The sequence below is a fragment of the Rhododendron vialii genome, chromosome 3a (genome assembly GCF_030253575.1).
Source record: "Rhododendron vialii isolate Sample 1 chromosome 3a, ASM3025357v1".
NCBI lineage: Eukaryota > Viridiplantae > Streptophyta > Magnoliopsida > Ericales > Ericaceae > Rhododendron > Rhododendron vialii.
Window position 1 is genome coordinate 23186522 of NC_080559.1, and position 140610 is coordinate 23327131.

Consider the following 140610-nt stretch of genomic DNA (forward strand, 5'->3'; position numbering starts at 1 on the left):
TTAAAGTTGTTCGTCGGTATTCAATTAGTTGTTATCTTTTGTTTATTTATTTTATTTTTTATCTCGCGTAAAAAGCATGATTAATTCTAAGGTTTTATTCCTTTTATTTTTAATAATGAGTGAGTAGTTTTTCTGAGGTTTGGTCGCTGGGTAAAGGCGCGCCGCTACCTAATTAGAATTCGTCTCGCAATTTTTTAGTACATAAATTTAGTTATATAATTTTAGTTGGTGAAAACTACGTCCGTTGGACGAATCCGAGGCATTGCCGGGACTCATGTGAGCGGGAACGGGGAACCAAAATCTGTTCGCCGCTGTGTACGGGATCGGCAACCTTAGGACTCGCATCCTTCGGAGTTTCCAATTCTCTCTAAATTTAACCGTTTTTAAAACTTTGAAAAGCGAGCGGATTCTAATTGGGTAACGAGCGTCGGATTCCCTACGACCATGCTTCTCTTTTTAATCATCTTAATCATCTGAGCAAGTTTTTTTTGTTAGTATTAATTAATTAATCAACTAAAAGATAAGGGATGGCTACCTAAGAGCTAATCTTTAATACTACAACCTAAGGTTCTACAGCACATACTTCACCGTTTTTAGTGGATTCGACTCCGGTCTTACCGGGTATTGTGCTACATCGGTCTCAGCCCTACGTTTGAGGCAACCCTTTATTTTAGGTCTAGGAATCGGTCAAGCATTTTTGGCGCCGTTGCCGGGGACGGTAACGTGTGTTAAGAATTCGGGTAGTTATTTTTTTTTATTTGTTTTCTTTTTAGTTTTTTATTATTATTATTATTTTTAATTGTTGAAAAGCAAAAAAAAAAAATGGCCCATTTTGCAACGTGCTATGGAGGTTGTGCAAACCAATTTAATTGTTCAGTTTCACTTCTTATATTTTATGGTTTGGCCTCAGAATTTTTTTTTTTGCATGTTCATAAACTTGAGGAAGATTTTGCTAGTGATGAAGTGGCTCTTTTACATGTATTTTCAGTATCTTTGCGTGATAGTGCTCTAGATTGGTTTAATTGTTTGAGTTCAAAATTGACATGGGGTGAGATTGTAATACAATTTTTCAAAACTTTCAATCCCTCATATGAGACTCATATGCTTTTACAAGAACTATCAGATTTCTCCCAACAAGATGATGAGTCTTTGTCACAGTGTTGGGAGCGATTTAAATTTGTCGTATTTTATTGGTCGAGTTTTAATTGTGAGATTGGCAGTCTTCTGGCTACCTTTCGCCATACTTTAAATCCTAAGATATGCGAGGTGAATTTTAGGTCCACTGATGAATTTCTGGATAAAAATCTTAAAGATGCTTGGAATTTCTTAGATGAATTAACCCAAAAACTCCAATTTTGTGAGTTGACTGAAAGTTCTGAGGATACCAATTTTGATGCTAAAGAAAGAGAGAAAATAGAGCCGCTTCCCGAGGATACCCATTCTGATGCTATAGAAAAAGAGGAAATAGAGCCACTTCCTGAGGATATTAATTCTGATGCGAGGGAAAAAAAAGAAATAGAGCCGCTTTTTGAGAATACGAATTCTGATGGAAGGAAAAAAGAGAAAATTGAGCCGCTTGTCATTAGTGAAGGTTATATGCCTTTTGATGAGTCATTGCCAATAGCTTTTGAGGAGTCATTGCCAATAGTTTTTGAGGAGTCATTCCCAACAATTGCCCTAAATAATCAAATACTCTCGGCTTTAGATGGTGTTACTCTTCCTTCTGAGTCTCCATTTTCGCAAGGGATTTTAAATGTGGAGCAGATTGATTTTCTTTGTGTTGATGAATTTAATTTAGTTTGTCATTCATATCTTGTGGACTTTATCAACGCTTTGAAAATTGATCTAGTTTGGGCTAAGCACTTGGATGAACTTAAGTGTCTAAATCGAATTCGGCAAATGCGCTATTTGAAGTATCTTATCTTGTGGCATGGTTGAATTCAATTTTTGATAAAAGGTGTAGAATGGAGTGTTATGTTCATTGTCTTAGCTCTCGTTGGCATAATAAATGTTCGGTACCTGCGTTTGGCTGTTCGTATATGATTCTTTTTTTCTTTTTTTTTTGGGTCTGGTATAGCCACCCATTTCTCGCTTGATAAATAGAGAGAAAAGTAGTACCCGTATCTTTCGCATGAAAAAAGTAGATGGTTTTTTTGTTTTCCTTTTATTTCTTGCTTTATTTATTTCTTTTAGTTATTTTTCTTGCTGTCTTGGAGGCTAACATTTTGCAGGTTGTTCGATCCAAGTTGGGAGGTCTCCCTCTCTCTATAGTTTACTTTGCTTAGCCCCTCCTTTTCGAGGTGATATCTCTCATCTCTTTTATGTTTCTGTACTATCTTTATTTTTTATGCTTTCAACGCGAACATTGAATAGTTCAAGTTGGATGGGGAGATCACTTTGTTCGTTATTTTGTTAAAAAAAATTTTGAAAATTAAAAACTACTTGTTGGATCCTTTCTACTTGAGACTTGGAGATTGCGATATTTATTTGTAGGTTGCTAATGTTAAGAATTGTTGGGCATTACTTGAATCTGATGTTGCATGGTAGTTCTTTTTGATAACTTGGTGATAGAAATTTGTCTTGGTATACACTCTTAGCATCTTTGCACTGCACGTTTCTTAGACCTTGATTGCTTGTGAGTTGTGATTTGAGTGCTTTCAATGGCTAGATTAGTGGAGACTTATGCCCATGTGAGTTTTAGTGCCTTATCTTTCTTTGGAGTGGTGTCACATAAACTCTTCGTTTGTTGTAAAAAAAGAAAGAGAAAGAAGCTTAATCGTTGTCGATCTCATTATCTTTGTCGTCAAGTATTGGGACTTATTGCATGCCTATTATTTCTTCCTTTGGGAATGGAAAGTTACATAATTGTATTGCCCTTAAGAGATGATAGTAGGCCATTTTTGTGCTTTGAGCCGGTTCGTTTTTTTTCATAAAGACTTATCTCTTGCAAGTTACATTGAGCCTTTTGCATGTGCATTTTTTTTTTGTTAAGCCTCACCAACCATATTGTGTTTTGAGAATGACAAATTAATCATGTGGAGATTAATTTTTGAATGGAGAAAGTGTAGTTGAGAAAAATGTGCTTGAATTATGATGTGTTCTTCCCCATTGTTAAAGAAAAAAAATAGTAGAAAAAAAGAAAGAAAGAAAGGAATTTGAATGAAAAAGGGGAAGACACCCATGCATTTGTTTGAAGAAAGCAACGTGTGAATTTCATTGGGGAATTGTGTGAAGGGTGAAAAATTTGAGAGGTATGATGGAGTTGAAAAGAATGATAAGAGGGTGCACATTGGTACACTTGCCCTATGTTATTTTAGACTATTCTCGGACATTGGCTTATGATTTATCCTAACCTTTGAAGTACTTTTCCTTACCCAACGACATAACCGAAGAAAAGTCCTATTTGATCTTAGGGGTAACGTGTTGTGGATGGCTGGATAGATAGTCTTTAATGCTTAACATTCATTTCATGAGATCATGTGTCTACCTTAAAAAAGCTTTCTCTTCGTGTCTAAAGTGTGCGGAGTACTTTGATTCTTTATTGCATAATTTCTGCCCGCATACATTGAGAGTTTATTAAATGAACCATGTTTCGAGCGTTTTCTTTTGTTGAGTACATGACATGGTGAGAATTAAAGTTGAGACTCGATCCGGAGAGAGTACTTGGTTGTGGCTCACTTGTGGTCAAGGTCTTTACTCACTCACGCTAAATTTGGATGCCTTGATTAATTTCTATGTTTTGATAACATCTAGAACTACTGGTACGTATGCTATATTATTGGCATTGGCATATCAATGAGTCGCATTGCAAGTTTTTGGGTTACAAGTAAACGGATCCGCGGTGTTTTGTGGGTGATCATTACTGAAAATCCTCACGAGACTTCACTCGTCCTACCGAGGCTACCTGGGGGTTTAAAAGATCTATCCCTTAGTTAGTTGCTTTGTTTTACTTGTTTTTTCTTTCTTTGCTAAGGACTAGCAAAGTGTAAGTTGGAGGATGTGATAGGTGCGTAAATACGCCTATTTACGCCCCCTAACTTAGACTTGTTATGTCCGTTTGATGCGCTATTTGAGGTTTTATACTTATTAATTGTGTTTCAGGACTCTCGGAGCACATGGATAATATTTGATGCTAATGCACAAAGTTGGAGTTTACTTGGTAGGGGAAATTATACTTTGCCCCCTTAAACTATCACCCGGCCACACTTTGCCCCCTCCAACTACTCAATCGAACACTTAACCCCCTTTAACTATGATTTCGCTGCCACCCCTTTAACTCTGTTAACGTTTTGAGCTAAATTACGTAAATACCCTTACACAATACAGGTAGATATACATACACGATACTCCTACAGATTTCCCCAACGCACAATACGATTTCCCCAACCCTAAAAGCTAATATTCCAGTCCATACCAATTTTTTTATTTATAAAATTCAGTTTTTGTTAAAAAATTAAGTGTTCCAAATTTCAATCCGTTTGAACCGGTGGAAAGATTTTCGTTTTCTGATCATTTTATTCTAAATGGTCATAATTAAATTTTCACTCTAGGGCTCTCGTTGATTAACCCTAAGAGATATTTGATTCTACGACTTTCTTAGGGTTAATCAACGAGAGGCTTAGAGTCAAAATTTAATTATGATCATTTAGGATAAAATGATCAAAAAACTAAAATCTTTTCACCGTTCAAACGGATTGAAATTTGGAATACTTAATTTTTTAACCATATTTTTTAATATATAAACTGTTTAAAGAGGTTAAAAAATTAAGTGTTCCAAATTTCAATCCGTTTGAATCGGTGGAAAGATTTTAGTTTTCTGATCATTTTATCCTAAATGGTCATAATTAAATTTTGACTATAGGGCTCTCGTTGATTAACCCTAAGAAAGTCGTAGAATTAAATATCTCGTAGGGTTAATCAACGAGAGCCCTAGAGTCAAAATTTAATTATGACCATTTAGAATAAAATAATCAGAAAACTTAAAAAAATTCACCTGTTCAAACGGATTGAAATTTTGAACATTTAATTTTTTAACCATATTTTTTAATATATAAACTGTTTAAAGAGGTTAAAAAATTAAGTGTTCCAAATTTCAATCCGTTTGAATCGGTGGAAAGATTTTAGTTTTCTGATCATTTTATCCTAAATGGTCATAATTAAATTTTGACTATAGGGCTCTCGTTGATTAACCCTAAGAAAGTCGTAAAATTAAATATCTCTTAGGGCTAATCAACGAGAGCCCTAGAGTCAAAATTTAATTATGACCATTTAGGATAAAATGATCAGAAAACTAAAAAAAATTCACCTGTTCAAACGGATTGAAATTTGGAACACTTAATTTTTTAACCAAAAATCGAATTTTATAAAAAAAAAAATTGGTATGGACCGGAATTATATTCCGCTAAGGGAAGAAGAAAATGAATTGGTCAATGGAGAGGGAGAGAGAGAGAGAGAGATGATGGGTTTGTGTAAAGTCTGAAAAATTTCATTTTTGAGATGGTTGTGTATGCTAGAAAGAGAAGGAGAGAGGGTAATTTTGTCCTTGTATTTCAAAAATAATGGCCTGGAAAATTTTTCCATCCAAAACCCTAACAGGCAACAAACGGAAGGGTTAGGGTGGCAGCGAAATAATAGTTAAAGGGGGTTAAATGTTCGATTGAGTAGTTAGAGGGGGAAAATTGTGGCCGGGTGATAGTTTAAGGGGGCAAAGTATAATTTCTCCTATTTGGTGTGAAAGCAAAACCGGTGCCGAGGAAATCAATCAAGATATGGGACCGAGTGTATACCAGATAAAGCAAAGCACTGGATAAAATTCCTAAGCTACATTATGGAATTGGAGCATGAAAATTGAATTGGGTTTGCAGGTCCAATGGGCCCACTGATTACAGTTAAGGAGAATGGGCCCAAGGCAATTTCTTGGTAGTGGGTCTTGGTAGTGGGCCATGTTTGGAAAAAGGGTTTTTTGCAAGAGACTTTTTAGTTCACACAGGAAGGAATTTTTAGTCGGCTACTGTAGAATATAAAAGCATCACGCAAGACTTTTACAGAGGGAGGGATTTCAAAAGGACGAACAGGAAAGGGGGCTGCCGACTGCGAGACTTTTGGTTCCGATGATTTTTCTTTCGAATTTTTGTTCCTTTCAAGTTATTTAAAGTTTTATTCAGATCTTTGCATTCCAGTGATTCGTAGTGGTTTATGTTCTTTATTAAAGTTGTTCGTCGGTATTCAATTAGTTGTTATCTTTTGTTTATTTATTTTATTTTTTATCTCGCGTAAAAAGCATGATTAATTTTAATGTTTTATTCCTTTTATTTTTAATAATGAGTGAGTAATTTTTCTGAGATTTGGTCGCTGGGTAAAGGCGCGCCGCTACCTAATTAGAATTCGTCTCGCAATTTTTTAGTACATAAATTTAGTTATATAATTTTAGTTGGTGAAAACTACGTCCGTTGGACGAATCCGAGGCATTGCCGGGACTCATGTGAGCGGGAACGGGGAACCAAAACCTGTTCGCCGTTGTGTACGGGATCGGCAACCTTAAGACTCGCATCTTTCGGAGTTTCCAATTCTCCCTAAATTTAACCGTTTTTAGAACCTTGAAAAACGAGCGGATTCTAATTGGGTAACGAGCGTCGGATTCCCTACGACCATGCTTTTCTTTTTAATCATCTGAGCAAGTTTTTTTTGTTAGTATTAATTAATTAATCAACTAAAAGATAAGGGATGGCTACCTAAGAGCTAATCTTTAATACTACTACAACTCAAGATTCTACAGCACATACTTCACCGTTCTTAGTGGATTCGACTCCGGTCTTACCGGGTATTGTGCTACATCGGTCTCAGCCCTACGCTTGGGGCAACCCATTATTTTAGGTCTAGGAATCGGTCAAGCAACAGCACAAGTCATGCATCATTTATTGTGTAAATGTATTTGGAGGATTCTCATATATGAGTAATTTGATTTTATATCCCTTCGACTTTATGCAAAAGTTCAGTTTGGTCCTTCAAGTTTTAATTCCAACAAATAAAACCTTTAATTTGCAAATTTATTTCAATGTCATCTATTTATTAGGTACCATTACTAATTTGGATGGAAAATAGGCATGTGCCCAGCACATGTGCTCTCCCCAAGGGCATAAATGCCCATTCCCCTCCTTCTCTCCATAAAACCCAAGAAAAACAGAGAGATAGAGACCGTAATTCTTCTGGGTTATGTTTCCTTAATTATTCTTGAACGAAAAAATGCAAATTCTTCTTCTTCTTCTTCTTCGTCTCTCTCTCTCTCTCTCTCTCTCTCTCTCTCTCTCTCTCTCTCTGCTCCGATGATGGGCAAACATAATCGACGGTGATGAAGCAGGGGAACAAGTCAACAACGAGGCACAAATCGACGACAACGGCTGAGAACGATGGCAGTGATGGAGGCTCAGATAGGCAGCGGTGCGACGAGAAATAGACCGACGGTGGATCTGATGATGTCGCGAATGGGGACGGTGGCTGTGGTGGGTGGCTTTGTCTGCGTCTAGAGAAAGAGAGAAGAAAAAGGGTGTGAAATTCTTTTTTATATTGTATGTTGGAGTATTATTTGGCATCTTGAACCATGTGGCTGTATGTATGTTAATTGAATAAATCTTGAAATCTAGTTTTGCAGCTTCAAAACCATCACCCACTGCTTCCGTAGAATCGGCAACATTTATATTGACAGCCCGTTTGTTATGACTGAGGATAAAAATAGGGAAATACAAAATATTAGTATCTGAGTTCTCTGTCAGCAATTTTTTTTTTTTACCAATGGTCCAAAACTAGAGAGTTTACTGGAATTGTTTGGCGAGAAAATACCCAATTCAAATACTCGGGCCAAATTTCAATTGTTCTTTGTGAGAGTTTACTGGAATTGCTTGATCGATTGGTTTGATGGGATGTGTTGAGAGAGAGAGAGAGAGAGAGAGAGAGAGAGTTAAATTACTATTCATTTTGCTAATTTTTTCCTGGGTTTTTCTCTTTTTCTAGGTTGCATGGAGAGAAGAAGAAGAAGATACCCAATTCAAATACTCGGGCCAAATTTCAATTGTTCTATGTGAGAGTTTATTGGAATTGCTTTATCGATTGGTTTGATTGGATGGGTTTGTGTAGAATTCGTGAGAGAGGGAGAGAGAGAGAGAGAGAGAGAGAGAGAGAGAGAGAGAGAATTAAATTATTCATTTTGCAAAATTTTTTTTCTGGGTTTTCTCTTTTTTTTCCTGGGTTTTATGGAGAGAGAAAGGAGAAGGAGGAGGAGGAGGAGGGGGAATTGGCAAATATGCCCTTGCAGAGAGCACACATGCTGGGCACATGCCCATATTCCGTTCAAATTAATAACGACACCCAACGGATGGATGACATTGGAACAAAATTACAAATTGAAGGTTTTATTTGTTTAAATTGGAACTTGAAGGACCAAACTAAACTTTTGCATAAAGTCGAAGAGATATATACGCAAATCACTCCTCATATATATATATGAAGAATGAAATTTGATACTTCATTATGAAGAATGCAAATGAAGCAGGAGTGGTACGATTCTTCATTGTAAAGATTTGATTGGAGATGTTCTTACAATGACGAAATAGTATCAAACTTTTGATTGTGTCCATTCATTAGGCATCCCAATCTTGATCACAAATAAACAAACACATCCTTGTTAATGGGTCACAAGAAATTACATTTAAAATACATTTCACCGAGGCATACACATTGCATATGCAAAAGAAACAAGAGAAACAGAAAATCAATGGTCACAAATAAACAACCACACCGCTGGTAATGGATCACCGGAGATGATCACTTGGATTTGAAGGGAATGGCCCTAATCACGACCTGATGGTACAAAGCTGCGAGTGCTGCCCCGACAAAAGGTCCCACCCAAAAAATCCACTGCAATCACAACCCAACCCCATCAAAAGAGTGGCAAACATTAGGAAAGTTTGTTAGCTGACAAGTTTTAGAATTGCAGGGGGTTTTGTTCATGAAAATATGATTTTGTTTCGAAGATAGTTTCTAAAATGTATTCAACAACTAGAATCTGAATTCAATCATGTCTGATGCCTTGTTTTAGATGCGGGCACAAGACGCAAATGACATAGAAATCATACATGGATGATGGATGGGTTGGCCACATTATTTTTTATTTTTTAAAAATATTTATTTATGTCGATTTGTCATTAATAGTTTTAAATTTATATTTTTGTCTGAAAAAATAATTAAAAATACTCGTATGTTTGTTGATTATTTTCTTTCTAGAGATCCTTTTGTAACTTTCTATTTTCATTTTTATCTTTTAAGTTCCTCTCATCGCGATGACTAAATAATTTTAAAAAACTCAATGCAAACTAACAATTAAAATTTTAAGCAAATTAAAATAAATCAAAATAAATAAGTTATATCAAAGAACTTACAAGGTCATGCCAAGCATGGCTACTGTTGTAGATGACTGCTGCACCAAAACTCCTAGCCGGGTTAATACCAGTCCCTGTAATTGGAATAGTCGCCAAATGCACCACAAACACTGCAAACCCAATTGGCAATGGAGCCAAAATCTAAACCCCCAAACATCACCAAAAAAAAAAAATTCATCAGTGCCCAAATCAACACACAAGATACACATACTTATACATATGTGTATATATATACATATATATATATATATATATATATATATAGAGAGAGAGAGAGAGAGAGAGAGAGAGAGAGAGAGAGAGAGAGAATGACTTTGCGCTTACAGGAACATGGGAGTCTCTGGCACTGCGCTTGGCATCAGTGGCGGAGAAAACCGTATACACAAGCACGAAGGTGCCAACGATTTCAGCAGCAAGGCCAACGCCCTTGGTGTAGCCATGTGCCACAACATTGGCGGCACCACCAAATTGCTCGTACCGGCCGCTCTTCTCGAGCCCTTTCGCTATTCCCACTCCACAAATTGCTCCAAGACACTGCATTATCATGTAGAAAATTGCCCTTGTCAATGATAGTTTTCTTGCCAGTAGTAGCCCAAATGTCACTGCCGGATTAATATGCCCCCCTACACAGGAAAAAATAAAAAAAGTGGCACATCAATATTTATTAGAAATCCATGTTCATGTCTTCTTAATGCGCACTTTCATTATCCGGCTCGAAATGTAATCATATTGAGGCATGATTTTCCTGTTGAAAGTATGCATTAGAACAACAAAATACCAATAATCGAGCAGAAAAACGTAGGGCATATGCCACAGCTCCTAAAGTCCATAGACAAGCTGAGTTTCAAACTTCTCATGAATAGCTCAAATCTTACGCAGAAAGGTTCAAAAGAAAACCAAAAAATCAACCCTTAAAACAATTTTAGCAAGTGGACCCTTCAAAAGAAAATCAATTTTATATCCATGTATAATTCAACAGCTGATGCATGCATGATGCATGCTGAAAATAAATAAATACTGAGATATGATTTCACTTTTGGGAGCTTAGGACTTAAATAGTTAATAGCATTAAAATGACAATTTTACATACTGAAAATAAATATTTTCTTTATATGTTCACTTAGATTTCGTCCTTTACGTACGCAGGAAATAAATTTGTCTAACTTACCAATTTTACACTCTTAAAACAGGTTTCCCGCGACCCTACCAAGATTTAAGAATTTTACATTTTAATCAGCAATATCTTAAATGTTTTACCTCTTGCACCTAGTTCAAATTACTTGAACTATTCAAAGATCATTTTTTTTGGTAATGCAGAGTGTTTCGGATCAACTTGCGTGCATCTCAAACTAAAAATAATACAAACCCCCACATAATCATTTGCACACAAATAGAGGGAAGCGCAATAGACGTGTGGGACCCACCCACATGTGGGTCCCACCCTCATGTGAGAGTGTTGTGGTTGAATTTTGTAAACGTAGCATTGTTGATTTGCTATTCTTCTATCCCATAAAGTTAGTCCTCTACGAAATTACTTTTAATTTTCAAGTTTCAAAGTAATGCACTTACCGAGATAATTTTTTTTGCATATATGGATCTTGTTTGGTAAATCTTGATGAGATCTTTTGTACGGTGAAATAAAAATTGAAAAATTATTTTAATAACTACATTATTTTTAAGTTTAAAATGGCACTACAAGAAAAATGGAAATTGGAGACGAAAAAGTGGCAACGAAATTTAATTTCGTCACTAAATGAGTATATTTGGCGACGGAAAAATAAATTCGTCACTGTTTTGACAACTTCCATGACAAAAAAAATTCGTCACCAATTATACTTGTTTAGCGATGAAAAAAATATTTTCGTCACCAAAGATACCCATTTGGCGACGAAATACATTTTTCATCGCCGAAAGCTTAAAAAAGGTGACGAAATTATTTTTCGTCGCCAAATGAGAGCAATTTAGTAACGAAATATTTATTTCATCACCAAATGCTTAACTTTGGTGACAAAAATAATTTCGTCACCATTTTAACTCTTTTTTAGCAACGAAAAATATATTTCATCTTCAAATGGGTACCTTTCATGACGAAATTTATGAATTGCGCTTTGTCACTAAATGTACTTCAGACATAACTCTTCACTAAAAACTCCAATTGAGATAGTTCAAATTGAGTTGAACAATAACTCAATTGCCTACAACTTTCATGTTTATCAAAATTGCTAATTTTAATGTTTAAAGGTTCAAAATTACATTCGAAATATATTTCATGTTAAATATAAGTGTTATATATTAGATATTTCAACTAGTTACTGAAAATTTTTTGTGGTGCAGTTGGTAGGAACTTGTGCAAAAAACTCAAGTGACTTGGGTTCGGAACCCAGCAGGAGCAAGAAAGAAGGATTTTTTTCCCTATATGAAAAAATCTTTTGCAACAAAAAATATCGTCACTGATGTGACCCATTAGTGACGAATTTTTTCATCGCCAAAAGGAATAATTGATGACAAAAAATTTCGTCATCAAAAAGCATAATAAGCGAGGAAAAAATTTTGTCACCAATTATTCACTTTTTGGTGACGAAATATTTCGTCAACAAAAGGCACTATAGGTGACGAAAAATAGATTTCGTCACCAGGTAGGAATTCTCGACAACCTTTAGTCGACAAATTTTTTTTCGTCACCTATATTATTTGTGACGAAAAACATGCAATTTGTGACGATTTTCATTCGTCACCCAATTGAATTTTTCTTGTAGTGTGGAAAATGATATTGGCACTCCAAAAATTGATGCAGACACTTCAAAAAAAAAAGAAAAATGGCTTTGGAATTACACTGGTTTTGGAGTGCCTGCATCAATTTTTAGAGTGCCAATATCATTTACCTTAAAAATTATACGTAATTTCTTAGAGGACTAACTTTATGGAACGGAGTAGTAATTAATTGCCCTATGCGCCTAGTTCAAATTACAAAAACACAAAAACCAACGTGGTGAGATATTTGCAAAGAAATAGAAGGAAGAAGGTGGGGAAATTAACCTGAGATGCCGGCAGTGCAGTAGACAAGGACAAAGATCATGCCACCAACGGCCCAAGCAATACCCTGTAATCCAACAGTCGAGCACTTGTCGGAGGTCTGGCCAACCCCAATCACCGTCATGACTAAGATGTATAGAAACAGAAGAGTTGCCATAAACTCTGCGATTCCGGCTCTGTAGAAGGACCAGGAGGTTAGCTCCCCCCACTCGAACAGCGGCGAAGGCGGCGGCTCCGAGTAGTCCCTGTCTCCTCCCTGCGCTGCCGTCCCTAACGGCTGCCCTTCCGGAAACGTGTTGGCTCCTAGTTTCACACTCTCCTCCTCCGTCTGCCCCATCTCTCTCTCTCTCTCTCTCTCTCTCTCTTTAGCAGTGCTAGCTGTGAAAGTGTGACGGAGTTATTGGGAGAGTGTTGCATTATATACAGAAGTCCATGGAGAGGTTTGAGAGTTGATTATTCGGTGATTGATGAGCTTAGGCTGGCACTCAGCTCTAGAAAACTGTCTAAATACCAACTAATGATGTCCTAACAAACTACTGGATTATTTTCCCTTGGTATATACGAAGTTTGAGTACTTTGAACGACGAGGGTTGACATAAGAATTCAGTTGGATCACAACATGCATGATTGAAACATAATTTGGTAGTATTTTATACGATTGCAAGTTTTTAGGCTTAGTTGAAAAGGATCTAATTAAAAGATTCTCAAAGAATGGAAGGATCTAAAAGAAATAAAAGGCCCTCGCGGTTCCAGGAATATATTTTGATCAGAATGTTAAACAAGAAATTACTTTTTCTAGATATTTCTCTATTTAAAAGATAGACAAAATATTGATAACACGGTTTTGACGAAAGAATTGTAAATATAGTTACAGTACTGCCCATCATGAGTTTTCTTAAGTTATTATTGCATGAGAGCTTTATTTCAAATGCTATAAAATTAAATGTAGGGGAGTATGTATTTTGCTGGACATATGTTCAAAAAAATAGTACTCAATAAAAACTAACATTTATTGATTGATCTCCTATCTGAATTGAAACATTATTCGTTGTAGTAGTAATAAATACAATCACTAAAGTTAAGGTAAAAATTGTGTGTGCATGTGTGTGAGAGAGAGAGAGAGAGAGAGGTGGTACTATGGTAGTGATGGATTTATTTCTACTTTTTTTTTGTTTTTAGGGGATGTTTGATTTTTTTTTTTTTTTATAAGCAAAAAGTTTATTAAGAAACTTAACAAATACAAGTACATGCATTAAGTCGGGAGAGGGAGAGAAATCCAACCAAAAGTTTAATAAAAATACAAAAACACTCAAATACAATTGAAACCCAACCACAATAATGCCCAAAATAATCCAAAACTTCATCTGTCAACAGGTGGGGTCGACTCAACACCCAAACACCATCTTTCGACCCAAAAGTCTCAGAAACGATTAGGGACTAAGAGATCCTTATCTGCAAGTGGGGTTAACACCCGACACCGTCTTCCGAACATACAAACTCGGATCCGCAACCCCTAATATTGGGACGTTAGGCGTTGAAAGAAAATTGATATGGGCGTTCAAAACTAAATTGGAACGTATAATTATCATCAATACACACACATATACAATTAGGGTGTTCAAGTGAAGCCCCAAACGACCATGTGGAGCCGCCTATGTTAATTGGAGAAGAGATTCCTATGTACTATTTTACTACATAAAAACCAACAATGACGCACGTAACTAGATCTTTCTTATATAAGGGTCCGTTCTAGAAACCTTCTTATTTTATAAGTACTTACTGTATTTTGGAGCTTTGTTTCACAAAATCTAAATAAGCAGCTTATTTTTACATTTTCAAATTCAAAAATAATGTAAATGAAAAATAAATTTTCAATTTTTTTTGAACCGTATTAAAAATCTCAATGAAATCTATCAAACAAGATCCATAGTGATAGAAAAATTATTTGTGTAAGCACATGATTTTTGAGCTTGAAAATTACCTTTTTAAAAAATAAGTACTTATTCACCCTTTTATGGAACACACTTTATTATTAGACAAAAAATAAGTTCTTATTCCGGTTCTGGAACGAGCCCAAGTCCTGTCTTTTTGACAACTTTTTACTTGCGTAATCAATTTCATAGAAACTACGCGAATATCGAAGTCAATGGTATTCTCTTGCCGATAAAAAATAAAAAATAAAAAATTGGTATCTAAACTCTCGTCTACGCTATTCGCGCGAATTTTCAGCTCTCCCCCTTTTTCTTTTCCCCATTTTTGGTTTATTTTTTGTTAAAATATTGGGCCACGTTTGTCCATCCGACGTTCTGTATATTAATTTTTTGGAGCAATGCTAGTACCACATCTATATCAATGATCTCATAAAACCTTAGTCTGTTCTCCCGTCACTTTCTCACATTACTTGTTGGGAGAATATAAAAATTAATAAATTTATCACCCACATTGTTTTTAATTATTTTAAAATATTTAAACAAAATTCTTAATGGGAATGACGTGGTGACAGCATTTCAGAAATGATAGACCCTCTTGCTGATTATTTTAGTTTGAAATGATACATTTAATTACGTTTAGGTACTAGATTTGACTTTTCATTTTGTATACATAAATTACTGCAATTGGGACATATAAAATTATGGGTAATAATTTTAGTTGTACACAAATATAAACAAAGTGACAATAAGATGAGGAAGTGAAAGTTAAATGACTACCCCTCCATTCCACAATGAATGTCCCAAATCATCATTCACATCTCTCTAAAAATATAGATTTTGTAATTTATACTACTTTTTCATGATTTTAAAATCTTTATTTACTAAGTGAAATTTATCAAACAATGTCATATTGCATGTGTAAAATATTACTGTATAACTTTGAAAATACATATAATCTTACGAGAGGTGCAAATAGTAGTTTTGCACATCTAATTTCGAATGGAAGGACTACTTGATGATGTATAAAACTAGGCCTGGAGGCACGGGAAACGCTATGCGAATGTATAAACTAAGCTTATCATTTTTTTTATTGGTGGGAAAGTAGAGTAAAGAATATTGAAATTATTTTAGAAAATCATAACCAATAGAGGGGTTGCCACTTGTACTCTTGGAAAGTAGGAGTAAAGAATATTGAACTAGCGTTTTGTTTAATATGCTAGCATCTTGCCCATGCTGAAAGGCGTGTTTAAAGAAGATGAAAATGTCAGAGTTAAATGGGCAAAGTACGGATTATCCCTTATGGTTTAGCCGTTTTGTAGATGACCTCTTTGTGTTTTACTATATATGACCAATTTGCTTTTCTATGATTTTGGAGTAAAGTGCAACCGTTACATATTGCGTCTAAAGTAGCAGTGTGTGTGTCACACTCGCTTGAACTACGTATATGGCATGAAAAATTGTACTTCAATTCAAAAACAATATGATAATAAGACGATTATACCCTTGGTTTGTCATCTCCCCCAAATCACTAGGAAAACACAAAAGAAAATTGAAAAAAATGGAAACCCAGCAGGATTTCTTCTTCCCTCAACCGGTTCTCTCTCCCCTCTCTGTAATCTCTCTCCCTCTCTAATCTCTCAACCGTTTCTCCCTCTTTCTTTCCATTATGCATTTATACAACGTATGAACGTATACATAGATTATCTTCAAAAAAAAAACGTATACATAGATCTATACACGCGTACATATATAGAGCACACCCACACAACCCATGGAGTATAACATGCACACATGCACAGTAGTACAGTACTCACCGGGCAGCCATGGCTGTCCGCGAGTTGGGCCTTTGGCCGCCATCCAAGCCCTCTCTTTTCTCTCCGCCAAAATATATATATATATATATATATATATATATATATATATATATATATATATATATATATATATATATATATATATATATCTGATTTTGCCACGACGATGGCCGCCGGTCGGACCCCGTCGCTGAGAATGAGAAACCAGTTATTGTATGCATGGTATTGTTTTGTGGGATCTTTTGTCTGGCAAATGAAATCCACTTGTACAAGATGGATTTAAGTTTTATTTTGCATTTTGGTTTATGCGAACATGAAGGGGCATTTATTGCTTTGGAATTGACCAAGTAGTTGCCCGAATTTGTAGTGCTAAATCAGAGTCAAACCAAGCAAACACAAACACACACAACTCAGAGAAACACAAGGATTTACGTGGTTCCCCAATAATCGAGTACATCCACGGAGGGGCAACGTATTCACTATATTTACTGGAGGAGTATTACAACAATCACTCAAACTCACACAGTATTGCCTCACAATCCACTCGTGTATCACTCTCTTCTCTCTGATTTCTGATACTAGGAGTCTCCTTTTATAGCCAGAGGAGACCCTATTCATTACTCACACTTTTGCCACAAAGTCTTCCTTCATTTACTCCAAAGCATGCTGAGGAAGATTTTGGAGGTGGCTGAGTATTTGCAGAAGATTTGAGGAGGCTAAGGACATCTCCTTGTCTGTTAAATAAATGCAAACGTGGGTTGGAGCCACACAAGTCAACAATTTCCACTTTGGCGACAATCCTCGAATCAACATTGCCCCTCTGCGCCCTTAGGCGCGCACTGCTCGAGAGATATTGATCAAGTCCAAGCAATGTTGGAACTTGATCCTTGTAACCACTTTGGTGAGCATATCCGCAGGGTTATCTACAGTCGGAATCTTCTGAAGAAGAACATCCCCTTCCTCTACAATCTCCCTGATGAAATGAAATCGGACATCGATATGCTTGGTGCCGGAATGATGAACCTGGTTTTTCGCCAAATAGATGGTACTCTGACTGTCACAAAAAACCTCCACGTTTTTCTGAACAATTCCCAAGTTCTCAATCAAACCATGTACCCAAATAGCTTCCTTGAAAGCCTCTGTCACTGCCATATACTCTGCCTCTGTAGTAGACAAAGCCACCGTTGACTGTAACGTTGACCTCCAACTGATTGGCCCTCCGACAAGTGTAAACACATACCCTGTAGTCGACCGTCGCTTATCTAGGTCACCAGCATAATCGAAATCCACATAACCAACCAAATGCTGACCAAGTTTTATGTTTCTCTCGTACTTCAATCCAACATCCACAGTACCCTAAAGATATCGTAGAATCCATTTCACACCTTGCCAATGCTCTTTCCCCGGATTGTGCATGTATTGGCTCACCATGCTAACTGCGTGTGAAATGTCTGGCCTCGTACAAACCATAACATACATCAAAGCTCCCACAGCATTGGCGTAGGGAACCTGAGCCATTTGCTTCTGTTCGTCTTCCATCTGAGGCGACATCGATGCACTAAGTTTAAAATGAGCGGCCAAAGGTGTACTGACAGGTTTGGCTTTCCCGTCAATCCCAAATCTCTGCAACACTCGCTTCAGATACTGCGTCTGAGTCAAACAAACTGTGCCTTTCGCCTTGTCCCGCTGAATTTCCATGCCGAGTATTTTCTTTGCCTCCCCAAGATCCTTCATGTCAAACTCCTTACTGAGTTGAGCCTTCAGTCTGTTAATCTCCACCTTGCTCTTACATGCAATCAGCATGTCATCTACATATAAGAGCAAATAGACAAATGATCCATCCGGGAGTTTGCAGAAGTAAACACAATGGTCAAAGTGACTTCTTGTGTACCCCTGCTCCATCATAAACCGATCGAAGCGCTTATACCACTGTCTCGGCAACTGTTTCAACCCGTATAGCGACTTCTTCAGTTTACAAGCCCAATTCTCCTTTCCTACAATTCTGTAACCTTCTGGTTGAGCCATATAGATCTCCTCATCCAGATCTCCATGTAGAAAAACAGTCTTGACATCGAGTTGGGCTAACTCAAAGTCAAATTGTGCTACCAATGCCAACAAGATCCTGATCGACGAATGTTTGACGACAGGGGAGAACACCTCGTTGTAGTTGATCCCCTCCGTATGTGTGTAACCCTTAGCTACCAATCTTGCTTTGAACCTAACTTTCTCAGATCCTGTACCTTCCTTCTTCGCATAAACCCATTTGCAGCCAATAGATTTCTTGCCCTTGGGAAGTTGAACCAAATCCCAAGTTTGATTCTTGGAGAGTGAACCCATCTCCTCATCCATCGCCTCTTTCCACTTATTACTTTTTGTACACTGCACTGCCTCCCAGTAAGTGGAGGGGACATCATCATCTGTCATTGGAAGTGCATAAGCTACTGTATCAGCATATTGAACAGGTTTCCGAATTTCCCGCCTCGGTCTGCTGGTTGCAATGGATTTTGGCTACTGTGGTATTTCCTGTAATGGAGCCTCCTCTTCGGTAATGACATCCTGATCAACGGGTTGATCCTCAGGATGGCTGACTTTCTGAACAGTCTTGGCTGGAACAAGGGGAGTCTCAACCTCCGCCTGTTCTGAATGCTCCACCTGCTGCTGTGCATTCGGCTCCACATTCTCCTTGGAAGGAACCTGTTGTAACATAGTAGATTCGTCGAAAGTAACATCCCTGCTTAGAATCACCTTCTTGGACTCGGGACACCAGAGCCTGTATCCCTTAACGCCTGAAGTGAAACCCAAGAAAACAGCTTTCTTGGTTCGTGGATCTAACTTGGACTCAATTACATGATAGTAAGCGGAACAACCCCAAACATGTAACGAATCATAATCTATAACTGGTTTCCCAAACCATACCTCCATCGGAGTCTTCCCTCCGATTGCTGCTGACGGTAAACGATTAACAAGGTGCGAGGCATATTTGAGAGCCTCGCCCCAGAATGTCTTGCTAAGCCCGGCATTTAACAACATGCACCGAACTTTCTCCACCAAAGTGCAATTCATGTGTTCTGCTACTCCATTCTGCTGCGGCGTCCCCGCAACTGTGAAGTGTCTGACTATCCCCTCCTCCTGACAGACTTGGAGAAAAGGATCTGACTTGTACTCGCCACCGTTATCTGACCTCAGCTTCTTGATTTTCCTTCCTGTCTGCGTCTCCATCATTTTCTTTCACTGAAGGAAGATTGGAAGGACCTCGTATTTGTGCCTCATGGTATAAACCCAGACACGTCTGGAGAAATCATCAATGAATGTCACGAACCATCGTTTGCCTCCCAAAGTTGCATTTTTGGTCAGCCCCTAAACATCTGAATGAACATAGTCAAGAATCCCCTCTGTGCGGTGAACTCTAGTGCCAAACTTGACTCGAGTCTGTTTGCCCAATATACAATGCTCACAGAAGCCAACTTTCCCTGTTTTGGCCCCTTTCAATAAGCCTTGCCTTACTAAACCCTGTAAGGCCTTCTCGCCAGCATGCCCTAGACGCATGTGCCATAGCTTGGATGCATCGTCTTCGTCTGAGCTGGTAGTAACGGCCGCTCTCCCTGTGACTGCGCAACCGTCTAGGAAATACAAGTTTCCTTTCCGGGTACCTTTCAACACAATGAGCGCCCAATCTTGTAGCCTTTCACATCAAAGGCTCCAAGCAAAATGAGATTCTTCTTCAAGTCTGGAACATACCGAACGTCTGTAAGAACCCTGATCGTCCCATCATGCAACTTCAAACGGATTGAACCTATCCCTTGTACTTTGCAGGCGGAGTTATTGCCCCGCAAAACAACTTCTCCATCGAGATCTTGAAAACTCGAGAACCAGTCCCTGTTGGGACACATGTGGTAGGAACATCCCGAATCTAGTATCCACTCATCTGAATGGTCTGGTGATGATGAGACTAATAGTGCTGACTCTAGATCATCCTCTGTCTCCTCTGCAACATTTGCAGCTGGTTGTTTGTTCGGACAGTCTTTCTTCCAGTGCCCCTTTTGACGACAAAGGGCACACTCGTCTTTTCCCAATCTTCTTCTCTTTACAGGTTGTCTCTCTACAGACTTCCCCCTTGATTTTGAGCAAGACCTCCTTTGCCCTCCACCACCAGTCCTCCTGGTGTCGGTCCTGCCTCTTGTTGTCAAAGCTGATGCGGACGGGTCACGGTGAGCTTGCTAATCCCTCTTCCGTACCTCGTTATTCATCAAAGCATTTGAAACATCATTAAACTTGATTTCTTCTTTACCGTACAATAAAGTAGTAGTCAAATGATCATAAGTATCAGGCAAGGAATTTAACAACGGTAAAGCTTTATCCTCATCTTCTATGGAAACGTCTAGATTTTGCAAATCAGCCAAAATCTTATTGAAATTGTTCAAGTGTTGGTTCATAATCGTACCGTGCACGTACTGGAACCCGTAGAGCTTCTTCTTGAGATACAACCGATTCTCAATACTCTTCGTCATGTACTTGTTCTCCTATTTCTCCCATAGCTCTTTAGCTAACGTTTCTTTCATCACGAAGTATTTCTGATCCTTCGTGAGACAAAGTCTGATGGTGCCACAAGCTTGGCGATTAAGCTTTATCCAATCCTTGTCTGAAATGTCGTATGGCCTCTCCTCCAACGTAATATCCAATTCCTGTTGATACAAAACATCCAAAACTTTGCATTGCCACATGCCAAAGTTACTTGTTCCGTCAAACTTCTCCACCTCGAACTTGGCATTGGAAACCGTATTCCTTTGCCCATAAGTGCTTGAAGTGACCTTGGGATGCTCGGTATTCTTATCTGCAGCTGAAGAAACTTCCGAGGTCTCCTTAAACTCTTCTTCCGCCATTAGAACTCCTTAAATTCCACCTACGTGAATATCCGGTGCACAAAAAACACCAAGAACGCGCTTTTTAGCCAACCAACGGACAGAACACCAATGTCGGAGCTGAGTTGCGAAAAACGGAGTGTGGCGTTGGATCCGAAATGTTGAGAATAGTCAGAAACGACTACTCACTTGCACAAATCGGAGTTAAAACGGTTCCGAAATTGCAAAATAACACCTTCTGGAATATTCCTTAGATCAGAGAATATTCCCTCTGGTTAAGACTGGCTGGACCTGCTGACTCAGCACTAAATGCTGACTGGGCGCTGACGTGGTGCTGACTGGACTTCCAACCTTCTGGACCAATTGACCCTTCTGGCCCTTTGAACCTTCTGGACCGCTGACGTCAGCATCTCAAGGTGAGTCAGTAACACTGGATACTTTTCCTTTTCTTATAAAAGAAAAGTGAACTTCCACTTTCTTCGTCAGATATAAAGGAGAGAAAAACCAAGACCCACTGTTCTTAGAGCCCGTTTCAGAACACCTTCTTAAAAAATAAGTACTTATTTTACATTTTTAAGCTTAAAAATAATGTAAATAAAAAATAATTTTTTAATTTTTTTACACCGTATAAAAGGTTTCATCAAGATCTTTCAAACAAGATCCATATTGCATATTTTTAGATTTCATTAAACCCATTATTTTTGAGCTTGAAATTGCCTTCTTAAAAAATATGTACTTAAAACTCGTTCCGGAACGGAGCCTAACTTTGTCAACAGACAACATCAATTTACTTTAATGCCCTTGTAGCCTTTCTTTTGGTTGTCTTAGTTATTCCTTTAAAGCTTTCATATCTCTCTCTGTGTCCAAATACTCCGTATATCATTCACACATGCACACTTGAACTTTAATTAACGATTATTTTTTTCTATCTTTTAGTCCAATTATTTTTAGATCCAATTGAATTAAAATGGTGTAATAGTTCAATTTTGACCAAAAATTACGGTATTGGGTAAATTACAAATACCTTCCTCAATTTGGGTTTTGTGTTCAACACTAAAATCTCATTTGCAAAAGTGAGAAACCCATAAAATAGCCTAGGTAGTTCCTATCAATTCCCCACCAAAAATTCTGTTGACTTGTGTGGCTCCGACCCACGCTTGCATTTATTTAGCAGAGATAAGGAGATGTTCTTAGCCTCCTCAAATCTTCTGCAGATACGCAGCCACCTCCAAAATCTTCCTCAGCATGCTTTGGAGTAAATGAAGGAAGACTTTGTGGCAAAAGTGTGAGTAATAAATAGGGTCTCCTCTGACTATAAAAGGAGACTCCTAGTATCAGAAATCAGAGAGTGAGACACGAGTGGATTGTGATGCAATACTGTGTGAGTTTGAGTGATTGTTGTAATACTCCTTCAGTAAATATAGTGAATACGCTGCTCCTCCGTGGATGTACCCGATTATTAAGGAACCACGTAAATCCTTATGTTTCTCTGAGTTGTGTGTGTTTGTGTTTGCTTGGTTTGACTCTGATTTAGCTCTACAATTGGTATCAGAGCAGTGTCGTGGCAACCAAGAACACAAAACACCATTGTTGTCTCTGTTTCAAGGCCTCTGTCCGAAAATCACAGACACGGATTTCTGATCCTCCACTCAGTTTGAGCACTGAGTCTCGTGCATCTCATCGAGACGATTCCAACGCACCAAGGCCCGTCGTCAACGGAGGTCCACAGTAGCCACACGGTCCGTTCGACGGAGTTGCGTGTACAACGAGTTCTGTCCAGAAAACGCAGAACTGGAAAGTGATCGAAAAATAGATCTGACCATTAAGTCTTGTGCACCTCGGCGAGATGATCTCGGAACAGCCATCGCCGTCGCCGTTCGTTGTCGGAGCAAGCCGCACCTGAGGTTTGAAGTTGGAGTGGAACAGTGCGTGCTTCGAATATGTTTTTGGTCAAGACGCAGAAAGGAAAAGAATAAGGCTCCGTTCCGGAACGAGTTTTAAGTATTTATTTTTTAAGAAAGCAATTACAAGCTCAAAAATAATGGGTTTAATGAAATCTAAAAATATGCAATATGGATCTTGTTTGAAAGATCTTGATGAAATCTTTTATACGGTGCAAAAAAAATTAAAAAATTATTTTTTATTTACATTATTTTTAAGTTTAAAAATGAAAAATAAGTACTTATTTTTTAAGAAGGTGTTCTGAAACAGACTCTTTTAGAGTTGCAAAAAAGACCAAAACCATAGAGAGGCAAATTGGTCATTTATAAAACACAAAGAGATCATCTGCAAAACAACTAAACCATAAGGAGGTATTCCATACTTTGCCCAAGTTAAATTACTACTTGATGGTATCCAAATCTTGTCCTGGAGTCACGGAAAACGCTACACGAATTTATGAACTAATTTTATCATTTTTTTTATTGGTAGAAAAGTAGAGTAAAGAACATTCAAGTTGTTTTAGAAAAATCATAACCATTAAAGGGTTGCCAATTGTACTCTTGTCTATACTTCTTATTAATCTAGCGTTCTGTTTAACATACTAGCGTCTTGTCCGTGCCTAAAGTCACGTTTGACGTAATTAATTCAATCAAAACTTTAATGAACCCAGCAGTACTAATCCCTATAATCCCTCCAATAGGCCACAACCCTCCCCACGCGTACACATGAAGTGAGATGGCACCGAGAGTTGCTGGCAAAAAGAATTGAATCGAGATCTTGCTAGAGAACAAACCCCTAAAGTCTTAAGTCAAGACCACCAGAACAACAACTACCCGCGAGGGGCACAAACGTAAAATTACTCCCAAAACGAAAAGTCCTACACAACTTGCTACCCTTGCTAGTTGCTACCTCGCGTTCCCCTCAAAGTCCCACACTTCTGGCATTTACAAAACCTACTCCTCTTCTCTATTCTCCAGTCTGTGATTATCCACGCATTATTTTCTTTCTTTGTAAACTAAGGCTCTGTCTGGAACTCATGGAAAGGAACGGAAAAGAAATGAAAATTTAAAAAATTCTCTTTCATTATTTAGTTGGAAGAGAAAAGTTGTGTATATATACTTCATTCTAACCCTTGACTTCTCCTTAATTTAGGCCATGTTATTATGCCAACTATCGAGACAAGACAAAATAGAAGGAATAATCACTGATTTTTTTTATCCCACTGATTCAGCGTGTCACATGCATATGATCAGATTAATTTATTGTGATCATTCACCGCTTACAATGTGAGTGCCCCAAACGATAATATATATAATAATTTCTTTTTTATCAGAAGCAACAAATTGCAATCAATTAAAAGTCATCCAGCACTTACAACAATTTCCATCTTAAAATAGAAATAAAGAGCTACAACCAAGCCCGAAACACTAACGATATACTATAAACACAAAGAGATAAACTAGTGCCTAAATTCTAAACGTGAGTCTCAAGCTCTCACCACAGCCGACAATCAAGATTCGACAACAAGAGGAGTTAGAGATCTAGACACTAAGTCACCCCAGGGTGGCGTAGCAAACCATATCGGGGCCCACAACGAAACACCAATGGAAATCCTAACCGTAGATTTGCTATCCACAAAAGTCAATCGCATGCATGCCCTTGTCACAAGGGCACAAAAAGCTGGGACGCGGGGGCTCTGCTGCCCAGGGGTGGGCAGCAGCCCCTGCCCACACTCACACACACTCACACACGGCACCGTTTCGTTAAAGAAAAAAAAAAAACTCTTCCGCTTGCAATCCTAAGGAGCAGAAACGTGATTATGAGAGCCTTAGAGTTAAAATTTAATTATGTCTCTTTAGAATAATATGATCAGAATAATAAGATCTTCACGTCAATTCAAACGGATTGAAAATTGGAGCACTTAATTTTTTAATCATATTTTTTAATATATAAACGGTCTAAATTAAGTGTGCCACTTTTTAATTCGTTTGAACAAGTACGAATATCTTATTATTCTAATCATATTATTTTAAAGAGATATAATTAACTTTTGTTTATAGGACTCTCATAATCACGTTTCTGATCTACAGGATCCTAAATAAAGAGCAGATACTTAATTATGAGAGTCCTAGAGACAAAAATTAATTATATCTCTTTAAAATAATATGATTAGAATAATAAGATATTCGTACTTGTTCAAACGAATTAAAAAGTGGCACACTTAATTTTTTAAACCGTTTATATATTAAAAAATATGATTAAAAAATTAAGTGCTTCAATTTTCAATCCGTTTGAATTGACGTGAAGATCTTATTATTCTGATCATATTATTCAAAAGAGACATAATTAAATTTTAACTCTAAGGCTCTCATAATCACGTTTCTGCTCCTTAGGATTGCAAGCGGAAGAGTTTTTTTTTTTTCTTTAACGAAACGGTGCCGTGTGTGAGTGTGTGTGAGTGTGGGCAGGGGCTGCTGCCCACCCCAGGGCAGCAGAGCCCCCGCGTCCAAAAAGCTGGCAAGCAGACACCGATAGGAGAGTCCTCACTAATATGAGTAGATGGACACAAGTCCGGTGCGTGCCCCTGCTGCCATAGCAAATGGTTGCCTCGAGCCGACAAATCGCTAGCGTAAGGCGGCCACAAAGAGACAGGATAAACAGAGCCATCAAATCAGAACCTTAACCTAAAATTATGAGTGCCTCTTCTCGCGCCCCCCCTGACACGCCCCCCCCCTCCCGGCCCCACTCCCTTTCCACTCTTGCCCCTTTCTTTTCTGTTTTTTTTTTTTTTTTTTTCACTTTAACTAATTTTTTTTGTTTTACTTTTAAAAGTAAATAATTATTGTTTTATTTTTTTTTACTTTTACTAATTTTTTTTATACTATTAAAAGACTTTAATTACTGTTTTAATTTTTTTAATTTATTTGTAATTTTTTTTGTTTACTTACAAAAAACTTTAATTACTATTTTTTTTTAAAACTTTTACTATCTTTTTTTTGTTTTACTTTTAGTAGTTTTTTATTTTACTTTTAAATGACTTCTTACTATAATTTTAATTAATAAATGAATAATTAAAATATAACTTATACTAACATAACTTGTATTAATGTTAATTAATCAAACCAAACATAACTTGTACTAATTTCATTGAAGAGTGAAAATATATGAAAATTCAATTTCTAATCAATGTTTCCACCAAATTCTGCTCCTGTCCCTCTTGGTCTTGTCCCCATTATTTCTTGCCACAAACTAATTCGTGTTGCATAACGAGCAGCCCATCTTTTAGCTTCGTCTGATGAATTGTTCCACCACCATATTGGATAGGGTGGTACAGGGTAATGAGGCTGCAAGAAAAGTTGCACAAAGTGATTGTTCCCAACACGGGCAATAGCTATTTCAATGCGCTCTTGGGCTGGAACTGGAGGGGATCTCAATGGGAAGTGAGTAAAACAACTTGAAGGAAGCGCATCAAATGTATGCAGAACAAGGTTGTACGCCGAAGCGATGACAACTCCCATACTCATAGCGTCCATCCAATACTCATCTGGTGCCGAATCTTCAAAGTAATTTAAAGACCGTATTAGGTAGTCTGCCCAACCTATTTCTGGATATAGCGCATTATATAGATCCATATTTTGTTCAATCTCATTAATGAGATCTCTTCGAACTTGAGCCCAACGATCTTCACCATACCCTATGTGAGCAGCTATCGCCCTAAATCCACAATGACCGTCACCTCGGACGTCATTAATGTGAGAAATATAATGCTGATAAGCTCGAGGTAAATGCTGAATGTAGTCGATACGGATGGATGGAACTGAAAATTCATCACGGTTCGCTTGAGTTTTGCGAACTCCCTCGCCCCTCCCACGTCTCCCAAGTCAAGTTCTCTATCCTCTCATTTGTAAGATGTGCAAACATGAGAGAGTAAGTGCACATTGTGGATGTGATACCTACAACCTCCAATAGTGGTAACCGGTACTCGTTGGTCTTGTATGTGGCATCAATGACCAATACGGACGGAAAGTTCACAAATAAGTCTAGGCTTTGAGGATGAACCCAAACAATATCAGTGATTTCGTTGGTGCATGAATTTGTACGATATTCATGGAGATATCTTTTCTGTATTAGTTGATTCAAGACAAACTGGGTAGGATTTAGACCGTCTAGTTCTGCTATGTTATCCGTATATTTGAGGTTGTATATGCTTTGGGCACATGTAGTGTTTAACGGATTTTTTTTCTTTAAAACACTAAGAATTTCACGAGGTACTGTGTTGTCCGCCATGTCGCGCACAATTTCTTTCTCCTCTGGTGTTAACCTTGACGGGTACTCATGCCCATCAAAATATTCTGCTGTTTCATGGTTATGGATACCACATTCAACCCTTACACCCCACATGACACCCGCTGGAGGTATTGGTATACCTCGCAGCTCAAATGGGCACTCGCATTTTTTTGTCCCAGTATTCTTTTGCGAGGATTGCCCTTCAACTGCATTCCGTGCCGATCTATACTTTCCACTTCTTTCACAACTAAGAATGCACTTTGGCAGCTTGCCACCAATTAAACTAGCAGATTTCTTAATAACAATAACAATACCATTGTCTTTACCGACTGTTCGCACCCAAGCTACCATGTCGTCTCTACTTTGAAAAATCTATAAGCAAGAAAAAAAGAATATGTATAAGTGCAACATGATCCAATCTAATATGCATAATTTCTGTACTTTTAAATTAAATAACTAATATGCATAAGAACAACAGTAATAACTAACCTGGTGAGTTGTGAATTCGGGTGTATAGTCACGAAAATTATGGGAGACGCCCTCCCCACTAAGAACATCATTCTCAACGGACCAACTATCTGAAAATGACAAGTCGTAGTTATCCATAATCTTCTTCTATGTTTTACGAACGGTGTGGAAAAGGAGGGAGGAGCCGTGACAGAGGAAGGGAGAGAGAGATAGATGCTGGAAAGATAGTGATATTGGAGGGATAAGCAGGGAGATGGAGGTGATAGGAAGAAGATGTTGATTTTGGAAGGATAATGCTGGATATATAAGGATAGGGGTAATGGATGAATGGTTATAGTTAAAGATAAGGAGATAACAAAAAAATCTGAATGTGTGGTTGTAATTGAAGATAAAAAGAAAATCTAAATGAGTGGTTATAGTTGAAGATAAGAAGATAAAAAGAAATCTGAATAAGTGATTAGAAATAAATTAGATAAAAGATATAAATAAATACAAATTTAATAAATTCAATAACATAAAAGAATTATAATTTTTAATAGGTAAAAAAATAAGAGTAAAATTTCAATAACATAAAGAAATTTACTCACGTATATAATATTAAATAATTTAAAAATACATATAAAGAGTAAAAAAATAAGTGTTCCGATTTTTAATTCGTTTGAACCGGTGCGAAGATTTTATTTTTCTTATCATTTCATCCTAAATGGTCGTAATTAATTTTTGGCTCTAAAGCCTTTCAATGAGCATCCTAAGAGAGACCTGAAACTAAATAATAAGTCTTAGGGTACTTGTTGAAAGGCCTTCGAGCCAAAATTTCATTATGATCATTGAAGACAAAATGATAAAAAAAACAAGATCTTTGCATCGATTCAACCGGATTGAAAATTGGAACACTTAAATAATATTAAATAAATAAAATTGAAAAAAGATATAAAAGTTATTAAGTAAATAAAAAAAAAAATGCCGTGGGTGTTTGTTTGAATTATTGTCGGGGGGTGTGGGGAAGCATTTTGGTCTGGGGGGTGGGGTTGGGCGGGGGGGGCGGTGTCAGGGGGGGCGCGCAAAGAGATTTACAAAATTATTTACCCACTATCATCCAATCACCATATCTGGGGAGACTAGATCGGGAGAAACAATCGGCATTGGGAAACCAGCCAGGGAACCAAACAACAGAAACCTCACAATAAGAACCGAAGAAAAAAAGATAAAAACCTAACCTTCACTACACGAAAAAGTATATTCCGTGGCGAAATTTTGATTTTGTCACTAAATGAGTATATTTGGCAACTAAAAATAAATTCGTCAGTGTTTTGACAACTTTCTTGACTAATTTATTTTTGTCGCCGAAAACATAAAAAAAGCGATGAAAAAACAAAAAGTAGAAATCCCAAATCTGCATTAGAAATAACCATCAACGACACCCCATCAAGATCCGCCCATAGCCAAAGATCCAAAAATCTAAGAAGAACCTCAAAAACAAACACCAAGTCCGAAGGCTTAAAACTCCAAAGATAAGGATCCACCATTCTCCAAGTCAGCATATTCACCAACCTCCATATCATCAAATTCACCATCCTCCAAATCAGCATAATTACCATTCTCCCTTTCAGCAATTTCTTCAAGCTCCATTTCAACAATTTCCTTCAAGTTAAAAGGAATTTTGTGCAATTGTTTACATGTGTTAGACTTATCCCACATTGCTCATCTAAGCCACTCAAGCTTGGTTAATAAAATCTAGAGGTTACTCCACCTATTGTCAATTGGTTTTAGGTTGGAATCCTCCAAGAAATCTAACATGGTATCAGAGCTAGGTTTTGGGTGGCCTCATATCGTGTGGTCAAGTCTCCGTCGCCCGAGTTAACTCATCAATTCATACCTCCACGTGCATCCGGGCTGCACGTGAGGGGTCGCCCGAGTCAAATCTCTTATTTCTTCAATTCGTATCTCCACGTGCATCCAGGCTGCACGTGAGGGGGAGTGTTAGATTTATCCCACATCGCTCATCTAAGCCACCCAAACTTGGTTAATAAAGTCTAGAGGTTACTCCACATATTGCCAATTGGTTTTAGGTTGGAACCCTTCAAAAAATCTAACAACTTGTGATCTTAAACTAAGGATTGAGCTATTATCTTGCTATGAAGGATACTGATTCTCTGGAATTTCTGTGCTGGTATCTCTATTTCATCTGATGATGCTCTGACTTGTATTGGATCTAATTTGCTATGCTGTTTCTTCTCCTACCGCTAGATGCTTCGTCTCTGTTATGAAGTGGAGAAGCTATAAAGCTGGATGTTACTGCTGGTCTCGCATTTCTCTTAAGGTTGACTAACTGAGATGTGGGCATCATTTTTCTTAGGCTCATTCAATTTTTATTGAATGATGTCTCTTCTTCTTTCTTCTCTTTCTTTTATAGGCCTATTATTGTACTTCATCCTCTGTGGTCCGTAATTGGTCTCCTCTCGATGTACCCTTTGTTGAGTTCTAATAAAATTTTGTTGCCTATAAAAAAAAAACGAAGCGGCAATGTCTATTGCCTTACAAGCTCTCCCAAATAAGACACGGTTTCTATTTTGAATGTCAAGAACAATGGATGTCATTCTTCTAAATCTCGCACCACATCAAGTGAGGAAATTGTAAAAGACAACAACAACGGATTTCATTCTTCTAAATCTCCGCCACATCATTCAGCGTTTGACGTGGGTTACTCCATTGCTTATGATCGAGCCTATTTCTAGCCATGCATACAAGCAGGGACGGAACTATTGTTGGGCAAGGGGGGTCCCTTGACCCCACTGACCGGAAAATTTATGTGGAGAGTAATGCAATTTTGGGGGTATTTATGTAAACTTGCCCCCTAGAATATGTCCTCCAAACATTTTGCCCTTATACACCAACCAAATTACAAGTGTTGTCATTTTCACTTTCTCTTTTTCCAGCCACTTTTTCCTCCCTCTCTCTCTCTCTCACTTTCCCCTTTTCCTGGTTTTCCAGCCACTTTTTCCCTCTCTCTCTCCCGAAAAAATGCAGAATGAAGAACTCACAGTGAATCAATGATCAATATCGGTGAATCGTCCAATTCACTTAAAAAAAATTTGAATTCATTTTTAACTCTTTTTTTCTTTTTTGGTTGTTGGAAAATGGTTCAATCTATTTTTTTAAGGTCAATATTTCTCCTTGTGTAGTATTACAGGTAATAAGAAAGGTATATTTATTACGAGATTGAATAGAAAATGACAAAGAAAAAATGGAATACAACAACCATATATACCTTCTAAGGGTTTGTTCGGTGCTTGTAATTCATTTTCACAAAAAGGACCATAAGTCGGATTCATGAATCCTCATCTCTTGAAAATTGCAATAGAAATTAACAATTTACCTATTACTCCACATTATTATTAAATCGTCATTAGAAGAAGCTTTTTATTGATTTAGGTCTAAAAATTTTATTTATAGTATATATTTCTGTTAACCTAATTACTATAATAAACATATGTTTTCATGCATTATAGAAATCATGACCGGATCGAAGCGATTCACGATTGAAAAAATGACCATTCTGATTTTCAATTCAAGGTAATTAAATTAAGGCCCAAAAAATGAAGATAAAGATGGAAAATTATTTTATGTGGAAAAAAAAAACATTAGATGAGAATGATATGCATATTATATATATACACACACACACACCCTACCCTTCAGATGAGGACATCCTCACAATCCTAAAATACGGACGTTGGTTTTCGGCCGTTGGATGAGATCCAATGGCTGTGATTTTAAAAGCCATCTCGCGGGTACAAACAAGGCATGGGTCGGGTAAGGGAAAGCTCGCAGGTCAAGTTGTTCCGGTCAAGCAAATGCGGGTTATAATCTCTCCTTTCCTGGAGTCGTTCAAACGAAGAGAGAAGAGGAGACGACAGACGACGAAACAAAGAAGACGACACGACGAAACAAAGAAGAGGACGACACCACCGATGGGAAAAACTCCAGGTCTCTCTCTCTCTCTCTCTCTCTCTCTCTCTCTCTGTACTTCTCAATTTGTTCAAACCCAAAAAATTAGGTTTCATGTTTAACTTGTGACTTGGGGATTTTGTTTTAAAATAGGGTTAACACCAAAACGAAGAACAACAACAAGGACAACGAAGACACCCAAGCAAAAAATTAGGGTTTTATTGTGTTTTTTTCTTTGAATGGGACGAAAAAGGAAGACAAAAATTAGGATTTTTTTATTGAACGGGAAATTAGGTTTGTGGTTGTATGGATCTTCTTTTGATTCTGATTTGGGGAAATTAATTTTGCGTAAGCTCATTGAAATTTGATTTTGGGTGTATTGTTCATAAACTGAGTCTAAGCATATGGTTGGGACCTTTCCATTCAAAAATATCAAGAGTCTTTATTATCACCATAATTCCCTACATAATTTGTCCAGCTGGGTTTCAATTGCATGTGCCAGCTACTAGCAAATGTGTTTGGTGAGGAATTAACATGCTTCAATCATGCTTCAATTAATTTTTGTTTCATTTTTTATATTTTAATTGCTCTTTATTTGATATTATCTATATTCATGTTTCAGGATGATTTTGGAACTCGTGACAAGATGGAGATGAGTAATTTGTGTAGGAGAGAGAGAGAGAGACTTGTGCATGAGTGTATATAACTTGTGTAGCAGAAAGTCTACACACACATACACTTTGTGTACAGATTGTGCACAGATTTTATTGTGGGGCCCACCACGGGTCCCACACGAATCATCCGAGCCATTCATTAAATGTAAAACACTTTTTCAAGGGACCTCATAAAAAATAAGCTCAATCCGATACCTATAAGTGCTCGATCCAACCACATAACTTTTCATTAACCGGAAATCTGAATGAAAAGTTAGATGGTTGGATGAAGCACCTATAGGTATTGGATTGAGCCTATTTTTTACGGGGACCTTTGAAAAACTGTTTTACATTTAATGAACGGCTCGGATGATTTGTGTGAGACCCGTGATGGGCCCCACAAAAAAATCTGTGCACAATCTGTGCACAGACTGCTGTGTGTGTAGCACATTTGGAACCAGTACTGGATTTTTATTGGCAAACAACAGTGTACAAGGGTAAGTAATTCTAGTAGGATTTGAAATTATGCTTTTCACAACCAATGTAAGGAAGCTCTAGAGCTGTATGGCAGAATGGAGGCCTCGAATTCAAAAGGCACCCGGGAGTCATTTGCGAGATGGGGGATCTTTGAGTCGCAGGATGGGATTGGAGTATGACTCCAAGCAATTCAGTTTCTTGTTTGTAGCATTCACTTCCACCCGATTGGTAACGGCAGTAGTAGTCAAAGTGTGGAGAGGCGGTTAGATTTTGGTTATAAATAATAATGAATTTTTGGGGTTTGTCTAAAAGGCGTGGGCAAGCTTTCCTCTGCGCAACTTTTATCTATTTGTTTTGTTGATCAAGAAGTTTCTATTTCTCTCAAGTGAAAATGGTGATGAAAATGCTCAATGTCAAATAATATGCAAGTGAACCTAGCTTTGATGCTTTGTTCTTTTTTCTCCCTACTATGACAGCGTAGGGCATTTTCGGTTTTCCCTTTATGAACAATGATGCCAAACCCTGTAGAAGAATTAAATAGGCAGTGCCTGATTTGTAATAAACAATGATCATTATCATCTTCGCAAATAAATAAGATGTTGCAGTCATGTTGATGGAGCACAAACTGAAATTTCATGCAAAACGTCCCCATAAAATGACGTAGTGTGCTCCTGGAAGAAACTGCATATTCGCGAGGTAGATTTATGGCTGTAATCAGAAACCTAGACATCACCAACAAATCATTTTTCAACAAAACCATTCTGGGTATTTGGACAAAACGTAGACATTTACAACAATCAATAAACTTGAAACTAACACTTGAATGAACACTCTGAAAATTCAATTATCCAATACAAACCACTTCAAAAGGTCGACGGGACTGAAATTCCACCAAAAGAACACAAATGAACGTGTGTACACAAATTACATAAATCTGGTCCCATTGAATTTCTAGTGTTGCTCAACAATCACATACGCATAAATATACCAAGGTTGATTGCTTGAAGTACGGCAATAACAAATCCCAATAATGATTACAATCCGCAAGCACAAGACCTCTTCGGCCATCCAGATGTGGCACTTGAAGAAGCGGAAACCATGCCAAGCTTTAAGGATTGGTTTCTTTAAAGTAAGGATTGGATCTCATATTCTGAAAAACATAAGAATCAAAGTAAATAACCAGTCTGTATCCCCATATTTGTACATTTGTACATATCATATACTAGCATGCTACGTACAGGACCTTTTTGTCCTCTTCGTTCGCAAGGTCGCCAAGAGCAGGATGACTCAGAAATTATATAGAACAGGGATTGGTCATTTCAATCGGTGTCTAGAATAAAATCTAAAATAAAATAAAAAAATCACGACATGTAGGATTCAAAAATTAAACGGACAAAGATAGATCACTAACAGTAGTTAGCCAGCAGTCAGGAATGGACTTGATAATATCATTACGCTTCTCATAAATACACGTTACCATGCAATTAGCACAAAAAATGGTAAAGACAACAAACCAATGTATTACAAACAATCCTAACTCTCAAAACACCCAAATCTCCACCTTTATTGCCCCAAATTAAAATCAAAAGCAGATCCATACACCCGCAACCCTAATTTCGCGTTCAATAAAAAAATTCCTAATTTTCGTCTTCCTGTTCGTCCCATTCAAAGAAAAAAAACAATAAAACCCTAATTTTTCATTTGGGTGTCTTCGTCGTCCTTGTTCTTCTTCTTCGTTTTGGTGTTAACCCTAATTTCAAACAAAATCCCCAAGTCACAAGTTAAACATGAAACCCTAATTTTTTGGGTTTGAAACAAATTGAGAAGTACTGAGAGAGTGAAAGAGAGAGCGAGAGAGAGAGAGAGCGAGAGAGAGCGCGAGAGGGATATATACTTGGAGTATTTCCGATCGGTGGTGTCGTCCTCTTCTTCGTTTCGTCGTCTGTCGTCTCCTCTTCTCTCCGTTTGAACGACTCCAGGAAAGGAGAGATTTTAACCCGCATTTGCTTGACCCCGGAACAACTTGACCCGCGAGCTTTCCCTTACTCGACCCATGCCTTGTTTGTACCCGCGAGATGGCTTTTAAAATCACAGCCGTTGGATGAGATCCAACGGTCGAAAATCAACGTCCGCATTTTAGGATTGTGAGGACGTCCTCATCTGAAGGGCAGTGTACATATATATGTTCGAATTTCGATTATCCGAGCCGCTCAATGTGTTCAGAACGTAATTTTAAGAGTGTTCACAAGGAATTAGCAAAAACAATGACTGGGAAAGGCTTCATCCGAGCAGTTTTTATTTGAACCGTTCGATAAAAAATAAACAAAAACTGCTCGGATGAAGCCTTTCCGGTCATTTTTTTTTTTGCTGATTTCTCGCAAGTACCCTTAAAATCACGTTATGAACACATTGAGCCGCTTGGATCATCGAAATTCTATCGGGAAAAGAGAGGTAGTTATTTTATTAAGTTAAGGTAGTCCTTAGGAGAAGGGGACTATATATATATATATATATATATATATATATATATATATATATATATATGGTCAGTCTCAAATGAGGGAGTCCTTATTTTAGTTAAAATGCAGACCTCCTCATTTCTCCCATTTTCCGATCGAATTTCGATGATCCGAGCCGCTCAATGTATTCAAAACGTGATTTCAAGGGTACCCGCGAGAATTCGGCAAAAAAAATGACCAGAAAGGGCTTCATCCGAGCAGTTTTTGTTTGAACCGTTCGATAAAAAAAACAAAAACTGCTCGGATGAAGCCCTTCCCGGTCATTTTTTTTTGCTGATTTCTCACGGATACCATTAAAATCACGTTCTGAACACATAGAGCGGCTCGGATCATCGAAATTCAATCAGGAAAGGGAGGTCCGCATTTTATTAAAATGAGGTGGTTCTTACGGTAGACGGAGTGTGTGTGTGTGTATATATATATATATATATATATATATATATATATATATATATATATATATATATATATATATATATATATATATAGCTGACACATTCATGTGAAGAAAAGTTAAGAGTATATTACCTACTTTCTTTGCATCATATATAGATGAAGTTCTTTTTTGACTTATGATCCAGCGGGTTTGAACAATTTCACGAATATGAGAAACTTTTTGGGTTTTTGTTTGATATGGAGAAATTAAAATCTGCGAATGATGATTGCTTGAAGACCAGACCTATATATTGTGCGAACCTTGAAATTTTTGTAAGACATTGAGCTTTCTGATATTAATGGGAGAAAAACTCACTTAATTTCCAATTCGAAAGTCATGAAGGAAGTTTTACCTAAATAAACAAAAAAGCCAACGGAAGTACTAGTCAAATATTTGAAACTTAATGGGTAATAGTACATTTTTCAAATGAGTGTATTACTTGTCAAATGTTATATATTGACTATAGCAGTTACTCTAGTTATATATGGTTGCCTCTGGATGGAAAATAATATACCAATTTGAAGTACTTAAAGTTGAATAAATCTTATCTTCGATCAACAATATCGCAAGAAAAGTTGAATGGATTAAATATGTTATGTTATCTATTTAATTTGATAGGGTGGATAAGCTAGATTATGAGAGCTTACTACTTTTGTCACTAAAATTGCGAGAAGGTTGATATTTAAGTAATGGAATGATTATTTGATTTTTTATTATTATGGTTTACAATACCAGCTGAAGTATTTTAGCTTTGAATTTTTTTTATTTGTCTAATTTTTTCTTATAAACAGGCCACCTTTAAAAAGTTTGTGTCGGGCCCCTGAAAATTCAGAGTCGGCCTTTCATAACAGACATATAAAAAGAAGTGCACCATTGAGTTTCCGCTGTGGACTTTATGTACTTGTTTTTCCACTATTCAAGACAAGTCATTTCCTCTAACAAAATGGACCAAATGGCATTTTACGCGGAAACAATGAGTTTCTATTAACTTTTTTGCCTTCCCCCTAACGGCAAAAGACAACTTGTTTTCAAATAAGATTTTGTTAATTCATTTTATAAATGAAATAAAAAAGAAAAATTAACTTCAAAGGGCACAATTGCTTACACTGAAAACGTTATTGCAAATAATATAAAAGCATTTTTTTCCCAATTGGGGCTTTTGTTGACCTTTTTTTTTCAAATTTGAGAGTTCTCTGTTTTTTCTATGGGGTTTTTGACTCTCTCATTTGATCGATGTACTTCTTTTGACTGAGTATCTATCATTCACAAGCCCCACTAACTGAATAGTAAAATATAAGATTTGGAATGTCTAGCTATTTTTAAGAATATGTTTGAGGACCTCATACAAGAGGCTTGTTTGTCATTAATTAGGCCATAATTACTTGGTTAAGTAGAAATAAGAATGATCATTTTGTCTCTCAGCGAATCAAATAGTCTAGTGATATATTGTTTACTCCTAGCAGAGAGAGATGATTTATTAACTATAATAAAATCTAGAACTCTTAATACTTAAACCCTCACCACATATAAGCACTAACTAGCAGCAAATCTGTGCTATGCACAGGAGCCATAACACGCAAAATAATTAAGTTTTAATATACTTTCAACCATTGTTTTATTTCTTTTATTTAACAAAAAACTTGCAGGAAACCCGTACTATGCATGGAATTGTAACACGCAAAATAATTAAATTTTGATGTAAACATTCATAGTATAAAGTGGGAACTTATAGCAATTATTCTTTTTGCCTCTTTATTTTATAGAAATTCTTTTTTTCTTATTTAAGCTTTCTTATATAAAATTTTATTTATTTGGCTCTTGGCCTAACGGCTTGTGGAGATTCATTCGGTTCTTGGCCTAACGGCTTGTAGGGTGGCGGCAGCTTTCGGCTGTCTATCCGGGTGGCTGTCTCTTTGGCTGGCGGTGGAGTTGTCTTGGTCGTGGTGGCTGGCGGTGATGTTGGCTGGTGACAGAAGTTGTAGTCAGTAGTTAGGGTTTTGAGCTTTAATGGCTTGGGCTTGTCCCATTATTTGGGTTTTTAGGCCCTTTTGGTGTTTGGTCTTAATTTCTTTATCTGGGCTTTTAAGCCATCAGGTGTGGACTTTGTCCCAAAGGGCTTCCCGTGTTTGGTTTCCTGCCAAATTTGGGGATTGGGTCTCGGATAGGCATAGGATTAATCTTAGTGTTGTAGATCGTTTGGGTCTCGAGTTAGGGTTTTGATGTCATTATTCCTTACTCTTATTAATCTTTATAATATTTTCAGAGATTAATGAAATTTTTTTTCCTTTCAAAAAAAATAAAATTTTATTTATTTTTTCACCTATACGAAGGGAACTTTTGTAAATATCTAATATTTTCATGTGACTATGTGAGTTTTTTTTCCAATTAGTTAGACATTACAATAGAGAAAAAAATCTCTAGTTTCTTTTTTTCATGCAAACCTTGCCACAACTTTTTTTTTTAAACGGCAACATTAATTGCCACGACATTTTTTTGATCGGCAACCTTGCCACAACTATCAAATCATTTTGATAGCTAGTTCCTTGATTCTTCCTTGATGTGAAGGTATATTCACCAAGTCAATTGGCAAAGGACATTTAAAAGTGGAATTGATAAGGAAAAAAGAAAACAAATGCAAATATACAATTATATGTTATTCTATAACTGGGATAGGAGTTATGAAATACTTTTGAAATCACCGTTTGTAGACGACGACCATATATGAATGCTTATAATTTCTAGAAGGATGAGTTGGGATATTAGAAACCTACTAACATCTCTGTTCGTGCCATTAAAGTTTCGCTCGAATGCCTCATTCTCCGATACTCTTCCTGCACAATATTTAATCAGCGTTAATTAAGTGTTGAATTTATAACAACATAAACATCTATGAATATATGCTTGATGCAAAACTGAATAAAAAGAAGATGAAAGAGACAAATTTATACAGAATTGCACAGAAAATGACATTAGTTGGGGGCCAGGGCTATAGATAGCCCCTGAAACCACCCCCTACTAATCCCGTTGATGTATATCGCTTGAGAACAAAAGCTTTTTCTTCTCTTTTTTAAAACTCTATAGAAATGAGGTAGGAGTATTTATTATGTAAGCTCGATTTTTTGAAAAAGATTTGAAATGATTCCTATTGTCTGAACAATACAGTTATAAATTGTAAAAGGAAGCATTTATGGTTATGTCTACGTTTAGGTGGGAATTTATAAAAAAAATGACATAAGAAAGCTTGGATTTCAATTTCAGAATTCGAAAATGGAAGCAACGTACATCTGTTTTTTGTATCAGCGTGGAAGTTTCATCGTTAATTGGAGTATACGCTATAGATGGAGAAATTTTTCAATGCGATGGGTACCACGTGATGTCCGCTCGGCGCATTCGGACTGTCCATTTCTGTTTCGGAGTCTCGGACGGCTCTGATTTGGAGAAAAAAAAATGAGAGAGAAAGAGGAGAGAGAGTGGTAGATGAGAGGAGAGGAGAAAGAGGGTTTTAATTTGGGTCATCCAACATACTTTTGAACGATTCGGATGGACTGCTTAGGCACGACGTGGGCCGTCCAATAAAGGTATTTTATAGAAGCTTTTTTGGGCTAATATTTTTTGTTTGTTTGTTTGTGTCTATCGATGTGAATTTAAAATTTTTTCGACATTCATGCATTTTCTCACGTAAAGAGTAATGTAGTACTACCAAATACTAGTATAAATGAAACAAGTTTAAACAAAATGCATGAAGGTCGAAATTTTTGAAGTGCGTAATGCCTTGTTTGCATTGATTTTTAAATTTTATTTTGAAAAATAGTAGGAGTAATAAGTAAAGAGGGATAGAGAAAAGTGTTGAGAGTATGAAGAATCTAAGGGAAATTTTTTTTAAAATTCTTTTGAGTTGTAAAACACACAAAGAATAAATTACTGTGTATTTTTTTCCTATCTCCAAAATGAGGGAATCGAATTGTTTAGAGAAAAGAAAAGCTCCTTTTGGATAAAAATCCAGAAGGACTAGACAACCTTTGTTTTTTTTGAGTAAATTGCTGAACCCCACCCCCCCCCGGACACACACACACACACCCCCCCCGGTCCCACCTCCCATTTCCCATTTCCCATTCTACCCTCTCTCTCTCTCTCTCTCTCCCTTTCTTTTCTTTCTCGTTTGTTTCTTCTTTTTTTTTTTCCTTTTCTTTTCAATTTCGTTTTTTTTTTCATTTTATTTTCAGTTTCGTTTTTTTTTTTCATTTTTTTTCCTTTTCTTTCTTTTCAGTTTGAAATTTTTTTCTCTTTAATAATAGGTTCAAGTCTAATTTTAGGCTTTGTAAAGTAATTGAGAGAAAAAAAAGTGTTTCAATTGATCATGTTTATCGGACTGTTTTATTTTTATTTTTTTATCCTTTATAGATTAAAAAATATAGTTACAAAAATAAGTGTTTTAATTTTCAATTCGTTTGAACCAGTGCAAAGATGTTATTTTTCTGATCATTTTATCTTAAATGGTTGTAATAAATTTTTGACTTCAAGACCTTTCAATGGACACCCTAAGAGAGTCTTGAAACTAAATAATGAGTCTTAGGGTATTTGTTGAAAGGCCTTAAACCAAAAAATTCATTATGACCATTTAAAATAAAATAATACAAAAAAAACGATCTTTGCTCTGATTTAACTGAATTGAAAATTAAAGCACTTAATTCTTGAATTATATTTTTAAATATACAAAGGGTGTATTTATAGAAATTAAATAATTAAAAGTAATTAAAAAAAATTAAATTAAAAAGTAGGGGGGCCCGAGGGCTCTGCTGTTCCCATTGGCACAGTAGCCCCTACGAAACCCCTAAAACGTTTCCGTTTTAGTTTTAAAAAAAATAGAAACCAGCCATTTGCAATCCTATGGAATAGAAACATGATTTGAAACAATATACTACTGAATCAGTTAAGAGGATCTATGCTAAATAATGGTTAATAAATTTATTAAATTGTACTATAGTTAAAAAAAAGTAATCCTAAATATAACATTTGTATTCTGGATTAGTACGTCGTTTGCAAAATACATTTCGTAATTAGTTCCCGAACACTAATTGTAATCTTAATGAATTTTTTGCTTCAAGGCCTTTCAACGAGCACCCTAAGACTCATTATTTAGTTTCAGGACTCTCTTAAGGTTAGGGTGTTCATTGAAAGGCCTAGGAGCCAAAAATTTATTACGACCATTTAGGATGAAATGATCAGAAAAATAATATCTTTACACTAGTTCAAACGGATTGAAAATTGAAACACTTATTTTCGTAACTATATTTTTTAATCTATAAAGGACAAAAAAAGAAAAATAAAACAGTCGTATAAACATGATCAATTGAAACACTTTTTTTTTCTCAATTACTTTACAAAGCCTAGAATTAGATTTGAATCTATTATTAAAGAGAAAAAAAATTCAAACTAGAAAGAAATAAAATGAAATAAAATGAAAAAAAAAATCAAACTGGAAAGAAAAGGAAAAAAAAAGAAAGAAAGAAGGAAGCTGGAAAGAAAGAAAGAAAAGAAAGATAGAGAGAGAGAGGGGGGGGGGGGGGGGGGTTAATTCCGGGAATTGAGGTGGGGCCGGGGGTGTGTGTCAGGGGGGTAGCAGCTCTCTTTTTTGAAAAGAACAACAGTATAAAGTTGGAATCTCACATGGGTGGCAAAGAAAAGTCCAGTGATGGGGTCCACAACCGACAGTATCAATGAACGACTTCTCTGCAACTGCAATTATCTCGTCCTGTCCATTCATTTCAACAAAATCAATAGTAATTTATATTCTTAGACCGTTGATTTTGTTACTATTTTTTTTTTTAACGTCTATTCGATGTAAATGTATTTTTGATGCAAAAATATATTTGTAAGAGAATAGCATTAATAAAAAAAAGGAGTAGCAAAATCATTTTCCTATTCTTACTGTTCCCAATTGTTGGTCCTACATGAAATTTTTTAAAAAATTAAGTACTTTTGTGTATAATTTTTCAAGATTTTTTACTGAATTGAAGAATTAATTGAGATATCTAATTTGGTATCAAAAAATTTAAAAAATTATGCACAAAATTACTTTATTTTTTGATTCAAAAATTACACATCTTTTTAAATAAGATCAATAATTTGGGACGAAAGGAGTACTTTAAAGAGACTATTTGCAGAAAGAATAGTCAACAAAATCTAACCATTAAAATGGCTGTTGAATTACTGAGATTTCATTTCACTGCTCTCTACGGTTCAAACACAAACCGCAGAAAAGCCATCAATAACCAAATGCAAAATCTACATCGAACGGTAGAAAAGAAAGGAAAATCCCGCGTCTCACGCATAAACCAACTCCCCCACCGGGTGACGGAAAAGGAAACGGAATTTGAATGTTTACGTGGCACTTGGACGGAAATAGTAGTTAACGAATGATGACGAGGCGAGTGGCGTCACTGGACCAAATGATGAGACCCCTGACGTCGTCGTTTTACCCACAAACTCAAAGAACAAAACTCAAAGCCACCACACAACCATTCATCCTTCCCCCACCCCCATACCGCCGTCGCGCCCCGCCGTGGCTCGGATCGGCCCGGCGAGTTTCACACGGTCTACTCGTACATACATACAAACATAAAGCTATTATATTGATATATATACACACACACACATATAGATCTAATCATAGGTGTAAAGACATAAGGGGCGGTGATGAGAGGGAGCTTGCTGGGGCGTCGGACGGCGACGAGACTGCGGCAGGTGGCGATCTCTGCCGTTGGATCTGCCAAGATCAAGTTGTTGCTGTGTTGCTGCGTGTTGTTCGCTTTTTTTGCCACCCGTACGGCGCCGTTTATGGGATGGACGGATCACGCTGCTTCTCTTAATTCGTTCTCTGGTTCGAGGTGCGTTGTTTTCCGTGTAATCATATATAAATAATTGTTTACTTTGTTAATCTGTATATTACTGTAGTTTTAACACTTGTGTTAATGGGGATATGGGTTCTTCAATGGTGGAAATAAGACATCACTAAGGTGTTATCGACTCATTTGTGGTCAGTCTACTTGGAGCTTTCCTCCGGCTTTAATTAGGCTCCCCTAAGTACGTAGTGGGATTGGGCTCCCATGATTCGTCGAGGTACGCCTAGGCTGGCCCAGACACCTAAGTTATCCAAAAAAAAATGGTGGAAATAAGGGTTTTTAAATGAATAAATAGCAGCTTGAGTTCTTTTCCTTATAATAATGATAAGGCAGATTTTTGTAGTTGTTTCCTTATTTGGCATATTTCTGGCATATAGCGTAGTGGCACAAGGTTCTGCATTGGAAATGCTTTTTAGGGTGATGCAAAGAACTTGGGACCAATTGATTCAATTTTGTTTTCTACTTAAAAATTAGAAAGGGGTAGTTTGAAATCAACTTAACTTTGTAATCATGCTGATTGAGGTTTAATTCGCGCAAATGACATGCGGGAAGGGGAGAATTTGATTGCGGAGATTCTAGAAGGGTTTATATTCGCTAATGCATGATAGGATCTGTGGAAAGGGCTTATGAATGGGAAGTTTCCAGTTTGTGAGTTTTGGTTTCATAGTTGTTTATTTGTTTTTTAATTCATTTCTTTAATTGTTTGAAAGACGGGTGTAAAAGATCGACCCATGTAGATTTATCACACGTTGCTATGGTAGAAGTGAACCTTCAAGTAGCTACATAAGGGATTTGGAGACCCAACAGTCATCTCGGAGTCGTTTTGTTTCCTTAAACCAGATGATTGGGAGTACTAACAACTTTGTTGATAGCCCCAACGCTGATGTAGGTTGAAAATTGAGGTTAGAAATAGAACTTGGTTGAGTTTGGAGTCGGCTCCTGATATTGGAAACTTTTTTGGGAGCCACCAATTGGGCAGATGTAAAATTCTAGTTCAAATGCAAGTTGTGGATGCTAGTATTGAAGGGAGTACTAAATTCGCATTCGGTATTTTTATTATTTGGGCATTTACTCTTTTGGCACACCTCTTCATCGCCCTGTTACTGTTTTGTCATGGTCTCCCCACCCCATTACCAACACCACCGCCCTCACAACAAATGGATCTAAATATGTGTTTGGAGAGGGCTATTAGAATTATGGGTGTTAGGTGTAAACCACTGGTATTTAGAGAGTAAAAATAATTTTCATGTTGATCATATAAAAGACGATTTCTTGCCATCGTTTGCTGTTTCTATTCTTCCTTTTGCAAAAAGACGTGCTCTTTCTTATTCCAGATTATATTACAGGAGGGGATATGCTCTTTTGATAAACACGTGGAAGAGAAATGATCTATTGAAGCAATCAATTTCTCACTATACATCATGTCGTGGGCTTGATTCAATACGCATTGTGTGGAGTGAACCGAATCCTCCATCAGATAACCTTGTTAAATTTTTAACCCAAGTTGTTCAGTCAAATTCTAGAGATGGCCGACAGATTGAGTTGAAATTTGACATCCATGAAGAAGACAGTCTGAACAACAGGTTCAAAGAACTTAAGGATTTGAAGACAGATGCTGTCTTGTCCATCGATGATGACATCATATTCCCTTGCTCTACAGTGGAATTTGCTTTCAGTGTTTGGCGAACTGCACCAAATGCAATGGTGGGATGGGTACCGCGTATGCATTGGATTGAAAAACTGGTATGTGTTTGTTTTATGTCCTTTTCTTCTTACTTGGCCTCCTCATTCTCTGTTTTTTACCTTTTTCCGTGACAATTCATCACCCTGTTACTAAACAAACTCCTGCAACAATATATGTTTGTTCTCCATTTCTGAAATTGATCATCAATTTTTAAAGCTCTCTACGTCAAATACTCTGGCATTGGACAGTTTTAGCAGAAATTGCATTTCTGAGTCTGATTTGGCTGTGATGATTAGAGCTGCCTTGGTGGACTCTCATGCAGTGCCTGCTGCTTTTTCTCCTTTCAATTATACAGTTTGTAGGAGTAGTGAATTCACATGCTCTTATGCCATTGTGTGATTGTTCAAAATCATGCTAACTAAAAGACTAGGATTTCTTTCGGAGATTCTTCCACTCACGTGTCTGAAATGGTTACAAGTTGCCAACGTCTATGCTTGTCCTGTCAAATTATCAGGTCGTTTATAATAACGAACCAAATCAATGACACAATTAGGGCAGGCTGAGAATCAATGATAACAGAGAAAAGTGTAATTGTTGTTTTGTTTTGTTTTGTTTTTGCTATTTGAAGTATAAATGGATTGGACTTCCCGGGCAAATGCCTCTTATTTGGTATTTGTCAGTTTCTGTTAATACTTTAGGTTACACTTTGATGCACAAGTGATGAATTTGGTACAACAAGCCTGATATTCAAGGGTTGTGAGCTATGCAACGATAGGGATGGTGGTGGAAGCTTTTTTGATTTGTTTTAGCAACTTAACCAATTTTGTCAAGTGTACAATGCTATAGCCTTCGTGGAGGAGATGGTTTTTAACTAATATTCGTTTTGTGATTAACTGTTGAAAAATTACGTGCTCTGCAAGCATAAAGAAGAAATGTAAAAGACGTGATGTGTTTAATCTCTGCTTTTGTATCATTACATATCTTCTTAGCTTTTGAACATGTTGTATAATGCTACAGTACTCAGTATCCTCGCTGTTCTTCATTCACTCCATCCTCGCTGTTATTTCTTGAACATATTGGCATTGTACTGAACCCATATAGTTGCAAACTGTTTTTCGATGAATTTTGGCATCGGATACATCAACCTCGATATGATTTTTTTTGGTTAGACACTTCTATCAACCTGTAATATGACCTGGTAGCCCATTTTACATCCAAATGAATTCACTTCTGGCACTTTGGCAAAAATAATCATAGAGAACATGGTATAGAGCTTGACTTTAGAAGGTCCCAAAACAACTTAGTGCTCCGGTTGAAATTGACTTGTCTCAAGCTTAAATGGAATATGTGGTTTGGTGTAAATTTGATACATATTCTACCATTGTCTCTGCACATCCTTCAAATTACACATTTGTTGACTAAATTTCTTAAGGGGTTACAAACCTTGGTGTTGTATGAGTAAGCTAGCTAGAGCAAAACAGTTGATGCTGTATTTACGGTCAGTAATCATGGAATACCATTATGCAGTTGTATATGCTTGTAATAGGCGTACCCTTACAATCAGACAGCCACAGACCAAGGTGGCAAAAATTAATTTGTCGAACTTGCATTATAAACCAGGATACTTTCATGCAGAATGGCAATGCTGGTCGTTATATATATGGAGGATGGTGGTCTGTTTGGTGGACGGGTACATTCAGCATGGTACTCTCCAAGGCTGCATTCTTCCACAAAAAGTATCTCAGTCTGTACACGAATGAGATGCCAGCATCCATTAGAGAATATGTTGCCAAGAATAGGTTCTTCTTCTTGAGACATTCCTCTTTAAACATGTTCTCGTTGTTGGTCTCCTTATCATTTCTATTTTTTTGTACCTAGCTGTATTTTCTATTGACTGTGAAGTAAATCCACCAGGAACTGTGAAGATATTGCCATGTCTTTCCTTGTTGCAAACGCCACTGGTGCTCCCCCAATCTGGGTGAAAGGTAATGATATGTCCTAAGCATCAAATTCTTTTTGCCGATTTGATTTTTTTGGTTCATATTCTCCTTCCTTTGTCCTTGCTGTTGTATGGCATGCATGATGTGAAATTAATTTTAAGTTGTTACTGGTGATCAGTTAAAGATGCAAACTGCAAAAAATGGAACCAAAATCTTTAGTTCAGCCTCTAGGTTTTCAGATAACTTTCCCTCATTTGATTGCGTATGATTTGTCCTTTAGAATCTCATGAAAGCAGCACCCAATCCTACACTGTTTACAGTGAAGGATGGGCTTCGCTTTGCTAAAGTTGTAGAAGTTCAATTCCTTCCATATTGTTGGGGTCTTGCATAGTACACAGCTTTTTGTTCTAGTTCATTTCCCCATTTTTTGAACATGTTCCCTTTGTTAGTCTATTGATCAGACATCTATTGACCTTCTTTCATGTATGGGGAACATTGGATGAAAAGTCTATGGTGATTGAGTACTTAAGTGTCATCTTCTTTGTTTTCAACTATATATACAAAAGCGCTCGTATCACGTATACCACCAATGAACCTCTTCAACACAAACGCTCATCTGAATGCTTTTCATGAATTCTTAGTTCTTACGATTCTGTTTTTGTTTCTACAATTTTTTAATGGCAGACGCCATACGAAGGCAGCTTTGAAATTGCTGTTAGATCGGACGAAAAATGAGTTTTCTCCAATTGTTAATCAAGAAGACTACAGCCTCTGATGAGTAGTGCTTCTGCTGGATAGCTTCATAAATTTTGAACCCTTGAAGTTGGAATAAAATGACCTGAGAGAGAGGTAGAATTGCTCCTCAAGACCTTGTTAGAGACTAAAGACATACACAAACTATTTGCCTTTAAAATTGCTGATCCTTTTTCGGAATTTGCTAAAGCACAGAATTAGGAGTGCGGGGATGGATGTTTGGCTTAGGGTACTCTGGTTAGAGTACTCGTATCTCTTTGGTGTTAAATTCCTTTTTTGAGACCCTAAACTGAAAGTTTGAAATAAAATCACCAAGCCTTTGTTCTCTTCAGTGTTACAAGGTGGTTCAATAGAGTTGAGCCAACAAAAAAAAAAAAAGGGTGGTTCAACAGCCAGTCATATTTAACCTTTTCAGTATTTATGTATCTGTCCGTTTGATGATTCCTTGAGTAAGCTGTAACCATATTCACAAGTTTTTGGTAGTAAGACAAATGTGGTTATGATATTTATGTACCCGGTTGTGTTTCCTTTTTTGGTGCTCTGAATCAAATACGTTTCTTCTGGAAAACATAATTGTGAGCAGTAAGACAAGCGTGGTGTTGCATCAACATCTAACTGTTTTGGCCAATCAAATAACACAACAGGAAATTATTATTGCATGTACTTTCTGCAAGTTGATTTTCTCTCTCTTTCTTCTTTATTCTTGGTTTCATTATTCATGCTACAGTGTGGAGCATGCTTCCACACAAGACTGTCACTGAATATTCGTGATTATTTACGCATAGGTTTTGATCTTGTAATACCCTGCATAGATATCACTAAAAGTTTATGTGCTAATGCAGGTAAAATATTTGAGATTGGTTCAACTGGAATTAGTAGCTTGGGAGGACATATTGAAAGAAGGTCCGAATGTGTGAATATGTTTGTGGCCGAATATGGACGAATGCCTTTGGTGTCAACTTCCTTGAAAGCAGTGGATAGCCGCAACATCTGGTTTTGGTGACTCCGAGATATCTCATACTTTTCTAATTTTCCACTCGTTTGGAATTTTCCACTCATTTAGTTTGATTAGTTAACTGATTGTAATTTGTTCCCAACTTCTGTAAATAGGTTACCACGTAACTTGTATTCTTTTTGAGCAGGACCGGTGTTAGTGGTATAGCTTGGATTAGTTCCTGTATCCTTACCACGTAGGTTGTACAGTAATATTTATGGTGATCTTCTTATTCAATGCCGTTGCAGTTGGTCTTACGGATCCTTGGAGTGTTTGCTTTCACGTTGGAATTTGGCCTTTAATATGTTGGGCAGGGGTTTATTATGTGCCCTTTTAGCAACAGTTAACATGTTTTTGTTCCTATCTGGCACCTTTTTTTTTTTGTGTTTTTTTTGACGAACAACCCTTATGGTTTATGCTTACGCACTACACCTGGATTTCTGTTACTACTACTCCTATTTTATTGTACTTGAAATCTTGAATTGCCATGCCAACAGGGCTCTATATTTTAAAACTGAGTTTATCTGTCTTAAAACTTTTAGAGGAAAATCTATAATCTGTTGATGGAACTTAATTCTAGTTGAAGTTTGAAAGCAATTTGGAGGCCATTTAGTTGCAATGCTTTGAATGGAGAGGAGCGACAACAAGAAAATAGCTAAAAAACCAAACACCTTGAAGTCTTGAGGAGGCGTGTCCCCATTTCTTAATCCAAATTTGCATATATCCTCTGTTTTTAGGCTTGAGGTGGCCAATCCATAGATACACCCGAGTCTGGTTCATCTACCTTTGTCCGTGCAATATAGTTTATTTTGGAGTACAAAAGGTTAGGTCTGTAGAGTCCGTACACAATACCCTTCTGAGGTACTCATTAATGGGTACTAACTGTAACTGGATGTAATTTTTCAGAAACCAAGCAATTAATGCTGTCAACTAATTTTCCTTATGAATAAAATGGAATTTGGCCTTTCAAATAGATCATGAATCTTTGTGTGTATCTTATTAGGTTGTAGATTTTAGGTTTCTAAGATACGTTTTTAATCCCAGTCAAACTGATCTTATATAGTTGTTGAAATACATTGTAAAAATCTCAAGACTTCAGCTCATGTGGTGTCTTTGCTGCATAAGAAAGACAGACAATTGTTTCTTTAAATTTTCACCTTTTAATAGAGCCGAGTCATTGAATACTCCTATATCTAGGGCTGCAAACGAGCCGAGCCGAGCCGAGCTTTACGGTGTTCAAGTTTGTTTATTAAGTTTTTAACAAACACGAACTCGAGCTCGAGCTCAGTGAAAACTTAACGAGTCGAGCTCGAGTCTAGTAGGCCTTAGCTTGACTCGAGCTCGAGCTTGTTCACGAGCCTTAACGAACCAACGAAAAATGTATATATATCTTCGCATAGGCCTAATACAACCAAAAATATTTTGATTGTGAAGGTACATATCTTTTATTTTCCTATGGAGCAGGGATGTACTAGTGTGCGTGTGCTCTCGCTTCCCTTAGTTGACTAAAAAGTAAAAACGGAAAAAAACAAATTATGAAAATAACAATAAAAAACTTAAACTTAAGTATATATACTCTGGCTCGCGAGCCGACTCGAGCCGAGCTTATCTTAGCTCGAGCTCAGCTTATTTACAAAACGAGCTGAAAAACTAGGCTCGAGTTCGTTTGTTTAACTTCCGAGCTGAGCTTGAACGAATCATTAACGAGCCGAGCCACGAGCCGCTATAGGTTCATTTGCGGCCCTACTATATCTTTTCCTACTAAACGTCCTATCAAAGTAGTATCAACGACTACGAGCGGAAAGATATTCGGAATTAATTTGTCAAAGCAAGGAAATGCACGAATGTTCAGATCACCGTTAGTTTTCTGGAAGCATTTTGAATGTAGGCCCCGTTTCAGAACACCTTTTTAAAAAATAAGTACTTATTTCATATTTTCAAACTCAAAAATAATGTAAATGAAAAATAATTTTTCAATTTTTTTTGCACCGTATTAAAGATTTCAATGAGATCTATCAAACAAGATCCATACTGATTGAAAAATTATTTACGTAAGCACATGATTTTTGAGTTTGAAATTACCTTCTTAAAAAATAATTACTTATTCTCCTTTCCGGAACGGAGCCGTAATGGAACTGCTACTACAGCACTTGCATGCACAAATACATCCGGGCTTGTTCAATGTTTTTCTCCAGATCGCTAGAACTTTTACGGGGGTGATGTACAAAGCCACTTGGTTTTTTATTTATTTATTTATTTATTTTTTTTCAAGTTTTTGCACCAAACTTTTGTAGTTTTTTTGGACTTTTTCTTCAATTTAAAAAAAAGGGTTTCGGTCATAAATTTTTATTTTTTTGATTCTTCTAGTTAAGACGAAACAATAATTCACAAGAGTTAGACACAAAATTAACAAACGCAATTTTTTTTTTGAATAAAGGCAACAAAAAACCAAGTTGGTTTTTTTTTTTTTTTTTATGGACTTACCTTAGTTACTGAAGAAAGGGTAGGGTGGTCTTTTTACTTTTTCCGTAACCAAAGTTAGGAGTTGCACTTTACTCCAAAACCACGTGTGGGTGATGTGGTCATTAATGAACTTCAGAGGGGTCATTTGCCAAAAGGGCAAATCTTAATGACGTAATCCGTACTTTTTATTCTAGATTTAACAAAGGGTAGTGATAATACCAAAACTGTTTTTGTTGGTGTCAAAACTCTAATGCATAAAAGTCTTCAAATGCTGTTCACTTTCACTTATTTTACTAGAATGTCATTCAATATAGACCATTAAGCCATCCACAGTAGTATAATCAAAAATTGACACATCAACTTTTGATTATTCATTTAAAAGGTTGCTAAGCTTAACAATGTAGAGCTTTACAATGGTCACTTCTAGTCCATAACTAAAATAAAGGTTCACTACAATTTCACTATCTCTCATCCTCTGTTTCCTGCCATTCACTTCCCTCCATTTACGAGGGTTTTTTTTTGGCAAAAATATATCGATTCCCTCTCTTAATTTTGGGAAAAAATCGGTGACTTTCTTCCCTTCTATTATGAATTTTTTTGGGGAAAAAAAATAGAAACGGAAAAGAAGAGTGAAATATCTTAATTCGGCGATGATGGATTGAATTGTAGATGATTAAGAGATATTAGCTTTATTTTTTAAGGGAAAGAAAGAAAAATAATTTGTAGGTGAAGTGACGAAGATATAGAATAGGCGAAGAAGAGAAGAAAAAAATATCAATTGAAACACGCATGTATACAAAATTTGGAGGGAACTAGTTAACTTATGTGATGTGGAGTCCACAAATTTTGATTATTGAAAAATGTTGCTAGTTTTGGTTATCTAAAGCCTAAAATTTGATTATTTCTAGGGATATTACTAAGTTTGATGATTATACCATTGTGAGCCATCTTTTGCACCAACATTATTAATTTTAAAAACAATTGATTTTTTATTATACCACTATAGATGACCTTAGATTGAGAAAAAAAGAACTGACCGTTAGATTTGAATGTTTGTCAACTCATTTTGATTAGGCTATGGTGAAGCTAAGAATTGCTAACTTTAGACATTCACTAATAAATGGATAATGAAAAGGTGATTTCACAACATTTTGATTAGTTCGTTTTGGATGCATTTAGCATTTGTGCTTCTTGAACACCCCTAAATTGCAGTGCCCTAAAGTGCAAATGATTTTGGGAGGGTGTGGAAAGAACAAGACGGTGTGTGTACTTAGAAGCTCCCAAAAAAATTTATCGGGAGGACTGCTTTAGCCTCTATCTGCGTCCAACAATAGAGGGCGAAATAGGGACGCAATTGTTGAATCAAATCCACCTAAAACCCTAGCCCGTCGTCTCACGGATTCGTCACCATCATCGCTCCAATCACAAAAACCTTCCGATACTTAGAAATTGGAATAGTGCACCGGGATATCACAGATCAATATCTCCGCTTTGAAGCAAATCTAACCATGCCTCCGAAGCAAGCAAAAACCGATTTAGCTAAGAAGCAGAAAGTTGTAGAAGACAAGACCTTCGGGCTTAAGAACAAGAACAAGAGCAAAAATGTCCAGAAATACGTTCAGAGTCTCCAACAGTCCGTCCAACCCAAGCCCGACCCGTCTAAAGCTGCCGCCAAGGTATGTGGCTATCGCAATTTTTTAACTTCTGGGTTTTTAGATGTTGTAATTTGATTGCTGAGTTTTGCGGAAATTTGTAATTTGACTGATGGGTTTTGTAGATATTGACATATTGTAAATTGATTGCTGGGTTTTGTGAAAAATTGAAATTCGATTCGTCGTGGGAAATTGCAGAAGAAGAAGGATGAAGAGCAGGCTAGATTGAAGGAGTTGAATGACATTTTTAAGATTGCTGTTGTTCAACCCAAAGTGCCAGTCGGTATGTTGTTTTATTTGATCATGTTTAATGATTAATTGGAATCTTTATATTAGATGCTTGTAGCCAACCTGAATGAGTTACTTAAGTTTATTGGAGAATAACGTTGAAGGGATGGAATTGAACTGTTACGTATCGATGATATATGATGACTAGTTTGTCTGCAATCAAGCTCACATGTCACGGTTTACTATCCAAATACCATGTCTAGTCGCATGATGCATACATCTGTGCAAGTATTTGGAAGTCGTGAGAAAAAGAATACAGGCTCTCATCTCCGCTCCCCAATCCAAGTTGTATCGCCTTTTATTTTTTTCACCAAAGAAAAAGGAAAATAGGTTGCTTATATGTGCTATACAATTTATCTTTACCCATGCAGCATAGACTATAGAGCATAGACTCTCTCGCTATGATGTGTCTCTTGTATGCACCCATAGATTTGTGATTCATGTCTTTCAACATAATTATTGTAGCTCTTTTCATGCGTATTGGTTGGTTCGGTTGTAACGTAAGTTGAGGTTTTGGTTAGGTGTTGATCCCAAGTCTATTGTATGCGAGTTTTTCAAGGTGGGGCAGTGTGCGAAGGGTTTTAAATGCAAGTTCTCGCACGATTTGAATGTGCAGAGGAAGGGTGAGAAGATTGACATTTACAGCGACAAACGTGACGAAGGTAACTAAGTAAATTTGTTGATTTATTCTTTGTTTTGTTTGTAGTTTTTTGGTTGGTGTTGATATTTTCTCATAGTCTAATTTTGCAATGGTTTCTTGTTGTCTTTGTACTCCTAAGACACCATGGAGGATTGGGATCAAGAGACACTGGAGAAGGTTGTGGAGTCTAAGAGGACAGAGTATAACCAGAACAAACCAACAGAGATAGTATGCTTTCTTATCCCATGGTCACTCTCTGTTTTGCAATTCGCAATCCAGGTGTATCTCTAGGTCATGACCTATCTGGTGTGCATAGCATAGCTAGAACAAGCATATTAAAGAAACCACATATCTTGCAGAACAAATTTTAGAAAATGGGTAAATAATAGCATTGTCTAGTTAATAGCATTGGACAAATTAATTGACCTAGCCCTGTGTTGGTTGGCCTGTCACCAAATGTTGTGTTTAAGTTTAGAGGTCAGCAAGGAAAGGTTAGAGGCTGTTTTTGGCTTAATTTAAAGTTTCTGCCTTTCTGGATCAAGTTTTTGGGAAGCAGGGGAAATTCATTAAGTTGTAAGGCTAAAATAGTTTGGTAAAGTTAGACTAAGGTTATTGTCTAGGATGAAATCCAACGGTTTGGGTTTCGCCGTTGCAGAAACATATGATAGGTGTAATGGCTGGTACATGAATACTTGCCAAAAAAGAGGCTGTTTTGAAGCTAATCCCCAAAATTAACACATTTTAATGCATCATTGATCCATACATATTTTAAGATGTAGGCTCGTATCTACAGTTTTGCTACATTTTAACATGTAAGCTCTTGCTTCAACTGTTTTTTTTTTTTTTTTTCCTTTTTTTCTGTATGATCTGTATCAATTGACGGTTTATGTACAGGTTTGCAAGTACTTTCTTGATGCAGTGGAGAAGAAACAGTATGGCTGGTTTTGGGTTTGCCCTAATGGCAGCAAAGAGTGTCACTATAGGCATGCTCTTCCTCCAGGGTATGTGTTGAAGTCTCAGATGAAGACACTTTTGGAGGAAGAGGCTGAAAAGATACCTATTGAGGAAGAGATTGAAAATCAGGTGATCGCATATTACCTGCTGTATTGATTATTGGCCACGGTTTAGTTGTGAAGTAGAAAAATCTATGTTCAGTTGGAGATTTCCCCCACCCATGCAATATTTTCTGGTTTCCCGTTCAATGATTTTCAGGTCTCATAATGACTGACTCCAAAACCTTGGTATTACTTTGGTTCGTGTTTTGTTGTTATTTTAAGCAAAAAACAAAAAAATGTTTTAAGTTTCTGAAGTTGAATCTTTTTAGCTGCTATCAAAATAAGGGTCCTAAATGTTCACAAAAAAGTTGTTTTCATCTGTGCGATTGATTGATTGAACCATAAATTGAAACCCATTCCTAATTTATCACTCTTGGAAAGAAAACAAAGACATGTTTGTTATGTTCTAGAGAATGGAAATGTGAAACAGTAATACAAGTAGCAACCAAGCAATTTCTTTTTTCTTTTTTTTTTTGGGGGGTTTGGTCCGTCTTTGTTTTTGAATGTCTTGTAATTATGTGTTTAACTATTTCAGCGTGCAAAAGTGACAACTACAACTCCAATGACTCCTGAGTTGTTCTTTCAATGGAAGAATAAAAAGATTGAAGAAAGAGAAGCTGGCTTGGCTGCCCAGCGAGCCGACAGGGCTAAGAATGATCGCCTGAGGTATTCTTCTTCTTTATGTTAAATTCAGCTTGATATGCTTCAATGGACATTTCATTGACCCAATTCTCCTCTCTCTCTCTCTCTCTCTCTCTCTCTCTCTCTTCAGTGGCCGCGAGTTGTTCCTTTCAGATTCTAGCTTGTTTGTGGATGATGCTGAGGCTTATGAAAAGTACAACAGAGAAGAAGAACCTGATGCTACTGAGCAGAAGGTAGTCATGCTTTTTGTGTTCTCTTATGAAATAAATTTATAATGTTTATTGAGATTTGGTCAGTAATTTCTTAGTACTATTTCCTAACTACGTGCTTTACTATAACTGTCCGAACTGATCACTTTGTTTCTATTGGTTATTCAACCTCATAAAGATGGGTCGCAAAGTTCCGTTAGAAACGTCGTGGCCGTTTTGTGGATGATATGCTTGAATAGATCTCTGAATTGCGCTCTCACTTTGAGACATGGTACTACAGTAAATGCCATGATTTTGCTTTAGTGTACTCTAACTGATGATAATTTTGAGAGGTGTCTACTTAATTGCATCATTTCGTCTCATTGGTTTTAAGGACTTGATTTGATTTGTCGGTGTTAATTTGAATTCCGGCAACTAAAAGTTGGAATAGAAAGTTTGTTAATCATGACATTTGGAAGCTTGATAAAGTTATGCAACAGCGAAAAGGTGCATGCTTTCATTGTGTGGCTATTGAACTGTAGATGCATGCCTTGTTGATCTCAGAAAGCTTCTGGTGTACTTAGATGGGACCTTTTAGGCATGTTATATTAGTGCTAAGTACCAAAGAGTAGCACCCACTACGTGTTGCCTCCTTTGGAGTTTTTTTTGTTGGTAAAAGTCAATTTTATGATGCACTTGTAAGTGACATTATAGCTAGCTATAGGCCTAAAATCCTTCATGGTTTTGGGGACACCCAACTTTAGGAATCACAGTCAAGGAAGTAGCATTCCATTCTCTGGGCAGGAAATCAGTAATGAAGGACTGAATGGCCTCAGCCTCAGCTATGTAGTACGGACACGACACCAAAACCCCGACATGCAAATTTTCAGAAAATGGGGGGGACATGACACATTGGGGGACACGTTATATATATATATATATTTCCAATGAGGGATCCCGCACGGCCTTACCGTGCGGGACTCCCCTTTCCCGATCGAATTGCGATGATCCGAGCCGCTCAATGTGTTCAAAACGTGATTTTAAGGGTATCCACGAGAAATCAGCAAAAAAAATGATCAGTAAGGGCTTGATCTGAGTAGTTTTTTACTAAACCGTTCAATAAAACATTTTTTTGTGACGATCCGGACTATATATATATAAATTTCCAATGAGGGATCCCGCACGGCCTTACCGTGCAGGACTCCCCTTTCCTGGTCGAATTGCAACGATCCGAGCCATCCGGACTATATATATACCGTGCGGGACTTTCCTTTCCCGTTCGAATTGCGACGATCCGAGCCATCTGGACTATATATATACTGTGCGGGACTCCCTTTTCCCGATCGAATTGAATTCGATCGGGAAAGGGGAGTCCCGCACAGTAAGGCCATGCGGGATCCTTATAGGATCCGGAATATATATATATATATAGCTTCTTATAAGGGCGCTCTTATTTTAGTTAAGTTGCGGACATCCCCTTTTCTCCCCTTTCCCGACCAAATTTCGATGATCTGAGCCACTTAATGTGTTTAGAACGTGATTTTAAAGATACTTACAGATAATCAACAAAAAAAAAGACCGGGAAGGGCTTCATCTAAGTAGTTTTTATTTGAACCGTTCGATAAAAAACAAACAAAAATTGCTCGGATGAAGCCCTTCCCGGTTTTTTTTTTGTTGATTTCTCGCGGGTACCCTTAAAATCACGTTCTGAACACATTGTGCGGCTCCGATCATCGCAAATTGGTCGGAAAATGGACGTCCTCACTTTAATACGGTAAGGGCGCCCTTATAAGAAGTTTTGTGTGTATATATATATATATATATATATATATATATATATATATATATATAATTTTTTTTAAAAAACATTCAAATAAGGTAAAAGTTTAATAATATTATAACTAGATAGCCCTCAATCTCATTAGAGAAAGACAGAAAACATTCAACCAAAGAGAGTGTCCCCCCAAAGTGTACACTTCGATCCATTTTAAAAGTCCTTATAATTGCATTTTTACCCCCAAAGTGTCGGACCACAAATATTGGAAAAAAAAAAGGACACTCCGGGAGAAGTGTTGGACACGTGTCCGGAGAGTGTCGGTGTCGAGAAGTGTCCGACACCGGTACGTGAGCTCCGACGAAGTGTCCCTGCTACATAGGGCCTCAGTAACATCACACCCCACCACAAACTGGTTGTATTGATAAAACTTGGCATTAAACCCATCAGGTTCACTGGACTTGTCACCATTCATAGAGAACATTGCCTTGCTCTCTTCTTCTACTGACACAGCCTTAACCAAGCCATCCTTGAGCTCCTGATGAACTCTATATGAAATTTGAAAGCCTGATGACACTTTCCTTTGAGCAAACTTTGACCCTAGCTGCTTCTGATAAAACCTCAGGACTTCATTCTTTACAGCCTCAGGGTCCTCTAACCTATTCCCTTCTTCATCACAAATGGATAGGATTTTGTTCCTAATCCTATTGCTTGCAACCTTATTATGGAAAAAAGCTAGTGTTATTGTCACCCAGTTCAAGCCATTTAACGCTAGACTTCTGCCAAACAAAAGCCTCTGCGGCACTGAGCTCAGTATACTTTTCCGAGCAAACCCTCCCGTGATGATGCAAATCTAAATCCTGAGGGTGGGCAGCACTAAATGCCTGAACCCGTACTAGCTCCTCCTAGGCATTAAGAACCCCTTTTTGAATGTCACTATAAACTCAGAGTTCAAGTTCTTTAACAAAGGCTTGAGTATCCTTACTCCTTAGTTTCTAAATCGTTGCACGAAGCGGGAGCGGGAGCGTGGGAGTGAGGGAATACAGAAGTTCCTAAAGTTGGGATCGTGTACATATATTATGAAAATAATGTAGTAGCATAGAGTATTCACTTCAAAAGTAAAATCATTTTGGGAAGTAAAAATATGGGCCAAGTCCTCCATTAGTGTAAGAAATGGGCTAGTGTTACAGTATAGTATGATTTTCTTTTCAAGATATCATGACTTGGGCTGGATATATGAGTTCATCAAGGACCAATTAATAAAGCCAAGCGATAAATCCCTGTTTTTCTATACAAAGATCATACAAAAGCTCCCATTTTTGTAAGGAGCGAGCTCCCATCTCAACAGGAGCGGGCTCCCGTCAAGCTTCTTAGTTGGGAACGCAAAAGTGGGCTCTCAAGGTGGGAGCGGCACCACTTTAGGAGCTCCCTGCAACTAACTACTTTCTTGTATAGTCTGGACATAGGATAACCTGCCCCATCAGGAACCACAGACCAGGCCTAGGAAAGAACATCAGAAAATTTTCTGAGTCATCCAAAATTTTAAAAACTTATAAGGGTTTCTTCCTCCTTAAAGTAGGCATAACAGAAATGATAATATGGCCATGGTCAGAAATACCAGGAGCAAGCACTGCAGCCTCAGACTCGGTAGCAGGTTACCATAAGACAAAAGATCTTCTTTCTAAAGAAATTCGATTTGGAACTATTATATGCCAAGGTCCAATATTGAAATAATTTCAGAGGTTTTCCCTGACTTTGTATTATGAAAGTCATTCAGTTTTTTAAAAAAAAAAAAAAAAAAACTCTTACTATTATTTAGAGATAGATTGATAGATTTATTATTTAGAGATAGCAAGAGCAATTAGCGATTATGAGATAGCAAGAGCAATTAGCGTTTATGATAATACAGATAGAGATAGCACGAGCAATTAGCCAAGAAGATTTTACAGCTGCTCTATTAATTCTACTCCTGAGTCCTGACATTCCCTTGCCCACCTCTCCAATTAGACCGTGTGAACTAAAACCCTTTAGAATTCAGGTTCTCCATGCAATATCTTCCAAACAGAGGTTAAACTCATCGACTGCACCCGCATCAATGCCACTAGACACAGATCTTTCAAACTGCCTCCTGACAACATTAAAATCTATGAAACACCAACACTCCAAAAGGGCGTATTGGACACGGGGACACGCCCAAATACATATTGGACACGCCAGACATGCCACATGGCATGTCCAATAACTTTTATCATTTTGACTCTTTCTTGTTCTTTAGGGAATTTCGGAGTGAATGAGTTCAACAAAACAACGAAAGAAGGCTATAAGCTGCCTACATGGAATCATGCACACCTACCAAAAAGAGTATATGGCGATAATAGGTTACTAAATCTCCCTAGCTTCCTTCCTCCAATTGCTCTTAGTCCGCCTACTACTATTATCCTTTCTCTTCGACAAGTAACTCCCTGCTCCTTGGGCATTAAGGCCAGGAAAGGAATCAGTCCCAAGAGCGGCTACGACTACGAGAGCAGTTACCCTTCTAACTTTAACACCGGTTACGTCCTTCTTGTCTTTTGCAGCGGTTAGGAATTCAATAGCAGTTAATTCAATTGCTAGTTTGACAACGGCTTATTCTTGAACAACAACCATGGCATTCTCTGCCTACTCTTTCACTATGTCATTTGCTTTCCTTAGTAACCCTGAAACGTGGGGGACACGCCGGGGACACAGCTGGTGACACAGTTGGGGGTCAAATGTAATATATTTTTTATTTTGAGGGGTTAATATGAAATCGGGGCGGTTCCAGGGACCCCTAAAAACCCCTCAAGTTTCCAATCGAATTTTGATGATCCGAGCCGCTCAATGTAATCAGAACGTGATTTTAAGGGTACCCGCAAGAAATCAACAAAAAAAATGACTAGGAAGGGCTTCATCCAAACAGTTTTTTATTGAACTTTATTGAACGGTTCAATAAAAAACTGCTTAAATCAAGCCCTTCCCGGTTATTTTTTTTGTCAATTTCTCGTAGACACCCTTAAAATCACGTTCTGAACACATTGAGTGGTTCGGATCATCAAAATTTGATCGGAAACTATGAAATTAAGATTTGGGGGGATTTTTTAGGGGTCTCCGGAACCACCCCGATATGAAATTATTCAATACATTTGGGTTAAACTGTAATTATGCCTTTATTTGGACCATGGCAATCTTATACATTCATATAGGACATGTCTTCATCAACGGACATGAAAAAAAAAAAAAAATATATATATATATATATATATATATATTATATATATATATATATATATATATGTATTTTCTTGTGGGTACCCTTAAAATCACGTTCTGAATACATTGAGCAGCTTGGATCATCGAAATTCAATCAGAAAAGAGGGTCCGCATTTTGAGAGGTCCTCATGTGAAAATTTCCGTATATATATACACACACACGCTTAGGATCCAATGAGGGATCCCGCACGGCCTTGCCGTGCGGGACTCCCCTTTCCTGATTGAATTGCGACGATCCGAGCCGCTCAATGTGTTCAAAATGTGATTTTAAGAGTATCCGCGAGAAATCAGCAAAAAAAAATGATCAGGAAGGGCTTGATCTGAGCAGTTTTTTACTGAACCGTTCAATAAAAAACTGTTCGGATCAAGTCCTTCCCCATCATTTTTTTTATTGATTTCTCGCAAGTACCCTTAAAATTACGTTCTGATCACTTTGAGCGGCTCAAATCGTCGCGATTCGATCGGGAAAGGGGAGTCCCGCACGGTAAGGCCGTGCGGGATCCTTTAGGAGATCCAGACTGATATATATATATATATATATATATATATATATATATATATATATATATATATATATATATATATATATATATATATATATATATATAGTATTTATTTATTTATACACGTGGCGTGTCCGTATCCCCGTTTTTTTAGTATTGCCGTGTTCCATGTTTGTGTCCGTATCCATGTCCATGCTACATAGCAGATCACATAAACCTTTGGCCCTTTTTTCCCGGATCAGCTACCACTGATCCGTGTTTCTGATCAAATGATAACTTATGTTTTCGAACAGGATCTGCAGTATTTTGCTGTTTCTGTGGTCTCTGGTTTAATCAATCCATAAGTATAAGGAGTTTGAGGGTTATCTAAGGTCTTTTCATGGGACTATTGGCGATACCCCACGCCAGGATAATCCTAGCCACAGAACCACTCCCAAATATTATGAGCATAACTCCAACCAGAAGGTAAACAATGTTTCATAATCCCTCTCTTTTGCCTCCGCAATACCAATAAGAGAAACTTTATCATCAGGAATAGCTTTCCTAACTTCTATTTGCCTCCTTTGCAGTTTGCTTACTTACTCCCTCTCTCCGTTACGACACACTTATACATAACCATACCCTCACCCTCAAACCAATAAAAGAAAAAAAGCAGCAGAAAATGTTTGGGAACTAGTGAATCACTGGCTGTTCAGGATGGTGGGTCCTTCAGGAAGGAGTTTGGACTTTGGATCTTTCCCGTGGTTGGGGAGGAGTAAAAGAGGAGGGAGATAATGAGTCTGATACTTTAGTTCTACTCTGTATGATGTAGATTATTTTGCCGGTAGAGAAGTCACCAATTTTCTATATTTTTGAACGATCTATACACAACGGCAGAGCGTTTTTCTTATTCTTTTGCATATTGAAACTAAATAACGCAAAGATTACTTCTTTCACTCACAGTGCCAATATAACTTCTGGAAATATTCAAGATCTTTAATTTGTAGAAAGACCTATATGGCATCTTGAAGTTTCACGGCATGACTGACTCCCAATCACTAGATGTTCGCCATTAATTTTGCATCGATACGTCAAAACCATGTTTTGCATGAAATAACACGGATTATGTTATGATATTCAATTTCAGGCTCAGGAAAATCCTGGTGGTGGTCCAAGCACTTCAACAAGTGCAGTCGCCGATTCTGAAGAGGATGGAGCTGATATTGACGACGACGATGAGCTGGATATGGATGAGTTAGAAGAGCTTGAAGCTAGTCTGTCAAGGACATCTATTCAAATCAAAGAGCCCAGTATAGGGACTTCATCTTGAACGTGAGCGAGAAAGAGAGAGAACCAGCTGGGAAAATAATCCTAATTTTGATCTCTGAAGTGCACTTTCCAGTGCCTTGCAATGTGGTGGATTGCTTTTTGTAAGAAGCAGTATAAGTTATGATTCAGGTTTTTTTAACCTGTCTTGTTAAAAGCCAAATCCTCCTATGAACATGGAAACTTAGAAGAGTACTGTGTTCTTACAACAGATGGTCCCATTTCTTTCATCATATTTGATGGTTTGAATTTCTGATACCTCTTTCTTGGGGGGATAGTTGCCGTCGCCTCGCCCCGCCCTTCTTTGCTTTTGTAAAACTCCTTCTACGCCTGCTCTGGGTTTAGACATCTGAGTTGCTTTTTTGTTCTTATTTCAATATTGCGGCTAATTCATAGAGCAATGTTGTTTTAAGGCGCTTTATCAAAGTGTATGGGTTATTGAAGCTGGCCTTCCACTGTCACCACCTTTATTTCTTCCCTCTGAATTTTCTCTCATTCCCATTCCCACTGCAGCCATCACCTTCTTTGCCAAGTCACCAAACATCTTTGCTTTGATCTGACCTTTCATTGGAGACAATTGGACAATCAGTACTCTAGTTGTTACGGTATTGAGAACTTCGGTTTAAAATACCCATTGTAATTATATGATCTTGAAACAAAAAATGATGTTTATTGAACATTGAAAGTCACATGATCGGATACTGGTTATTTATATAAAGCAAAAATATAATTGCAAGTTAAATATGTAATGATCATCTGACAATTTAGTTTTTTTGGCTCGTATCTTATGGTCTGAAAAAAATCTGTCCGATTATGTAATTAATTTTCAATTTTTTTTTAATTCATAGAATATGGTCTACAGATAAATATGTTGGATTACGTAGTTACCAATCTTCAATTATTGTTGTAACATTAAAATAAATAAAATAAAATAAGAGGACGAGAACTTATATACACCGGTAGATGTTGGACTGGGAGACTACCTGCACTTGAAAAATTAGTTGAGGCAAAGCCCTCGATCTCCCTTGTCAGCCAATTAAAAGGCGAAAAGTCTAGGAAGACACCTTTGGAACACAACTGTACATGTCCAGAACCATTAGATGTATGTGGACCTACATGCATCGAATAGCTTAGGACGCAATTATATCTAGAATTGTATTCGTATCATTGCTCTTAAAAAGCAAGTATGGCTTGGTCTCCCTTGGCCTTGGCGGACAAAATCGATTCAGGCTTATATCCACCTTTCAAGAATGATTTTGTTCACCCTCCCTAAAAGAGGGTGAACATTACCTTCCCTCTTATTAGTCGAAATGATATAAAGATCACAGAATCATTACACTCATTAGATGTATGTGGACCTACCTGCATCGAATAGCTCCGAACGCAGTTATATCTAGAGTTGTGTTCGTATCATTGCTCTTAAAAGGCAAGTATGGCTTGGTCTCCTTTGGCCTTGGCAGACAAAATCGATCCGGACTTATATCCACCTTACAAGAATGATTTTGTTCACCCTCCCCAAAAGAGGGTGAACATTACCCTCCCTTCTATTAGTCAAAATGGTGTAGGGATCATTACACTTTTTGGTGGAAGGACAATAGAATCTCTGTGGTTCCTACACTATTTCTACCAATGAGAGGGAGTGTAATATTTATCGTAACCTCGGCTACCATCAAGATGTATTCAATAAAATGGGTCTTGAAATTATCAAAGGCCATATTCGGCCCGTCTAACCTCGGCCCAATCTCAATTTTGGGACCTCAAACGTGTTCCAAAAAACTTAATTCAGTGGTTTGGGACCTCAATTTGATCACTCTAAACTTCGCATGCCTATAGAAATCATTTTGCTATCAGAAAAGTTCGCAACAATAAAGCTCAATTGTCTCTGAAAATTTTAGAATGCAACAAGATCTGCCATAAGAAAGTAAGGGTCCCTTTGGACTGTCTTTTCGGTTGTTTTTCGTAATACTAGTAATTATTTTGAATTAGTTTAGGATCAAATTTTTACTTCATGTCGTTTGGCTCAACGAGAACTAGGAAAATAAAAAATATAGACCAAAATTAAAGAAAAATTCATATTAACGTGACGCGTTTGAAAAGATTGTCCGAAATATATTTAATTGATAAAAAATTGTAAATCTTAGTGATTAGGAAATCCCTTTTACTAAATATATGTGATATTTAACTAGTTTAATAATTTTACCAAAATGAACCCTACCACTTACTAGAAAATACAAAATTAACTTTTATGACTCGTATAACCATTTTGTAGAAAAACTAGATATGTTGTCAAAAAATGAACATAAAAATAGTATTTACTCCATATTTACTATAACGCTATGCTATCTTCATAGGTAGGAGCTGCCCTAATTTGTGCTCATCATACTATACAGACGGGTGTACCTTCTTTTCTTTTTCTTTTTTTGTTTCCAACACAAATCGATCTATTCTTTTGTTTCCATTGCTGGAGCAAAACATTAGGAAATCCTACGTACACTCTTTCTACTATGATTGGTTTCATGAGTAGGTGAATGAGAGAAGGTGTGAGGAAGGGCTCGAGATCGGGGTCAAGTAACTTCCTCTTTCTTTCATGTACGAAGGTCAAAGGTGGTAGGCCGAAGAACCTTTGAATGCTTCAACTTGCCACTGAAGAAGGCAAAGACTAGGCTGTTTGATAAAACTGAAAGCTGAATGCTGAAATTTTTAAGTTGAAAAGCTATTTGATAAATATATTAAGTACTGAATTAAAAAAATGATGAATTAATTTTGTTCCAATTCTCTTTTAATTTACTAACGGTCATAATATACTTGTGGTAATGGTGGAGGAGTGGTGGTGGTGATGGTGGCAGAGGTGGTGGAGTGGTGTGGTGTGATGGAGTGGTACGTGGGAGTGGTGGTGGTGGAGTGGCTGAGGTGGTGGAGTGGTGGAGTGGTGGTGGTGGTGGTGATGATGGTCGTGGAGTGGTGGTGGTGGTGATGTGGTGGTGGTGGTGGTGTAGTGTGGTGGAGGTGGTGGTGGTGGTGGTGGTGGTGGAGTGGTGTAGGTGGTGCAGTGGTGGTAATGGTGGTGGTGGTAGGAGCAGTGGTGGTAGTGTAGTGATGGTAGTGGTGGTGGTGGAATGGTGGTGGTGGTGGTGGTGGTGGTAGTGGTGGTGGTATTATGATAATTGAATATAAGTACACAAAAATTCAGCTAGAATTAAGTAGCTCAAAGCTACTTAATTTTTTTTAACTTTTTAGCCTATATATTAAGTAGTATTTAATTTGTTAAGCAATGTAAAATGTAGTTATCAAACCTATTAAATCACTTATTACTTAATAGATTCAGTTTAAAGTGTTGAATTTAGGTTATCAAACAAGTCATTATGAGTGAGGGAATGGGAGACACTGCTGTAACATGGATGTTGGCCACATCTGGACCGTCCATACTTGACAATAAACGACTTAGATTTTATCTCGATTGGACAATTGAGATCTGTTCAACCGAAATAAAATCTGAGCCGTTTATTACTGAGCATGAATGGTTTGGATGAAACCAACACCCCTAAAGGACAACAGTATCCCCAAATTCCTGAGCCAGAAACTATGCCAACTTACTGATTTATTTACTTGGTTATTTTTAATAAAAACTTTTGACGCATAGGCAATGTCTTGTGCGTCGATAATCTATATAGCGAGCCCGTGCATTGTCCACCAAAGGTCTACTTCTAAATTTAGGCTCCGTTTCGTAATGGATTTCAAGTAATTATTTTTTAAGAAGATAATTTTAAGTTAATAATGAGCTTAATGAAATTTTAAAATATGCAATATAAATTTGTTTGAAAATTTGATTTTGCTATTATTAGTCCACTGTGCTGACGATAAACACACTAAAAGACAAAAAAAACACGTATTCTTGTGCATTTTTTTACACCATTTAATACACATTCACACACTTAATATTGTTAGCCCAATGGACTGATTTTAGAATTTTCTTTGAAAAATTTTGATGAGATTTTTTGTACTGTGCAAAAAATTATTTTTCATTTACATTATTTTTGAGTTTGAAAATGTAAAATAAATACTTATTTTTTAAGAAAATGTTCTGAAAATGTGAAATAAATACTTATTTTTAAAAAAGTGTTCTAGAACGGACTCTAACAATTTTTTTTTTTTGACAAGTGACTCTTAACAAATTTAGTAAATTACATATTTGCCTTTGGAATATTGGAGTTACAAATTTACCCATAAGATTTTGTAAATTATGTATCAATCCGAAAAGTTAACAAATTACCAAATTAATCAACCAAATTGCCTTTGGACCCTTAAGGTAAAGAATCACATTTCACAAGAATACTCTCCATAACCAAAAAAAAAAAAAAATCTAATACAATTATACGTATACAAAATTAGTACATTGAAGAAATAAATAAAATTTTCAGTCCCAAACGGCGTATTCCCCAACCGTGTCAAGACCCAGTCCAACTGAGTGGAATCTCCGAGTCCTACCTCATTTCTGCGCCCTGGTTCGTCTCTCCGGACTGTACCGACCGTGCTCGTGACTCCATTCATGTCCCAGAAACGTCTTCGCGGCATCCAAGCTCGGAAAGTACGTCGGCTCCAGAAAGATCTGAGCCAACGAATCGCTCGAATCGACGGTCACGAACGCCTGGTTCCCTTTCGCCTCCAAGCTCCCCATCAAGATCACGATCAACTGCTTGTACGCGTAGTAAAACCTCTTCAGCGCCGACTCGATCGCCTGCATCGCCTGAAGCAGGTGAATCCTATCGAATCCTCCTCTCTTCCTGTACAGCTCCATCGCCGCCTCTTGGATCCTCGGCCCTCCCGTGGGGTCCACCTCGACGCCTAGTACGTGCGGCACCTTGTGCTTTAGCTCCTTTGATTGCTTTGTTATCTCGATCAGTCCTCGAGATCTGAAGCAGAACGCTTCGGACTCCGACGAGGCCTTGATCGAGAGCTGGTTTTTTAAATTTAGGAAGTCGTTTGGATCCATGAGGAGGTGTAAGTCTTCGATTTCGGTTAGGAGCTTCCATGTCCGTTCGAGGATCCAGCAGTCGCTCGAAGCCTTTTGAAATTCCTTCGAATCGATTCTTTCTATAATTCTGTTGAGAAGTTGTTGCGAGGCGAAGATCCATGACTCTAGGATCTGGTGCGTGGTGTACAGCGTTTGGTTCTCGTGGTTTTCGAGATCGAAGGGGGATTTCTTCAGAGAATTGTTGTTGAGCACGTACGGCTTGCACACGGCGTCGTAGTCGAGGCTAGGCTTGCCGCTCATGTTCGGCTCGCCCAAGCCTAGGGTGTACGGACACCGCCTCATCTCGCACTCGATCGAGTACAAAATCTTCTGCGCGATGTCTTCGGATTTCTGCCAGGCGGCCAGCCGAGGCAACAGGCTGGCTTCGCTGGTCCGGCTGACCACCGTCGTGTCCTCCGACAGCCTCCACACCTCTGCCGAGCTCCCGTCGCGAGCCAACACGCCTCCTGAGGATTTCGAATCAACGATCGGCGGTGTTCCACGTGTCTCTGCGTCCTCTTCCTCTTCCTCACAAAGAAGCGCTATGATCTCAACTTGACTTGTGGATAGGGATTCAAGCCGCCGCCTCCACTCCCTCCGGTTCGCGTACGGTCTGGGATCAGATACCGCTGTCGAAACTAACCGGAACGTGATTTCCAAAGCTTGCAAGGCCGGTTTAAGTATGGACTCGTCTTTCCAACTCGGAAACTCGGTTGAATTCCAAAGCTTCTTCAGCTCCGGAAGACGGACGAAGTGCTCGTACGCCAAACAATCCGATTCGGACGCCGCCGGAGATAAATCCCCGCCGGCGCGAATCGGTGGCGGCACCGATATTCTAAGCTTGGAAGAGAGCTTCGGTGATTTTTTCGGGGTGGTGGAGGTAATCATCTTTGCTTTACACTCAAAATCAACCATTTTCGGATGGTTAGAGAGAGAGAGAGATTTTGGAGTTTTTAATGTAGTAAATATGGATAGAAAGTGGAAGATACATCGGGTAGAGAAGGAGGGAGGAGTATTTATAGATGGGTGGGAAAAAGGCGTGTGAAAATGAATGAGGTCGAAAATTTCAAAGCCACGGCACGGCAATGTGGGAATTTGAAATTATTTAATAAATTGGGAAACCGGAGAATAAAGAAAAGTGGAATTTTGAAGGCGGGGGGGGGGGGGGGGGGGGGGGGGGGGGGGGCAGATGAAATAAAGCTTATCCACAAAAGGATATATAGTAGTAGTAAGTAGTAGTACTAGTAATTACTACTAAATAAAAATAAAAATAAAAATAAAGTCGGCCTAAATTTCTGAATGACGAGTTTGCCCCTTGTTTAAAAGCATGGGACCTTGCTCAGAACAATGTTTTTTTGTTCCAATCAAGTCCTCCTCCCGTCCGCGTATGACGCAAATAATAAGGTGCTTCCATTACGCATGTTTGTGGAAATGGATTATCCTAGGATGCTTCCGAATTGTTCCACGGTTTCTCTAGCTGTAGTCGTTGAAAGAGCTCCCTCCGGCTCCACTAGTTTGAAGCTTGACTTTGGGGATAGAGAATATGTGCCTGGCCATGGAAAGAATTGCGGTTTTGCCATTTTCGAGATAGGGTGGTGGGGAGGGGTTTACTATTGTTTCTGCTTTTTCTTTATGGCCGTGCTTTTGGGGGAAAATGACGGCGGCGTACCGTAAATCATGTTTCGGCGTCCCCTTCCCTTTATTGTGCTCAAACCCTTATCCATAAAATCAGGGATCGTTCTTCAGTTTAGTTTATCCATCGTCAACTGCATGTCTCGCTGTAATAGATTGAAGCTTTAGAAAAATAGACATTTCAAATCATCGAATTAAGTAATACCTGTTGAAATATCGAAGAAAATTATTAGGTATTTTCACCAAGGGACATCGTCATATCGTGTTCTAAAATTAAACACAATGTGGATCGGTCTTTGTCGCTTCTTATCCCTTAACGAAAGTGTGTCATCACATTTAGTACGATACACAATTTATCTTATCGGATGCACCACGTGAACAACGCCACCACTTGATACTTAGTATTAACTACAAAAGTAAATGAAGATACTTTTACGTGAGGTACTATGTTTAATTCAAAAGGAGGTTAACCGAAAGATTTCTGAAGGACCACCGATGTGATTTGTTAGGTCTCTTCAAGCTATGGGTTGTTCAGCTGCTATTGTTGGGCTACCTGTAATTTACTCATCAAGTAGAAATGCCGCAAAAATTCTTTGCTTGCTCCTTTTATCTTTTACTAGTTCCTTGAGAACTAGTGCCACTAATTATTTTCTTGATTAATAATTGGAGTGATAGTCTTACACTCTTCATTTGTTTTCTGTATAATAAATTGGCAGTACTTTTGTTTTCTTTAGAAGATTCAACCAAAATACCCTGGTGTATAGCATAGTTGCATAGGTTTAGCAGATTTTTCAAACCATATATTTTCCTACCCTCCTAATACCTAAACGTGAAGAGTAATTATTATTCTATGATTCTAAATTCTTTTGTCTCTCTGTATGAATTGCTATGGCCCGTCTCGATCCCAAGTTTCTAAGCTTTGAGATCTTAATTTTTTTATTTTTATTTTTTCAAATACACGGCTTTTATGCAATTCTAACACAATCTATAGAAGCAATTGTATCTCGACTACATATCTTAAGCAATTAATGATTGAAATTTGTTAAAGACTCTGCAAAAATAATAGGCTTTCAGGAGTAGAAATATCTCAACAATTATTGATCATTAAAAATACATTTGAACTGTCGGAAGTAGTCTCTACGAGTCAAGCTCAGACTAATCTCATGTAGCCGGCTACTAAACTAAAAATTGAGCCATAAAGATGATGGCTAGTCCAGAGCCACAGAGCAATTTTCCTAATGGTGCCAAATCAAGGGGTTGAATTTTCAAGCTGGCGGGGGGTATATTGGGGTTGTTCAAGTCAAACTTCGGGGACCCGGTCCGTTTGGTGTTTGGGATACTGTAGTGTCGGCTATCCCAAATCTCGAGTTGCACCGGTTCCAGGGTATGTTTTCACATTCAGACTTCAATAAAGTTTGGCTGCTGCATGTGGTGGGCTCAACCTCAACTCAAAGGGAAAGATCAACCCTACATAATTCTCCAGATAATTATTCTACCACCACGTCCATTCACACACCCACTCATAACAAGAGTGGGGTATTAGAATTTTCCTTCTTCAAAATGTGTACGTTTTTACTCTCAATTCTCATTGGATTTGTGCTCAAGAATTTGAACCTAAAATCAATTGGCTATATATGAAATAACCTTTAAATTTTATTGACCAAATTTTGGTAGCTTAAATGAGTAATATGAGAGGACAAATCTAACAGGGATATGTGTTAAGAACGCATTTACACGCACTTTTGCTCCGCTCCGCTCATGCACGCGAATGTTTGACGTGGTTTTCCCTGCTTTCCAATCTTAGTACTATTAATTAGGTCACCTCCCACGGGCCAACCCCGTAAGAACCACGCGTCGGTTCTAAATTGGTTGTCTTTTTTAAGATTGGGGTGCTGCCCAACTAAGCTAGCACTCCTTTGTATTGGAATATTGGATTTTCCACCAGCTAATCACGCGGCCCAAACATGTGCGGTGGACTCTCTCTCTCTCTCTCTTAGAAACTGTTGCCGACACGTGGCCTGTCTCTTCAAGTGTACCAATCCCATTTGAGAGCTACTCCACCATGTTTGGTGGTGGTAACAGGTACCGGATTGGGTTTGGCGGTGCCAGAACGTGTCCAATCCTTGCCTGTTCTTTTATGCGGGAAAATTTCAAAATAGCACCTTATCTTTCACAAAAATCACACATAGGCATTTGACTTTTTAAAATTATTAAAAAAACACCTGACCTATTTAAAAACTCATCAATTTTTCACCCGCCGTTAACTTCCTATCCAAAACAGACGGAAATGCTGAAAATGTGCATTTTGGCATGAATATTGGCAAAACAAGATTAAGGCTCGTTTTGGCAAAACACAATATTATACTCATAAACAAGATTAAGGCTCGATTTGGCTTTAAAAGTCAATTAATAACTTAATTTTTGTTTTTATTCAAAAGAAAAAAAGCGCAATTGTTCGTTTTGGATCAAGACGAATCAATAAGTCACAAAAATTACTTAACTTTTCAATCCAAACCCACCCTAAATAAGGAATCAAGCTTAATTTAGTAATTAAATACTCATGACTATGTAGCCAAATAAGATTACTCTATATTAAACAAAGGAAAAGGCAAAAATAAAAAACATAGAATAGTCATGGGTGGGTAGAAAAGTGACTGAGTTAAGTAATTTTTGTGACTTATTGATTCATTTTGACCCAAAACTAATAAATGCGTTTTTTAATAAAGAAAGACAAAAATTAAGTTATTAATTGACTTTTAAAGCCAAATCGAGCCTTAATCTTGTTTATGAGTATAATATTGTGTTTTGCCAAAATGAGCCTTAATTTTGTTTTGCCAATATTCGTGCCAAAATGCAAATTTTCAACATTTCCGTCTGTTTTGGATGGAAAGTTAACGGCGGGTGAACAATTGATCGGTTTTTAAATAGGTCAGGTGTTTTTTTGATAATTTTAAAAGGTCAGGTGCCTGTGTGTGATTTGTGTGAGAGGTCAGATGCTATTTTGAAAATTTTCCTTTTTATGCACCCAACTCAAAGTTTGAGTAAAAGATTTAAAAACTTATCTCCAAGGTCATACTTGCTTTGCAATAATGCTAGCTACACAAACTCCACACACAAATCTTGCACATCATATGAGGTGGCTAGCTAAGTTGGAAAAAAAAAAGGGGCCCACTCACTGTCATTTTGCATTCAAAAATGGTTCCAAATTTTCGACCGGAAAATGGAAGCGTCTTTCAAATTTCTCCCCCAAATCCACCTCCACATTTTGCCCTCCTGTGAAATCCTCCATCACCACCACCGACAACCCCCACCTCACCTCTTCTTGTTCGCCACACCCGGACCACCCACGCCTCCATGGACACTGACCACCATCCCTTCTCTCTACCTGGCTCCTCTCTCTCTCTCAATTCCAAAATCGACAACCTGACGCTTGGTGGGCCCTGTAAATGTAATCTTTGGGACAATTAGTCACGGACGACCGGCAATTTAAAGTAGTTACCATTCTTGGCCTTCTTCTTAACGTTGATACTCCATTTTCTTTTCTTTTTTTCCCTTTCCGTTTCTCTGAACCCAGTATTTTTGTTCATATTTACTTCCCTATTGTATCTTACTTGAAGAGTGGTTGAAATGTGAACTCAAAACCAGTTCATTTGCTCTTGTTTTTTTTCTTCAAATAATTGTTTTCATAACCAAATACCAATTTTCCTGCATTTTAATGCTTATACAAGGAAAAATGGATCTAGAAAAAAAGAACCAAAATTAGTTCTGGTACGAACAAAGAAATCAAGATTATACTTCATTAATTAAATCACCATTGCAGACTTGTTTCAGTGGAAAGCTACACATCTCACAGAGAGAGAGAGAGAGAGAGAGAGAGAGAAGACTGTCCAAATCGTCGGTGGAGTTTTGCCGGTCGTTAGTGACTAATTGTCCCAAAGATTACATTGTACGGGGCCCACCAAGCGACGGGTTGTCGGTTTTGGAATTGCAAGAGAGAGGAGCTGAGTACAGAGAAAGGATGGTCGTCGGTGTCCGCGGAGGCGTGGGTGGTCCGGGTGTGGCAACCCAGAAGAGGTGAGGTGGGGGTTGTCGGTGGTGGTGATGGTGACGGTGATGGAGGACTTCATAAGGAGGGCAAAAGTGGAGGTGAATTTGGGGGAGAAATTTGGAAGAAACAAAATGATAGTGAATGGGCCCCTTTTTTTCCAACTCAGCCAGCCACCTCATATGTTGTGCAAGATCTGTGTGTGGAGTCTGTGTGGCTAGCATTATTGCTGATTTTGAGATTTATCTTTTTTCCTTACCCAAATTTGGAGGAGACCTAAATTCAAACCCTTTTATTTTTTCTTTTTCTTTTCTCAAACTTTCTTTCCATTCTCATCAAGGGCGGAAGTACATTCAATGAGACTTGGGCTATAGCTCACGTGTGGAGTTAAAAAAAAATTCAATAATTTATATGTAAAAAAATTCAATAATTTCCACCCGGTCTATACGTTATACTCCTAAGTGGGTTGAGATTTTTTCTTTAATAATAAGATGTTTGATGTCTGGGCACCTCAACTAATTCTAAAGCCCTCAAGTAAACGATCGGACAAACTATTCGGCCTTCAGTTGGCACCAAGTTTTAACATGTCTAGCTTCCAGGAGATTCGAAACATGCGATCTCATGAAGAAGCAGATACTTACTTGTTTTCTCATGTTCACTCATTCGACCAACCCCTTGTTATAAGTAAATTGAGATATATACCTGCATCATAGCTTTCACATCTTGCATGTTTTCCTTTTGTGAAATTCATCTTAAGGATGTTTGTAATTCCTCTTTGAGAGAACCTACTGTACTGTGTCCTGCCTGTGTTATGTCCTGATTCAGTTTTGATACCCATTTTATCACACGTCCAAAAATTATATAGTGAGATGTTGGTTGGGTGAAGGAAAAAAGAAAGGGGTAGAAGAAAGAGTAGAGATGGGTCACAACCTTATCCAGCCGGCATGAAGGAATCGGCAGTTGATTTTCAGCGGATGGGGCGCTGAATTATTAAAGTTAATTAATTGGAACAGCCCAACCTTAGGTACAGATTTACGGGGACTACGACTGGTGTACTCTACATTACATTAATGCATATTCAGAGTCGGCCTTAAGCTAAAGTAAATGTTGCGGCCGTTTTAGGTCACCAAAAAAATTTTAAATTGTAAGGGTTCCTCCTACTTTTTTATCCAGTGTTATAGTTCAACAAAAAATTTCATATTTTTAACTTTCACTTTAAGCACTCGAAAAGTCAGGACCGACTATGTGCATACTATATGGATATATATGTGTTCGAAATGATAGAGTATGTATTAATGCAATGTATGACTAGCCAACGTTAGATAGACAATGTCATGTTGGTTTGACTTGGAAGGCAGTCAATGCATGTGCATCATGATGGTGAGTTGAGCTCCACCGGTTTCCAAGAAAGCAAGCATGTTTTTGGAGCCATTTGTGGGCGGCTTCATCTCATACATACATTCCCCATTCCACTCACCTTATCGGCTTATCCGATCAATCTCTCTCTCTCTCTCTCTCTCTCTCTCTCTCTCTCTCTCTCTCTCTCTCTCTTACGTATCTCAATCTTTGATTAATTTGTTCTTAACTTCAATTTGAAAAGAGAATAAAGAAAAGAACAAAGATATGCTAGCTTGGAAAAGTGTCAATTAGTGCACAATCAAAACCAAAAGTGCCAATTAGGGAATAGGAATTAGGATAGCTGCAGCTGGGTCCTGACTAGCAGACCCATTAAACAATTTCTTCCACTGATCAGCAACTAATTTGGTATTTACTGGTGGCTTTGCTTAGCCTGCAGTTATATTTCTATCCTCTCTGTGTTTGAAATAATTAATGTTGAACTTGCTACCAAATTTTTCCCAATAATCTTGTAATTTACTAATTTGACACCAATTTTGCTCAAGAGTTTCATTTCAGTACCACAAAGGACATTATTTTATATAAATAAATTCGGCTTCTCTCCAATTCAAGTTGTGTGGGTTCTTTTTCGACATTAAAAGTCCATCTTTGTTTTTGGCTTGGATCCAATGTTAGGGTTGGTGAGTGTTGACTGTTGACTAATTAAACTTGTGTAAAAATGTATAGATGTGAGTGGCAGAGGCATATGAGAACAAACGGGGCACATGCCCCTTCTCAAACATTTAATTATAGTTTTGCCCAACGGATAATTATTTTCTCTAAATTTATATGGTCCCCTATAGGCTCTAATCTTTTGTTGCTCCATTTTTCTTGCAATTATTTCGTTGAACCCAATCGCTTATACCTTTTGAATTTTATTTTTCAAAAAACTTTCATACTTGTTCTTGTTATTCACATCAACAACTGCGCTTACCATAATGTCACCCAACTAGCAGCTTTGTCACTCTCATGCGTACCATAATATATTGTCAATTTGCATGCTTTGTGCTATCGTCAAATTCTATCAGGTGCAAGAAATTGTTCATCTGTAGATATGATCTTTTGTCAAGGTATTTATTCTTCCTCTTTAGGTCGAATTTTTTGACTCCCCTAGTTACCAATGGAATGTCCTAGAATCTTGTGCTAGGAACTGGTTATCCAAAGGGAGGGGGGCGTTGAGGGTCAAGTCAACTGACCCCATTCAATCCTTGTGAATTTTGTTTAATTAGAGCAAGTTTATCTATTGGCGACAAAATGATTTTTTCAAAGTCATTTATTGACTTGTTACAATTTTGAAAAGTCAAAAAATACCAAAGTTGTTGGACTGGTTAATTTGGTTCCATTTTAGCAAATGCTCAAATCAAACCATTATATTAAATTCATCTCATTCTTCCAATACAAATCAAATGGCTTGAATAAAGTGGGAGAAATGACAATGCCATATTTGGTAGTATCAAATTTAGTTGCAAAGATGGCATTGTCATTTTCTAGCATCAACAAATGGCAATGGGTGGACTTAAATTGTCAAAAAATATGCCAACATATGGCAATAGCAAGATGAATGGCTATGGGGCTGACTTGCTCTTATGATTAATGTGAAAGTTAATTTACAAGTGTGACACACTAAAATAGTTTTATTGCCCTAAATATTCTATATAACTATAAAATTGTCATATCTATTTCACCAAAAATAAAGGAAATACATTTCTCCTCTGTAAAATTGTGAAGAACTCATAACGCAATTGAACGTATCATATTGTTGAAGTACATAACGAAAAACACGCCGGCATCCCAAATGGTTCTAACATAGGGCCTTTACCAATTCGTATCCTATCGATGAATATATGTAAGATCATGTAGTATACTTATAATACTTATGAATATATGATTATCTTTGCGGTTACATGAAAAATGTCATGCATGATTTCAGATGAGATTTTGATCATCCCGACCATTAACTATAATTTCTAGCTCCGCTCTCGCAGATACCTAAACTAAAGAGAAGCCAAACTCTTGGAAGTTTTGGGTGGGGGGAATTTCCGGATAAAGAGATTGATTACCTCACAACGCAATTAGGGAAAAATCAAACCATATCCCTGTTTTAGAAAATGCTCAAGAAATTAACAAGAACAAATCCTGTGCCGTGCCAGACATGAATCCGCTTCCAATTTCTTATCTCAATTGTCTGCTTATTGATGGTATCGTGGTGGACAAAAACATCAAGGAGTTAATTATTATGTTAAATTAAAACTAATAATTGATATTAGCTAAACTGTGCCCTCATTTTCAGCGGCACACGTTTTCAGCTTTCAACATGTTGTCCACCCTTCTTGTCTTGGTGACATTGACTTGTGAGTTGTGAGACAACCTCAAAATCATCTACCCTACCACCAGCAAAAACTCAACTACAAAGATATATAATAATCAATATTTGTGTTTAATTAAAGTATCAATTAAGTTCGATCATATGTAAAATGTTTGCCAAATTTAAGACAAGTTTATTGGTCTGCAGTGGTATTATTTTGGATTTGTGTCAAGAGAATAATCTAAATGAAAGAATTAAGAGTAAGATTGCAATGCCATTTCACCTCAATGTCATTGTCTGTGATTGATTTAATTAGGCCAATGAAACATGCGATGCCTGAAACATGCACGCGGATCATGTTTTCAATGGGCATAATCGAGAGATTCAATTTTGTGGACGGTATTTAGTATTTTCCTATATGGCACATTCTGCGTATTCGTTTCACAGCTATTCACGACCTCCTTGTACCTAACTAAACTTGCCACAAAATTGGAGACCTATTGAAATAATCAGGAATCTGCCTTTCAAAATGAAATAATCAGGAATCTCTCTAAAGGACGTAGCATGAAATTCTGCAGCTGAATTTGAAGGTGGTCAGATGTAAGCATTCTTATTCCCACTTTTCATGGAGTAATTATTCAGTGGTCTTGTGCCCCAACACCATTCTCTATCACACATTTATTGTGAGATAATGTGTGATGGAAAAAAGTGTTGTTGGCGCATCAGGTGGCAGTGTCCCAAGACCTCCCAATAATATGTATTTGAGGGGCCTGCTGTCTCTCATAGATAGCAGGCACTGCCCAGCCCCAAAACGGCATTGTTTTGGAGCCATAACCAAGAAAGCACCCAAGGTTTTGTTTGGTTGTGGTTTATGATTGGTTAATTTATTGATTTTTGTGGGCCCATTTCGAGATCCACAAATATAATTCAAACTTCAATTCTTCTTAAAATATTTTTTACTATGAGTTAAAAAAATTTAAGAATAATTATAATTTGAGTTCCGAAATAGGCCCAAAAAAATCAATAAATCAAACCACAACCAAACAAAGCCTTGGTGCTCTCGGTTTTGGCCCCAGACACGCCATTTCGGGATTTTGGGGCTGAGCAGCGCCTGAGAGAGAGAGAGAGACAACAAACCCCCAAATCCCAATAATTTTCATTTTAATGAGACTGTTGTGTCGCATGTGATGCCCTAGCAATGGAAATAACTAAGCATCAAAAGGGAATGGAAAACGTGCGAGTGCAATTTTGTTCACCCTCCTTTATAGAGGGTGAACATTACCCTTTCTCATATTTGTTGAAATAATGTGGACCCCACCACAAAGTAATATTATGCTTACTATGCAATACACTTTTTGATAGCATGACATCACTTTATGATAGAGTTCACATCATTTCATTTCACTAATAAGCAGGAAGGTAATGTTCACTCTCTTAAGTGGAGGGTGAACAAAACTCAACTCATAACGTGCAGGAAAAAAAGAAATTAGAAAAATCATTAAACCCTTTAGGTTGACGCCACAAATTCCATTAGGAAATTTGATTAGGATTGGTCGTTGGTCCAATGTAAAAATACAATGGAGACGTTCTTAATCCACAAAAATGACCAGCAAATTAGTTCCTTTTCAGGCCACCTAAACTTTGGGCAATATCCACGTAGAAACTCCTCCTATTCTTATAAACCTTCCAGACCCAACTAAGGATTAACGTTGTTGGTGCTCTCAACCCAGAAATTCACGGCTTTAGCATGAAGTCTTGGGCTAAAACTCTCTGTAATTCCAGTAAGAACAATTACGGAATCAAACAAGTTAACTCCAGGAAATGGCAAGCGCAAAAATGAAATATGCAGCTTTCGGACAAGATTTAAACCATTTCTATACTGTTCCCAGAATTGGTCTCAAGAAAAGAGAAATAAGACTCAGGTTTTAACAGCAAGGATCATTCAAACTGAAACTCAGGTTTTAACACAAGTCATTGACCACCAGCTTCTGGGTGCAGCCACAGGAGAAACCAAGACTAGAGAAGGTTCCAATAGGGCAGTGGAATTGCTTGTCCAAAATTTTGAGTCTGCTAATTGAACCTCCCGCCAAAGAAAAGTTACCACATAGTTTTAAAGAGACCTCTCCACATAACATAATTCTCTACCAACGGTGTGCTGAAACCATCAACAATGATCAACCCAAAATCGAAGATAGATCGAAGGAAGATAATAAGAGTTACTCAGGCAGATAAAATATGGTCCAAAACTAACAAATACTAAATCCATCAAACCCAACAAAATGACGTCAACAAAAAGCAATAAAGGAAGCAACTAATAAGTTTGGCAACACATCATAACTAGTAACTTAGTCGAACAGACTGAAACCCATGTCATCATCAGACTCCTCGGCAGGTTCTTCCTTCTTCTCTTCCTCCTTAGCAGCAGCAGCAGCAGGAGTGGCAGCACCGGAAGCAGCAGCTGCAACAGGGGCAGCAGCAACAGCAAACTTGCTGGGATCCTGCAGTATCCAACCCAAACAAGTTGTTCATGTATGTGAAGAAGACAAGAAGTCAAAAACAACAAAAGTTAGGCCCTCCATTCATGAACAAATATGCGTCGCATACCGCAAGGTACTCCTTGACTTTATCTGCCTGGGGGAAGGAGTATTCAGTTTCCACTGCAATGGCCAGGAGATTTTTGTAGGCATTGATGAACATGTGGGGTGCAGCAGCAAGAGTTGGGTAAGAAATAGCCAGTGCCAATGAGGTGACCAAGGAAACTCCGGAGGCAAACTTCCCAACGAGATCATCCTCTGTCAGATCAAGCACCTCTGGGTTGAAGACCGATCCATTGTCGTACACAGTCAGGACAACAAGACCATAAGAAAAGGGCCTAATGCCAAGTTTTGCGAGAAGGGCAGCCTCAGAAGATCCAACTTTGTCGCCCTTCTTGATAAGATCCACAGCGGTAACAATTTCGACTGTACCCTTGTTAATTTTGGTGGGAATGTTGAGCACCTGGAACATTACGTGTGAGAAATAAATAACTACTAATAGACACTAGAGAAAAGTTGGCAACAGTTAAGGCTACAGACCTGGAAGAAAGAGGTCTGGGAAGGGTCGAGTCCAGTGTTTCCGGGTGGGACAACGACATCAACTGGAGCCACCAATCCAACACGAGCAGGAGCTCCTACCTGTACAGAGAGAAATGTATGTACAACATCAGCACAAAAATGAATCTATACCAAAAGGGATATCACATTTACTGAAACCACAAAACATGTAGGGATAGTTCAAAAGTAAACTCCCCGCTTTTTTTTTTATTGTACATCGGAAATTTCAGTGAACTCCCCTTTAAGTATATAAGCAAAAATGCAAAGTTCAATTCTACAACTTCGTTGAGCTGTTATAAATTGTTTTGGTTATAAGCGAGCTAGTCAAACTTAAACTGGTTCTGCGGAGCACAGTTCACATTGTTCTCTGCTAAAGCAAATAACGAAAGCAATCAAAGAGAAAACTAAAAGAAATAAAACGGACCACAGTATGTTTTATCAACAATAAGGACCACAAGATAAATAAACAAGGGAAACAGACTATACATAGACCTCAACAAAACTAATTTCATCTCAAAGGTGTTTCAGCAACTCCACAAACATGAATGAGAGCATTCCTCAAGCAAAAGATAGTTATTCTGCAAACATCGTTATGAAAGTTTCTGTTTTGCCATGATCAAGATGTGTAATTGGTTTAATGAAAGTTGAATGTTGCATCGCATCAAAGATTGGATTCCTAACAATTTGACTGTTTGTACACAATATCAGGTTCCATTAGATGGCATGAAAACAACCTACTTCTCATGCAAAATATAACAGGCGTGCAACATCACAAATATCCCTCAAGCAAAAACCATACTACAAAATATAGCACCAGCATACTTATATATGTACAGTAACGAAGAAGTATCAGCAAGAACAATTCATTACTGGAAATGTAAAGAGAATACGAGCAACCTATTAAAACTGGGTGAAATTCATAATCCATTCAGAAACATGAAAAATGAGGTTACATAGATTAGGTAAAAGGTCATAAATTTTCACCTTGTACTTGGCAACCTCTTCGCTGACCTCCTTCAAATCACCCTTTGTGAAAATCAAGCCAACATTACCCTATTTTCCACAAAAAAAAAAAAAAAAAATCAAAGTAAACATCTCTATATCCCAATCACTAAAAAATCCAAACTACGGTTGCAACTTGCAAATGAGCCGAGCCCAGCTTTGACTAGCTCAAGCTTGAGCTCGTTTATTATTGAGGTGTTCACGCTCGGTTCATTTACTACACGAGCCAAGCTCCTTCCTTTACTATACAAGCTTAAAACTCGAGCTTGAGCTCAACTAGTTTACGAAAGAGACGAGCCCATAACGAGCCGAGCCTTTTGAAGCCCCAATCCAAATCCATACTGCGGCCACAATCAAGCCAAGCCGAGCTTTGAAAAGTTCTAGCTCGGCCCGTTTAAAACTAGTCTAGTTCGAGCTCAAGTCGAGCCCAAATAATCGAGCTTGAGTTTGGCTCGTTTATTATTGACATGTTCAAGCTCGGTTCATTACTACAACCTCTGTAATGAGCCGAGCTCCTAAACTCAAGCTTGAGCTCAACTAGTTTACAAAAGAGCCGAGCACATAGTGAGCCGAGCCTTTCGCAGCCGCAATCCAAACCCACAAAATAACAAAAAGAAGAGCCCAAATAATTGAGCTTGAGCTTGGCTTGTATATTATCGAGGTGGTCAAGCTCGGTTCATTTACTACACTTCCATATCTCCTTCGTGTGCTAAACGAGTTTAAAACTCGAGCTGCTTGAGCTTGACTAGCTTACGAAAAAAACTAAAATTGAGTTGAAGTCTTACAACGAGGAGAGGAATGAGATTGAGGAAGGCCTTGTTTCCGGTCTTCTCGGAGTGAATCCTGATGGATCTCTTCATCATCGTGTTCTTACCCATTAGAACCACAGAATCTCCGCGTAGACCCCTGCGGATGTTCTGGAGCTGGTTCGACCCGACGTTGTCGGCGGCGGCGATCAGGATCTGGGTGTAGTCATCGAGGAGCTGGCACAGCTTGTGATCGTACTTGATCTTCTTCTCGGCTTTCGATGTCTTCACCGCCATTATAGATACAGGTACAGATACAACAAAAACTGTATGTAATTATGTATGTGTGTGCGTATAGTACAAAAGGGGGGCAAAATCGAGGGCCAAGACGAAGCTGAGAGCTTTGCCAAGGCGGACAGCGGCTGGTGCTGTCGCTTTAACCTCTCTCTACTACTACTGTTAACTTCTGGTTGGGAAGAGAGTTGAGGAAGGAGAGAAAACCCTAGTTGCAGCAAATCTGAGAACTAGGGCTACGAGTTGAACTTATAGTAGGGACTGTAGCGAAGTTGTTTCGACCTAATTTGGACGGCTTGGATTTGATACTGTTGGGTTTTGTGAACTTTAATGGGCTTTTTAGATTGTTCGTCAAAAATATAAAATGGGCTTTAGATTAGTGTGCTTTGGGTCATGTTTACAGGCCCATTAATGTTGTTAACAAAATGTAATATGGGTGAAAAGTGCGTGTGCCTCATTTGTCATGTAGTACAAATGCTTTGGTGACACTTCACATGGCACCCTAAATGTGCTATTCAAATGTGGTTATCATACCATTGCTCTTTGCCAAAAGTTCAAGGACGGTACACTTAGGAATGCCGGATGCTCTCTCTAGCTATCCATCTCGAAGCACACCTTTATCGTCTCAAACTTTTGATATAGCTAGTTGGGGATAGCGTTGCACTGATAGTCATGAATGGTAGAGCAACACTGCCTGCCAAAGAAAATTGATGGAAAAGTAAAAAAGTGAGGCTAAAACTAACAAACGCAAAAAAACAAAAAAAATTGAATAAGAACAAAACTAAAAAAAAAGTAGAAAAAGTGTTAATGGAATGGGGTCTTAATAGGACCTAACCTACAAATTTAAGAATTAAATAAAAGCTCATCAAAACTTCCACAGATAACCCATCGATCCAAAAAAAAATCTTCTACAGATATCCTGATTTATTATTTAAACCCTACATAAATAGTCCATTTTCTCGGTCTCCTGACTACTTGAGTTTAGCCTAGTTCCTATTAGCGAAACTTTTAATTTAAAAAGATTAGTTGTGACATCTACTGGTGACCATCACCTAGACTGGTAATCTACCGGGTTGTAACTTTGTAAGTGGTGGTAATTTAATTTAGGGGTTTTACTTTGTAAGCGGGCAAAATTAATCTACTAGCTGGACCTACATTTATATTCATGTTGATGGTATGAACTGAATTACCAATAAGCTTTGTGAATGGTTTGTTTGACAATGTGTTTGGTGATATTCACTTAGTAAATGCTTTGTGATCTTGAATAGCCGAAACTGATCCCCACCTCATCCTTCATTCATCTGTCTAGTATCCTCAACGACAGCCAAGACCTCCCAGGGAGAGACCAATTCATAGACACTAAGCTTGATTGCCAATTGATTATCCGATTCGACTAGCCCTTCCATCAAACCCAGATCCTTTAATCATTCCACAAGCTTGGCGAATTGCGAGGAGAGATCTTCACTGAACCCACCTTCCCATTGATAAGAGATCCTTTCCAATCTCGAATAGTGACCGACACTTTTGCATCCGCTCCATCGCCCTTAACTGTCACATCACAATTTACTTTCACTCACCCTCTATCCGGAGCCCGCCATTGTAAAATATTGTCCACAATATTTAGATTATCCATATGGATTGGGGACACCGTAACTTTTGGCATAACAAAACCATTATGAGCATAACCAAAACTCATTACAAGCATAACAAAACCATAACAAGACATAACTTGTTTGCTATACCTTGGTTGGGTTTGGTTATGTCTTGATTGGTTTTTTAGATATTCCTTGTTTATGCCATGTTTGGGTTCTGTTATGCTTGTAATGGGTTTTAGTTATACTCATAATGGTGAAATTATACCAAAAATTACGGTATTCCCAAAATGACCAGGGACATCATAGCATCATCCGTGAGTGCTCTATAGTCTCATCAAAGTAAGAACAGCATGGGCAGATCTTAATTCTTAGACTTCCCACATTTCCTTCTAACCAAATTTTACTTTGTAGCCAAGCTATTGCTACATGATCTCCACCAGAAATGTCTAATTTTATGAGGGATTTTCAGCTTCCAAATAGTCTTCCACAATTATCATTTGGGACTATGTTTGCTTGATTCCTTGAGAAATATTTTGATTAAGAGTAAGCGATTTTATTGATGATCAATAGTGCAAAGTTTTACATTATCTTCTGTTAGTGAATTTGGGAAAGTACCTTCAGGCACGGGTGCATTTGTTAGTATTTGTAAAAAAAACAAGTGTGAAAACTACCCCGTAAAATATCACTATTAATTTGACTTCCCAAAGATGTTTGGATTTATAAAAGTAAGTTGAGGTAATGGGGGCTTGTAAACCCATGAAGTTTGCCTCTGATTCTTTTGTGAAACAACACATAATAGGTCCTAAACAAGATTTGGGGTTTTCATGTGGTAATTGGGATAAAGCCCAACATTTGGCCAACACATGACCATGGAGGAGAACATTTCTAAGGTGTTGTTCCCCAACAATCTCATTTCTTTGTTTTTCGTGTATTGTGCTCTCCCTTTAAGCAATACATTTAACTTCAAAACTATGCTTCTTTTTGTATAATGTGTTTTTCAACACTGTTCTCTTCTTTTTATTTTGGTGTATCCAATTCTTTTAAGAAAAATTAAAATCCACGCAACGAGAACGATAGATGATGTAAAAAGTACGACAATGTGACTCTAAAAAGTCAAAAGTGCAAAGACAAATTAACAAAAAGTATAAATAAACTCACTTCTAACGTTAACATTTATGCGGTTGTCATTTGCATCTCTCGCAAAGAAAAACTATTAAAGGACACAACATCATAACTAACCATACCAAATTTACAACTCATACTCCCAACCCAAGCGTACACCTGCAGAATCGTTGCCGAGGGAGCAACCATTTTTTGATTTGCCCATGTTGGTACGGACCCGGGGACCCTGCCGAGCGGCACCCCTGCCAAGCAGGTGCCGAGCGGCCAATCCAGCCATTCATCTCGGAATCAACGGCCCGGATCGAAACATCTTTTTCCTTTTCCTTTCTTTTTTTTTAATTCGTTCTGTACCTTTACATCTGAACCGTCCAAAACACTTTTGGACGGCCGAGATGTGCTCGGCACCCCTGCCAAGCACCCCTGCTTGGCAGGGTCTCCAGGTCCTGTTGGTACATTCATTGGATGAAAAACAACAGCTTAAGGGAACTTTTCCTTTTACATACGGAGGATATAATTATAGGATGAAATCTTAAGTTATTCTTAGAACAAAGTATGATTTATATATATAGACACACACACTAACCCCCCCCCCTCTCTCTCTCTCTCTCTCTCTCTCTCTCTCTCTCTCTCTCTCTCTCAAAATTTCTTGTAAAAAAAATCACAATTTCAAGAATTTAGGATCGGAGGTTTGGAGTTCTTAATTTGAGCCCGGCCAACTCCATTTGCTTATATATAGTACTTATATAGATAGGGTGATTGATAATGCAACTATGGAAATTTTTTAAAATGGCCCTCCTAGTTCACCCGAGTCTTATTTTCATCCTTCAAGTATCAATTACAACTCTTTTGACTTTCAAGTTTGGTTTTCGAACTAAGTTGGTCCAATTGATAACGTTTGTCAGCCAAATTGGATGAAAAAAATTAGAATGGGGGCAAACTTCATCAATTGGACCAACTTGGTACGAACTGCAACTTCCAAACTGCCATCAATCTGATTTTTTCTGTCAAGTTTAGCTGATAGAAGTTATCAATTGAACCAATTTGGTATGAAAACCAAACTTGAAGGTCAAAAGAATTGTAATTGATACTTGAAAGACGAAAATGAGACTTGGATGAAACTAGAAGGACCTTTTATATAAATTTTCCATGCAAATAACAACCTCTAGGAGCCTTGTTGCAATAAGCTCGTCTTATTTTTCTTTGACCAATAGTCTGCAATTTTACAGGTCTACTTTGATGACTAGAAATGTTTAAGAGATCATCCAAAGGAAAATATTGATCGATAACATATATACATCAATACACATTTCTTTTCAAAGCAAACCTGTTTATTGACAAATGATGTTTTCTTTCCCTCTGTTAAACCAATGTGCTTAATGTGATTACAATTGTCCAATCTAAACATTTTTTCCACATTTGTGATTTGCTCATAATCAATACTCCCAATCCATCCTTATTTATGGACAATAAAAAAAGGATGATTATTTTTTATTTTCATGTCATATTGCTATGGTGACCATTTTTTGAACTGCCTATGGTGACCATATTGTATATATTCAATTTCATGTGCTAGATGAGTGTCGCTTCTATAATGTGATTGGTATCGCGCGTTGCACCCTATCGAATGTTGCACCCTATCGAATGATTCTTATGCAGCCACACACGATTACAAATGTGGTTACCATTGTATTACTTTTTTTCCCCCACAAGTAAAAAGAGAATTACTCGCATATAATGTGGTGTGTATCATATGCACCTATTGTGTAGTTCATATTGTGTCACATCATAAAAAATTACTTGTAGGAGTACTGATCATTTATAATATTTTATTTCATACCTTAACTTTTATACTAAAAATTCGTAACTTTTCATCAATATGATTCGTAACTTTTTAGCAATAAATTCATAATATTTTGAGAATCATAACATTTTGGTGTATTTTAATGAGGGTGCATATAATACACACTCAAATAAATGGTATGTATTGTAGCACTCCCCAATACTAATAGGCTAATAGCCCAACATCTCAAATATATCAAATAATTACACTCAAATATACATAAAATAATTACAAGCCCTAACAATCCATTTGGACGGTGAGAACAGATGAGATACGAAAGAGAAGTGCTTTCTCACCAAATCTCACCAGACTCCCAATCGGGTTGCCTTCCGAGTAGTGGTCGAGTCAGGATTTTTGACCCGGGGGGCTGGCTTAATAGACATATTTTTATCGGAACGTATTTTTATTTTTCAATACATTACATTTGTAGAGGAAAATAATTCTAATCTAATGCAATTAAATATATCAATCATTTTATTTTTTCCTTTAAGCTAATTCAAGTGTCACGAGATTATTTTTCATTTATGAAAGAAATTGAGAAATAAAAATGTAAAATAACTGTTTTATCAAATCAAACTAAAATTAGTAAGATTATAAGTATAAACACACGAATAATTATCAATAATATTTAAAATCAGGTATACACAAAATAATATTTACTCGAGGGGGATCCGCAAGCCCCAACATAGCTCCGCCCTTGCTTCGAAGGTCTCTCTGTTGAACCTTGAATGAGTGAAGTCTGGGAACAACGATAAGTGTGAGGAATGAGACCTCCAAACTCCAAAGTTGTACTCTGTTTATGTAAATATTATCCTAATTTGCCTAATAGAGGTTGTAGAGACTCCATAAGATAAGCGATTGGATAAAAAAGAGCGGAACCCTAATTTCTAAGGAGTGCTCTAGAAAGAATCAAATAAAGTCTTAATGAATGTGACACTTTGCACAACAACGACGATCTTTTCTTCCTATTTGTTGAGATTAAGTAAGAAAGGAAAAAAACCATTAAAATTTTTATGTTTGTATTTTTTTCTTTACATTTTTTTACCAAAACACTCTATCCAAATAAGTGATTTAACTAGAAATCCTGACATTTCTTTTCTTTTTCTATGGAAATCCCTCCGTACAAAGGGGTCCGTGGGCTATCGAACAGCCTCACCAACAAGGACGCTGATTATTGATTAATTAACCTATAATCCACCCATAATCCGGTACGGGAATAATAATAGTAATACTGTAAATACAAATTGTGTAGCGCTCTCGCGCTCCTCCCCAAGGTGTCTCTGTCTGGTGACTCTGGTCTTTCGGTTTTCAGAGGGAGAAAGAGGGAAGGGAGACTGTGCCGTCGACTTTAGAGAGAGAGAGAGAGAGAGAGAGAGAGAGAGAGAGGAAGCAGCAATGGCGCCGAGAGCGAGACCCAGAAAGGTTTTCCTCGTCCTACTCTTTCTCTCTGATTCTTATGGCATTTTACTTTCTTCTTTGGCTTATCTCATATTTCGCTTTCTGTTTTGGGGAATTTTGCAGCGTCTGACACGAATGGACGCCGCCATTGATGCGATGACACCCCTCGGCTTCCCTGAGCAGCTGGTTCGCAGAATCGTCAAGGGTCTCCTGGAGGTTTAAATCCGTTTTCTTCTCCCTTTTCTCGTTTCTTGAATCATCACATATGAAATTTCATCGTTTAAGGCAAATGGGTGTGTGGGCACAGTTTTTTTTTTCTTCCCTTTTTCTGCATTTTCTTGGAAACCAAACAGACATTAAGGCTGTCCAGTGTCCAATGTGTTATTCAGTTGAACTATTTTTTGGGGGATAAACTTGTGACCAGTAGGTTTTTGTTGCAGGTATACGGGGGAGATGAAGGTTGGCCGTTTATTGAGGCGGATGCTTACAAGATTCTTATAGATACCATTCTTGATCAACCAGAAGAGGGGGATGTAGGAGAGGAAAGAAATGAAAATGAAAACCTATTGACCGTAGGAGAGGAAAGAAATGGAGATGAAGAACTTTTGCCGGTAGGACAGGAAACACATGAAGATGAAAACCTTTTGCCAGTAGGAGAGGAAAGAAATGAAGTTGAAAACCTTTTGACGGTAATATTACTTACTGTTTCAGTTTATTTGTTGGTATTGTTACTTCACTTGGTGTTTTTATGAACTGTATATGTATATTCATCCACCGAGATAAGTGTGCGTGCGCTAGAATCCACAGTTTCTGGGCAGTGTTCGAAAAATTGGCCTAGGCAGCCACTAGGCGGTGGTCTGCACCCTTGACTAGGGTGTTGAAATTAGGCACCGAGACGATTATTTGGCTGCTAGGCAGAGAGAATGAGAATGCCGATACTGTACTGATAAGTGGTGCACAATGCAACCTCTTGTTACTCTTCACGGAAATACAGAGAAAGAAATTTTGAGTTTGATAGAATGCCATCATGGTCATTCACTTGGAAGTATTAGTATATGTTATCTCGTGGTAAGTAAAGTACAAGAGGTTTAATAAAAGGTGCTTTACCTGCATATTTACTCGTATGGTAAGGGATGTGATATGTGGCGGGATATAAGTGGAGGCTATTTTGGTTAAAGTATATTGTGTGTTGGTGATGATAGTTATTGTACGATATTTGGTATTTGTGAATACAAATGTTTGTACAGAGTTTCATTGGAAGTGTGGTATCAGGTTTGGTATTGTAAAGCAAATCTAGATATATTAGATTCATTGTGATAGTTGAAGGTGCTAGTGTTATAGTTTATTAGTTAGTTACCATTGATTTGGCACAGCTGTTGGATGTGTTCTATGTATCAATGCCATAAAAATGAAAGGAAAAAAACTACATCCACCCGATCTGTAACATGTTTCGACCGGAAAATTAGTATTACTAAGTAAAGATTTGACATATATGGAGAAGCCATTACAACTTTTTGACCCAAGAATCGAGTTTTTTGCACCAAGGCTATGACTCTAGCTAAGGTACTGTGACACTGTCATTCAGTTGAGGGACGAAATAGAGAGCACTACGAAGAATCACTATACTCATTTGTTTTAATTTGTAAATTCAATGTCTGGTATGAATAGTGTGGAATAAAATTACAACCTGCTGCATAAGGGAAGGTATTAATTCTAATTGGTGGACAGTGGTATAAGAAGTTTTTAGCTTGGTGGGATGCTCTCTTGTTCCTATCGCTCCAGCTGACTTGAATGTCTTGTTCTGGTCAGGTTCCAACGCTGATGGGTTGTCTAGTTTGCGATGAAAGTCTTAGGAGGGGTTGACTGTTAGGTTAGCTTCAGCTCTAGTGCTCATAATTGGTCTTTATAATGCATATATTGTTGAGTCATGGTGATCGCTAGTTGCTACGATAGGATTTTGAAACTTTTGAGAAATTTTGCTACTGGCATTATGCCTAAACACAGACAAGTATGAAATAATGGAGATTTTTGACTAGATCACTAGGTGAGAATTGAGATGAATATAAAAGGGTTGACCTAGATAACACATGATGTGGTGGCAAATGTTCAGTGGCACTACACAAGGCTTTGAGCAAGTGAATTTTGTGAGGGATAAAACGTAGTTTCTCGGTGATATTGGTTTACCAAATTTCAATTTGGAGCTGCAAAAGGATGTTCCTTTGTTGGAAGGTTGCTGGCGGGTTTCGAATATGCTTCCTACTTAACTCATATGTGTTGGAAAAGGAATCGATCAAGTGGATCATATCTACACTAGTACTTTGGTTTTGTGACATTGACGCCCTTTGAAGAGGCGATTTGGGAAATTGAGGCAATTATGAAGATTTGAATATATCATTTCATGAATGTAAGTTAAATTCCGGAGAAGAAACTCTCATTAGGAGAGAGTGAAACCTGACCTATACTTTGCACACATTTTCATTCCTTCATGTGGTAAATTTAAATTTTTGCACGTACTTAAATGCATGAGATAATGTGATTGGAATGTTTAGTAAAAGTTCAGAAGAGATTAAAATGCAATCTCATGAGGGGAAGGAGGAAAAGTACTGTTTTGTTAAAATCAAAGATAAAATGACATGCGTAATTTTAAGTGTTTCTCTTTTTATGAGCAATAATATGTTTTTCATGGTATTAATATATGTATAGTTATGCCAATTGTATTTTTGTTGGTATAAAGTGAATAGTGATATAGTCTTGGAAATCAAGGGCTCAAAGTGTGGAATGTGGAGTTGATGTTGCCTAGACGGGCATGTCGAGAGTAGTTTCCTAGAAAGGAGACACCAACGTACTTGCTCTTTAGTTTCTCTCAAGGGCAGCTTTACCATTGACATTTCGAAGGGCACCTCTTCACAATTCAAAGAAATCCAATCACAGAAAATTCCAAATGTCACGCTTTGTTTGGTTTGAGTTTTGAGGGAGGTTTTGGGGGGAATGAGTGGAGAGAGAGATAGAGAAATAAGAGTAATAATTGGAGAGAGAACTTATTGGTGACCGTGCGTAGAGAAAGGGGTTGATTTTAGAGACCCAAAGCGAACACAGACTGGTTCCATTATATTCCCCCTCCCCCCCCCACAAAAAAAAAAAAAAGAAAAAGATTCTTTGATCTTGGAGTAAAACCTCGAGTTCCACATTCAGCCTCACAGAAAAATGATTTTTCGTTAAGAGAGAGATTCCTTGGTAAGAACTCATGTTAATTTGCTTGATTTGTTTGCATTATGCACATTCATGTTTAGAGAAGGAAAAGCAATACCTATTGCATGCTTATATGAAATACTGATGCTAGGTTTGTATATTGATAGTTTAGTCTCCTAAGTTTGGTTATTTTTAAGGGTTTTGCTAATTCTGGGTTGCCGATTATAGTGGGGAATTACCCTTCAAAACTGAAATGAAACACATGGATGCTGAAACCATGTTGATACCAATGATATGAGGTTGGAGTGAGATGAAATTCGTCACGTAGGTTGACCTTTCATTTAGATCTTAATAGTCCATCCATTCGCTATCTGGTTGGATTTCAATTACGTGCATGCACTCTGCACACCTGAATGAGGCTTCCCATCAGATAGAAGTAATCTAGGACTAAACCATTGTGTTTTCTATTGTAAGAATCAAATATAAGGTTCTTATTATCTGTTGCATAACAAAGTCTGAAGGGAACAATGAGGCAAAAACAATGTCCTTATCCAACCTCTTCTGCTGTCTTATTCTTATTAGAGCAGGAAGATATATAGGAACCACTGCAATTGCTTCAACAAGATTTGTGCAGTCTGCAGTGTACAGCTGCAATTGAATAGTGAGAGGGAAATAAATGTGTGGTAATAATCATAATCCACTTAAGAGTTTCCTTTTGGGTTCATTATCATGATTCAAGAAGACCAGAATTTCATAAAGGTCGTTAGCATGCATAAGGTTATTGTTTATACAGAAAATTTGCATGTTATGAGTCTGGAAAGACTATTTCACAAGGTCAGAAGATTTGCTCCTCAAAGGTTTCCACTATTTCTGGTGTTTTGCTTCATCTTTCTTAATGTCTCACTCGTTACTTCTATCTAGTATTTTCCTTGTTCAATGACTTGACATTGGGCATGTGCTTTTGAATATCACATATACTGTTGTGAGCATGCTGCAAACTCACGAAATTGGGCTGCAAGATAGGATGATTTGTAAGTTATCACACGATGTTTGTTTTTTCAGCTGTGAATAAATTGACAAAGTGAAATTTGTGACAGGAGGATTTTGTGTGTTTGGGGCTTTAAATGTCTTCTCTTCTGATTAAACATTACAGTACTTTATCTGTTTTAACTCCTATACAAGGAAGAGGATCTTTATTTAATTATCTTACATGAAATCTCTAAATGATGTGCTTAAACATTATGCAAGCCATTGCTCCTTCAGGACTACCCTATGGCATCTCGATGCACACTTTTTTAGTTATATTTTTCAGGCTGTGCAGCTCAGTACAGTTATTTAACAGTATGATGAGTACCGGATAAGATTTTAGACTTGCACAAAACACGAATCTGCTCTCTTCTTCCTATGATATACATGGACATGCTATTGGGAAGAAAAACAGTTTGAGAATTGTTATTCAAGCCTAAATATACAAAGAAAGATTTGTTTGTTCAGATGATTGTACGGCCTAGTGGCTAGTTGGTAGCTTTTATAAAGGTGTACATGGTGAAACATTTATCTGTTACTTATTTTGGTGCTTACACTTGCAGAACGGGGCATTGGGGGATGAAAGACCTGGATGCTCTATTGTAGCAGATGATCCTGGGCCCTCCACTCTATCTCTTCCGCCTATATCCTCTGAGGTCCTTGATTTTATGCCAACCCCACGTCTTGATTTTATTCCGACCCCACCTCCGGCCAGCGGTCTCACAAGAAGGAGGCGTAGACCTTGCTATGGGTGGATTAGCAGTGATGAATCTTGTGATGAACCAGACGATTTCATCATGCTAACTCCAGCTCCAAGATTGAAGCGACGGAATCTGATATCAAGGTGGGATGTAAGACCCTGATGATATGCAAGCGTGTCTTAACTCTCCCCAAGATTGAGAGCCTATATTTCTTCTTCGAACCACGTCAAACCATCATCAGAAAATAGGCTGCTAAAAGTCTTTGGGCATTTCTAATGTGATCTGATCTTTGTAGTTATGGTTTTGAGAGTATGAAGTCATGATTTCTCTATACTAAGTGCTGGCAGTTGAGCATGGTATATAGCACATTTCCGGAATTTAGTTTGTGAGGTTTGTTGTTATATTGTAGTAGTAGTAGTAGTAATTTTCGTTTGGTATGTACTGATTGGTTTTACCATGCTCTAACTATATCTTCCTTGCAGCATCCTTTTATCAATTCGTAGTTTCCTTTTGAGTGAATTGCTAACTAGGTTTATGATAGGTGCAATTCAAGCTAGAACTCATAGAGGAGACATTGTTTCCCACTGTCAATCCTATTGATACTGTAGATTCTTACAGCGCGAAACTATGGTTAGATAGAAGCTTCAATTAATTGGAGTGACAGCTTTTGCTGTTACCATGTAAGTATGAGGAGATTTCTTTACCACTCGCTGAGGACTTAATTTTCACATCATTTCAGGCTCATACAAGTTCCTTAGATGGATACCACGTCTTTCTTCTTTGAAACGATGATGTATCTATGTGCCCTTACGAGAAAGCTAAATGGTGAATGCACTCCAATTCAACAAGTATATTCCAACCCAACAAGGTTAATACCAGGACTAAGAAAATCCCGGTGCCTGAGAATAATCAGAATGATTCCTTTGCTTGCGTTTAATGAAATTGATTCAAATTGGGGTTCTGGCTTTCCTCATTATTGAACTCGATCTGCTTAGTAGAGAATGAAATGCTAAAGTTCCCACCCTCTTTGCTGCCTACAACAAGCATTTTCACAGCTCAGTGTAGTCTTTACCGGTCTAAGCCACTGAGTGGCACACCGCCTGCTCAAAAGAGGGACCAACTTATGTCAGTTTTTTTCTTTTCTTTTCTTTCTTTCGTCATGTCCTCCTAATTTTGGAACCAACTTTCTGGTGGTGTAATAGTCTAGTAATTGGAAAGCTCAGTTAAACTAAATTTTATGTATCTCTTAGTCTTGATTCTCTGAGTCTAAACAGTTAAAGCCATGTTTTTCCCGTCGTGAGGTTTATTTGTTACTTTGGAAATATGGGACGGTATTAAGTTTGCGAGGTTGAAGTTATTCTTTTATCTTGCTTTATTATTTGGTTCTTTACGATTTTGGAAGTCGAAAATAACATTGGTTTTTCCATTTGTTTTAGGTTAGGTAGAACGATGAGGTTTGAAAGATGGAATTTGGTTGCAGATCTTTTTATTGACAATGATGAACCTATCCTTAGAAGATTTAGATTCTTTTCTAGATGTTTCCCCAATCCATCTAATGGATCTCTGTCCTTCGCAACACTCAAAGTTTATGGACAAGTTTTGTAATGGATCTAGGTTGTGCATTAACATAAAATTGCTATCTACAAACTGAGACCAATATCTACAACAACTTCTTAGTATGATGACACTAATCTAATGACTACACGTGTAAATGTTACGGAACTTTTGACTTGTTTGTTAGCTGAATCAATCATGATGTAAAAATATCGATTAATTATTCTGATGGACCTTGAATAAAAAAAGAAATTATGAATTTGTATTCAAATGAGCCTAGATCGCACTCCTTACTTGCAAACCACTAGCTTGTATTAAGTAATTAAAGGGCATAAGCTTTGGAATAGCCTAAAGAGCAACCAGAGATTAACATATTTGAACCATTGGTCACTTCAGCCTGGCATTTGGCCTCAGGGAGTGTCTTTGATTTGGAATTAAAATGGCTTAGATTTTTACTCCAAAGGGTGAATTCCGTAGTGCCAAACCTACTCTTGCGTTCCATTGTTTTTTTGTTTGGAAACACATTCTAAGTTCAAACATGCTTTGAAATCCATACGAGACTTTCTTTCGGTTTTAATCGGGCATTCCACTAAATTAATGTTTAAGAAAGTAGTCGAGCTGTGAGTAAAATGAGATAGAAAATCCAGAGGTACAAGAAACTACTCCTCCTAACAAGAAGGTAAGCCCATTGCTTCTCAAGCCCAATCGAAGAAACCCAACAGATCCAAGAAGGTAAAGCACTGTACACGTGTTCGATTTTTATTTGCTACTATATCCGTAGGTACGCCTTTCGATAATATGACTGACAGGGAGAGAACATTAGGCGGGTAATCTTACACCGATAATTCTAGTGGAGATGTTTCGTTCGTCGTCATCGTCGTCGTCGTTCCAAGGATAAGGTTTCAGACCTCTGATTGCAAACATTCGATCGATGTCTTAAAAGCTCGGAATTACGTTCGTATCGTAGGCCAAACCAATGAATTTACCAGCGAGTTTTCGCGGGAACTTCATTCCGTTATCCTCGCACTCACACTTTGGTAGCACCTCTTGCTGTGACCTTCGCTTCTTTCCATTCGTTCCTTCTCCAGTCGTCACCTCTGGCCGAAAATGGAGCAATTTGAGGCCGAACAAAAGGTAATTTTACTTTACTCTGCGACCAAGGTTTTTTACATAGCATTCTTCATATTTTTCCTTTTCTTGTTCTCGTTGTCGAATTATCGAGTTAGGTTAGAGTTCCATGGAAAGCGAGACGTGTTTTGCAGAGTGGCTGATACAGACACCGAACCGGAACGCAATAATGACGAGGTACTGAATAGTAGCGATGACCATTGATTTTTTGGATTTCTGATCATGTTGTGTGTACGTAAATGTGTTCTGATAGAGTTATCTATGTTTACGTGTGCAAGTAGATACACAGGGACGTGATTGGGTAAAATCTAGATTTGGTTGGTTTGAATGTAATGCCAAGATTTTATAGGAAAAGGGAGCACATGAAGATGAGGAAACAAAAGCTTTGGCTGAGCCGGTTACACCTGTGATTGATCAGGTAACCTGGTTTGTTCCATAACTCTTGAGAGAGAGAGAGAGAGAGAGAGAGAGAGAGAGAGAGAGAGAGAGAGAGGAGGTTGGCTTTCGGTGGAAGATAATTTCTTACAGAGAAGTTATTGAAAGCAAAACAATATTTACTAGAAGAGAAACAATAAATCTATATGCCATTTTTAACTACTTCTTTCAGTTGTGAAACTTTGGAACTATGTAATTAGGATCTTAGTCAACTCAAGCCATTTTGAAATCTGCACTGTTGTTTTGTTAATTAGGAAAACTTCAAATGACTGTTGCATATTTTATAAAACCAAATGAATGCAATTGATGTTAACACGTAAAGCATATTTGTTGCTGGTTCTTTATGTGACTAACATAACAGTACCATTCACACAACATGGTCCATTTGAAATGTTTGTTTATTTAATTGGATGTCTGCATGGGGATGATTCTCTTATAGACTAAAGACCAAATTGGGGCAGAGCTGCTTGATTCAAACAACACAATGACTGATAATGGTGCAGAAGTTAAGGCTCAAGGTGGAGTTGAGGTATCTTCTGGTATTTCAGTTGCTAAATTACAGCTGCATCATTTACGGGGTTCTTCTATCCATAGGCTGTCAGATTACACCCTGTTAATTACTTTCTCTAAAATGAATGTTTGATCATACTCCACTTTGAATTTGTATACTGTATATCCGTGTCAGGTCAACTGGTGGTAAAGTTTTAAGTGTCAAAACTTCCCTGTGGGATTGGAGATGTCAAGTTACTCTCAATCGTTGATGAGTAGCTCAGAGGTCTGAAAGTTCATTGTGAGAAATCCTATATTTAAGAAGTGAATTGGGTTTTCTGTCCAGGAGAACCTCTCTTTTGGGAACAAAGGAACTGAAAAAGGGTGGTTTTCAGAAACCAACACGACTTTGTTATTTTGGTCTTACATTTTGTACCTACTCTGTTGAAACAGGATGGAGATAATGTAGAAGTTGCAAGCGGATCACCTCTTCCAGGTGTGAAGGTGATTATGGTCACAACTTTATTGTAACATAATCGCGTTTTTATACATCTTTATTCGTCTGACTACTAAGTTATCCTTTTCCCTGGTCTTTCCTTTTCCTTTCCCTTCTTTTCTTTTATTGGTTTTACTATATGCTTTCTCTCTGACATCTCTTCAAACCTTTTCTGCAGCCACAACAATTCGACGAATCAATGAGGATACCAAAGGAAACAATAGACATTTTTAGAGACCAAGTATTCGGCTTTGACACCTTTTTCGTGACAAGTCAGGAGCCATATGAGGTGAGTTTGCAGCAGGAACAGCTTGGTCTATATAATCTTCAAGTGGGAAAAAAACTAAAATAAGTGATTTAGTTATAGATGAAGTTGAAAGAATGTACAAAAATGGGTGTAGACTGTGTAGTTATGGATGGATTTTCTGTTTATCCAAAAGTTGATCAATATCAACTGCTTATCAATTAAATAATGCAACCTTCCTGTAACAACTCATAAATGTTGGTATGGGATGGATTCTTTCTTTGTAATGCTGAGGAATAGAGGGAAATGAATATTCAGTTTCCTTCTATTTACAAATTCTGATGCTTTATTGTCATCTGGACATCTTTCTTTTACAGCTTAACATTTGTAGAACTAGGGCCTCATTCTTACACGCATCTTTATGTACTTTGGTAGGGAGGGTTGTTGTTTAAGGGAAACCTTCGAGGACAGGCTGCTAGAAGTTATGAAAAGATAACAAAGAGGCTGGAAGTAGGTTTACCTGTGTTTTTCTTGAGACAATGTTTGAAAATCCGTCACCTTGCTTTGCTTACTTTAGATAGATGAATATGTTCTCCACAGGACAAGTTTGGGGATCTATATAAGCTTTTCCTTTTAATCAATCCAGAGGATGACAAACCCATAGCCGTTGTGGTTCCAAGAAGGACCTTGCAACCAGAAACAGCTGGTAGTTATCAGCCACTAGACTGATTATATTCTGTGGTGAATAATTTCATTCTCATTGATAATCTGTAGCACAGATAGACGAAAACTATAACACCTGTAGTTTAATTTCTACAGCAGTCCCGGAATGGTTTGCTGCCGGAGCTTTTGGATTAGTTACAGTCTTCACCTTACTTCTGCGGAATGTGCCTGCACTGCAATCAAACGTACTGTATGTTACTCTTACTCGTTGCCTAATCCTGTTCTCCCTATCATTTTTGCAAACATATAATTTTATTCTCTCGGAATCATACGCTGCGTAGAGGATAAAGGAAATATTTGATTGTAGATGAGTGTGCTTTGAGAGACTATTTGGATACAGCAATAACATGTTCTGATAAGGTGCATCTGGTGCTTCTACTGTCTTGTATTTGAGTATCCGTGTTATTGTTTTGTTATTTTCCCTCATGTTTCGTTTACTTCTATATTCGTCACTTAAGCATGTACACATCAACTTTTTTTTTTTTTTTTTCCGTTTTCATTGGGAGAGATTCTACAGAAAGCTTGTTTGGAGAGAGAGAAAGGAGCAAATCATAATCTTTACAAGTTTCTGTTTTACATACAAGTAACAATCACTATTTCCTGTATCTTTTTGCTGTATATTGTCATCTTACAGTTACTTCCGTGACATCACAGTTTCCATTTTGATACTTTCCCTCGCATGGCTAATGGCTATTACTTACAGTTAATGTTTGTCATGTCATGTCACAGGTCAACTTTTAACAATCTCGACTTATTGAAGGATGGCTTGCCTGGAGCCCTTGTAATTGCTCTTATTTTGAGTGTACATGAAATCGGCCAAATTTTAGTTGCAAAAGACGCTGGAGTTAAGCTTGGGGTGCCATTTTTTGTACCAAGTTGGCAGGTGAGATATACTATTCTCCTGTAGGAAATCGTTGCAGCTTAAAAAATTGATCAATGCATGCCACAATACTTTCAGACAATTACCTCTATAAAAAAGCTTGTGCAGATAGTGCCTTCAAAGGATAAATTCCTTAATTCTGAATCATCTTCTTTCTCCTTAGTCCTTTCTTGAAATGACAATTGCAGTGGTTTCTTTTAACTCACAGGCTCCCAACATGTTCACTTGTCTATTTTGTGTCCCATGAAAATGCATACGTAGTATCTAATGACCAATTTGGGTGGCAGATAGGCTGTTTTGGTGCTATCACAAGGGTTTTAAATATTGTACCCAAGCGTGAGGATCTTCTGAAGGTTGCAGCAGCAGGACCATTAGCAGGCTTCTCCTTGGGTCTTGTTCTTTTGCTTCTGGGATTCTTCTTGCCACCCAGTGATGGTCTAGGTGTTGTCGTTGATGCTTCTGTGTTTCACGAGTCTCTTCTTGTTGGCAGTATAGGTAAGCAATTTGTTTCACGCCTATTTTTCTTTGAAATATTTATGGGATGTCATAGGCATGTGTTTGCAGTTGTCTGAAGCTGTAGGAATGTCCATATATGTTTCAGAAAGTAGTTATCTTGTTGGAATTATCGTAATTCATAAATTGAAATTTCATCCCCTATGCCTCTGTTGCATATCTTTTATGTGTTTAGCAAAGCTTCTTCTGGGAGATGTTCTCAAGGAAGGAACTCCATTATCCATCAACCCACTTGTGATATGGGCATGGGCCGGACTTCTCATCAATGCCATCAACAGCATTCCTGCAGGAGAGCTTGACGGTGGAAGAATATCTTTCGCTATTTGGGGAAGAAAGGTATGCCATCTACATTTCATTTACGTCTAAAAGGAAAGTTCAATCATATTCTAGAGGGATTCTCATTGCACTTCACGTGACCACATCCATCAAATATTAGATGTTGATTAGCCTTCTTTAAAATAAAATCACCATCGCTTATTGAAGGACTATTTCTCGTAGGGGACACCCAAGCAGCTAAAGTTCCATTCTTTGAATAAAGAGACTCAAGTATGAGTCTTCTTACCTTATCTAATAACACCTATGCAAATATACACGTGCATGCATGCGCGCGCGCGCACACACACAAGAATGGGTACACCAAAGCAAACCCAACCATATAACCTCATCAAAGGACTCTTGGTTTGATCAGGTTTTTTATATGGCAGGCTTCATCGCGCTTGACAGCTGTCTCTATCGTACTGCTCGGACTATCCTCTTTGATTAACGATGTCGCTTTTTACTTTGTAGTACTAATATTCTTCTTGCAAAGAGGGCCAATAGCCCCACTGTCCGAAGAAATCACCGACCCAGACAACAGTTATATTGCCCTTGGAGTTTCAGTTTTGCTATTTGGACTCCTGGTGTACTTACCTTACCCATTCCCCTTTTCAAGTGACGCCATTGTAAGTTTCTAGTATCATGTACCGCACATAAAATTGTACTGTAGATAGCTGACAGTCTCTAGTGATTGGGTTCCACTCGAGGATTCTTACGTATTGGCTTATTATATGAGATTCTGTATCATTGTTTTATAGCGAGTGTAAAAATCCTGAAAGTAGGCTCTTCGTTCTGTATATTTAGTTCGTATTACAGCACATTATCAATAAACTGTACTTTTAATTTCCCCTTGCATTTTTATTCACCAAGCGTAGTTTTAGGCAAGTAATTCACGAACATCATCGATGCGAAGTTGTGTATGATCGCAATTGCATTCTGTAAATAACACAGGGAAGTGCTTTCAGATCGAGCCTTCCCCAAGGAACAATGTCAAGTTTAATTGGGTTCATTTACCTTTAGGTATCACTTGGGCACTTGGGAAAATGGGGTCATTGGGAGGAAACAAAAAGAAGACTTTCGAAATAGATAATACCTTGTCCGTTTTGCTTGACCTACTAGGTAGGCAAAACACATCACGAATTAAATGCGACAGCTATTTTGGGTGATAATATTTCTTGTTTTGCTGCTTGACGGGATCAACATTCAATTAGGACTAGAGAAAACATGTCATAGCTGTTGGGGGTCACACTGGGTGGGTGGTAGTTGGGATGGGATTTCTCTTGATGATATTACAATAAGTCTAGGTATAAACTATATCCATCCATTATACCATCCACTTCATTTTGTGTGGGTCCCACTCTGGGTTCCATAAAAATATAAAAAAATGTTCATAAATTTTAAAATAATATTTATGGGGTCATGTAAGAAATTAGCTCCAACAAGTGTATCGGTAAGTACTATTTTTGGATTCGTAGGGGTGAAACTGTGCAGTTGATCAGTTTTGGCTCTATAAATCTAGAAATAATACTTACCGACATCCGTTAGAGCTGATTTTTTACAGGGTCCTATAAAATATTATTTAAAATTTATGGACATTTTTTTTTGTATTTTTGTGGGACTTGGGGTGAGCCCCACAAAAAATGTAGTGGATGGATTTAGTGGATGTAGCATCTCTCGTAATGTAATTTTTTTTTTTTATCAACTCGTAATGGAATTGATATCAAAACATTATCTATTGACCTTATCAAAAAAAAAAAAAAAAACACACACACACACACACATTATCTATTGATCACTAACTTGTAGGTTGTTTGTTTGTTTTTTTGTTTTGAGGAAGGATGTTTTGTAACCCAATCTACCCTTCTTAGACACTCATGCATGGGTTCTAACTGGGCATACTTTTTGGTTATTTATACGTTACCTATCGTCTTTTTAATACCTTTAACTCGGTCTTACAACTGAGATTTGGATTAGTTTCTGCTTCGCTTTTTCAGTTTTTCAGAACTTTGATGTTCTTATCAGTTGGCTAAGTTGGAATTGTCCTCCAATTTTCACAATACTTAATCTATAGCAGCGTCCGACCAGAAAAAAACAAACCCCATATCAGAGTTTAATGATTAATTGGTAATGCTGCACATTTGTAAATCATGGGATGCCATAAGCTCGAATGGCATGTCCCAAGAACTCTTGGTAGCTGCGCATTTGTGCACTGCATACCAAGTGCATAGATGCCACACAATCACGTAGTTATTAAGGGTCGGAACATGCTCCAAATCCATAAGGCAACATCAAATTGTCCGACTATCTTTTCATACTCTTTATGGCTGAGTGATCTGAGCCCTTCAGTGAGAGATGGTTGAATTGTGTAAATATGCTGCATAATTGTGTCCAAAAGCAAGTATTAAGCAAACCTAACACTGGTTAGATATTACTGTTAGTATAGGTCACATTGCATTAAGTCAATGAGCGCTTTACCATAGGCCCAAACCCAATAGACCCAGATAAGATTAGTAACTAAGTAGTAATTAGTTGTGTTTTCATATAGCTCTTGGCTTTAATCAACTGTCAAGTTGATTCTTGATCTAAGGGTTATTTTATGCTCTCTTTTTTTCCTCAATCGATAAGGATGATCGTGTTATATCATGTATGAATTACAAAGAACAAACCCAGGATACCAAATCAATTGTAGAGTCCACGAGATAACTAAGAACAACAACTTAACTAATACAAGAAATAAGTCCATCATAGAGAAGAAACAAAGGAAAACCCCCTCTAATTAAGGGAAGAACACCTACACGCAAGTGAGGAGATTTGAACTCATGACCTCCTAGTGAAATGCAAGAGTCCCGGTGCCCCAATTTTATGCTTGTTGAGACTCTCATTTCAAAACTCCGACAGTTGGGCAACGTTCTTGTATGTAAAGAGAGCTTGGTGATTGCGAACACTCACACCTAAATCCATTAACTCCATCCATATATATGGGCCTCCATACATGGTCTTTCCTCTTAATGCACCCCCACCCACCATGTGTTGCTCTTGTGATTCTTATTTCTGTTGGTTCTCTTTCTCTGCTGACTTTGCATTCTAAAGGAGGCACTCATGCAACAATCCCTTTTAATGGACCCATCCCCGTTCGTTTTCAGTTTTCTGGTGTAATAAAGTATGCTTTTTTTGTGATTATTGGATTTGGAAATACTCACGGTCCTGTAACTTTTGCCAGTACCCCATTTTTGCATTGTAAAGTTTTTCATTTTGTGTGTTTGGGAGCCAATTTTAGAATTCCTTCTATGCAAGTAGAGTAGAGTGCAGTTGGTGCCTTCTTTGTACTCCCATGCACGTGGGCAAAGTTCGATTCGACCATGAGGTTTTCATTTTTTGATCGTCTTGAATTTTGACAAGGATGTAGTAGTCGTCAAACTCTACAATATCAACGGTTCAAATCCAATTTTTGGTATAGGGAATGGATTGGTTAGATTTAAGGAAAAGGAAGAAGAAGAAGAATCAAGGGAGAGGATGAGCATATCGGTCTTTTAATGTTGTGTCCGTTAATATAGATGGAATACATGACGGCAGAGAGTCTATTCTCATATTTTCAAAAATCACATGCAGTTATGTGTATACTTTTGAATCATAAATGATGCATCTGCACACAGTCTAAACCACATGGGGCTGTCAAATATTACTGTACTAAGTATATTTCAAGTGTGCCTTTCAAACATAATGCTACTGTATATACTGACAAGAAGAAAGTTGTGGAAATGAAGAAGAGATTCTCTCTATTTCTTGCTCAACCCTCTCCCTTTCCCATTGCCTACACTACTACATGTTGAATTGTACATGCATCATGTAAATGCGTTAAGTAGTGCTTGTCTTTTTTTTTTAACTGTTCACGTTTTAGTCATGTTTCTCAAGTAGTACTACTACTGTATGTAGTATTCCGGTTTCTCAAGTTAGTTCAAAAAAGTCAGCTGCTTTGTGTTGTGACAGGACAGCTGGGAAAACAAACAAGTTAGTCGAAGTACGTATCTGATCTGTTTGATAGTAGCTAGTAACAATAATGCATGCATGCATGCATGCAATGTGAAAATTGCGTGCGTACAATAGAATAAAAGTCATGCATCCAAAAACGTCATCCATTGTGTCATTTTAATTTATTAAGTGATGTTTTAGTTTCTCGATCTGTTTCAACTTCTTGTTATCTCAAATTTGATTGATTGACATAATCATCGATCTTTGGAATCAATCTCATCTCCATGGAAAATATAAGGAAGGGTCCATGGCTCGATCAATACACTTTCAATTATATACTTATAAAATTAGAGGGGTAATACGTACATCTCCACTCTACTTTATGTACTGTAGGTAATTTTGCCCCATTTATCAAGACTCATTTTCCCAATCCCACGAATCCATCATGACCACCGCCTCTCATCGCATGTGGGAGCTTACAAACTAGGACTTTTGTGAAATTTTAGAAAAACTGTGAGAGCCACGCCCCAGATCCCTCTTCCTATGCATATGTCTATTAATCTATGGACCCCACACATTTAAAGTATTGAATTAATGGAAAGACCATACTCGATCTCATTCTTAGATGACGGACCATGCCTCCGCTATCGCCCCTAGCTACTACTCAACCTCCCTATCGCATTAGTTATTTCCTTACTTGAGATCAAGATGAGTGGGACCATAGATCGACACTATCAATAACATCCAATATATTCTCGTCTAGTCATAGGGAGACAATTGCGGGGTGTGGCTCTTACAGTTTTCTAAATCGCAAAAGTCCTAGTTTATATATGCGATGAGAGGTGGCGTTGATGGATTCGTGGAATTGAAATGAGTCTTTTGATAAATAGGGCAAAATTCATCATAATTGGGTCATTTCAAGGGGGTTTAGTAGGAAAAATTGCAATTGGTGGATTTTATCCAGAAAATGTTAGCATTTTATTTGAAAATATGTAGATCCATAAATCAATATCAATACTGTCTTCTACATTATAAAACAGAGTGGTTTCGATCTGTAAAAAAAAAAAAAAAGCCTAGGTATATAAATGAAAGCAACCTCCACAATTGCTAGATCACTTGGTGTTAACTTTGTAGCCATCGGATCATTTCGTTTTTAAAAGATACAAACAATATTCTTCTAATAAATCTACACCTCTTTATTCTCACTTTTTACGCAATGTATCTATATATAAATGTTGCATTTTATGATCAAACAGAGAAATAAGTCTCAAAATGGCAACTGACGTTTTGTGGTGATTATAATTACCACGCAATGCAGTTGATAGAACGAATAATTTATTTAAATTGAGACTATATTCCATTCCAACGTGGGCATTTCCCTAGTTCTATTACAGGTTAGATTGCCTTCTATCTAACCTTTTAATGAGATTCATACTTTTCCTACCAATAGCAGGCTGCCTATTTATTTATTACTGTATTATTTTACTTGCTAGACTGCCACAATAAATCGAGAATGGACACTGTTCTTTGATTTCTATGGAAAACTACTCCTAACAATTTGTGGTATTTATTAATGAATTTGTCACAATAATAAATTCAAAGTAGTGACCAAATGAAATAGGAAAACAAAGTACCCCATATCAATTGGAAAACCAGCTACTAGTTATTAGTCTACATCTGCAACAACTAAAATGGATTTAAATAGCCTCATTTAAAGCTCCCTCCTCTTCTTTAATAAGTACTACTAAAAAAAAACGCAGAGACAGAGGAGTGCATCCTCTCTGTTGACAGCCCCAGTGAAACGCTCCTGTCGCCTCTCTCTCTCCCCGAATGCTCTGAATATGCGAGCCCTAGCGATGTCTAACACTTTAGTTCCGTCGAGCCACCGGCTGTTTCCGACGCCGGTCACGGGCATTTTCGGCAAACGTTCCGGCTCCCTTCGATGCATCCGTGCTCCACAATGCTGTTCTCTCCAGTGTGCATCTCTAGGTCTCTTACACTCTATCGCTATCTGTGTTTACGTATGTGCTTCTATTTGTAGGTGCCTGAAGAGCTTGGGGTTTACCTCTTTCCCTAAACATGCTGGAAAGGATAATAAGAGTTTGGAGTTTCAATCTTGAATTCCCTTTCCATTGAAAAGAAAAATTACTCATTAGAAGCCTAATTGTTGAGTCAAGAATCAGAACTTTTTATTTTTTTAGGAACTGTTGGTGTCCAGGGCCAGCTTGCGTACACCTCGGACTAATCCCTACAGCTACTCCCACGGCTGTTTCACACGTTTATGTGGGGTTGAGGTGGCCCCAAGATTTGCTAGTAAGGAGAATCGAACTGAGACCTTAGAAAGGAGCAAATTCCCAAGTCCCAGGCGAAAGATCACTTGGCCAGCCCCTCGGGGTTTAGAGAGAATTGGAATTTTGTTAGGACGAAATATGAAAACGAGAACATGAAAAACTATCAGAATGACACAAGACAAACATGGTTTATGCAGACTATGTAGTTTGGCTTAAAGATTGGAAAACCCGGGTAAAGAGGAAGATCAAGAGATATTAGAATGAAATAGGAGAATTCAGTAAGCTAAACTCTCTCAAACAAAGAAATTCTAGAGCCCCAAAACCACTTATATATGTTAGGAAAAATACCTGGTAATTGTTCGATAGCTTAATATACGTTGTTGGACCCATTTCCTAATAGATTTTGGAGAATTGGTGACTTAGCATGGCATCAGAGTTTTGGTCTCTGTGTTGTGTTGTGTTTTGCATTTTGTATGGATGTTTGATATCTCCATGTGAAGGAAGTGATGGGTTCCTTGGCAATATAGTTTGGTTAAGCATTTGGGATAAGTGGTGAGCTAACGGTAATAACAAATCAACCTAGCGGCGCCTGCAAAGTCAGGGTTAAATTCAGGACACCTCACCCCAAAAATTTTATCTTGTGTTTTCTGTTATCCTCTTTTCAACTGAAGAGAGCTAACCATTTGTGGTTGATCTGGTTTTCTTCAGTGACAGATGAGACCAAGTTTTTGGAGGCGTCAAGACAAGGGAACTTAATCCCTCTTCACAAATGCATCTTCTCTGATCACTTAACTCCGGTGCTTGCGTATAGATGCTTAATTAAGGAAGATGATCAAGAGGCTCCTAGCTTTCTATTTGAGTCAGTGGAGCCTGGTTTCCGTGCTTCAAGTGTTGTAAGAGCTTTTGCAGATTTATTATTTTGGAAGTAAGTGCATTTGTTTTTGCTCGTGTTGTTTAGCCTTTAATTTAATGTTTAGGGTCGTTATAGTGTGGTTGGAGCGCAGCCGACGATGGAAGTTGTTGCAAAAGAAAATAAGGTTACAATTTTGGACCACGAGAAAGGGTGCGTGACTGAGAAAATAGTTGACGATCCAATGGCGATCCCAAGGAGTATTTCTGAGAGTTGGAGACCGCAATTAGTCGATGATCTTCCAGATGCATTTTGTGGTAATATAAGACTGTTAAATTATTATAGCTTACCTACAGGTCCACATTTACACTGTTTAGATTTCCATTGTTTTTCTTATGGAAATAATTATGAAGTGGTTTAGGTAAAATTGAATTGTTAGAAAAGGGTTTCTTGAGCTGACTCTCAAGCAGTATTACTGTATGACGGGTGTTTTGTTCTGTTGACTTTTCATATTTGTAAATTCAAGCTATCCCTATGTTACTCGATGTTTCTCTTATTAATGCGCATGAAAATATCATTTGTTGAACGTTGGAAGGGGTACTTAGACATCTTCTTCTTGAACAGGTGGGTGGGTTGGTTATTTCTCATATGACACAGTTCGTTACATAGAGAAGAAGAAGCTGCCATTCCCAAGGGCACCAACAGATGACAGGAATCTTGTGGATATTCATCTAGGTCTCTATGATGACGTGATTGTGTTTGATCATGTAGAGAAGGTACCTTTCACCCTGAAAATTCTTCCTAGATTGTGTTTGATCATATAAAAGGTACATTCCCCTTACTCAGAGCGCCTTTTGACGTCGAGAGTATTCAGATAGAAGTATGTAGGCAAATGCGAGATGCCTATGTTTTCTATGTTTGTTTATCCTTCTCTACTTTTTTATTTTTCCCATATACGCAGATGTTTTTTCTGCTAGCTGAAGTACCTTTTATAATTCATACCATTTCATTTTCGTAGCTACACCGTACATAGTTATTGCTTCATCTATTCTTCACTTCATTGAGTTATATAATCTCTTCAACATTTTAGTAGAGGGATGTTGTGGACCCGTTGAATGCTAAATCGGTACTCTAGCACCATAAATCAACTGCAAGTAAGGTCTTTGAGGAAACCAGTAACCAAAAGACCTGGCTCCATCTTGATTGAGGCTGCAGAGATTTTTTCTTTTGTCTTTTCTCTGTGTCCTCAGAAAGCATATGTGATTCATTGGGTTCGGTTGGATCAATACTCCTCCATTGAGAAGGCTTATGATGATGGAGTGAAACGCTTGGAGAAGTTGGCATCCAGAGTACTAGATATTGATCCGTGAGTAACTGTTGTACTCTTTCTTACATGAAAATAAGAGGATACACAAAGTCACTCATCTTCATTTATATGTGTGTTTTTTTAAAATTCTCTTTTGCTAGCCCAAGGCTGTCTCCTGGTTCTGTGGATATAAATGCTCAATCTGGTGCTTGTTTCAAGAAGTCAAACATGACAAGTGAAGAATACAAGAGCACAGTAGTGCAGGCAAAAGAGCATATTTTTGCAGGGGATATTTTCCAAATCGTGTTAAGTCAGCGCTTTGAACGGCGAACATTTGCTGACCCTTTTGAAGTCTATAGAGCGTTGAGAGTTGTGAATCCGAGTCCATATATGACTTACTTGCAAGTATGGTCTTCTGTGGAACTATCTAATGTATTCCCAATATTACTTTTATCATCATTCTAGCAGCAAAGTTTTATTATATTCCTTGTTATCAGGCTAGAGGGTGTATTCTTGTTGCTTCAAGCCCAGAAATTCTCACCCGTGTAAAAAAGGTAAATTACTCTGCAATTTTCTTTTTACTACTTTCACATACATTCTTACAAAAATGTTCGAACATGCATTGCTAGTGTTGAGTATTAGGAACTTCTAGATGCTTGTGAAGTTCTTATCTGTAATGTGTATTGTTGCTACTTGCTATTCTTGTAAATATTTATTGAGAAATATACTTGTTGATCCATTCTTATGTGTAGAAGAATATTGTTAATCGACCATTGGCTGGGACGAGTAGAAGGGGAAAGACATCTGATGAAGACGAGATGCTAGAAACGCAGCTTCTGAATGATGAAAAGCAATGTGCAGAACACATCATGCTGGTTGATTTGGGACGGAATGACGTTGGAAAGGTTTTTCCTTAACTTTTGACTTGGTTCTTTTCCTGTATACTTTCTTTGGCACTTGTTTTTGGGGTGATTAGTAATAAAACTTGACTTCCTTGGTGTGATTGATCACTTATATCACTGATGGAAACTTAGCATGTTCTTTTACAGTAGTACAGTATTTGTGAATTCTCTGCTAAACTTTACAGTTGTCTCCTCATTAAATTTGCATATCAACTCTCAGTTAACTCAAATTGATGATATAGGTATCTGAAGGCGGTTCTGTGAATGTGGAAAAGCTCATGACTGTTGAACGGTACTCACATGTGATGCATATCAGCTCCACGGTCAGTTTTTCCTTTTGCTTAAATGTGGTTTGAGTTTCTGATTTGAGAATTGTACATTCAAAGTCACATGGTCCTCTCCTCTTCGGTGCCTCTCAGTTTATTTTTTTATGTGTCTGCGAGAAAAACAGTTTGTTATTTCATTCCAAGAAGTTTCCTGATGCACTAATGGACATACCAAAAATTAGAAGTTTCCAGATGCCCTAAATAAAACAACTGAAAGCCTGAAAGTCTATTAAAAGCAACCTGAAACTTTTAATTTACAAAACCAATCTCGAATTTTCCTTCACAGGTTACAGGGGAATTAAAGGATAATTTGACTTGTTGGGATGCCCTGTCTGCTGCATTGCCTGTTGGAACAGTTAGTGGAGCACCAAAGGTACTCATTTGTATACATTGTTCATTACTCAGTTCCTCTTTAGTTTCTCAATCCTGTCTGTCTTGTTTTGGGCTCTTCACTGGTTATGAAATTTCCTTGAGCAAATCTAGAACATGCCCAACTAAAATGGCGACTTTATTTCCTGATCTAACTTAAGTATTCTGCATTGTCATTTCCACTTTTCGGAGTTGTGGATCTCGCAAGCTCCACTTAAACGAAAGGCATACGAATGTCTACACCTCCTTTCACATCAACTAGTAATGTTAAATTATCTCTCTATTGTGTGCCTTTTTTCTTGCTTTACTTTATTGGTTCCCATGTTATTTATCTTAGTTGGAAATGGAAACTTTGACCATCAATTTTCGATATTACTCTTCAATGTTTAAACGCAATCTTAATTTCCAAATGGGCTATTAAAGAAGCCAGAAATTTCTGTAAATTAATCTTGAAAAATTTCTCCGTAAACTTTGTATATGGAGTTATGGACTAATACGTATAAAATCGGATTGAGGGAGCATGTCTAGTGTTGGAAAGAAATGAAGGTTTCATATGGGTGGAGTGTACCCTTTGTTAAGGGTCGTATGAGATTAGCTATTTGGAACATGTCAAATTTTTTGGGCTCCATCTTTCTTCACTAGTGGCCTGTTTTGCATCAGAAGGGGGAGAGAGATTCTTGCCTTCAGCTTTGACATCAAAATGGTGCTTTTGGCCATATCGTGCTCTGCTTGGGAGAGTCTTTCTAAGGACTCTAACATCTTCCTCACTTCACTTTACCCACTTTTTTTCTTTCTTTTCCCCCTTATTCTTGCTCTTTTTTTCGCTGAAAATATGCTTTTCCAACAATGTATTGATCATCTGCTGTGACATCGCACAGGTGAAGGCGATGGAGTTGATCGATGAACTAGAAGTAACAAGACGAGGGCCTTATGGTGGTGGATTTGGAGGTATTTCCTTCACCGGCGACATGGACATTGCTTTAGCTCTCAGGACCATTATATTCCCGACTGGGACCCGATACGACACCATGTACTCTTACAAGGACTCAGACAAACGTCGAGAATGGGTCGCCTACCTTCAGACGGGTGCAGGAATCGTAGCAGACAGCGATCCGGATGATGAGCAAAGAGAGTGTGAGTACAAAGCTGCTGGTCTTGCTCGTGCCATTGACTTGGCTGAGTCAGCATTTGTTGACAGAAGATAGGCGCATTTTGTTGCCCCGAAATTTTTAGCTAGGCAACTTCTATTTTGAGGCTGTCAAGTAGTTATCTGTGTTGTATAGTCGGGGGAATTTCTCCAGTGTAAAAGGGGAGGCTTTATGAGATTGGTAAACAAATTCTTAGTTCTTATTTTCACAAGATCACAGCTTAAGTATAACACATTTAGGTCTCTTCGGGGAAAACAAATTGTGAAATGAGAAACTCTGTAGACTTGCGATTTTTGGAAGTTTATTGATTCTTGAAATTTACTGGATAGATGTTTGCCTCTTTCTTGAAAGGGATTCCCTTGAGAATTCCAAAAGGCAATGTTTCCGTAAAGACAATAGCGCACACTGCCATCGGTAATGCACTCACCAGAAGCGCCTTATCCAATTAATTTTTACACTCCGTTTTTATTCATCGGCACTACTCCTATTTTTGTCTTTATTCATGTAAAAATATCAAATTGCTTTTCGTATGAAAAAAGCAACCAAAGAGATGATGGTAATTTAGTAATTTCACTTAAATAGAAGACACAAAAAGAGACAGTGCCAATAGATAAAAACAGAGTGCGGAAATCATTTTCCAAACAATTTCCTAAGGCCCGTTCAGTTGCACGGAAATGATAGCAAAGCACAGGAAAATTAACTTTCTTATAATTTTTTGTCGATTTAGTTACCAGGAAAATTGTAGGACCTACAATTTCAACTTCCCAAAAAATATTTTCCTACAAAATAGATCTTGCAAATATGAATGAATTCTTGTTTTTCTACAAGATTTTTTGTCAAAAGAACACATACAGTAAAATAAATTTCAGTTTACTTTACTTTAACATCACTTCACTCCTTTTCTTGAGAACCAATTTCTCACGTTTCCGATAACCGAACTGAACGGAGTCTAATGGTTTTTGGTAGCTCCAAACGCTGCGTTTTGAGAACGCTTTAATACCCACCTCAAAATGAACCGGCCGCGAATTTTATCCTTGTGGAGTGGGTCTGGTCTTATCTTCTTCTTCTTCTTCTTCTTCTCTGTTCTTTCCTCTCTATGGCCTCACTGTTAGTCGGAGCACCACCAATGGCCTCCAAATCCCTCTCTCTCTCCTCCACACTTCCCTTCTCTCTATCCAAATCTCTCGTCTCCGTCTCACTCCCAACCCGTTCCATCTCCCTCTCCTCCTCTCTCGCCTCTCCTGCGCCACGGCTACTAAGTACGCGAAATCTGTACCTGTATACACACACGCACGCACAGATATGTACACGTCGTATATGTAGGTTTGCTTTCTCCAATTCTGACTTCAAATTTTTGTTTTGTAATCAGTTACCTGTGGCAGAGGGGACAAGAAGACTGCCAGAGGGAAGCGATTCAACCACTCCTTTGGAAACGTGAGTTCTTCAATTCCCTTCCAGAAAACTTTCAATGCAATGGTTATTTGTCCTTTCTCACCTGGGGTGTGACTGCACATTCAAACAGCCACTGCATTGAAACTTTTTTCCCTTTGTGGGTTCTCCAAATTGGGGAAAAACGTTAGGGCTTTTTTGAACCAATATTGTTCACAACTAGGATTTGAAGGACCAAAACTAGGAGAACGTATTATGTGGGACAATTTGCAAAAAAAATGATTTGTTGTGTTCTTGTTTTTTGTGGGATTATTTTTAGAATTTAACCTTTAGAGAGAATCTAAAGGGCGTCATCAATGAAACGCGATATGGCTAGTAAGTTGTAAATTGAATTATTCACTGGCAAAGACATAATTTATGGGTATTTTTCTGCACATACGTAGGAATTTTTTTATTTTTTTTTTTCACTCAAGGGACTCATAGGGGCCAATCTCATTGAACCTCTTCAAATTAACCTGAAAAACTAGCATAATTTTTTTTGACCGACCTGAAAAACCAGTATATACTTGGTGGTAATATTTACAGTTGTGCAAGGGCCCGGGCACCCCGGCACCCCCTTGTGTCCGTGCCCGTCAGGCCGTCACCATGTATGCATAGTGTACTTCACTATGCAGATTTGGTAATTGTCACCTTTGTTGAGTGTGGTGGTTACATTTGAATTTGGTTTTATTATTGCATAGTGATACCACATGCGGTTGTAATGAGTTTTTACTTGAGTTTCAGATTCGTTAAGAGGACAAAATTATCCAAAACTTTTCATAAAGAGAGTATGATATGAATTTCAGATTCAGTCTACTTTGATGGATGCGCTTCTGTTCTGAGCAATAGTTCCTTCCATGACTATGGTTGTGCTGTTTATGTATATGTAATTCTGTATGTATAGGCGAGACCTCGGAACAAGAAGAAGGGGAGAGGACCACAAAGGGTTCCAGCTCCTCCTGCGCCGCCTAGGAAGGACCCTTTCGACGATGGCGAGAAGATTGAAATTGAACTCGATGAGTCCCAGTTTGAATGAGAATTGAGTTTGTTTTTGCTTCCATGTTCTGATCTTGTGTTTGTTGTCCGAACATTCATCTTTAGTAAGTAATTCTTAATCGCACCACTTTCTCTTAAAGTTCCAACTTTGCTAATTCTTATTTGCCGAATTTTATATGAACTTAATTGCTATGGCTATGTTTGGTAACACTGCCACTTTTCTGTTTTCTGTTTTCTATTTCCTAAAATCAATTTCTACTTTTCCTAAAAAAAAAGTGAAAGCAGAAAATATGTTTGTGTCAACCTGTTTTAAAAAAAAAAAAAAAAGAATTTCTAAAACCAGTTTTTACTTTTCCTAAAAATGTCTCTCTTGTAATTTCTCCACTAATTTCCAAACGATACAGGGGAAAGTTAGAACAATTCTGATATTGGACAATTTAAATTGAATCAAACCAATCTAACCGTCAAATTGAATCAAACCAATCTAATGTCAAACTGAAAATCAAACCACTCCAATCACTCTCATAGTCTCATAAAAGCAAGTAAGGAAAGTACAAAAACATGAATTCTGACAAAGAAACAAGAGCTGTAAAAACATCCTTGTAAAATGCTATCAATTCTGCCAATGGACAATTCTGCCTTTGGAGTCTCTTACCACTACTGCAATGGATGCTTCACTACCAATGCATCAAAGCCTTTGGCTATTAAAGATTTGGCGGGCAATAGTATTGCGAACTCTAGCCATTTCTCGCAATTGAGCGGGGGTGACATTAATCTGTTGAGAAGAGCTCCTACGGCCTTGCTCACTTTCAACAATCAAATCTTCCTTGCTATAGAATTTGAACACTGCATCATTTTTGTCATGCATCCTTATAAAGTTGTGGACCGTGCAACAAGCGGTTGGCAAATATTTTTGGGTCCGCACACTAAAGCCTTTAGGCATTTGTTTCAAGATAGGAAATCGTGCCTTCAATGCGCCAAAGCAGCGCTCTATCACGTTGCGAAGGGACGAGTGACGATAATTGAACCATTCTTCTTCTTTCGTAGGTAATCGTCTACGTCCACGGAACAAGGACAAGTGGTACCGCTCACCCTTGTATGGCGTTAGAAACCCAGGCATATTTTGATATCCCGAATCAACCACATAATACTTACCTATAAAGTAGGTGACAAATTAATCGACCACATGCCAAAAATAAGCCTAAAAAAGTAAAAGAATATGGCCAGTACTTTGGATTGTGCATAATCTCTGGAGGGACCTCATCAAATTGGGGGGGGGTTGAATAATGAGCTTCCCAAGCTTACACACAGCCTTTAATACTCGTTTAAAATACTTAGAGATCGTTTCCCCTGAATGCTGGAATCGCTCTTGGATTATGCGATTTCTACTGTTGTGTCCAACTACGAGCAAAAATATACATACTTGCTCTTGAACTGTTAAGTACCTTGAATGCTTTAACCCAGTGTGTACTTTAAGCGCCTCACAAAATGCAATAAAAACATGTGTTTCCATTCGAAAACCTTCTTCACACCTTGCATCATGACCATTCAAAACCTCTAATACATAATCGTGTCCTCTTAATATAGAGGTTCGACATGGAATACGATTATAGTATTTCTGATGATGTTCATGTAGTGCTAGGGTAACCAATGTGATTATTGTTTCGTCATCTGAATCAGACTCCAATTCCTTGTCACTATCATCGCTAGACTCCATTTGGCTACAAAAAATATGATATACATGCTGCTATTAAGGTTGCCCCAAGCAAATTTTTCCAAGCCAAAGAAGAATTATTGCATAGAACAATAGCTCATTCAAACGAATTCATAGAACAGTTCATACACTCATCTTAGAATGAATGAAAGCCAATAATTACCAAAGCCATTCTGTGAAAAAACAAACTCCATTGAAAAGTAAATAAAGCACGAGCAAAGTCCAAACAGACTCCAAGTATAGCAGCAGCAGCAGTTGATCAAAGCCTCCAATTATAGCAGTATATGCAATGACAGCATCCATTAATTGGTAGCAATATATGCTAAATGTCAAGTGTCAAGATAATTAAAGCTTTGCCTTATTCCATCTATCTTTTAGAAGTCATAATTCCTGGCTAACCGAAGGAACAAATTCAGTTCTTATTAGGCAATTTAAATCATTAGGTACACAGCCAACAAAGCTATCTCAGCAAACTCCCTACGGCATAACGCCAGGAGTCACCAAAGCAAAAGAAACGAAAAAAAATCTACACAGCCAAGAACTAATCAACAAAATGAAAACAACCAATTTCTGCCACCCTAGTAAACAGTTCATCTACTACAGAAGATCCTGACCAAAAATTTAGAGCAGTTGCTATTGGGAGGATTACTATTTTTTCTATTCCAACGCGATAAAAAAGATGCTTCAAACTTCAAAGAAACACGACATAACTTTCAAGAAATTAACTAACCCCAACTTGAGAGAGATTGTGTTTGAGCTTTCATAGTCATGTACATGGCCGACAGACTTGCATATATTGTTGACAGACTCTGATGATTGGCCTTCTTCAAAGACCATGTCATCTGAGTCAGCAACGACATCCTTTCGAGCATTAGATACTTCCATTACCTTCAATGAAATGTTACATTAGCCACATATAATCTTGTGTAGAACATAATTGAAACAAAGAAGGGAGATAAATATAGGGATAGAATTGTATACTGCAAAAAGGCCAACAAAGTACTAAAAACTGCTGAAAAAGAAGATTGCCCAGTGACATCATAAAGATTGCCCATTAACAGTAGTCCAACAAGAAAATAAACCACAAAAGTTCCATATCCAAATAGTTGTCCAACAAGAAGAGAAAACAAACCAACCACATAAGTCTTACAATCCACAAAAGCTTACAAACCAACTACATAACCATGTCCTAAACCAAACCAACCATAAACAAAAGTTCACACATATGAAATGAAGTCCTTCTTCCTTTGCTCTGACATGCCAAGGAATATTGGTCTCCATGAAGGGTCATCCTTCAGTAGTTTCATCCCTTTCGTATACGATGCTCCATCTAGGTCTTCCATGGCATTAAGAGTTTGTATGCACTCAGCCAGCAAACCTTGTGGCTCACCATGGTCTTGAGAAGTCACACTAACACTAGTGCTCTTAGCATTATGCTTTGCTTCAAGGATATCCACCTTCCTCTTGCTACTTTCTACAAGAGCACTTAAAGATGCACTGAGGTTTGCAGACAATGAGTCCCTCTTCTTACTCTTGCTACTCTCCTTTGGCTCAGTAGTCTTCAAAGCCTTCATATCAAAAACCTTTTTGCCTTTTCCACTAACCACTACATTCGTTACTTCTATTTCGCCATCGTCTTTGTCCTGTTTAAGTTGGAATGAGGGATCAGAACTATCTGTTCCAGACGGGGAATGGACTGATGGGTGAGCATTGAATCCTGTTGCAGTGGTATCTCCAAGTATTCGGGTCATCGCTGCATAGTGTGGGAAACCTTTTTTCCTGAAATGCTTGGCCTTCTTATTAACCTAAGTGAAGAACGAAGTGGCCTGTATCAGACTTAATTGATAAGCATGAGTAAAATAAAAGGGAATAGGTCACTTCTAACCTTATATAGCTTCTCCCAGAGGTTATCATCAGCAGTAACAGTACCTTTTTCCGCACACCACCCAACGCCACTTTGGTCACAAAGGCTTTTAAATTTGGTGTGCATAGTGCGTAGTTGGTTGAACTTGTTTTTTATTTGAAGTTCAGAGTATTCATATTTAGCTCTAGCAGAAAGACTCTTCCTCATCCTAGCCCAACTTTTTATCTGAAAAGTCCCAGTATCTCTACTACCCATTGTTTTCACCTCCTCCTCCATAATGTCAATAAAAAACGCTTCATTTTTCTTCGACCACAGGGAATCGGCTACACCTCTCACGTCAACATCATCATCATCCTCAATCTTGATACTTACATTGCCTTTGGTAGCCATTTCCTATTTATAAATCACCCCACAATTGGTCTAAATAAGATCTCAGATTTATTTGGGCGAAGTAGAACTATAGATTCAAGAAATCTCATGAATAAGTCAAAGGAAAAATGAATTAGGCCAATCCACATCAATTCTGCAAACCTGAATACAAGCAAAGTACTTGGCAAAAAACATTTTCACGAAGCAATAGAGTAATATCTCACTCGAAGCCGACAAAAATGAATTAGGCCACTAAAGTACGATTACAAACAAACTAGACCATAACATTGGAGAAATCAGGTGATTATTTACATTTCAATACAGGAACGGCACAACCAACGACAGCGGTACAGTACAACAAAAGCAGATTCAGCTGCGTTCTATATATATAACTCTCTATATCCATCCTTCTACGCATGTACGCATATGGTTACAGATATATGTGCAATACATCTAGAAATACGAATCAAAAAAGCGATCAAACAAGTGACGAAATCCGAGGAGTGTTGGACAAAGATCGATTGATCGAGATCGAGATCGATATTGAGAGAGAGAGAGAGAGAGAGAGAGAGAGAGAGAGAGAGAGAGAGAGAGAGAGAGAGAGAGAGACAGAGAGAGAGAGAGAGAGAGAGAGAGAGAGACCTTTTCAGCCGCTTGGGATCGAGAGAGATCGATGGATCTGGGGAAAGACTCAGATGAGATAAGGAGAAGTCGCCTGTTATATCAGAAGCGGAACACGACTTCAAGATTTGGCAGCCGGTTTTTTATTTTTAGAAGAAGTGAAAGTAGACTTTTGGTACTTTTTCAATTTTCAAAAATTTAGAAAACTCATTTTAATTTTTAAAAATGAAAATAGATAACCAAACAAACTTTCGGTTCTAAATTTTAAAAATTTTGAAAATGAAAACAGAAAACAGGAAATGAAATGGTTACCAAACAAGACCTATATATTCCTCGTTGAGAACCATAGATACTACTTATCTGCGGTCGCTGTAGATTGTACTAGAGTAGTGTAGGTGTAGCTGCAATGTTCTAGTTGATTGGTTATTCAATTGGTTGTATTGTGATGCCAGAGATCGTGCAATTTGATTGTTATCAGTTTAAAAACAATACAGTTATTTCTAACTGAGGCTGAAGTAGTAATGGGTTAGGAAGGAATCATGCTATAATGGTATAACCTGAAGTGAAGGAATATTTGTATGCCTCAAGGGAGATACTGAAAAGAAAGAGAAGGTTGGAAGAAGAAGGAGGAGGTTGAAAGGAACTGGAGAGGGAGAATGGCGATATGGATGGGACATTGGATGAGCAAAAAACAAACATCAAACAGTTCTAGCGAGGAGTGTTTGGTCATTTTTGCAATGGTCCAAGAATGTGATACATTAGAACCGTTATGTTCTTTACTAGTCCTGCAATTGCAAAACTCCTTTTTCCTGCGTACATGTTGAATTGTGGAAGGAAAAGAGTGTGCTGTAGTAGCCAAATCTAGGCTCCAATGGCATACATAACGCATGGAACGATCATTTTCGTTACTGTGCTATCAAGGAGACTAGGTAATAGCTAGTACTCCCCAGTGGATTCCGGGTGCCTGCAATGAGTTTTTCTCGCTGCAGCTTCCAGCCACACAAAGTTATTCTCGTTGCACCTTCCAGCCACACAAAACACCGTCGTGTCGGGGGCCAGGCAGGCTTCAGCCCTTTTTCTCCTCCCCGTATGGGACAATGGTTGTGTGGATCCCATTTTTGAGGTCCCATACATACAATCCAAGTCGTCCAATAATTTTAAAACAATTATCTTAGTGATTTGGTAAAAGAATCATCTCAATTAGATAATTAGATGGCTTATCTACTTATTTGGTCCTTATAAAATAGTCTCCTTTTCAAGTTCATCATTCCAAAAATTTTTGTTTCAATTTTACCCTTGTAGTTTGTGACCCATTTCAATGTTACCCTTTCCGTCAACAAGAGGACTGAAATAGGTTACATGGCTAACGGAAGGCTGATGTGGAACGTTTTTTGACAAGGTGGCACCAATACAAGGCACTTACAACAATCCCACTACACCACGTCACTATACGCAATTATTCACTCTTTCCTTTCAAAAGATACTTCTACCTTGTCTTAGCCGTTCGTGTATAGTTTAAGCATCTTTTGGAAGGAAAGGGAGAATAATTGCGTATGTCACAGCTCATTTAGAGTTGTACAAAATTTGGGTGGGATTGCTAATCCTAGAAGGGTACTTGCACAAGCTGTTTCCTCATTTTGTGCTGACTGTTGGGAAAATAACAATGGGGGCGCAATTGCTAGTATTTGTTATTATTACAGCCCTCTCTATTTTACCTTCAGTTTTTCCTTCTAGATGGGAATTGTATCCTACATAATGCCATAGGGTTGTTCGCTACCATTGTGGTGGTCATCTCGGTGATATGCGTTGGAGCAGAAACTGCTGGAGCCAAATTTAATGGTAATGGAAAAGCATTCATAATAGGAGGTCCGACATTTCACCCTCGATTGTCCGACATTTCTCAAAACTGCGTATTTCATTCCATTCTTCTCCCAAATCATATTAGATCCAACACGAGAGAGAGAGAGAGAGAGAGAGAGAGAGAGAGAGAGAGAGAGAGAGAGAGAGAGAGCTTACTTGATTAAAATATTTCAGAATCTACAATCTATCATTTGTTTTGGAAAATATTTTTCATATGCCAGCCAAACTCCGAAAAATAGAAGTTTAAAGTTTGTATCTTGAAAAAACTTTTTACATCGTAAAAAATTTTATATTGAAACAAACGGAGCCTAAACTACCCATATCTTCAACTTAACCCTAAACTTATTTTTGTTCTAACATGTTTTCGTTCTTTACAACCATAACTCAACCCTTCCGCCCCTAAACCTGCCGGCCCCGACTTTTGGATTGCCCAAGCCCAACCCCAAACTTGGTTGCCCGCTTATTATTAAGTGCAAAAAAATACATATAATTAAAAAATACAAAATTAACGGTATATTGTGTTTTTAGTTTAAATTACATCAAAAAATTAAAATTAAGATGGAACCCTGGTTACAGTGCTTAATGATTGGTGATTCGTTTTTTTTTTTTTTTAAATCTACTTATTAGGCAAATTCTTCAAATCAAACTACAAGCAAATTGACCTATATATTGACACGCAATTTCACTAAACTATATTAGTGACAGAAAAAATATTGTCACAAAAATATCATTATGTGCCTAAAGATATTTCGTGACAAACATAAAGTTGTTACTATAGTCTTAGGCTCTGTGGAGACTTGTAGAAAGTAGTGAAAAAAAGAAAAGAAGAGAATTTAAAAAAAAAATACTTTCTCTAATTTCCTTCTCAATTATTTCTATTATTTTCCTAGGTTCCAAAGAGAGCTTTAGTTTCAATGAGAAGATAAAAAAAAAAAAAAATCTTCCAGTGTTGGGCGCAAAACAACAAAGTTCTTCTGCAACATTTTTCTCAAAAAGCATTTATGCCCACATATCGTAAAGGAACAATGATATAGCTCCCCAGGAATCAAACTCAAGTCAATCAACTTCCAGTCCATGCTATGTTGCCAACTGCATCAAGGCTTGCTTATTGCAATGCCTTCGGCAAAAATCATATATAATATATATCATCAAATTTTTCTATTTTTGTTGCCCTAGCCCAGGGGTTGCCCAAGCCCAAGGGTTTGCTGGGCTCACCCCTGTACCGGCCCTAATTAACCACGGACCATCCATGACCATGGCTTCAGAACAATACGAAGATCAATGAATCCCTCTTCTTTTTTTCCCTTCAATTTAATCAATTCCATCTGCTCTGCTGGTCAAGCAAAGGAAATGCAAGTGGGAAAACTGTCTTTTGTGGATATGTTACTGTTAACATAAAATCATGGGGAAAGATTCTTGTTTCAGGTTTTTGCTAATGTTAATAGTATCTCAAATCTTTACTCATACTTTTACTCAAATTTGAGTAAAGATTTAAGTACGTGAAAGTTTTATTTGGTATCAAACACCCCAATAGGCAAACTCAAATTTGTGCACAAATTTGAGTAAAAACTTCATTAATAGCATTGTTGCAAATTTGGGAGGGGAGAAATAGCCTTAGAAATTTTGAGCGAAAATTTAAGTAAAACTCGATTGGGATAGATTTTAGTATAAGAGGTAGAGTGAATTTTTGAGGGGTCTTACTTAAATTTTGAGTTTGGGTAAGTAGAAAAAAGGGTAAGAAGTAGAAACGATCTATAAGGCAGTGGGTGATATGGGGATAGGTGCCATCAGGAGCATTCCATCAATGTCCATTTCGCTTGTTGGTTCTCGTCGGTCACTACTCGACATGGGATCGAAGAAATGTTGTGTCGGATTAGTATTGTGTCTCCATCATGAACTTATAACTAGGGCAGGAGATTGGGTGACAGTTGATGGTGGGGGTTTCAGTGATTGGAAAATACTACCAGGTGTAGAGTTGTGTTGAAGATTATGGTATTTTCTGTATTGAGCAAATCAATAGGAGTGTTTGGGAGTCTACTTTTTGGCTTTTTATTTTCAACTTTTTGACTTTTTTGCTTTTTGGATTATGGTCAGAATGAGTTTTTGAATTTGGTAGAGTGTTTGGATGATATGTGCAGAATGCATTTTGCAACAAGAGTAGTGTTTGGAAGATATGTGATGAAAATGAGTTATGACCTGATTTTTTACCATATTGCCCTTGTTTAATTTTTTTAAAAAAATTCGTTTTTAATTGTATCAGCGCACGCAAAACTTTTTAACCTTTCTCCTAAAAAAAAAAACTTATTACACCCTTTATATATTAGTAAAAAATACGATTAAAAAATTAATTGCTCAAATTTTCAATCCGTTTTAACCGATGTGAAGATTTTATTTTTCTGATCATTTTATCTTAAATGGTCATGATAAAATTTTGGCTCTAAAGCCTTTCAATGAGCACCTTAAGAGAGTTCTAAAACAAAATATAAAGGATAATTTGGTCTTTTCTCATCTTTGCTCATCAAAAGTGAAAAATGAGAAGTGGAAAAGGACCTCCAGCCTTATTTTTGACTTCTGCTCTGCATCTTCAAAAATGGAAAACTCATTTTTTCAAAACTCATTTTTTTACCCACCAGCCAAACGCCCAAAATTGAAAAAGTAGAAGTTAAAAAGGTGAAAATGCAGCGCCCAAACAGGCACTAAATGAATGTAGAAGTAGTATGGGGCTAGAGAGATTTTTTATGTATTGGGAAGTGATTTTGGCATTCTCTTTTTCTCAAACGACACTTTCTTTTGTGTCTCTGTCTCTATTAGGTGATAGAGATAGAGAGAAAAGGGGAGTACCGTTGCCAAAATCACTTCCCTTAACCCTTTCGTATTATACTCCTACAAGTGCATGGCTGTGCCTGAAGGGACGACGCAATGCTTTCTAAACACAATCTAAATGAAGTATCAAACACTGATTGTTTTTGGATAAAAAAAATTCACTTTTTCGAATTCTTTTAGATACAACGGTTGTTTTTAACTCCATATCATATGGGGTGAATTCCGTATATACAGTCCCTCCCCATATGAGAGAACGTTACAAATAACCGTTAAATGAAAATGTACTCATATGATAGAAGCCAATGTAGAAACTTGAAAACCTTTGATCTAATTTCTCTCTTTGTAACGTTCAAAATTTAAAAATAACACAGAGAATGTGGAAGGTTGGTCTTCTTCTTCTTCTTCTCTTTTTTTTTTTTTTGGTGGGGGGGAGATATCTTAATTTTGAAAATTTGATTAACGGCAATTGTGCAATTACCACTGTTTGGGGGGAGGGGTGGTTGCGAGCCTGAGGATTCATGGGGCAGGTTAGGATTTATGTAGGACGTAAGATTTAAAAACCGTTATCCCGTATTATGTAGATATTAGTTTCTTTTTATCAGTTTATTTGGCCAGAATTCTATATTTAATGGCTGCGATTAAAATGATCAGACGGTTCAAGGCTCATTGAATCAAGGCCTTGTTCATTTTGGGGACTCAAAATCTAGTCTCCAATAAATTTTTTCTATTTATCTATTTCTGTTCATTAGTCTAAAAAACATTGCGCAAAATCCAACGCGAACAGGTTGAAAGTCACAGACTCAAAATTTAAAAAACTCTCGCCGTTGAGTTGCTTTTCGAAGAAGAAAAGTAAACACTCTCCTCTCCCCCACTCACACCAAAAACAAAAAGAATAACGAATGACTTTGTCTTCAAGGATTGGTCCATAGACTGGGCCCTCTCACGTGGGTCCCCCTGCCGCGTGGGCCCTCTCACGTGGGTCTCCCTGCCGAGCATCTTTCTTCCTGGCCCCATGTGTTCCCCTGGGATTGGCCAGTCAACGAGTCTTCTTTTGAGTCAATAGTCAACCGGTCAACCCTTAGTCTTCGGGCAATTTAGAAGCACAAAAATCAGAAAGTCTTTCCCGACACCCAATTTGAATCTGATGTTGTTCTCGCAATGGCATAAGATAATGCTTTTTGGTTCAAAAGGGCTCTCTCATGCATGGACTTTTTGCAATATACATTTGGAAATCAGGAGAAGCTCTTTGAGACCAAAAAAAATCTCTTCTTTTGTCAAGCATTGTCATCCCGTTTCTATTGTACCCAATTGTGGTTGATAAAGGTAAGAAAAGGGTTTTGGCAGAGAGAGATATGAAGAGTTAGCCATGGGGCTTTGAAGCTCTGATACCATATAATGATATTGCCGAAGGTTTAATAATTGAAGGCTCTCAATACACAACTATGTACGGCCGTGCTTTCTTAGATCTATCTAACGAGTACATTTCTTCATCTTCTTTTTTCAGTACTTCTTCCTGCACCAACTACGCATTCTTAGAAACCTGGTTGTTTGATGTGGTTTTGCGTCTGCGTTTTGAGTGCTATGGATGTTTTGCCCTGTTATTAGCTCCGAAAAGGTAAATAATTCTCAAAATAGAAGAGTTGTAAGAACCTGTTAGAGAGTTACCGAGGATGCAAAAAGTTGTGCGGTCGAAGAATATGAAAAGATCAAGGTAACACCTGTTTTATAGTAATCTATCCTAATTGCCAGAATGACAGATGGTGCATGCATTTTGGATTTTGTGAAATTGCAAAGTTCCATTTCCAATATATAGAAGTAGAATACTGCAGGACCAGTAAACATTTTAGTTATCTATGCTCTGTGGTACTTACCCTGGCTTGCATAGTACATCTCTAAGGGTGGGGTAGAAACTGTAGAATCATACGACAAAATCAGCTTTTGTAACACGTGTGGCAAATTGAAATGCCACTTGCAGAAAGTGCATTCCCTGGGACTCTTCAAACTTCAAGTCTTCTAGCATTCTTTGACTTTAAGAAAACCACTTTGTCAAAGTTATTAATTAATCATGAATTATAAATACTAGGTTTTGTGAGTTGGTAATTTCACTCATTTAAGAAAACCACTTTGTCAAAGTTATTAATTAATCATGAATTATAAATACTAGGTTTTGTGAGTTGGTAATTTCACTCATTTCTCGCTCTTCAAATTTATTTTGGTTCTGCTGCCTCATTGGAGATGCCCTAAGATTGCAAAATTGAGAATTTTAGCTTGTCTTTTTCTTTTCTTTTTTTAATGCTTACTTTGAGTTAAACATAACTATTATCAATAAATAGCTTTTTACTCATTTCCAATCATGATCGTTTCTTCTTGGAATTGGCTGCCATTGTACCAGCTTATTCTTATGCAATATGTAGGTGACTGCACATTCCGGCTTTGACTAGAGAAATGTGAGACTTTTAAATGGCTTTGAGAGATATAGTCGGTGGTTAGCATCTGTTTACCATCGAATTCTGTCTACCATTGGAAGTTATATCAGCTAGGCCACTGTTTTTTGAGAGGCTTCCTTGGGCTTATTTGTATGCCCATCGGCCAACTTGTCAATAAGAGGGTAGGTCCAAATCAGTCAGCTATGCTATGAATTAAGTTAATTAACTAAGTCAACAATTTGATCCAAACTAGATGAGACCGTCGTCGAATCCCAAACTACAGGGACTGGACAATGATGTACTCTTGAGAGGTTGAGCCCATGAACCGGCTCCTCTGTACAATCTACCTTGACCGTGCAACATTGATACCTCGTGAGAAGTCCAGCCACTCCAAGAATACCCATATGCTACTGCCCTTCTTCACTACTGTCCCTCATACGTCACAAGCTACCCTTCAAAGCCATTTCTCGTTTTGAGCCATGTTAAAAAATGGCCAACCTCTTCATAGTAAGCCCCCTTCCGTAGTAGGATACTAGGAGTGCATACAGTATCCTGTATCCTGTATCCCATTTCCCAATCCACAAGATGGGACTTGAATTCATCTCCTACACCCTTCCTTCCCCCAGAGAGAAACATGTTGCCGCTTTTCAGAGGAGATTTGATGTCTGGGAGAGGCAAGATCTTTCTAAGGGTCTTCCTTAAGTGTTAGTTTAAGTACTCCGTCTTTTCTGAAAACTTTACCTTTAATGAAAAAGAAAACTTGTACTTTGATAGTTATGAGCTTCTCGATGTTTGAACCAGTCCCGTGGGACTACTAGATACTTGTTCTACATTTTAGTTTCTCCTTCTTCTTCTTTCTTCTCTATATTATATCCTTCTTTCTTTCTTTCTTTCTTTGTTCTAGTTACCTGCTGATTGGAAGAGCGCCAAAATGTGGACGTATTGGGTGACTCGTGTGCAGGAAAACATTAAGAATGAGCTTGAAAGGCTAGACAAAAAAAGGCACAATGATTTTATGAACATGTTGAAAGGCTTTGTAGTTAATCAGGTATTTTTCTCCTTATTGCTGTAAGATTGTTTTTTGAACTCTTGGAGCATATGTTTCTGCAGTCTGTTTTTCCTGTTTAGGATATAGAATTTGAAGGTTTAACTTCACGAGCTTGGGATAATTTATTGGGGCTGTTTGGCTTTAAAATACGACAAAGTCAGTCCACTCTCTTTCACTATTTGGTTTTGAAAAACAACCGTTGGTTTGTGGAAACTCTTCTGTTGTCCTTGTATTTCTCATACAAATCGAATGATTGCAACACTGGTGGTTTTACCAAATATGTACAGCTGGTAACCCCATTAGGTAGAGCTTATCTGACATGGCTGTGAGGTTTTTTGAATGGCCCTTGTGCATGCTGCAGGAATAAGGAATTTCAAATTGGCAAAAAAATGCTTATTTCTTTTGACTACTAAGCGACAATTGTGGTCGTACAACTTTGATGAAAATTGTTCGGTTGGAAAACGTCAATCTTTAAAATTTTCAATTCAAAAGAGCAAATGGTAGCTAGACAATAGAGGCAGGAGGCAACTCCTCGTTTGGCATTGTGCGACAGTTTTCATTCTCATAAACTGCTTTTGCTGGAAAAACAGCTATTCTCTGGTCTTCCTCCCCCCCCCTTAGAACAGCTTCGTTGGTTCAAAAAAGAAAATTATGTCTTGGGAGGATTTTAATACCCTTTTCCGGACTTCCTTTGCTCAAGAGCAGAGCACAGTTTTCAGAACTTACATCTAGCTGTTGCCTCCTCAATGGATTACTGTAAATGGTTAGAATTGCTCTCTCTTTTGATCAATAGCTTCTTTATGAGTGGTAACTACTTCGGGCAATGTCACATACACTTTCTCAAGTTGTTTCTTCTATCAAATAGAGTTCTGGAAAGAAACACTTACATAGCCACTTTGTTACCAATTTATCACACATTACCACTATGGAAGTGTCTAGGATGTATTTTCCATTGAATATAATGTCATTCCTTGTCTTCCAAATGGATCATGTGGTAGCAAAGAAAAAAGAGGTCCTAGAAGCCACTTTGACAGAATTAGACTTACTGAATTTCCGTTTGACCGGAAAAAAAAAAAAAAGTTGGACTTACCATGCATCCGCCATGAGATTGAGCCAAGGGATGCCCAGACCAAACTCCTATTTTGTATCTGATTTCAAGAGGAACCTTCAAGGTATCATTTCTCTTTAAGGTCCCTAAAAGATTGGCTCATTATATTTTTTCAACATGAAGATTTCACGTACAACACCAAGGGTTATCATAGTTCATTAGTCATTTACCTTCTCCTACGTGTATTTGGATTAGTGTGTTGATGTTTAAAACTTGTTCTGTTTTTTTGGAAATGAGCCTTGAAACCAGAGTTGTGATGGAAATTCAGTGTTTCTAAAGCATTTTATCTTCTTCCAAGCAAGTGGAACACGCGCCAAGTTATAGCTTGATGCAGACAATTGTTTTCGAGTAGTGTATTGGTTTTTACTTCTATACATGTATTGTAAATAACTGGGAATGAGTAGAAATTGTAAGTTCATACTTTTATGGGTTGATTTCTTGTAATTTTGGCATGAGAAAGATCAGACCAGCAGATGTGTAATTGCAGATCTGTAATCGCAGAGAACATTGATAATGGTGATGTTGCTGGGTTGATAGTTTATGCAATTTATAATTCCACAAATATTCATCATTGTTCTCATCAACGGGACGTGCCTTGCACGTTGCGCCTCACCTAGTCCTAAAAAAAGGGGTACTTCTGTCTTTTTTTATGATCTCAATTCATTCGCAATTCAGTCCAAAATTTCTAAGGAGTGTTTGCACAGATTTTGAAGCTTAGATGTAGTGATTTTGGCTCAAACTGCACAGAGTACTCTACTCTCTCTCTCTAGAAAAAAACCCCTTCAGGAAAAAAACCCTCTCTCTAGTTGCCGTTTGGGAGGAGGCCGCCGCCGCCTCCTCCTCCTTCCCCCCGCTTCCTCTCTCTCTCTTCTCCCCCCTACCCTCCTGTCTCTCTCTCTCTCTCTCTCTCTCTCTCTCATGTTTTCCTCAACAATCGGTTTCGAGCGGCTGTTCGTTAGGACGGCGAGGGTTCCTTAGGCCAGAGCGGATGGTGGCTCCTTTGGCCCATTCCTCTTTCATCGTCTCCGGATCTATTGTTCATGGACTGACGACGAGCGTAATAAAGTGTGCGGCTGGTGTTAGGGGTTTTTCATTTTCTTTCATCTGGTTTTTTATCGTTTTTCTTTTCTATCGGCAGGTCTCCCTTGTCCGATCCTGTACTAGTACTAGTCTGGGTGTTCCAGATCTGGTGGGTGATGGTGGTGGGTGAATAATCCGGTGCCTATTGAGGAATGGTCCGGTGGTGGTGGTCTTTGTGTCTCTGGATGTCTATTTGGGGCTGGTGGGTTTGGTGGTGGTCCGGTGATGTTTGATTGGGCTGCGCAGCAGCAATTTCAACCGGAAGATGACTAGTCTACGATCGCCATGGTCCAATGGTGTTCTATTCTTATTCTGTTCAGGCCGGTGACCCTTGTGGCTTTGTCATTGAAACCTGTTAGATTTTAGTTGATTTGTTGTTATTTTTGCCTTTAAATTTCAGCGATGCTTAATTGTTTAGGGTTTGAGCTGCGGACCTCTTTAGATACTCTGTTATCTAGACCAAGATTGGCTTTTATGTATTGGCGTTATTGCGGGGCCTGTTTCGACAGTAGGTGCCTAAGATCGACGTTTAGATTGCTTTGGTTCTTTCTGTACTTGTTCTGAAATCCGTTTGCCCAATAAACTTGTGATGAATGAATGACTCTTAAAAAAAAAAAAACTGTACGGAGTAATTCCCCGTTTCAATATATGTACACCCATATGCTTCAACTTCCAATAATTGACCACGCAATTCAGAACAAAATCTATTATTATTTAGTAAAATTTGACAAACCTTGTCTCAAATGATCAGCATTAATCATGAGAAAAGACAAATATGAAAGAATAAAAAATAAGACAAAAAGCAAATATTATGAGAAGAGACAAACTATGCCAGCGTAACGAAAATAAAAAACAATAAACACAAATAAATAAAAATACAATAGCTGCCATATAACCCAGGACCACAGCAAGATCTGTCCTACGAAAATGTAGGGGACAACTAAGTCCTGCAGGTTGCATTTCCTTCAGATAATTTTAAAAAAAAAAAAAAAAAGATGAAGAAAAAACTAGTACTATACGTCAGTAGCCACATGCAAATTAACCACGACCAACTATACTTATCTCGCAGGAAACTCAATACTAATTAAATGAATGTAGATCCATCCTATATATATATATATATACTAAAAATACGAACTTGCAAGCTGAAGTAGCTAGTTGGTTATTTGGATAAGTTCATCTTAGGCTAAGGGTTTAACGTTTGCCCAATAGTAACTTCGTACCATGTATTACCAATCACTTGCGTTTCTCATAACTGTAGGAGTCGGTTTAGTACACACCCCGCACGCGGCCCTTCGTTAGACATACCAAATGCACCCCTATTTTTACCCATTGGGTGCTAATCATTTAATCTAAACCCCTCAATTTTTAGAGGGGAAGTACGTACCACCTGTATTGCGCCTCTTAAAAACAAAGAGAGAGAGAGAGAGAGAGAGAGAGAGAGAGCGCGCCTAATTTGTACTTTTATCCCCTTAACTACTTATATCTGTGTAATTCGTCTTTAATCTATCAATCAAACCTATTTAATTTTAAATCATCAAAATTGATGTCTAATCAGTCTGATTTTAGATTCTCACTTAATCAAGTAGACAACAACTACAAGTGTCCGGCATAGCCCGTTTGGTTCCGTGCCAACCGTGTTTTGTGTCGTGTCTTGCCGGTCCGTTTACTTTATCGTACCGTACTGTCATTTTTTAATCGTGTCGGCTTGTTTACTTAATCCTATATTGCCGTGCCGTGCCATTTTTTAATCGTGTCGTGCTAGCTCGTTTACTTAATCATGTCGTGACGTGCCATTTTTAAATCATGTTGTGTCCATGTCGGCACATCTCCAATTGAGTTTCGTCGGAAAGAAAAAAAAATCCGAAAAGTGTAAAATTGTAATCAACACAAAAAGTGTAAAACATTATGTTACAGAAATTAATATTTTTTTATTATTAAAATTAGTATTTGATGTGCCATGCCCGTCTAGAACTGTGTCGTGTAGTACCGTACCCGTCTAAGACTGTGTCGTGTCGTGTCGTGCCCAATTCCGTGTTGTGTCAAACAATGCAAACTGTATACAACTACATGAAACTCATGAAAGGGCCATTAGTTGACCTTCCAGCAAGCATGTGCAAGTATACAATTACATGAAACTCATGAAAGGGTCATTAATTGCCTTTTCTTTCTTTCTTTTATGGGCAAAGTTCACTTTGACCCCCTGTGGGTGTTGCCATGTGTGGATACTCCTATCATAGTTCAAAACTGACCACATAATCTATCTGTAATTTTGAAAATATACGGATAGACCTCCTGCCGTCATGTTTTCCATCCATATTAACAAACACAACATTAAGATACTGATATACATCCATCATGTCTTTTGATTCTTCTTCTTTTTTAAATCTAATCACACAATCTCCTATACCAAAAGTTGAATCCAAACCGTTAATATTATAAATTTTGATGAGTACTACATCTATGCCAAAATTCAAGTTAATCAAAAAATGAAAAACAATTTTGTTATAAAATTAAAATTTCAAATTTGAATTTACTAAAAATTAAATCACTGGGTTATTAATGTCTGATCGAGATGATTTTTTTATAGAGATGCTTTATTCTTTATTTAATACATTATGAACAACTCAGATTACATTCTAGAGGCGTGTGAGATACACCTCCGTTAATATTGATGGAAAACATAACGGCATGTGGTCTATCCGAGTATTTTCAAAACCACAAATAGGTTATGTGGTCAATTTTGAACTATGAGGGAGATATCTGCACATGGCGATAACCACAAGGGGTGAAAGTGGATTTTGCCATTTTTTGAAAAAATTTCATATTAGCACCTAACCTTTCACGCAAATCACACATGGACACCTGACCTTAACAAAACATCAAATAAACACTTGACGTATTAAAAAAATTCATCAATTAAACCCCTACCATTAACCTCCATCCAAAAACTAATGAAAAACATGTTTTTCTCTCCAATTTTGCTACCCACACTGAGTCCCAAAAGTGGGCCTTACAAAAAATCTATGTAATACTAATCTGTGTGGGTACACTGTGTAGTGTTAGTTGCTCCGACAAAAAATAAATTAAAAAAAACAACTCATCACTATGCGGGAAAGAAAAAAGGAAAATAATACTATAACACAAAAGAATTTGTATTACAAATTTTTTTGTGGGGACCCAAAAGTGAACCGATCTGCTCACTAATCTTTTTTTTTTTTTTTGCATGACCCTATAAAAAATCAGCTCAATGGGATAAATGTAAGTGTTAAATCAAATCTTACAACTTTTCATGCAGAACTTTAATCCAAAATTTTGAATAAAAGTTGTACAATTGGATCATGCACTTACATTTATCCGATGGAGCTGATTTTTTGCAAGGGTTCTCAAAAAAATATTTGACATAATCAATAGATCAGATAATATGTGTGGAACCCAAAAATGGGCCCCACAAAAAAATCAATAGATCAGATAATATGTGTGGAATCCAAAAATGGGCCCCACAAAAAAATGTGCAGAATCTGTGAAAAAAAGTCGGGCAGGTAGCAAAATTGGAGAGAGAAACATATTTTCCGTTTGTTTTTTGACGGAGATTGACGGTAGGGGTTTAATTGATGAGTTCTTTAAAACGTCAAGTGTTTATGTGATATTTCGTTAAGGTCAAGTGTCTAAATGTAATTTGTGTGAAAGGTCAGGTGTTAATATAAAATTTTCCACTCTTTTTTTATCCTTGTTGATCTGTCAGTGACACAATCGTCTTCAAGTAACGTTTGGACTAATAATGAAGTGTTCATCTGGTACTTGTTTCCAATCATTGTTCCGGAGAGAGAGAGAGAGATGCTGAGTGGGGAAAGGATGGATCAGTTGGACAACTTGGACTTTGTACTGGTACCAGTGGGTATTGGGCATATACCACGTTTGGCTTATACTTACCATAAGATGCAATCCCACAAGAACTGTTATTGGTTTGAATGCCGAGAGCCGTCGCCAGTGGGTCTTCTCCATAATGGATGTTAGTCTTCCTACTCTCTCTCTCTCTCTCTCTCTCTCTCTCTCTCTCAATACATGAATGCATTTTGTATGGCATTATGTATACTGGTTATCACTATAAGCATGCACGTACTCAGATTTAAGTCGCTATCGGCGTGGATTATTGAAACCGCCCTATTGATTACCATATTTTTGTTGAAGAGCAAATCCTATTGAATTCCGTCATTCCTGTTTTAGATGTGGCGATGTGTGTTTGGGTCCAGTATTGTTGGGCCATCGCATTGTGAACAGTGGTTAGTTCACAGCAATGGCACCTCATGTGAAGCTGAGTGGTCAATGCCCCATCTTATTAGGTTGTCCATCGCTTGGATTTTTTTTAAAGTTGCGAAGGTATTAGGAGTATGACAATTGATATCAACCACAGAGGGGCAAATGTTTCTTATAGAAGGATCACTCAGAAGTTGAAGATGATCTAATGACCTGTCCTTGTTTGCCAATAAATTTAAACCTCTGAAGTGATAAATTTATAATCAAGAATTTAGGTGCTCAATTTGTCAAATCTGGTTCTTGACAAGTAGAAGAGGAGCTTCCCCGGTCGGATAATGGTTGCCCGAGGGAAATAGGAGCATCATCAACAACCTCTTTTTTGTAAGATAATAGGCTTTGTTCCCTACTTGGGATAAAAAAAACCTGCCTACCGCCATGATAGTTTGTTAACTTTGTTTAGTTAATCGACTGTGAAGGCCACTGAAATAGTGTGTTACCAACCAGTGATGGATCCAAGTGGGCACGTAGGCGGCGACTGCAATTCTTTATCTTTATAAACTATCATATTTACTAAGAATTTGTAAGAAACTTGCAGAACTTTAAGGGTTTGCACCTGGAAAAGTAGAATGCTGGATCTGTCCTTGTTACTAACTCTCATTAGTTGCTATACGCGTACGCCTATGCTTATGATTCAGATTTCCTTATAATCCTGAAAACAAAAAATCATACCTAGACGAGCACAAGGGTCATGCTCTCACTTAGAAGTTATAACATTGATTTCAGTTGAAATGAGCAACCAGCTAACAGTTTTATGGTTATAGCAAGGATAAATACAATTCCTTCGATTTCACATTTTGTGGACCTTTCGAAACAGAATCATTGCTATCCAATAATGGCTTCGGATTGTAATCTTGAGTAGTAACCCAATTGTGCTACTTTCCAGGATCCTGTTAGAGATTTTCAAAATAAAATAGTCGTCGTTTTTGGTTTTGTAAAATTCCTTGTTTCCTTAGAATGCTTGTTTTTTTCCTCTTTGTGAGCTTTGTCCCACATTGGTAAGCTGAGAGATGTTGGAGTGGTATATATTAGGAAACATTCCTAATGAAAGTAACTAATGATCTAGTGTGGTGCAACCCTTTGGTGCTTCGCACCATACCGGCAGAGCCGGTACACACTCACGCACGCGCGCGCGCGGCGTGGGCAGTGTGGCGTGGGCTGTGGTGCATTGTGGCGCTTTAGCGGCGCACTTTGCACTTAGCACGTCACACGGAGCGGTTCCGATCGGGTGCAACTCGAACCTACGGGTGTGTTGGTTCGTAGAATTGCGATCCAACGGATTGGATCAAATCCGATTGGGTGTGAGTGAAACAGCACACCAGTTCGGTGTGACTGATCGATCTAGGCCGTAGGATCCGATCCAACGGTCAGATTAGATCGGGTGCATACCCATTCTCAATGGGTGCGTAGTGGTCGCTGACGTGGATGACACGTGTCACACGCGTGGCAAGTGAGTCACACGGAGCGGTTCCGATCGGGTGCAACTCGAGCCTACGGGTGTGTTGGTTCGTAGAGTTGCGATCCAACGGATTGGATCAAATCCGATTGGGTGTGAGTGAAACAGCACACCAGTTCGGTGTGACTGGGTGTGACTGATCGATCTAGGCCGTAGGATCCGATCCAACGGTCAGATTAGATCGGGTGCATACCCATTCTCAATGGGTGCGTAGTGGCCTATAAATAGACCACTACTTAGCAGAATCCAGTGCTCATTATATACACACATAATCCGAATCTCTCCCACATCTCTCTCTATATTTTCTAGCATTCATTCTGCGTTCTATTTTGCTGCAGAAATTAGAACACAGTGGTTCTCGGTTCTTGTATTCGTTCAAGCAGATATTCTGTCCGTTTCGTTAGTGCAAACGAAAACGGAAAGAACTTCAAGTTCGGGCTTCGATTTATCTTGAAGGCAGGTTTGCTGTAACCCTTTGCATACCGGTATTGGTGGGGGCAAATACTGTCTTTAGGAAAGCGACATAGTCGTGACTCGAAGTGTATTTCAGCATTTGTGGAGGTTTCGCCAACGGTTTAGAATTGCAGTGGCCAATTTTTCCAACAATCTAAAGACAGTATTCTGCGATGGCGATGTCTCTACAGAAGATGACACAAGACTTTCTGAAATTGGAGCGATTTGAAGGTGGGAATTTCAGGCGTTGGCAGAAGAAGATGCACTTCTTGCTAACGACCCTGAAAGTGGTGTATGTTCTGACTACTCCGAGTCCGGAGATACCGGAAAATTCAGATGATGAAACTATGGAGCAGGCCCGTGAAAGGGGCAAGTGGGAGAATGATGACTACATCTGTAGAGGACACATCCTCAATGCACTGTCAGATGCATTGTTCGATGTCTATCAGAATTCAATGACAGCAAAGGAACTTTGGGATGCACTTAACGATAAGTATCTTTCTGATGACGCTACAAGTAAGAAATTTCTTGTTAGTCAGTTTATAAATTATCGCATGGTTGATACAAAGCCGGTCATTGATCAGTTGCATGAGATTCAGTATATCCTCAGTCAGTTTAAGGTTAAGAACATGCATATGGATGAATCTATTGTTGTTTCCTCTGTTATTGACAAACTGCCTGCATCTTGGAAAGATTACAAAAAGGAACTCAAACACAAGACCGAGGAATATACCCTTGATCAGTTGGCCCAACACCTTCGGGTGGAGGAAGAGACAAGGCGTCAGGAGGGTAAGGATAATTCTACTTCTAAAGTACATGTGGTGGAAGAAAGTTCCAACAAGAAACGCAAGAACAGGGACGGTGATAAGTCTTATGGTAAGTGGAAGAAGCAGAAGCGGGATACTACCGACACTGGTTGCTGGCATTGCGGCAAACCTGGGCATCTTAAGAAAGATTGCAAAATCCTGAAAAGGAAGAACTCTGGTGGAAATCCAGGAGCATCTGGGGCAAAGAATTCTAAATTCATTGCTGTTGTTTCCGAGGCGAATATCCTCGATGATGCTGGAAGTTGGTGGGTTGATTCTGGTGCGACAAAGCATGTCTGCAATGACAAGAGGCTCTTTACTGAGTATAGTCCAGTTGCAGATGGTACCGTTCTGTTCATGGGAAATGCGTCAATTGCATCAGTTAAGGGAAAAGGCAAAGTGGACTTGGAGTTCACTTCTGGCAAGACATTGACTCTTACTGATGTGTATCATGTACCGGAAGTTAGGAAGAATCTCGTGTCTGCAAGTCTACTTAATAAGTATGGTTTTAAAGTAGTGTTTGAGTCGGGCAAAATTGTTGTGTCCAAGGGTGGTGTGTTTGTTGGCAAAGGATATGTAACCGAGGGGATGTTTATGCTTAATATTAATAACACAGTTGTTTCTGCTTATATGCTTGATTCTTTATCTTTATGGCATACTCGTTTAGGACATATCAGTACAAGGAAAATGGATTGCATGATAAAATCTGAACTAATTCCTAAATCTGATAATGATATGGTTGATAAATGCAAGATTTGTTTGGAATCAAAGATTACCAGATTGCCATTTCCTAAAATTGAGCGGACTTCTTCATTACTTGAATTGATTCATAGTGATGTATGTGATTTTCATAGCACTCCAACTAGAGGCGGAAAACTTCATATGGCAACATTCATAGATGATTATTCAAAATTTTGCTATGTCTTTTTGCTTCATTCTAAAGATGAAGTACTTGATAAATTTGTTGCATATAAGACTGAAGTTGAAAATCAATGTGGTTTGAAGATAAAACGTCTTAGGTCTGACAGGGGTGGTGAATATCACTTCCCTGATTATTGTGAATCAGTAGGGATAATTCATGAAGTAACTGCACCTTATACACCACAACAGAATGGAGTGGCCGAAAGGAAGAATAGAACTTTATGTGAGATGGTAGTTGCTATGCTAAGCAATGCAGGATTAAGTAAAGGTTTGTGGGGCGAAGCCATACTTACCGCTGCTTATATCCTAAATAGAGTACCTCTCAAAAAGTCTAACATTACTCCATATGAACTCTGGTCAAAAAGGAAACCAAACTTGAGTTATTTTAAGACTTGGGGGTGTAGAGCGATTGTGAGATTGCCTAGACCTAAAAGGAAGAAACTGGGTCCAAAAGGAATCGAGTGTGTATTCCTTGGATATGCTTTGCACAGTAAAGCATATAGGTTTCTAGTGGCCGAGCCTAATGATGTTGTGTCCATCAACACCATCATTGAATCTCGAGATGCAGTGTTCTATGAAAACAGATTTGACAGAATTCCAAGGCTAAAATCTAGTAAAGATTTGGAATCTAAAAAAGATTCGGAAGAGTTTCCTTTGATGTCCGAAGAGGACAACGAGCCTTTAGAGGTTCCAGTTGAAGGAAATGAACCTGAGGAACAAGTTGAATTGAGAAGGAGCAAACGAGTTCGGATAGAGAAAACGTTTGGTCCTGATTTCATAGTTTATCTAGTTGAAGGCACTAGAGAGACTTCATGTGCTCACAATGTATTTTCACTTCATGTTGAAAATGATCCTTTGACATTTGAGGAAGCAATGAAATCGCAAGACGTGGCTTTCTGGAAAGAGGCTATCCAAGATGAGATGGACTCTATCATGGGTAATAATACATGGGTTCTGGCGGATTTACCACCTGCTTCTAAGCCAATTGCTTGTAAATGGATTTTCAAGAAGAAAATGAAAATTGATGGAACTGTTGATAAGTTCAAGGCCAGACTTGTAGCTAAAGGCTTTACCCAAAAAGAAGGTATTGATTACTTTGATACTTATGCCCCGGTTGCTAGAATCTCAACAATTAGAGTTTTAATTGCTCTTGCTTCTATATACAAGTTTGAGATACACCAAATGGATGTCAAGACTGCATTCCTTAATGGTGAATTAGATGAGGAAATCTATATGAAGCAACCAGAGGGGTTTGTTGTGCAAGGTTATGAGCACAAAGTTTGCAAGCTTATAAAGTCTCTTTACGGACTTAAGCAAGCGCCTAAGCAATGGCACGAGAAGTTTGACAAAGTGGTTGTGTCAAATGGTTTTACAATACACCAATCTGACAAGTGCGTGTATAGTAAATTTAATGGCAAACGAGGAGTCATTATCTGTTTGTACGTAGACGATATGCTTATTTTTGGTACAGACCAAGAGAGCATTCAGAGTACAAAAGATTTTCTTTCTGCTAATTTTAGTATGAAAGATATGGGTATTGCTGATGTAATATTGGGTATAAGAATTAAAAGAAGTGGTGGTCACTTGATTCTATCCCAGGAACATTACATTGAGAAGATTTTAAAGAAGTTTAATCACTTTGAAAGCAAACCGGTGTCTACTCCGTATGACTCTCAATCACCATTGGATCTTAATGAGGGGAGAGCTGTGTCACAACTAGAGTATTCTAAAGTGATTGGCAGCTTGATGTATGCCATGACAAGTACAAGACCGGACATTGCATATGCGGTGGGGAGACTTAGTAGGTATACTAATAATCCTGGGCATGTACATTGGAATGCAGTATATAGAGTACTGCGGTACCTCAAAGGGACTATAGATTATGGAATAGTCTATAGTGGTTATCCTTCGGTTCTAGAAGGATACATTGATGCTAGTTGGATTACTGAGCAGAATGATCACTCGTCAACGAGTGGTTGGGTGTTTACACTTGGTGGAGGGTCAATCTCCTGGGGATCTAAGAAGTAAACGTTGATAACAGACTCGACCATGGCAGCCGAGTTTGTAGCATTAGCTTCTGGTAGTAAGGAGGCAGAATGGCTGAGAAATTTGTTGCTGGAAATTCCAGTGTGGCCTAAGCCTATGCCACCTGTATCGCTGCATTGTGATAGTCAAGCTACGTTGTCGCGAGCGTATAACCAAGTGTATAATGGAAAGTCCAGGCATATTGGACTAAGGCATAGCTATGTGAGACAATTGATTGTTGATGGGGTGATAACCATTGATTTTGTTAAGTCAAGTCAAAACTTGGCGGATCCTTTTACGAAAGGCCTTGCAAGGGATTTGGTGTTGAAAACATCAAAGGGAATGGGACTTTTGCCCAATTAGTTTAATCACTCCTGGTGGAAACTCAACTCAACCGGTTGATACTCTCAATCTCTTGAGTTCAATGAGAAACTACACCATATGTCGTGATTGGAAACACTTTAAAGTTATTTTACACATTCCAAGGTAAAGTGTTTTGTACCTATAATGAGAATACAAAGAGGTTGAACTACTTAGTTCTTAATAGATTATTTTGTGCTAATGTTATAGGAGCACGGATAGCAATCTACCTATGTGAATGTGGAGGTGGTGCCGCTTCCTATAGGTCACAGGGGCTAGACCTTAAAGCGTTCATGAAATCAAGATAAAAGACCCAAGGCCAGTTCACGGGTCAACCAATTGGGATATCTGCACTATTTGGAGGATTATGTGTGAGACACGTCCGGTTGGTCGACAGAGGACAACTAGTTCAAAGACACGTCTACTATGCTGCCCTGACCAGCTTTGATATGTTTTCACTAAGTGAATAGTTGAAGTCGCAAGACACAATTTATGTATGCATAAACCTTGTAATAAGAACCGAGAATATTTCATCTGTATTTCGAAAATGGTGGGAGATTGTTAGAGATTTTCAAAATAAAATAGTCGTCGTTTTTGATTTTGTAAAATTCCTTGTTTCCTTAGAATGCTTGTTTTTTTCCTCTTTGTGAGCTTTGTCCCACATTGGTAAGCTGAGAGATGTTGGAGTGGTATATATTAGGAAACATTCCTAATGAAAGTAACTAATGATCTAGTGTGGTGCAGCCCTTTGGTGCTTCGCACCATACCGGCAGAGCCGGTACACACCCACACACGCACGCGCACGCGCGTGCGCGGCGTGGGCAATGTGGCGTGGGCTGTGGTGCATTGTGGCGCTTTAGCGGCGCACTTTGCATTTAGCACGTCAGCGCTAGGCGCTTTATTGGCGCCATTTCTTATTGCGAGTTGGCAGTAAGGTGACGCTGACGTGGATGACACGTGTCACACGCGTGGCAAGTGAGTCACACGGAGCGGTTCCGATCGGGTGCAACTCGAGCCTACGGGTGCGTTGGTTCGTAGAGTTACGATCCAACGGATTGGATCAAATCCGATTGGGTGTGAGTGAAACAGCACACCAGTTCGGTGTGACTGGGTGTGACTGATCGATCTAGGCCGTAGGATCCGATCCAACGGTCAGATTAGATCGGGTGCATACCCATTCTCAATGGGTGCGTAGTGGCCTATAAATAGACCACTACTTAGCAGAATCCAGTGCTCATTATATACACACATAATCCGAATCTCTCCCACATCTCTCTCTATATTTTCTAGCATTCATTCTGCGTTCTATTTTGCTGCAGAAATTAGAACACAGTGGTTCTCGGTTCTTGTATTCGTTCAAGCAGATATTCTGTCCGTTTCGTTAGTGCAAACGAAAACGGAAAGAACTTCAAGTTCGGGCTTCGATTTATCTTGAAGGCAGGTTTGCTGTAACCCTTTGCATACCGGTATTGGTGGGGGCAAATACTGTCTTTAGGAAAGCGACATAGTCGTGACTAGAAGTGTATTTCAGCATTTGTGGAGGTTTCGCCAACAGTTTAGAATTGCAGTGGCCAATTTTTCCAACAGATCCGCTGAACAATGGAGTTTTGGCAGTTCAGACAATACGCAACAACATAATGGCATCTTCACTTCTTGCGACAACAGCCATCACCCTCTGTTCCCTAATAAGTGTCTATGTAAGCAACACTTCAGCTGGTGTCAACTCATCGTCATCAGATTCAGTTTCCCTCCATGGAACTACAAGTACATCTTCTGTCAAGTACTTTGCTATCCTGGTCTGCTTTCTCCTTGGCTTTCTTTGCAATGTGCAGTGCCTTAGGTACTATGCCCACGTTAGCTTCTTGGCTACCTTGCCCACTTCCAAAGATAGAAGGGAATCCATCGAGTATGTTGTGGCGAACTTGAATCGGGGAAGTTTCTTTTGGTCACTTGGATTACGTGCATTCTATTTGTCGTTTCCTCTTTTCCTTTGGGTCTTTGGACCCATATCCATGTTTCTGTGTTGTTGTGTGATGTCAGTTCTGCTTTATTTCTTGGACACAACTTCCAGTTTTACACGGATCCTTCATAGTCACTCTATCAACGTAGAAACAAAACCCAGTGATGTTGAATCAGTTTGCCAACCCTCGTAAGTACTCCTAATAAGACTCAAGGTCTCTGTAGTTATTATTTCTGTATTTGACTATAAATGAACTTTGGTTTGCGAATAGCAAAAATGAGGTTGTTTGTTAAAATATTTATCCTTGATTCTCTAGAAGTGAGATCATTCATAACCATATTGGGATGTTCATGCATTCTGTTGCATCATTTAAAGGTGAAAGTTTTAGGTAAGTTGATTGATGCTTTTATGGGGTTTTTTTTTTTTGTTGAAGCGTATGTATCAGATATTTTATGAATGGAAATAGAGGTTGGATGATTTTTGGTTGAGGATAATTTTGCAGAACAAAATCTTATTATTGCATGAGCTAATAATCTAGTGGATGTTGGGTGTTACTATTCTTCAAAAATCTTCTTGTCATTTCAACTTAACTACTCTTGTTTTTGCACTGAGTGCAATTTAATATTTTTGTTAAAGAGACGTTTCATTTTCAGGGAAAGTACCCGGTTTGAGGATTCTAATCTCCAATGGCCATTACTAACAAGTCATGACCCAGTCTCAACCTCCGCAGTTGCTCAACGAACTACACTCATGTCTGCTTCTTTGGAGCTTGGACCTGA

At 37.9% G+C, this 140610-nt stretch overlaps 13 protein-coding genes and 1 long non-coding RNA gene across 23 annotated transcripts in view; 8 read left to right on the forward strand and 6 right to left on the reverse strand.

The window, feature by feature from the left end:
* Positions 1-8524: 8524 nt before the first annotated feature.
* LOC131320519 (aquaporin PIP1-2-like) lies at positions 8525-13641 on the reverse strand. The gene is made up of 4 exons (XM_058351235.1): positions 12468-13641; positions 9756-10054; positions 9432-9572; positions 8525-8910 (listed from the first exon to the last, which is right to left on the reverse strand). Exons 1-4 carry the CDS (start codon positions 12799-12801, stop codon positions 8818-8820), a joined length of 867 nt encoding a protein of 288 aa, XP_058207218.1. The 5' UTR covers positions 12802-13641; the 3' UTR covers positions 8525-8817.
* Positions 13642-31435: 17794 nt separating this feature from the next.
* LOC131320520 (uncharacterized) lies at positions 31436-33144 on the forward strand. 2 transcript variants are annotated; one of them, XR_009198290.1, is made up of 2 exons: positions 31436-31751; positions 32335-33144. XR_009198290.1 is itself a non-coding variant. In XM_058351236.1 (2 exons), the coding sequence occupies exons 1-2, from the start codon at positions 31526-31528 to the stop codon at positions 33107-33109; spliced, it is 399 nt and encodes a 132-aa protein (XP_058207219.1). In that variant the 5' UTR covers positions 31447-31525; the 3' UTR covers positions 33110-33144. The 2 variants fall into 2 exon arrangements, 1 of the variants encoding a protein (XP_058207219.1); XM_058351236.1 differs by having other exon boundaries at positions 31447-31751; positions 32937-33144.
* A 499-nt stretch (positions 33145-33643) lies between these two features.
* On the reverse strand, positions 33644-35020 carry LOC131320521 (uncharacterized). The gene is made up of 2 exons (XR_009198291.1): positions 34737-35020; positions 33644-33992 (listed from the first exon to the last, which is right to left on the reverse strand). It is a non-coding gene; the product is annotated as an uncharacterized LOC131320521 (long non-coding RNA).
* Positions 35021-42168: 7148 nt separating this feature from the next.
* Positions 42169-48327, forward strand: LOC131320522 (glycosylinositol phosphorylceramide mannosyl transferase 1-like). 4 transcript variants are annotated; one of them, XM_058351237.1, is made up of 5 exons: positions 42169-42684; positions 44034-44442; positions 46004-46182; positions 46298-46368; positions 47919-48327. In XM_058351237.1, exons 1-5 carry the CDS (start codon positions 42494-42496, stop codon positions 48077-48079), a joined length of 1011 nt encoding a protein of 336 aa, XP_058207220.1. In that variant the 5' UTR covers positions 42169-42493; the 3' UTR covers positions 48080-48327. The 4 variants fall into 4 exon arrangements, with proteins under 4 accessions (XP_058207220.1, XP_058207222.1, XP_058207221.1 ...); XM_058351239.1 differs by having other exon boundaries at positions 46019-46182; XM_058351238.1 differs by having other exon boundaries at positions 44046-44442.
* A 3446-nt stretch (positions 48328-51773) lies between these two features.
* LOC131320523 (zinc finger CCCH domain-containing protein 11) lies at positions 51774-62126 on the forward strand. The gene is made up of 8 exons (XM_058351242.1): positions 51774-52209; positions 52384-52468; positions 52995-53135; positions 53253-53341; positions 54008-54196; positions 54704-54834; positions 54941-55043; positions 61690-62126. Exons 1-8 carry the CDS (start codon positions 52042-52044, stop codon positions 61870-61872), a joined length of 1089 nt encoding a protein of 362 aa, XP_058207225.1. The 5' UTR covers positions 51774-52041; the 3' UTR covers positions 61873-62126.
* Positions 62127-66142: 4016 nt separating this feature from the next.
* On the reverse strand, positions 66143-68012 carry LOC131320524 (nematode resistance protein-like HSPRO2). The gene has a single exon (XM_058351243.1). It carries the CDS (start codon positions 67792-67794, stop codon positions 66355-66357), a length of 1440 nt encoding a protein of 479 aa, XP_058207226.1. The 5' UTR covers positions 67795-68012; the 3' UTR covers positions 66143-66354.
* Positions 68013-78427: 10415 nt separating this feature from the next.
* LOC131320525 (large ribosomal subunit protein uL10) lies at positions 78428-81674 on the reverse strand. The gene is made up of 5 exons (XM_058351244.1): positions 81136-81674; positions 80333-80401; positions 79331-79429; positions 78861-79253; positions 78428-78754 (listed from the first exon to the last, which is right to left on the reverse strand). Exons 1-5 carry the CDS (start codon positions 81391-81393, stop codon positions 78602-78604), a joined length of 972 nt encoding a protein of 323 aa, XP_058207227.1. The 5' UTR covers positions 81394-81674; the 3' UTR covers positions 78428-78601.
* A 5395-nt stretch (positions 81675-87069) lies between these two features.
* Positions 87070-92776, forward strand: LOC131320526 (uncharacterized). Of its 2 annotated transcripts, none has more exons than XM_058351245.1 (4): positions 87070-87369; positions 87469-87561; positions 87786-88034; positions 92124-92776. In XM_058351245.1, exons 1-4 carry the CDS (start codon positions 87343-87345, stop codon positions 92421-92423), a joined length of 669 nt encoding a protein of 222 aa, XP_058207228.1. In that variant the 5' UTR covers positions 87070-87342; the 3' UTR covers positions 92424-92776. The 2 variants fall into 2 exon arrangements, with proteins under 2 accessions (XP_058207228.1, XP_058207229.1); XM_058351246.1 differs by having other exon boundaries at positions 87200-87369; positions 87786-87995.
* Positions 92777-94618: 1842 nt separating this feature from the next.
* On the forward strand, positions 94619-99883 carry LOC131320527 (probable zinc metalloprotease EGY2, chloroplastic). 4 transcript variants are annotated; one of them, XM_058351247.1, is made up of 13 exons: positions 94619-94949; positions 95042-95120; positions 95293-95361; positions 95818-95907; positions 96321-96371; positions 96542-96652; positions 97043-97117; positions 97208-97313; positions 97427-97520; positions 98060-98213; positions 98498-98705; positions 98899-99059; positions 99428-99883. In XM_058351247.1, exons 1-13 carry the CDS (start codon positions 94792-94794, stop codon positions 99674-99676), a joined length of 1605 nt encoding a protein of 534 aa, XP_058207230.1. In that variant the 5' UTR covers positions 94619-94791; the 3' UTR covers positions 99677-99883. The 4 variants fall into 4 exon arrangements, with proteins under 4 accessions (XP_058207230.1, XP_058207231.1, XP_058207232.1 ...); XM_058351248.1 differs by having other exon boundaries at positions 94642-94949; positions 96545-96652; XM_058351249.1 differs by lacking the exon at positions 95818-95907 and having other exon boundaries at positions 94642-94949.
* Positions 99884-104761: 4878 nt separating this feature from the next.
* Positions 104762-110527, forward strand: LOC131320528 (anthranilate synthase alpha subunit 1, chloroplastic-like). Of its 2 annotated transcripts, none has more exons than XM_058351252.1 (11): positions 104762-104996; positions 106007-106191; positions 106276-106465; positions 106773-106924; positions 107399-107514; positions 107616-107859; positions 107952-108008; positions 108207-108359; positions 108599-108679; positions 108969-109055; positions 109930-110527. In XM_058351252.1, the coding sequence occupies exons 1-11, from the start codon at positions 104849-104851 to the stop codon at positions 110254-110256; spliced, it is 1740 nt and encodes a 579-aa protein (XP_058207235.1). In that variant the 5' UTR covers positions 104762-104848; the 3' UTR covers positions 110257-110527. The 2 variants fall into 2 exon arrangements, with proteins under 2 accessions (XP_058207235.1, XP_058207236.1); XM_058351253.1 differs by having other exon boundaries at positions 108210-108359.
* A 616-nt stretch (positions 110528-111143) lies between these two features.
* Positions 111144-112762, forward strand: LOC131320531 (small ribosomal subunit protein bTHXc). Its single transcript, XM_058351256.1, has 3 exons — positions 111144-111458; positions 111569-111633; positions 112532-112762. Exons 1-3 carry the CDS (start codon positions 111296-111298, stop codon positions 112661-112663), a joined length of 360 nt encoding a protein of 119 aa, XP_058207239.1. The 5' UTR covers positions 111144-111295; the 3' UTR covers positions 112664-112762.
* Positions 112763-113848: 1086 nt separating this feature from the next.
* Positions 113849-115273, reverse strand: LOC131320530 (uncharacterized). Its single transcript, XM_058351255.1, has 3 exons — positions 115068-115273; positions 114179-114344; positions 113849-114144 (listed from the first exon to the last, which is right to left on the reverse strand). Exons 1-3 carry the CDS (start codon positions 115220-115222, stop codon positions 114079-114081), a joined length of 387 nt encoding a protein of 128 aa, XP_058207238.1. The 5' UTR covers positions 115223-115273; the 3' UTR covers positions 113849-114078.
* Positions 115274-115410: 137 nt separating this feature from the next.
* Positions 115411-116688, reverse strand: LOC131320529 (uncharacterized). Its single transcript, XM_058351254.1, has 2 exons — positions 116223-116688; positions 115411-116142 (listed from the first exon to the last, which is right to left on the reverse strand). The coding sequence occupies exons 1-2, from the start codon at positions 116589-116591 to the stop codon at positions 115555-115557; spliced, it is 957 nt and encodes a 318-aa protein (XP_058207237.1). The 5' UTR covers positions 116592-116688; the 3' UTR covers positions 115411-115554.
* Positions 116689-139463: 22775 nt separating this feature from the next.
* LOC131320532 (uncharacterized) overlaps positions 139464-140610 on the forward strand; it is a 1151-nt gene continuing 4 nt past the window's right edge. The window contains exons 1-2 of the mRNA XM_058351257.1: positions 139464-140020; positions 140485-140610. The exon at positions 140485-140610 is cut by the window's right edge and continues 4 nt beyond it. Coding sequence (XP_058207240.1) covers positions 139509-140020; positions 140485-140610 — 638 coding nt within the window. The 5' untranslated portion in view covers positions 139464-139508. The remainder of the gene's footprint in view (positions 140021-140484) is intronic.

Excerpts from the sequence above, each read along its gene's own strand:
- LOC131320519 (XM_058351235.1), bottom strand. The coding sequence starts at position 12,801 with ATGGGGCAGACGGAGGAGGAGAGTGTGAAACTAGGAGCCAACACGTTT. Across the intron at positions 10,055-12,467 it reads CTGCACTGCCGGCATCTCAG|GGGGGCATATTAATCCGGCA; the intron begins GTTAATTTCCCC and ends TTTCCTGTGTAG. Across the intron at positions 8,911-9,431 it reads GCCATGCTTGGCATGACCTT|TGGATTTTTTGGGTGGGACC; the intron begins GTAAGTTCTTTG and ends TTGTGATTGCAG.
- LOC131320520 (XM_058351236.1), top strand. The coding sequence starts at position 31,526 with ATGGCTGTGATTTTAAAAGCCATCTCGCGGGTACAAACAAGGCATGGG. Across the intron at positions 31,752-32,936 it reads ACCGATGGGAAAAACTCCAG|AATGGAGGCCTCGAATTCAA; the intron begins GTCTCTCTCTCT and ends GCTGTATGGCAG.
- LOC131320522 (XM_058351237.1), top strand. The coding sequence starts at position 42,494 with ATGAGAGGGAGCTTGCTGGGGCGTCGGACGGCGACGAGACTGCGGCAG. Across the intron at positions 44,443-46,003 it reads TGCATTGGATTGAAAAACTG|GATACTTTCATGCAGAATGG; the intron begins GTATGTGTTTGT and ends ATTATAAACCAG. Across the intron at positions 46,183-46,297 it reads GAATATGTTGCCAAGAATAG|GAACTGTGAAGATATTGCCA; the intron begins GTTCTTCTTCTT and ends TAAATCCACCAG.
- LOC131320523 (XM_058351242.1), top strand. The coding sequence starts at position 52,042 with ATGCCTCCGAAGCAAGCAAAAACCGATTTAGCTAAGAAGCAGAAAGTT. Across the intron at positions 53,342-54,007 it reads AGAACAAACCAACAGAGATA|GTTTGCAAGTACTTTCTTGA; the intron begins GTATGCTTTCTT and ends GTTTATGTACAG. Across the intron at positions 55,044-61,689 it reads CTGATGCTACTGAGCAGAAG|GCTCAGGAAAATCCTGGTGG; the intron begins GTAGTCATGCTT and ends ATTCAATTTCAG.
- LOC131320524 (XM_058351243.1), bottom strand. The coding sequence starts at position 67,794 with ATGGTTGATTTTGAGTGTAAAGCAAAGATGATTACCTCCACCACCCCG.
- LOC131320525 (XM_058351244.1), bottom strand. The coding sequence starts at position 81,393 with ATGGCGGTGAAGACATCGAAAGCCGAGAAGAAGATCAAGTACGATCAC. Across the intron at positions 79,254-79,330 it reads CCCAGACCTCTTTCTTCCAG|GTGCTCAACATTCCCACCAA; the intron begins GTCTGTAGCCTT and ends GTAATGTTCCAG. Across the intron at positions 78,755-78,860 it reads AAGTCAAGGAGTACCTTGCG|GATCCCAGCAAGTTTGCTGT; the intron begins GTATGCGACGCA and ends TGGATACTGCAG.
- LOC131320526 (XM_058351245.1), top strand. The coding sequence starts at position 87,343 with ATGGCGCCGAGAGCGAGACCCAGAAAG. Across the intron at positions 87,370-87,468 it reads CGAGAGCGAGACCCAGAAAG|CGTCTGACACGAATGGACGC; the intron begins GTTTTCCTCGTC and ends GGAATTTTGCAG. Across the intron at positions 87,562-87,785 it reads TCGTCAAGGGTCTCCTGGAG|GTATACGGGGGAGATGAAGG; the intron begins GTTTAAATCCGT and ends TTTTTGTTGCAG.
- LOC131320527 (XM_058351247.1), top strand. The coding sequence starts at position 94,792 with ATGAATTTACCAGCGAGTTTTCGCGGGAACTTCATTCCGTTATCCTCG. Across the intron at positions 97,314-97,426 it reads CTTGCAACCAGAAACAGCTG|CAGTCCCGGAATGGTTTGCT; the intron begins GTAGTTATCAGC and ends TAATTTCTACAG. Across the intron at positions 97,521-98,059 it reads GCACTGCAATCAAACGTACT|GTCAACTTTTAACAATCTCG; the intron begins GTATGTTACTCT and ends GTCATGTCACAG.
- LOC131320528 (XM_058351252.1), top strand. The coding sequence starts at position 104,849 with ATGCGAGCCCTAGCGATGTCTAACACTTTAGTTCCGTCGAGCCACCGG. Across the intron at positions 108,680-108,968 it reads TGATGCATATCAGCTCCACG|GTTACAGGGGAATTAAAGGA; the intron begins GTCAGTTTTTCC and ends TTTCCTTCACAG. Across the intron at positions 109,056-109,929 it reads CAGTTAGTGGAGCACCAAAG|GTGAAGGCGATGGAGTTGAT; the intron begins GTACTCATTTGT and ends GACATCGCACAG.
- LOC131320531 (XM_058351256.1), top strand. The coding sequence starts at position 111,296 with ATGGCCTCACTGTTAGTCGGAGCACCACCAATGGCCTCCAAATCCCTC. Across the intron at positions 111,459-111,568 it reads TCCTGCGCCACGGCTACTAA|TTACCTGTGGCAGAGGGGAC; the intron begins GTACGCGAAATC and ends TTTTGTAATCAG. Across the intron at positions 111,634-112,531 it reads TCAACCACTCCTTTGGAAAC|GCGAGACCTCGGAACAAGAA; the intron begins GTGAGTTCTTCA and ends CTGTATGTATAG.
- LOC131320530 (XM_058351255.1), bottom strand. The coding sequence starts at position 115,222 with ATGGAAGTATCTAATGCTCGAAAGGATGTCGTTGCTGACTCAGATGAC. Across the intron at positions 114,345-115,067 it reads ACAATCTCTCTCAAGTTGGG|CCAAATGGAGTCTAGCGATG; the intron begins GTTAGTTAATTT and ends TATTTTTTGTAG. Across the intron at positions 114,145-114,178 it reads GACACGATTATGTATTAGAG|GTTTTCGAATGGAAACACAT; the intron begins GTTTTGAATGGT and ends GGTGTGAAGAAG.
- LOC131320529 (XM_058351254.1), bottom strand. The coding sequence starts at position 116,591 with ATGGCTACCAAAGGCAATGTAAGTATCAAGATTGAGGATGATGATGAT. Across the intron at positions 116,143-116,222 it reads TCTGGGAGAAGCTATATAAG|GTTAATAAGAAGGCCAAGCA; the intron begins GTTAGAAGTGAC and ends TTCTTCACTTAG.